The sequence below is a fragment of the Thamnophis sirtalis genome, unplaced genomic scaffold, assembly GCF_051295495.1.
Source record: "Thamnophis sirtalis isolate CommonGarterSnake01/CBP01778 unplaced genomic scaffold, rThaSir2_p1.2 scaffold_15, whole genome shotgun sequence".
Taxonomy (NCBI): Eukaryota; Metazoa; Chordata; class Lepidosauria; order Squamata; family Natricidae; genus Thamnophis; species Thamnophis sirtalis.
The window spans coordinates 5,447,276-5,591,454 of record NW_028261395.1 but is presented as its reverse complement, the minus strand read 5'-3'; the positions used below and the strand labels follow the sequence as shown (position 1 = coordinate 5,591,454).

The window sequence follows — 144,179 nt, the reverse complement described above, 5'->3', positions numbered from 1 at the left end:
ATATTTTTTCCACTTAACGTATGGAACAATAAACTCCACTTGTACAGCTAATTTGACTTCAGGTCTGGTGTGAATATATGGGACGGGGTGGGTGATGGAAGAGAGGGGAAATCAATTCACATATCATGTTAAATCAGGCTAATCCGGACCCTTACGACCCTCCAGGCCTTCCGCAAAGCCACCAAGTCCTGGCTGTTCCAGCAGGCTGGGGGGAGCTGAGAAGCATCTACCGCCACGGAAATTGTGAATGTTGGTTTTGTTTTTAATATGTTGTCTTTGTCTCGTTTCCCCCTTTCCCTTGTCTTTTGTGAGCCGCCCGGAGTCCTCCGGGAGTGGGCGGCATACAAGACAAATAAATAAATAAATAAATAAATAAATAAATAAATAAATAAATAAATAAATAAATAAAATGATAGAGGCAAACGATCTCAATCTAAAAACTACACTTACATCAAATATCAATTACTGTAATCAATCTGACGCCCCTGTCAATACGCGGATACAGATCAAGCTTCATTACACTTCCTTAAAATACCCTAAGAACAAATTGTCACAACACATTTGTAGAATTGTAATTGGAAGAAAGAAAGAAAAAATATCAGGATATAAAATGCTGTATTGATACACCCTGCTTTAAGCCCAAAAAAAACCCCACAATGAATAAACCATGGAGAAAAAAAGCAAAATCTGCTTATTGAAGTTAAATTTTTCTTGATTACAATGTCTTTGTTTAGAAGCCAAACAAGAAGGTTCTTTGATCAATTGAGATCCAAGGCCCTAGGACGTAACAAGGCCAACCTTACAGAGCTATGCTAAAAGAATTTGACAATCTTCCAAGCAGAGAAACCAGATGGCTGTTTCAAAGAAAAAGAAGAGCACAGGCTGCTATGAAAAGGCATAAGCTACACACTGGATCAAATGTTACGTACTGTATGTAGAATCTGAAGTCTTAGGCATTACCGTATTTTTCGGAGTATAAGACGCACCATTTTTTTTCCTCAAAAAAGAGGCTGAAAATCTGGGTGCGTCTTATACACCAAATACAGCATTTTTGCCTCCCGAACCCCAAAATGGCCGTGCATACCCTAATGGAGGCTTTCAGAGAGTCCTGGGGGCTGGGGAGGGCAGAAATGAGCAAAAAAAAGGCCATTCCCCCCCCCAGCCCCCAGTAGTATTCTATAAGCCTCCATAAGGCTATGCATGCAATTTTTTTGATTAAAAATGGGATCTTTTTCACAAAAAATGAGCCATGTTTGCTCATTTTTGCCCCCACCCCATCCAGGAGTACTCTGCAAGCCCCCCCCCCCCCAGGCTATTCATGCCTTTAAAAAATGGGCCCATTTTCATGAAAAACGGGCCATTTTTGGGAGGTTTGCAGAGTGCAAAAACTTTTTTCCCCCTTTTGGAAAGCTCTTTAATTGATTGATGAGAATTACATTGATTAAGAGCTATGCCAGCAGAAACAAAGTCTTAAGTATTGCAGATTGTCAGCGATTTCTTTCTCCAGCACATGGATAAATACACCTTGAAACATCTACCTATCTACGTACTCTCCCGCCCACCTACCTACTGTATTTCTCTATCTCTCTCTATTTTTCTCTCTCTCTATCCCTTTATCTACCTACCTACCAACTACTCTCTCTCTCTCCCTCCCTACCTACTGTATTTCTCTCTCTTTCTCTCCCTCTCTATCCCTCTATCTACCCACCTACTTTTAAAAAAAATATGCCTCTTCAAAACCTTGGTGCGTCTTATACTCCGGTGCATCTTATACTCCGAAAAATAGGGTACATCTCTTATAGCAATAGTTCTTAAGACTTATATACCGCTTCACAATGTTTTACTCTAAAAGGTTTACAGAGTCAGCATATTTCCCCAAACAATCTGGGTCCTTATTTTACCAACCTTGGAAGGATGGAAGGCTGAATCAACCTCCAATAGTACACAATTGATTGCAAAAATTATACAACTTCCTTTCTAGTAACAGTGCAACAAGTCAACTTTTCCTTTGATTATTATTATCTGTTAGTATATATAGGTGGATCTACATATTATATTGCATCAGATCTTGTTCCTTGGTTCAGGAATAACGTAACTTTTTAAAAATCTTATATTCCATAATAATGATGTTGGTAGCACAGTAGATGCACATGTGTGTGCATTTGTTTGCTCGCACACATAAGGTATTTGAAGGAAGTTTGTTTTATACTACTACATAGCAAAATAGTTGCATGGAGAAATAAAATAGGAAGGCAGTGTTGTAAATGCATGTTTACGTATATGGCCAATTGATCACATTTGATGTCAAGACTTACGTTGCATGATGGCATTTTAGTCTTGAACTAAATGATTTAATAATTTCAGCAGTGGAAAAAAGAAGGGACTAAAAGTTCTAAGTATTAATATTTGTTATTATATCTAACTAAATTCTTAAATCCGGTGTAGGGATGGAGATGGAGGAGGAGGAAAGCGCCTTACAAAAATTTAGAGAAAGAAAGCCCAGTTTCTGCATTCAAAGCATGGCAAGAAAAATAAACTGAATTCTGAAAAGTATTGTTCACTTTCAAGCCTTGAGGTCAACGAAAAAAATAGCAGTTTCCTCTCTAAATGAGATTAGGAAGTGAGATGGTTTCTGCTAGCTGAAACCAGGACTCACCCATCATTATGCGCTATCCATTTTAGCATTTAAAAATTGACGTACTAAAGTTCAACAAATTCATATATTTTAGGAAACTACTCCGAAATAACTTCACATTTATGTGCTCCAACTTAATTTAATCCCCCAATAAAGAAATGCCTTTTGAATGTTTATACCATAAAATAAAATGCAAATACAGTATTTCAGTTTCTTATACCAAGTTAGCATAGTCCCTTCTCACTCCAAAAATATCCACTTACATTATTGCTAATATTTTTCTTATCCCAAGACTATTTTCCAGGTAAGTGGCAGAATGTAACACCAAAGGCTAGCCCTTGGTAGTACCTTCATACAGGTTACATTGGAAAATTGGTTGGTTGGATTTGGGTGTGTGTGTGTGGTTGCCCTTCATGCTAAAAAATAATAGTGATAAGAAGTTCCATGACATTGCTAAGAAAACAACAAGGATGGGTCAAGCCATTCAAAGTAAGATTCAGTCCTAAAACAAATCTCAACAAATATTACAACAGAGTGCACAAAGGACATTTTTAAAGAACATATTTTCCCCTCTTTATCAATATCTGGTTTATATAAGTGTGATTTTAGAGTTTAAAATGCATAATGAGGCAATTATGAATTAAGATCTAACAGCATGGGACACTGGAAACTGGATATTTGCTATTGTTTAAACTATTGCTTAAACTCCAAAGAATATTTTCACTTGAAATAGGAGGAAAAAGAAAGAAAGACTGTCTTCTTTCTATAATCTATCCTGTTTAAGAGCCGAGGTGGCGCAGTGGTTAAATGCAGCACTGCAGGCTACTTCAGCTGACTGCAGTTCTGCAGTTCGGCTGTTCAAATCTCACCGGCTCAAGGTTGACTCAGCCTTCCATCCTTCCGAGGTGGGTAAAATGAGGACCCGGATTGTTGTTGGGGGCAATATGCTGACTCTGTAAACCGCTTAGAGAGGGCTGAAAGCCCTATGAAGCGGTATATAAGTCTAACTGCTATTGCTATTACTCATCAAAACATAAATCATAAGGTTTTTTTTCTATTTTGTCCAAAAGCCCATAAGGGGTTTTTAGTCAACAATAAACATAGATACTGGAGGAGGAGCCAACGCTGCAACGGTACGGAGGTGCCGTCTCAATGCTCCGAGACTGCCGCCGATACTTTTGCCGCTGGGTGGTCCAATCGGACCTAAACTGTCCCGAAGAGACAGTGAACAGGAAGACTACATCTTGCTAATCTCAGGAACCCTGCAAAGTCCCTGATTGATCCAAGAGAAGGTTTTCAAACTGGCGACAAAAGGCAGCCTAGGCTGATGAAGTTGGGACGGCTCTGGAATGGAAGGAAATGGAAAGAGAAAGTGTGTCCGTCTGGTGAGGAATCCTTTCTGTTTTGAAAAAGACTGCCCCCCAAAACTTCTTCTCTACTCTAACAAAAGTTTATATTATTTGCTATTAAACTCCATTTAAGAACTTTGTTTCCCTTAAGCCTGACACAACATCAGAGAGCGAAAGGAAGCAAAACTGCCGCTCGGAGGCTAAAGGCTAGAGTTTCTGAAACTACGTATTCGTTCCTGTTTCTCCTTTGATTTCACTGTTTTTGTACTTCAAAGTTCCGTAATTAAAAGTGATAAGAGCCAAGGGCATGAAGTGTTTACACAGCTGTCCTTTGAGAGCCTTATCGGCACTGGGAGAGGGGGAAAAAACAGAACCTCTTTCTTGTGAAGATTACAAATGATTTTGTCTTTAAGCTCTCTCTCTCTCACACTCTCCATATATATATATATATATATATATATATATATATATATATATATATATATATATATATATATATATATATATATATATATATATATGTGTGTGTGTGTGTGTGTGTGTACGTGTGTGTGTGTGTGTGTGTGTGTGTATTTGGAAATATGGATCAATTTTCAGAAGATGAAACTTTAAGTTTGCAAAAGATTTTGGATGGAACTCAAAATTTATTGGCGGTAACTGAGAGAACTGAGAAGAAAATAAGAGTTTATACTAGAAAAAAATGATAGAGATGGATCTCCAAAAATGTCCATAAAAACTTTACCAAGGAAATAAACAGAAGATTAACTCCACAAATGGCAAAAGAAATAAGACTATATGCCTTCTGGAAGGATACAGGTTTATATATGAAAGTTGATAGCAATAGCAATAGCAATAGCAGTTAGACTTATATACCGCTTCATAGGGCTTTCAGCCCTCTCTAAGCGGTTTACAGAGTCAGCATATCGCCCCCAACAATCTGGGTCCTCATTTTACCCACCTCAGAAGGATGGAAGGCTGAGTCAACCCTGAGCCGGTGAGATTTGAACTGCCGAACTGCAGTTAGCAGTCAGCTGAAGTGGCCTGCAGTACTGCACTGTAACCACTGTATGGTAATACAAAGGAAGCTAAGTTTGGTGATTAATAAGTAGGAATTTAGTAATCTTTAGATTGCTTTGTTAAATAAATAGTTGATAATGGTAACAAGGTACATATTTATGTTGGCTGGAGGTGAGGAAGTTGGATATAAGTAAAAAATGATTTTGTTAACAAATATTAATAATAACAATAATAATGAAATAATGAGATATAGTTAACAACATATATATGTATTGGTTTAATATAAGGAATTTGGATATAAATTGCAAACAGTGACTTGGGGGAAAAAAGGCTTAGAAACTTGGTCAACTAATCTTTATTTAGAGTATGTTATAAAGGCTTAAGGTTATTGGATGATTTTTGTAATAACTAATGAAATGCCATCAGGTGGTTGCGTTTTTAACTACGGATTATTTTAGGCAAAAGGATTCTAAAACAACTTCAGTCAAATGAGGACTATGCTATGCTGATAGTATGACTCATTAAGAATCTTTGACATCCGATATGAATATAAGTAATGACTGTGCAAGAGACGCGCGAAAGCTAATTGACACACTTTCTACAAGATGTAATGTAAGATGATGATTTTTGTTTCGTTTAAAAAAATCCTTGCAAAAAGAGATTAAAGTAAACATAGATACTGTATTATCTTTTGTCTGATCAAAGAAAGCAATTTAGCCATCTCGTTAAAAACCATCATCTTAAACCTTTCAAATAACTGTAGATAAGAACCACTGACAACTATATCCCTCTGCCACCAGTTCTTCTCTTGATTTTACTTTACGTTCCTGTGGACAAAATTCTAAATCTCCCAACTTTTAAATTCCTTGATACATAGGTCTTAACACGAGAGAGGCCAGTAAACTTTATAGGATTGAAATTAGAGGATTAAAGCAAGAATTTTCCATAGAGGAGAATTCTAAAATCTCGTGATACTGTTAAAACTACTAAAATAATAAACCTCAACTCCAATAAAACTAGTTAGTAAAAGGTTTATTAAAACTCTTGTGATTGTAAGGGGGTTTAGGCAGAAGATGAGGGTCACAGAATTACGTCACCTTCTCATAAAACGTGTTCCAAGTTTTACTGCTTGATTTGTACATACTTGCAAAGTGTGGTCAAAAGTCACTCTATGCTTTGGTGGCACCAAAAACCACAACTGAGTTTTGATAACACTCCTACTTTTGATTACGCAAGTCTGAACAAGGGGTTTTTTTTTTTTGTATGCTTGTAATTAGTAAGAGTGAACACATAATCGGTAAATTAAGAATTTGTAGATTAGCATTTGATTATTGCTCAAACCCCCGTTTTTTACTAAATATATCTAGAAGATGAAGGATTGGTCACATATTCCATCCTGGTTTTTAATAAAAGTTTAATAAGGTCTTGCGCTTATAAATCCAGAATATGTAACAATGTTGAACAGTTTTTCATGTCTCCAGTAAATTATTTAAAATGAAAAAAAATCTTGAAATATTATATAGAACTTTTAAATTAAATATAATAGACACTCCTCAAAGTTTTAAAAAATTCACGTAAGAAGGGATCTTGGGTCTGAATTCTGTGAGTCATTTGCAAACTCTTTATAATATGTAATCTAATATCTTAGTGAATCATCAAGAACAAACTATAAAATAATTCATTCCTTTAAAATTACATTATATTAATCATAACCCTTGTACTGGAAAAGTTTTAATAAAATTATTACACTTTAGAATAAGTTGTGGCAGTACTCATTTAGGCATTTTCACGGCAAGTACTTGATGAAATGGAAAAAAATATTAAAATTACATTATATTAATCATAACCCTTGTATTGGAAAAGTTTTAATAAAATTATTACACTTTAGAATAAGTTGTGGCAGTACTCATTTAGGCATTTTCACGGCAAGTACTTGATGAAATGGAAAAAAAAATTAAAATTACATTATATTAATCATAACCCTTGTATTGGAAAAGTTTTAATAAAATTATTACACTTTAGAATAAGTTGTGGCAGTACTCATTTAGGCATTTTCACGGCAAGTACTTGATGAAATGGAAAAAAAAATTAAAATTACATTATATTAATCATAACCCTTGTACTGGAAAAGTTTTAATAAAATTATTACACTTTAGAATAAGTTGTGGCAGTACTCATTTAGGCATTTTCACGGCAAGTACTTGATGAAATGGAAAAAATTACTTAAATAGTTTTGGACAAATATTTCATTTATCCCTTGTCTTTTGAAATGTTGCAGTGTAGAAATATTACTAGAGGAGGTAGACTTGGTAGCTAGATTTTATGCTGAAAAACTATAAACTTTTATTGGGAATCCTAGGAATTCTTTGGGATTAATGGTTTTTAAAACTGTGGGAATAATTTGGCTAAAAAAATAGCACAACAGCAAAATCCTCACAATTTCTTCTACCAAGGGTTGTTTTATTCAGTTTAGGGTCTGGGTTGCAAGTAACACCCCCCCCCCAACAGAATTAAAACTCTGAGACAAGTATCTTTCTCAAAGTATACATTTATTAGAGATGTCATATTGGCGCATCAACATCAACAAAGTAGTTAGCAATAGCAAAAGCAGTTAGACTTATATACCGCTTCATAGGGCTTTCAGCCCTCTCTAAGCGGTTTACAGAGTCAACATATCGCCCCCACAGTCTGGGTCCTCATTTCACCCACCTCGGAAGGATGGAAGGCTGAGTCAACCTTGAGCCGGTGAGATTAGAACCGCTGAACTGCAGATAACAGTCAGCTGAAGTGGCCTGCAGTACTGCACCCTAACCACTGCGCCACCTTGGCTCAGTTGTTCTCAATAAGTTAATTTCTCTTCTGGCGAACATACTGAAAGTAAATATTTACAACTTTAAAGATCTCTTTCAGATTCTAGATAGATTTATATATGCTTCCAAATTGTGGCCCTATTTGGTTCTTTTTTTTTGTCCCCTTTTATGCAACTTTTTTTTCTGGGGTCAGGTTGATGAACGGTTAAATCATTAATGAAGTTTTTTTTAAAAAAACAAGACACAAAAGTTAATATATTTGTCCAGATGCTTCTTTTTGATAAATAGGCTTTTTGACTCTGTTGCATCCGGGCTATCTGTCCATCCAGTCACAAACAATTAAGGTTTACTAAGTAAACCTCTCGCCCGACCGCCGGTGCCGGGAACGTGGGCGGGCTCCCCAACTGCCGCGGCGCTGGAACAATCTTAACCAATACATTTTTATGTTTGTTTATTAGTCATATGCGTCGAATTTCTCCTTATTTTCGGTTCAGTGTTTTAGTGTTCACTGTTTTTAGAATAGTGTAATTTTAATTTTGCTAACAATTTGAATGTAGGCGCCTCTTGATCTTGAGGCCCTAGGCTGAAGCCTAGTTAGCCTATAGGAAAATCCGGCCCTGGTCACAGTATCCCCATGGTCATGTGATCAAGATTCAGGCACTTCAACAACCAGCAGACATTTACCAGTCCTCACTTATGACAGCTGAAGCGTCCTGTCATATGATCACCATTTGAAACCTTCTCTGCCAGCTTCCCACAAGCAAAGGCAACAGAGAAGCTGGTAGAGAAGGCCACAAGTTACTGCAATAAGTCACTTGCATCCGCCGCCCCCCCCCCAGCAGCAACCGTGTTGGTCACACGTACCCTAGCAGCAAGCACTTCGGCCCTGCCACACCTGTACTATGCCTCACCAATCATTCTCATGCCCTCCCTCACCCAATAGCAGGCAACCTAGCCCTGCCACGTTCATCCTAGTCACCCAAACATCCTGTCCTACCCAGTGGCAGCCACGTGTTTCAGTGCTTGTGAGCCCACCAGAACTTTTGACTTCCAGCCGGCTTCCCCACTGACTTTCCTTGTTGGAACCCAGCATCAAGTTGCAAGGATATCCTTGCTTAATGAGTTGCAATCCTCACTTAACAACAGCAACAGACTGTGCCAGGATTGCTGCCACTAAGCCATGTGGTCACGTGACTTAACAGCTGAATTGCTTAGTAATGGACATTTCAGTTCCAAGTAACATAGTTAAGCGAAGACTACCTATTCACTGGTTCGGCCCCTTTGTCTTCTTCGCTTCTATGCTAACCACTTTCAAGCTAGTATCCTCCTGGCTAGACCAAATAGGAAGCTCTCCATGTCATCTATTGTGCTATATCATAGTTATCTAAGGGAGATCAGAAAGAGAACATTTACATATAATTGGCTTACAGGACAGGAATTCCTATCTTAGTTTATTTTTAGACATACTGAATTTTTCATACCATTCATGCTGATTTACCACCGCTTCTCCATTATAGTTTAAATTACTTCAAGATCATATATCATTGTTTGTAACACACACACACACAAATATTTTGCCAGAGTAAGGGTTTTCTCAATTAATCTGGAAACACATTTAAAAACTAACCTATATATTTGCTTTTAAGGAAGTGGTATTTCCTTCCCTCCCTCGCATATGAAACAAATATTCTTTTAAGATAACCTTATTTAGAAGCAACATACATCCCCTCTCAGCAGTTTGCTCCTCTTGACTTCCAAATTATATTATAGTGAGAGAGAGAAATTTAATTGAATTGCTCTTTATTGGAAGGAAGTTTTATAGTGTATTTTTCTTTTTCTTATCCTTGTCAGTGGGAGTCCAGTACTTGGAAAAATAAATAGCCACACCTGAAAAAAATCTAACCTTAGTTGAAAGTTAATCTAGTTTATATAGCTGTGCAAATAAGTACATAATAAATATAAAAGTGAAAAGCAAGTTTTACAGAGGACATGAGACACAAATAGCTGATTAATTACAATGCTTTTAAAATATGATCCCTTTTTCAGTAATGCACTGCTTTTAAAATCCTCTGGCTCAACAGATTTCCTTCCATCCTTTATTAACCCAGATGCATAAGAAGATTATTCCAATAATAAGTTAAGAAGATAAGCATTCTTATAAATGGAAAAATTCCATAAAATAGGAGCATATTTACCATTATAATTCTGTTCCCAGATTAGTCATCTTTGCTTCCTGGTTTTGTTTTGTTTTGTTTTGTTGTCTAGAAATCAAGTAAGAGAAGAAAAAAGGTATTTCATTTCTCTTTTCAATCATTCAGTTAAAGTAAAACTTAAATCATTCTAAGTATAATCCCTTCACAATGTTCTTGGACCCCCAACTAAAATTAAAAATCGCAATTCTGCACTTGCTAACACTTAAATGCTGGTTTGCTCATACAAAGCCACAAGATTAATTACTTTTTGAATTCAATAACTAAGAATGGTTAGAAATGGCCCCGAATTCAGGAGGATATATCAACATTCCCCAAGTATTATTTCTCTCGTGGCCTTCGCATAGCAATCATCTGAATTAAATTCTTAGGAGACTAAAATACTTTTTTTTTCTTGTGACAACAATCTTGTTTGCTTTCATTTTATTCTGAAACTGAACTCTCAAGAGTTACTCTTTAATTAAGAAAAATAGAGGTTTAACCTACATGACATGATTTACAGAGCTGAATCTCTTCCTAGAGGTGAGAAAATGATTGGTATAAAAGGCTTTGTGCCTCAGGCGGGACTAGAACTCAAGTCTCCCAATTTTGGGTGGGATGTCTTAACCACTACACCACATTTGAGTCTTCTGCAAGTTTTACAAGCTGCAAATACAGATAATGCCAAGGTAAGAATTACCTGCTACTAAAAATGGACTATAAAAGGTCCCCAGTCCATCCCGGAAATGAGATTAGGAGGAGGATGAGTAACTATTTACATATGGATTGACAGAAGTTGCTATGCAATAGAGTATGAGTTCGCATTTTAATGCGATACCATAGCTACACGGGTTGAAACTTGCCACGTAAGAAATTGCAGTACATTTTCCATCCAGTTCTGTTGATGGTGTATTGCAGTGTTTCCCAAACTTGGCAACTTGAAGATGTCTGGACTTCAACTCCCAGGGAATGCTAGCTGGGGAATTCTGGGAGTTGAAGTCCAGACATCTTCAAGTTGCCAAGTTTGGGAAACACTGGTGTATTGCAATAATGTTAAGTACTCATCAACTTTTATTGCTTATAAGCCAGTCTAATACAATGCTATTTTGAGGTGTGCATTGCTATGAACCAGGGGTGGGTTTCTCGCCCCGTTCCAACCGGTTCGGCGGCGTCCTCGTGCACGCGTGCGGCGCGTGCGTGCTAGCGTCTGTGCAATGCTCCAGAGGCTCCTGGAGGATCGTGCAGGCGCTTTATGCGTCCTGCGCATGCGTGGAAGCGCAGAACTCGTCAAAACCGGGTAAGCAGCGCGGGCGAGCGGCTGGGCCCTTCGCCGTTCCCGGAAGTTACTTACTTCCGGGTTTGCCGACCAACCGGTTCGCAGGGACCGCCGCGAACCGGTTGAAACCCACCCCTGCTATGAACCAAATGAGTGAGAATTTATTATATTCTCATTGCATTCAAATTCTATATCAAAGATATTTTTTCTTACGCTTGATCGTGACACTAGGGACATGATGGCGAACCTGTGGCACGCGGAGCCATTTGTCGGGGCACACGAGGCGTTGTTGTGTCAGCTGGCCAGCGCGCCGACTTTGGCCTTCTTTAGAGGCTGTTTTTCGTCCTCTGGAGGCTTCAGGGAAAAACTGGCCCTACAGGCAAACTGGAAATTCGGGAATAGACTTCTGGTTTGCTCATAGGACTGTTTTTCGCTCTCCGGAGCCTTCAGAGAAGCCTCCTGAAGGCTCCGGCCGTCGAAAATCGGGCCTACAGACAAATCAGAAGTTACTTCCAGTTTGCTCATAGGGCCGTTTTCTGCCCTCCAGAGCCTTTAGGGAAGCCTCTTGAAGGCCCCTGAACGCTCCAGAGGTTGAAAACTGGACCTACGGGGAACCTGGAAGATCCGGTTTGTCCGTAGGGCCGATTTTCGACCTCCGGAGCCTTCAGAGGCCTTCAAGGGGCTTCCTTGAAGGCTCCGGAGAGCCAAAACTGCCCTACAACCAAACCGGAAGTGACTTCTGGTTTGTCCATAGATCCGTTTTTCACCCTCCGGAGCCTTCAGGGAAGCCTCCTGAAGGCTCCAGAGGTCGAAAATCAGCCCTACAGACAAACCGGAAGTCACCATTCCCAAACTTCCGGGTTTCCTCTAGGTCCATTTTTCGCCCTCTGGAGGCTTCAGGAAGCTCCTGAGACCTCTGGAGAGCATCCGGAGGAGGCGGGGAGGCTGTTTTCACCCTCCCTGGGCTCCTAGAAAGCCTCTGGAGCCTGGAGAGGGCGAAAAAACTGCGGCAAAAGCGGGGGTCGGGCACATGCATGCATGGGGGGGTAGCTCGCATAGTATTATGGGTGTGGCACGCTGGCAAACGACCCCCCCCTCTGTGCTCCCCCCCGCTTTTGGCGCGGCAGCCAAAAAGGTTCGCCATCACTGCACTAGGGCATTGAAATCTCCCTCAAAAAATATCATCAATATCTTTTTTTCTTGAGATTCCAGGAGGAATCCTAATTATTAATATTAACTGTGTCGTACCTTGAGGATGAAAATGAAAGATGAGTCAGCATTTAAACACAGAGAGCCTTGCCCTTGTTGTGACTTTTGCAAGCGTCTACCTGCAGAGCAACACTGAACATTAATTTCATTTCTTGAAATTGCTTTCCTAGGAATTTTGATGGTCTCTTTTCCAAGATCTAGTGATTAATAGTTTGGTTTTAATTATGCTCTATGTAAGAGTTAGGATAATAAGTATCGTCTTTAAAAAGCTTGAGGGTGATTTTTAAATTAAACTTCCTCAACGGAGCCAAATACAGGTAGTCCTTGATTTACAACAGTTGATTTAGTGGCCATTCAAAGTTACAACGGGAATGAAAGAAGTGACTTATGACCATTTTCACACATGACCATTACAGCATCCTCATGGCCACATGATCAAGATTCCGATGCTTGGCAAGTGTCTCATATTTATGATGGCTGCAATGTTCTAGACTGCGAGGTGGCGCAGTGGTTAGGGGTGCAGTACTGCAGGCCACTTCAGCTGACTGTTATCTACAATTCAGCGGTTCTAATCTCACCGGCTCAAGGTTGACTCAGCCTTCCATCCTTCCGAGGTGGGTGAAATGAGGACCCAGACTGTGGGGGCGATATGCTGACTTTGTAAACCGCTTAGAGAGGGCTGAAAGCCCTATGAAGCGGTATATAAGTCTAACTGCTATCGCTATTGCTATGTGATCAGCTTTTACAACCTTCTGACAAGTGAAGTCAGTGGAGAAGCCAGATTCACTTAACAACTGTGTTACTAATTTAACTACTGCAATGATTCACTTAACAACTTCGGCAACAAAGGTCATAAAAACGGGGCAAAACTCACTTAACAAATGTTTCCTTCAGCAACATAAATTTTGGGCTCAATTGTGATCATAACTCAAGGACTACTATGCCAAGTTTTAAAAGGCCATTAAAAACAAAATATAGCTAGATCTTTTTTCATACGCTATTCTGCCCAAATTCAAAGGAAATTAGAGTGATGTTCACACAAAATTTAGTATTTTAGTATTTATTAGACATTTATAGGCCGCCCTTTTCCCTGAGGGGACTCAGGGCGGCTTACAATCAAAAAGGAAAGGGAGTGTAGGACAATAGTAAAAGAAATGTGCAGCCCACCATGAGTCACAGGATTTGTCTACCACGGAGATATCAAACTAAGGTCTATCAATCTGTTGATTGATAGATAGATAGATAGATAGATAGATAGAGAGAGAGAGAGAGAGAGAGAGAGAGAGAGAGAGAGAGAGAGAGAGAGAGAGAGAGAGAGAGAGAGAGAGAGAGAGAGAGAGAGATTAAAAATAAGAATACAATGGTTAAAATTTCACACCATGCATACTGTTAAGAGTGGGGCTGGATACTAATCAACAGCCCCAGGCCTGCCGGAACAGCCAGGTCTTAGCAGCTTTACGGAAGGCCGGAAGAGTAGTAAGGGTCCGGATCTCTACGGGGAAGATCGTTCCATATTCCCTTTAGGGGGCTTTTAAGGTTTGGTCCGCACTACTATATTAGTTTGGGGAATTTTCAAAACATAGAGCACTTACTATGAAATCCGAGTCTCTCCCTAGTCTAATTGTCCAAAATGCTAATAAAATCTTGTATCCCAGATGACAGGGGAAAAACACTTATCAAGTGGGCCTATGATGAATAAGCACAATTAAGGAAGCCAATGGCATTTTGTGGTGGGAGGAATTCTGCGGACTGAAGATAGAAAGGCGAACTTTTGCAATTTTGAGGATGTTGTCTGCAAAGACTCAGAAGCTACACTCCACGCTGAACACAAAGAGGTTTTTATCCCTTATATAGCATTTAATTAAATAAAGACAAACAATGTAAAATTACTGTATGTACTTTAGAAGCAGGAAGAATAATAAATTATCAGATTGACTTTTGAGTTCCATAGAATTCAGTCCCAACTGAATAGGCAAATACAAGTAAGTATATACTTATTTGGGCAAAATATTCTAATTTCAGACAGACACCAATGTTCTAACTTCACACAGACGCCAATGGCTGAAAAGGACTAAGCAGGAAAGAGATTTTTCATGCTAGCAAAAAGCTCAATGAAGAATTTGGCAACTATGAAAATAGCAAATTCCAGCCATGTGGTTTTTGGAAGTAGACCAAAAATAATACCTTTTGTATTGTACCTTTTTAATAAGCCTATGATACAGTTAAGCACTGAATTAAATCCATAATAAGCAAGCTTCTGGCTCTACATTGCAATAAGCACATTTCCTCTTCCCAAACTTAAATGGCAAAGAAATCCCAACTTCCAGTACAAATTTTAGAGGGTTAAACTTTCTCCTTTCTCTGGTCTGCGTCTGTTCCACTTTTCACTTCAGGATTTCACCCTTGAAACCATGTGTTGTGGCCAACCAGTGGAGCTGGAAGCAGATTCCGACAGTGAGGAGGTTGGAGAGGAACATGGGCCAGTCCTGGAGAAGGCTCTGCATCAGAAGCAGAGATGGTGCCAGGGCCATCTGACAATTATCAGCTGCCTTCGGAGTCAGACATCAGTGAGGCAGACCAACAGCTGGAGCCTGTTCCCACTGTGCACATGCCCAGACAAAGGGAACAGCTAAGGAACAAGGGTCGACTTGGGAGTAAGGCCGCAGGTGGATGGTGAATGGCCCCACCCAGAGGGAATTAAAGAGGAGTGAAAGGGGAGTGGAGTTTGCAGGAGACAATTAGTTCATTCCTGCATTCTTGCCAAGTATTGCGATGTTTGAAAGATATCAGCCGGTTCCACCACAAAACCGCGGATGACAAAATCGCGGTCGACAAAAGCGCACATTTGACGTCATCACAGCGCGACGAAAACATTGCGCTGTGATCGAAAAATGTAAAAATAAAGCGAAAACCTTACCCTAACCCCCCCAAACCTAACCTTAAACCTAACCCTAAACCTAACCCTAAATCTAACCCTAAACCTAACCGTTAACGTAACGCTAAACCTAACGCTAACCTTTAACCTAACGCTAAACGTAACCCTAACGCTCTAAACCTAACCCTAACCCTTAACCTAACCCTAACCCTAAACCTAACCCTTTCCTTTATGTGAATCGGCTTGCTTTAATTTAATTTTTATTTGAATTTTTAGTTTTTTTCGTTGCGCTGTGATGACGTCAAATGCGCGCTTTCGTCGATCGCGCTTTTGTGGACCGCGGTTTTGATGGGTCACGTATCGGCCTGGCCATTCTCCAAGCCTGGTAAAGGTAATTGTGAACTATCTAGAAAGACTGTAGGAGAGGAAAGACTTTGTTGGAGAGGAATTCACTGTAAATTTTTTAAAAAGGGGGGTTTATCAGGATGAGGACTCGGCTTCGTGCAGCTGGGGAAGCCTGCGTCAGAACACCATGCAACAGAATCATACTATGCTTCAGTACTACCGATTGCATGTAACCAAACGAATACAGATAGTTCTTGACTTACAACAGTTTGTTTAGTGACTGTTCAAAGTTACAACAGCACTGAAAAAAGTGACTTAAGACTGTTTTTCACACAACTATTGCCCCATCCCCATGGTCACATGATCAAAATTCAGACGCTTAGCAACTGACTCATATTTATGACCATTGCTATGCCCCAAGGTCATGTGATCACTTTTTGCGACCTTCTGACAAGCAAAGTCAATGTGGAAGCTGCATTCAGTACATTCAGTATTTACCTCCCGGAGACCTATAAGATCACACAGACTAGGCCTCCTCCGGATTCCATCTGCCGGTCAATGTCGGCTGGCGACTCCCCGGGGGAGGGCCTTCTCTGTAGCTGCTCCAGCCCTACGGAACGATCTCCCCGTGGAGATCCGGACCCTTACTACTCTTCCGGCCTTCCGCAAAGCGGTTAAGACCTGGCTGTTCCGGCAAGCCTGGGGCTGTTGATTTATCCAGCCCCATTCTAAGCTATATGAATGTTGTGAAATTTTAATGTCTGTTCTTTTTAATTTTTATATGTTTCCCCCTTCCTGCTTTATCTGTAAGCCGCCCTGAGTCTCTCGAGAGTGGGCGGCATACAAATCCTAATAAACTGAAACTGAATTCACTGAACAACAGTGTTACTAATTTAAAATTGCAGAGATTCACTTAAGAACTGCGGCAAGAAAAGTTGTAAAATGGGGCAAAGCTACTTAACGAATGTCTCACTTAGCAACCGAAATGTTGGGCTCAATTGTGGTCAGAAGTCGAGAAGCAACTGTATTATCAGTGGGCATTATTATTGCCACAGACTAACATGATATTGTTCTTTCTCAACAAATTAACTCATGTACTTCCCCAAATTAATTCATTAAATGTAATTGCTTTATTGTTCCCATGACTACATTTCAAAAGGTACATTACACAGATGGCGAACATAAGAAATTGGGTGACTAAAGATCCCATCAGTTAGAGAACTTATTCCTATAAGGAAAGGGTAAAAGCTTTGGTTTTAGGAAGATGGATGAAGATACGATTGAAGCTGGGTTTCTTTAGTTATAGCAATAGCAGTTAGACTTATATATCGCTTCATAGGGCTTTCAGCCCTCTCTAAGCGGTTTACAGAGTCAGCATATCGCCCCCACAGTCTGGGTCCTCATTTTACCCACCTCAGAAGGATGGAAGGCTGAGTCAACCCTGAGCCGGTGAGATTTGAACAGCCAAACTGCCGAACTAGCAGTCAGCTGAAGTAGCCTGCAGTACTGCACTCTAACCACTGCGCCACCTCGGTTATTTAGTGCATGGAAACTGAAGCTGATTACATTGGTTTATACAAAGAATGATTCCCAAATAAAATACAGGTAGTCCTCAACTTACGACCACAATTGACCCCCCCCCCAACATTTTGTTGCTAAGTGCAAAATTTGTTAAGTGAGTTTTGGCCCCATTTTACGACTTTTCTTGCCACATTCGGTAAGTGAATCACTGCAGTTGCTAAATTAGCAGCACAGTTGTAAAGTGAATCTGGATTTCCCATTGACTTCGCTTATCAGAAGGTCGCAAAAGGGGACCCCATGTCCCAACAACACCGTCATAAATGTGAGTCTGTAGCCAAGCACCTGAATTTTGATCACGTGTCCATGGGGATTGCAATGGTTATGTGAAAAACTCCCTTTTTAAGGTGCCATTGTAACTTTGAACAGCCAGTAAGCGAACTGTTGTAAGTGGAGGTCTACCTGTATAAAAAAAAAACGAATCTTCCCACCAAAGGTGAATGTTCAACAACTTGAGTTAAGTGAGAAAAAATACTTATTCACACACTATGTACTAAAAACTTGAAGAGTATTCGGCGACTTCAGCTGGTCCAGAATGTGGCCGCGCAAGCGATCGTGGGTGCCCCTCGATTCACTCACGTAACACCTATCCTCCGCGAGCTGCACTGGCTGCCTGTTGATCTCAGGGTACACTTCAAGGTGCTAGTTGTCACCTACAAAGCCCTTCATGGTATTGGATCTGGGTACTTGAGAGACCGCCTACTGCCAATTACCTCCTCTAGACCAATAAGATCGCATAGATTAGGCCTCCTCCGAATTCCATCAGCCAGCCAGTGTAGACTGGCAACTACCCGGAGGAGAGCCTTCTCGGTGGCTGCTCCGACCCTCTGGAACGAACTCCCCGTGGAGATTCGTACCCTCACCACCCTCCAGACCTTCCGCATAGCCCTTAAAAGCTGGCTGTTCCAACAGGCCTGGGGCTAACGACTTGTAACCCCACTCGAATGGTGTGACTGTTGTTTTTTTAACGGTGTATGACTCTATGTTTTGTAACTTGTCTGTCTCCCCCCCCCTTCAATTGTGAGCCGCCCTGAGTCCCCTCAGGGAAAAGGGCGGCATACAAATAAAGTATAAATGAAAATGAAAACTATTGGAACTGTTTCTGAAAAATGAGATGACAACCACAGCAATTCACACTTTAAAACAGAATGAGATACATTTCAAGAAAGCACCATTATCAACTAGTCATGGCCACTTACAACTTCCAGGAAAACCAGATAATTATAATCAGTAGCAAGACATTGTTAAAATAGCAAGAATTGCCGTAGATTCTTTATTTTCCAGAAGTGTTTAATCACCTTTTTGGGAAACAGGATGGTGTCCTGTATTGGGCTGGATCTAATCCAGCAGGATTTTATTTATGTGACTGTAATAATCATTATCTGTTCCTGTAACTTTAATGAACGGCTACATTATTAGCCAGTCTTCTATTTCAACATATATTAGTTTAGTTTAGTTTTCCCTTTATTTGTATGCCACCCTTTTCCCTGGGGGGGACTCAGGGCGGCTCACAGTTAAAAAAAAAGGGGGGGGGAGACAAACAATATTCCAACATGGAGACAATACAACATATTAAAAAGAGAGCACAACAGTCACACAATTTGGGTGGGGATAGAATCTTAACCCCAGGCCAGCCGGGACAGCCAGATCTTTAAAGCGGTGCGGAAGGACTGGAGGGTGGTGAGGGTCCGAATCTCCACGGGGAGTTCGTTCCAGAGGGTCGGAGCAGCCACCGAGAAGGCTCTCCTCCGGGTAGTTGCCAGTCTGCACTGGCTGGAAGATGGAATTCGGAGGAGGCCTAATCGATGCAATCGTATCGGTCTAGTGGAGGTAATTGGCAGTAGGCGGTCTCTCAAGTACCCAGGCCCACTACCATGGAGGGCTTTGAAGGTGATATATACAGCATTTAGCCTTATTTTTTTTTTGTTCTGCACCCAATAAGTTTTATTTTCATTCAGTTGATACCAAGATTTTAAGGTTTCACTTCCACACCTGTTTTTCCAGCTGGATATTTGCAGAATAGTTAAATAAAAGCAGCCAACACCTAATGCTGAATATTAACTGAATATTTTTGCCATGTTCCCAGGCATTTTGAATCAATCAATTAATTAAAATGAGTATGCATACCCCCCCCCAAAAAAACCCTTAGTTCCTTTCCTATTTTATAAAGGGGTGGGGGAGGGAAGAGGGGAGAATCTTGTTCGTTGCCAACTCTTTTATCAATTCAGTATGTGAGTATTTCATGGAAAGAATTATTTTTTACAGCCTGATTTGTGAAGGAGACAAGTAATTCACAGCTGCTTTGTTTGTAGCGTGGCACGAACAAAACCGCGCTCGAATAAAGCGCGCCCGATTAAACCGCGTCGCTGACGTCAGCAGCAGGGTGACAACAGCAAGCGCGGAGAAATAAGGGCGCTTTAAATAGTGCTTTGAAAGCAAGCTGATTCAAGTTAAGTTAAGGGTTAGGTTTAGGGTTAGGTTTAGGGTTAGGTTAAGGGTTAGGGTTAGGGTTAGGGTTAGGTTAAGGGTTAGGATTAGGTTTAGCGTTAGGTTAAGGATTAGGTTTAGGGTTAGGTTAAGGGTTAGGTTTAGGGTTAGGATTAGGTTAAGGGTTAGGATTAGGTTTAGCGTTAGGTTAAGGATTAGGTTTAGGGTTAGGGTTAGGGTTAGGTTAAGGGTTAGGGTTAGGGTTAGGATTAGGATTAGGTTTAGGGTTAGGGTTAGGGTTAGGTTAAGGGTTAGGGTTAGGTTTAGCGTTAGGTTAAGGATTAGGTTTAGGGTTAGGTTTAGGTTAAGGGTTAGGTTTAGGGTTAGGTTTAGGATTAGGTTTAGGGGGGTTAGGTTTAAGTTTAGGGGTTAATTTTAGGTTTAGCGTTTACAGCGTGCTTTTTTCTCCACTCTGTTGTCGCGCTGTGATGATGTCAGCTACGCGGTTTCGTCGAGCGCCCTTTAGTCGAACGCGGTTTTGTGGTGGAACCTGTTTGTTGTGCTTCTTCAAAAGCCACAAGAACTGAGACTTGTTTAAAACTCTTTAATTCTTGTCCCTAAAACCCTTAGATAAATTCCCGATCTGCATTCAGAGATTTGGGCTGAGAACAATAGGTTCCATGGCTTATCAATACTATTTTTAGACAAGTGTTACTTCTTTCAATTTATCTGAAACTAGCTGATAACCTGGCATTGTCTGGGTATTTATTTATAGGGGGGAAAATGTCATTAGCAAAACTGGCTAAGGAATTCCGGGAATTGACCTCCACAAGTCTTAAAGTTGCCAAGGTTGGAGACGGCTGGTTTAATGAAATCCAGTATCATGTGGCGGCTGTTCTATTGTAAACAATGACACACACAAACACATACGCGCACACAGAGCTGTCTTCTATTTCTTTATAGTACAACAGCCTTGAACCATTCAGTCACATACAGACAGTCCTTGTTCATTGATTCAGTGACTGTTCAAAAGTTGCATATTTGAATTAGCCAAGGTCATAACCGGAATTCCATTTAAAAAAAACAAAAACAATTCAGTCTAACTTTTCAGTGTGTTCAATGATATCAGAAGGCAGACAGCTAATGTTTTTATCAGCCAATTCGAGTGACTAAGTGCCGGCTTGCTTTCAACGTACTTCAGAAATTACGCGGGGAATCCCAAAGCTGATCAGGAATGTTTCCATGGGGAGTCATCTCAAGGGAAGAAAATTTGGCATATTATGTGGCAATAGTATGTACATACCAGGGGTGGGTTTCTCGCGGCGTCCTCGTGCATGCGTGCGGTGCGTGCATGCACGCGTGCGGCGCACACATGCATACTAGCGTCTGTGCGATGCTCCAGCTGCTTCTGGAGGATCGCGCAGGCACTGTGTGCATCCTGCGCATGCGTGGAAGCGCAGAACTCGTCTAAACTGGGTAAGGAGTGCGGGCGCGCCCTTCGCCGTTCCCAGAAGTTACTTACTTCCAGGTTCGCCGACCAACCGGTTCGCAGGGACCGCCACGAACCGGTTGAAACCCACCCCTGGTACATACTAACTACATAAGAAAAGCTGAGCGCCAAAGAATTGAGGCCTTTGAACTATGGTGCTCGAGAAGACTCCTGTGAGTCCCTTGGACTGCAAAGTGATCAATCCGGTCAGTCCTAGAGGAGATCAACCCTGACTGCTCTTTAGAAGGCGAGATCCTGAAGATGAAACTCAAATACGTTGGCCATCTAATGAGAAGGAAGGACTCACTGGAGAAGAGCCTCATGCTGGGAAAGATTGAGGGCAAAAGAAGAGAATGAGGTGGCTGGATGGAGTCACCGAAGCAGTTGGCGTGAGCTTAAATGGACTCCAGAGGATGGTAGAGGACAGGAAGGCCTGGAGGAATGTAGTCCATGGGGTCGCAATAAATAAAATAAAATAAATAAACTAACAACAACATTAACTACACCATCATTATTCCTTTCTTCATTTTTAAAGTTGTATTTAAACTCAAAAACATAATATTAACATTTAACACAACGTAAGTTATATTATACAACACTATAAATTTTATTTACTCTTTCAGTCTTAAGGTAAAAAATAATAATCAGTAAACCTTAACACCTTTTCCCTAAAGGTAGGTTGTTATGTTGGTAATTCTGTGCTTTATTCTTTATTTTTTGTTCTATACGTAATACTATATAATTATTCAAATCAATTTTCCCCATCATCCTTCTGGTGGTTTAACTTCCCTTATAACAATTTATTGCACACCGGAGAGTAGAATATTACAATCAATCACACCTTTTCAAGCTTGGCATTTCTTTATTTGAGAAAACCAGCATAAAAGCCAGTAATATGAAAAGATTTTTTTATAACAATGCTTTGTAAAAACTCAATAGGGGAAATATAGACCAATTAGTAGCTAATTATTAATGCAATTATTTTTTTATTATAGATGGGTTGAAATATAATGTTCTCCAAATATTGCTAAAAATAACTCGCTAAAAGACTCACTTACCATGTCTAATACCGTATTTTCACCCATATAACCCGCGGGTTATATGCGGTTTTTACATGCACAGCGCCCCCCTGCGGGTTATATGCGTGGGCGGGGTATACGGAAGATATTTTACACGATCGGAGGCTTGCACAGGCTTCTTTCTCCGTTTCTTCCCCCACCCCGATCTCAGCTGTTTCCTTCTCCTCCGTTCCTTTCCTCTTCCCCAGCTTGCGCAGGCTTGTTTCTCCGTTTCTTCCCCCACCCCGATCTCAGCTGTTTCCTTCTCCTCCGTTCCTTTCCTCTTCCCCAGCTTGCGCAGGCTTGTTTCTCCGTTTCTTCCCCCACCCCGATCTCAGCTGTTTCCTTCTCCTCCGTTCCTTTCCTCTTCCCCAGCTTGCGCAGGCTTGTTTCTCCGTTTCTTCCCCCCCCATCTCAGCTGTTTCCCTTCTCTCTTACTCGTCGCGGGTTATATGCGTGGGCGGGTTATATGCGTGGGCGGGGTATACGGAAGATATTTTACACGATCCGGAAAACCCGCGGGTTATATGCGTGGGCGGGTTATTTGCGTGGGCAGGTTATATGGGTGAAAATACGGTACTGTAGTATAATATAATTCAGCAAAATCTGGAAGGCTATTAGTTGAGGACATGCAGATTGACACATTAAAAATAGTTCAAATAGAATTTCATCCTATTTTATATATCTATGGTGACTATGCAGCATCTCTAGGAATATAATCCTTCCAGCACACTAGGAAATTTAGTTTATTAATATGAATTATAATTTGTAATATATTTTCCACCAGTGGCAGGAGCACAACTCCTGGAATCCAGGGTGTTTTTTTCCAAAAAGCAATTAGGCTTTTTTGATGTATTTTTTCTATGAAAAAGTTTTGCTTCTCATCCAAGAACTTTCTTGAGTTCTCTTCTTCTTCACAACTGAAGAAGCTTCTTAAATGAGAAGCAAAATGTGTTCAAAGGAAAAAAACAAGAAAGCCCAGTTGCCTTTTAGAAAAAAAAAGCACTTTGGGACAAGCCTGACCTGGATGATTGGGACTCTCCATAGATAATTCCTGGAAGCAAAAGAAAAGAACTCAACAATAACAATATGAACTGAGTAATTCCAAGCTTTGGAAGACCATCTAAAGCACCCTCCATAGCAGCCTTGATCAGCTGATCGAAGACTTTCCTATTTAGAAAGGGATTTTTCCACATGCACCTTTTTTTCAGAATAAAGGTAGTCCTTGACCTACAACAGTTTATTAAGTGACCGTTTGAAGTTACAACAGCACTGAAAAAAGAGACTTATGACTGTTTTCACACTTACAGCCATTGTAGCATCCCTGTGATCAAAATTCAGACGCTTGGCAATTCACTCATTTATATTTAATATACTTATGACAATTGCAGTGCCTTGAGGTCTTGGGATCACCATTTGCACCCTTCTGATAAGCAAAGTCAATTCGGAAGCCAGTTTCACTTTACAACTGTGTTACTAAATTAACCACTGGACAGAGGTAGGTTCCTACCAGTTTGCACCTATTCGGTAGAACCTGTTCGTCAAATCTACCGAACCAATTAGAAGAGGTTCCACCAGTGGACCCGGAAAGCAGGCCACACCTACAGAAGAGGTTCCAAAAAGTTTTGAAACCCACCACTGATTTATTCCCTTTGAAATACAAGTAGTAAGTAGTAAGCTACTTACCTTCTGTAAGTAGCTCTTTTATTGTTTTGTGTACTTATTTTACTCTTATTTAAGTAGTAAGTGCACAAAATAATAAATTTCCTTTTTTATATCTCCTTTTTGTAGATCATCCATTGGGGCAAAGAATTCAGTGACATCGTCTTGGCCACTCCCATCCGGTTACATGACTGCCAAGCCACTCCCACCCGGTCACATGACCAGCAAGCCATTCCCATCCAATCACATGGCTGGCAAGCCACCCCCACTCAGTCACATGGCCGGCAAGCCACTCCCACCCTATCACATGGCCGGCAAGCCACTCCCACCCTATCACATGGCCGGCAAGCCACTCCCACAAAGGAGGCCACACCCACAGAGTAGGTTCCAATAAATTTTTGAAACCCACCACTGATTTATTCCCTTTGAAATACAAGTAGTAAGTAGTAAGCTACTTACCTTCTGTAAGTAGCTCTTTTATTGTTTTGTGTACTTATTTTACTCTTATTTAAGTAGTAAGTGCACAAAATAATACATTTCCTTTTTTATATCTTCTTTTTGTAGATCATCCATTGGGGCAAAGAATTCAGTGATATCGTCTTGGCCACTCCCATCCGGTTACATGACTGCCAAGCCACTCCCACCTGGTCACATGGCCGGCAAGCCACTCCCACAAAGGAGGCCACACCCACAGAGTAGGTTCCAAAGATTTTTGAAACCCACCACTGCCACTGGAGCGGTGGTAGGGTTAAAGTTGGGATATAATTCTATTTAAATAAATCATTCATAGATAAAAATAATAATAATTCCAGTTAACTAAATAAACTAAATCGTTCCAAATGGTAACTGAAGAACTTGGAAGAATATAAATAGAATATACACACAGGAAACAAATCAGTAAGAGAAGGGGAAGCCCCCAGGGACATAAAAAGTTCAGAGGAAGAAACTTAGGAAGGGCCTGCCCTAATGAATCAGACGATTAAAAGTGACGGCAGGAATCTACCTTCAAACATGCGGGATTCTGTTTATCCTTTCTGATAAAAGTAGCATTAGCTCATCTCGTCCTGTTTCCTGTCTGATTTACCCAGAAGGCCTGACATTATAATTATAATCTGTCGTCAAAAAAATCTTTCTGTGTAGCAGCGCAATACTTACGTTAACATGACTACTTTGTTGTTATTAGTTGAGAAGTTGTGTCCGACCCATCGCGACCCCAGGGACAATGTTTCTCCAGGCCTTCCTGTCCTCTACCATCCTCTGGAGTCCATTTAATCTCGTGACCTGTCAAAACCGCGGTCCACAAAAGCGCGCTCGACGAAAGCGCGTACGTGACGTCATCACAGCGCGCCGAAAAAAATTAAAAATTGAAATAAAATTAAAATTAAAGCAAGCTGATTCACATAAAGGTAAGGGTTAGGTTTAGGTTTAGGGTTAGGGTTAGGGTTAGGTTTAGAGCGTTAGGGTTACGTTTAGCGTTAGGTTAAAGGTTAGCATTAGGTTTAGCGTTAGGTTAAGGGTTAGGTTTAGGTTTAGGGTTAAGGGTTAGGTTTAGGGTTAGGTTTGGGGGGTTAGGATAAGGTTTTCGCTTTAATTTTACATTTATCGATCACAGCACGATGTTTTCGTCGCGCTGTGATGACGTCACGTACACGCTTTCGTTGAGCGTGCTTTCGTCTACCGCGGTTTTGTGGTGGAACCATTTAATCTCACGCCTACTGCTCCAGCCTCCTCATTCTCTGTCATTCTCCATTCTTCTTTCGCCCTCAATCTTTCCCAGCATTAAGCTCTTCTCCAGTGAGTCTTTCCTTCTCATTAGGTGGCCAAAGTATTTAAGTTTCACCTTCAGGATCTGGCCTTCTAAAGAGCAGTCAGGGTTGATCTCCTCTAGGACTGACCGGTTTGATCACCTTGCAGTTCAAGGGGACTCGCAGGAGTCTTCTCCAGCACCATAGTTCAAAGGCCTCCATTCTTTGGCGCTTCAGCCTTCCTTATGGTCCAACTTTCCCAGCCATACATTGAAACTGGGAAAATCATAGCCTTGACTATACACACATTTGTTGGCAGGGTGATGTCTCTGCTTTTTAGCATGCTGCCTAGATTAGCCATAGCTTTCCTCCCCTGGAAATGGCTATATGTTTTCCTTAAAAGCGAGGAAAATTTTATTTATAGGCTACGATACCCCCAAAGTTCAAATGTACAGCATCTATGTAATTTGCAACCATCTAACCCAACTTTTCTATTGCAGCAAGATATATTTATTGGTAAGAACGTGCTAAGAGCACTCAAATCGGGGATAGCTGCCAACACTTTCCATTTCCTAGGACAGAAATGTGTCACTCACACTCAGCTGCATGTTCAGCACACTGAAAACATATTAATTAACTGATAAAAAAATATTCCTAGTATATTACAGTAGAAAAAATAAAGAGCAAAAATTTTAATTCACAGGGTTCTGGTCTCTGTGGTTACCAAGAGAAGAGAATGCATTCTATTGTTAGTATTTTATATAAGTGGAGAACTTGGCAAGATCTTTAAGTCTTGGAAGAAAAGCAGATCAAGGTTTTTATTAAGCCTTTTGCAGATATGCTAAGCTAACATTCTTCTAAAGGTATTATATATATATAATATTTTATGAATCAGAAATATGCCCTTCTACCTTATTAGTCAATATCAGTATTAGGAATGTTGACTGGAATAATTAAATTAAAAATCAAGAACATAATAAACAGCTAAGATGCTGCTGAGAAGGATGAAAATAACTTGTGCATTTCTTTAGCAATAGCAATAGCAGTTAGACTTATATACCGCTTCATAGGGCTTCAGCCCTCTCTAAGCGGTTTACAGAGTCAGCATATTGCCCCCAACAACAATCCGGGTCCTCATTTTACCCACCTCGGAAGGATGGAAGGCTGAGTCAACCTTGAGCCGGTGAGATTTGAACAGTCGAACTGCAGAACTGCAGTCAGCTAAAGTAGCCTGCAGTGCTGCATTTAACCACTGCGCCACCTCAGCTCTTTGAATTAATAGACTCTTAGCTAGAACACTATAAATATTACTAAAAGAATTCAATAACTAAATACCAAAATAATGTATTTTAGTTGCCAATGCAGGGGACACTGAGCTCATATCCAAGGGCCAGTGGTGGGTTTCAAAAAATTTTGGAACCTCTTCTGTAGGTGTGGCCTGCTTTCCGGGTCCACTGGTGGAACCTCTTCTAACCGGTTCGGTAGATTTGACGAACCGGTTCTACCGAATAGGTGCGAACTGGTAGGAACCCACCTCTGGTATAATTATTACATTTGTCAATCTTAACAGTCCACAAATAAAAGTTGCATGTGGCCCTGTGCTTCAGATTGATTTAATTTTTTTTACCATCAAGTCAACATCAACTTTTAGTGACTATGCACCTTCTCAAGAAAGATCTGTCCCTTATGCAGAAACTGGAGCCATTTTGCAAATTCCTGCAGATTTTCTGAGCCGAGGTGGCGCAGTGGTTAGGGTGCAGTACTGGAGGCCACTTCAGCTGACTGTTATCTGCAGTTCAGCGGTTCTAATCTCACCGGCTCAAGGTCGACTCAGCCTTCTATCCTTCCGAGGTGGGTGAAATGAGGACCCAGACTGTGGGGGCGATATGCTGACTCTGTAAACCGCTTAGAGCGGGCTGAAAGCCCTATGAAGCGGTATATAAGTCTAACTGCTACTGCTACTACTTCTATCAAAAATCAGTCCACGTGTCCATCAGACTTACTCAGTTTCCCAAACCCTTACCCAACTGGAACTATATCTTAGTTCTAACAAAAAAAAAAAACTGCCAGAATAAATATATGTCTTCCCGATGTAGCTACAGACTTTGCAAGCCTTCGCAGCAGTTAATAAACTCAGTTTTAGTCTTCCAAACTTGCTAGGAAAGATGTTTGCAACACAATCAAAAGTGATGCATTGCTCTCTCTCCTTCCTGTGCCTTCCCATCTGGAAATGATAGATGAACGTCCTCCAGTGACACTCTGGTTCTTGGAGGCTGCAGTCTCTATGGCTGCCAGACACAGCGGACTGCAGCTGGAAAAAAACAGAGCTGCAACTGTCAGGCTGGCACAAAGAGAGCTTTTTCTAAGGCATCACTGAATTAACTTTGTAGGAAAATAATGATAACAACAATAATTATATTAATGAACAATGGGGACAGTGAAACAGGCCTAATATTTGACGAACCATTATGAAGCAAATATTTGGACTGAGTAACTTACAGATCTTGGCAGAACTGATTTGGGCTCCATAGCTTATTATTTAATAAATTATTAGCAATAGCAATAGCAGTTAGACTTATATACCGCTTCATAGGGCTTTCAGCCCTCTCGAAGCGGTTTACAGAGTCAGCATATCGCCCCCACAGTCCGGGTCCTCATTTCACCCACCTCGGAAGGATGGAAGGCTGAGTCAACCTTGAGCCGGTGAGATTAGAACCGCCGAACTGCAGATAACAGTCAGCTGAAGTGGCCCGCAGTACTGCACCCGAACCACTGCGCCATCTCGGCTATTATTATTATTATTATTATTATTATTATTATTATTATTATTATTATTATTATTATTGTCACGTTCTGAGCATGCTCAATAAAAGTTGTTTAAGCGGGAGTTACTCGACATCTGATTGGCTGGTCGTTTGACAGCTCCCTTTTTATACTGGAGCTGTCAAACGACCAGCCAATCAGCTGTCGAGTAACTCCCGCTTAAACAACTTTTATTGAGCATGCTCAGAACGTGACAATAATGATTATTTAAGAGCCATGGGGGGGCGCAGTGGTTAGAGTGCGGTACTGCAGGCTACTTCTGCTGCCTGCTGGGTACCTGCAATTTGGCAGTTCGAATCTCACCAAGCTCAAGATTCCATCCTTCCGAGGTGGATAAAATGAGGACCCAAATTGTTGGAGGCAATAGGATGACTCTGTAAACCGCTTAGAGAGACTTTAAAGTACTGTGAAGCGGTAGACAAGTTTAAGTGCTTTTGCTAATTGCTATTGAGCGACTGAGTGACTAAGCTTTACTCAGAAAGCTGAAAGTGCCACTGATAACGAAAGAAACTGCTCACATCAAAAGTGTAACCTTTGCACTTCTGTCCAAAGAGATCAATCTTAATTATTATCTATGTGTACTATTACTTTTTCATTTATTATTATGACAACTGCCGTTCTATCTAAATAAATGCGTATTAGCAAGTATGAGAATTTATTTTCTATTTTTCAAATACCAACCATTTTTCAGATTGCCCCCTTACAAAAATTTAGTGAACTGAGCACTCCTTACTTCTGATAGGCCTAAGACTCTCTTACATAGGTAGTCCTTGACTTACAACAACTGAGCCCAAAATCTGTTGCTCGGCGAGACAGTTGTTAAGTGAATTTTGCCTCATCTTACAACCTTTCTTACGACAGTTGTTAAAGATATCACTGCAGTTCTCAAATTAGTAACACAGTTAAATTGTAAATTGAATGAATTTATATGCCGCCCAATCCCAAAGGACTCCGGGCGGCTTACAAAATACAACTCTAAAAAGATAAAAATTAAAAATAGGGAAAGAGAAAACAGGTTAAAAAGCAACACATCATACACTCAATCTAGGCGGGGCTGGACCTCATTCATGAGGTCAACAGCCCTAGGCCTGCCGGAATAGCCAGGTTTTAGTGGCCTTTCGGAAGGACGAGAGAGTGGGAAGGGTCCGGATCTCTGGGGGTAGGTCGTTCCATAGGGTCGGAGCAGCTACAGAGAAGGCCCTCCCCCGAGGAGTCACCAGCCGGCATTGTCCGGTCGACGGCACCCGGAGAAGGCCCATCCTGTGAGATCTTATTGGTCAACTAACAGTTGTTAGTGAATCTAACTTCCTCATTGACTTTGCTTGTCAGAAAGTTGCACCATGTGATCATATGAACCCAGGGTTCATCGTAAGTATGAACTCTATCAAGCATCCAAATTTTGATCATGTGATCATGGGGATGCAATGGCCATTAAGTATGAAAAAATAATTGTAAGTCGTTTTTCAGCTGTTTGCAACTTCAAACTGTTAAAATATGCATGACTGGGAGAGACATGCGAACAAGGTCAGCCAATGAATAGGCATAGGAACTAAGTCAGCCAATGGGAGCTTAAACAGATCTGAGTCTGTGCAGAGACTTGAAACAGAAACTTAAGCAGTCTGCTGCTCTGAGAAGTAAACTAGCAGTCTGCCTGGGCTTGTCTGCTTAAATGAAACAAACAGCTGGTGTTTGCCTGTAACTCTCCTGCCTTGTCTTTCCTTGGAAGAACCACCTGTTGATATTGTACACTTATTCATATATTCTTATGTATACAAAGAAGTTAAGAATCCAGCTGAATCAGTTATCTGTGTGTGCTTCTGTATTTGAATTTATGCAACAAACTCTTGACACAAACAGTGACTAAATGAATGGTTGTAAGTCACGGACTACCTGTATTTGTTGACTTGGAAAGGCTTTTATTTTTTTACAATCCATCTTAAAATAAAAATAGAATGTTCAGATAAATTTCATTAACCTATCAAATACTACAATATTACATACTAAGTTATGGAAGCTCAGATCTGCAGGCCAAACTTGGACTCCTATCCCAGTGTTTTTCAACCACTGTGCCGTGGCACACTAGTGTGCCGTGACATAGTGTAAGGTGTGCCGTGGGAAAAACACTTTATATATAGTCAATATAGGCACAGAGTTAAAAAAATTTAACATTTTCTAATGGTGGTGTGCCTCGTGATTTTTTTCATGAAAAAAGTGTGCCTTTGCACAAAAAAGGTTGAAAAACACTGTCCTATCCAATCTGTTGAACCTCAAGCCAAATCCTCTACCTGAAGGATGAAGGAGCAAAAACTACGATAGCTTGGATATTTTATTCAAAGTTAATGTTTGAAAATGCTCTGACTTCCTAGTGTTTCCCTCCATCCGAAAGGTCACAGTATCTCAAAATGCTTCTGTCTGGGAGCTGAGTTAGAAATTATTAAATTAACATTATTGAGGCAATAAATTTAGGATTAAAAAAGAACTGTAGGCAATTAACTTTTTATTATTGATTACTGTCATTGGTTTATTTTATTTCTAATTCTACCTTTTTTAAGCTTTGCTTTTTGTTTTTCGGGGGGAAAAGTATAACAAATAGAGTTTTGGGGGGAGGAGATATTCTGAATCAAATTTAGTAGCAGGGACTTGCGTGACCCGTCAAAAGCGCGGAGGACAAAATCGCGCTCGACGAAAGCGCGCATGTGACGTCATCACAGCGCGACGAAAAAAATTAAAAATTGAAATAAAATTAAAATTAAAGCAAGCCGATTCAGATAAAGGTAAGGGTTAGGGTAAGGGTTAGGGTTAGGGTTAGGGTTAGGTTAAGGGTTAGGTTTAGAGCATTAGGTTAAGGGTTAGCGTTAGGTTTAGCGTTACGTTAACGGTTAGGTTTAGGGTTAGATTTAGGGTTAGGTTAAGGGTTAGGTTTAGGGTTAGGTTTGGGGGGGTTAGGGTAAGGTTTTCGCTTTTTTTTTACATTTTTCCATCACAGCACGATGTTTTCGTCGCGCTGTGATGACGTCAAATGCGCGCTTTCGTCGAGCGCGATTTTCTCCTCCGCGGTTTTGTGGTGGAACCGGGACTTGTACTATAGTTAGAAATCCTTTTTATATTTTGATGTTAAGTTCTCTTGTAAGAGTAGACACAGTAATGTTGATAAGAAAATAGCCGGTGTATAACTGTGTTGCATTTTCAACTCCTCATTTTTCAACATTTGGTATAGCTTTCCCAAATAATTGGAATTATCTCGTCTTCGTCACTAATAGTGTTAGGAGTGGCGGAAGAAATTAGTCACATTAAGCAGTGTGGCAAAATTAAGAGTCACACAACCAACAGAGATAAAAACTACACACAGACACACATTTTTGACTCAGTGAAGGCAACTGTGGATTTACAGGCAACTGTAAAGTTTTGTCAAGTTGGGTTGACAAAATTAGAAATGGGGAGGTGAGGAGCTGCCTGGGAAAGCCAAGGGAAATCATCAAAACCATAAAAAAGCAAAAAGTTAGAATATTTTGGACATGTGATGTGAAACCAGAAAAAATATGGCATAATCTTCCAAGGAAAGATTGAAGGCAAAGGAGGTCCAGGCAGAAGAACATCATCATAGCTTCAAAATCTAAGGTTTGGACAAAATCTCCATTCCCTCCCCATTCCAGGGGAAGGATACTGCAAAATCCCCATTTCCTCCCAATCAGCTGGGACTCGGGAGGCAGAGAATAGATGGGGGCGGGGCCAGCCAGAGGTGGTATTTACCAGTTCTCAGAAGTACTCAAAATTTCTGCTACCAGTTCTCCAGAACTGGTCAGAACCTGCTGAATACCACCTCTGGTTCTGTTCATCTTTTTTTGGAAACTGAATTTCCAGAAAGGGGGCAAAAAAAAAAAAGCAGAAATAGTCAGAATTCTGAGGAGCTGTTTTTTAAAGCACTTGGAGGATTTGAAGTAATGTTGACTTCTCTTGTCTTTACCTAAAGACAACGCTGAATATCCAGTAATTATATCTTCCAGGTGTATTTGGAACAATGAATCTGAAGCAAATATATGATTTACCACTGGCACGAGGGACATTGTGATTCCCATCCACTTATGTTATCCTCCCTAAGAGGGGGGTCACAAAGTATATCCTGTTCTCTGCTCAACATTTTTGCATAAATGTGATAAGCGGGTTCTGCGTGATTGGTTGGCATGGAGAACCTGTTCTGCAAGTTGTTAATAGCTTACTATTTCTCTGCTACCTCCAAGATATTAAAAGCAAAGTGGAATAATTACACTTATAATATATGCCTTCAGTTTGAGCTCATTGAAGAAATCCTGGCAACCTTAATAGAAAAATTAGTATGTGGAATGAGAAGAGCTCTGTTCCCCAAAGCTATTTTAGTATTAAATCTTTTAATCTGTTGTTCAGCAGGTTGAAGTGATGTGAGTTAAGGAGGGAAATACCAGTTGCCTTCTTTTTTATTCTTCTTGTGCCATATCTGTCATCGGACGTTGGTGATGATGTTGGCGATCCTCTTTTTATCAACAGCCGCACGAAAAAGTGCTGTTGAGTTTTAAAGTACCCTTCCCCTGGAATGGGGTGGGAATGGAGATTTTGCAGTATCCTTCCCTTGCCACGCCCATTATGCCACGCCCACGCCATGCACGCCATGCCATATCTATCACACCACGCCCACCAAGCCACGTCCATATGGTTCCACCACAAAACCGCGTTCGACTAAAGCGCGCTCGACGAAACCGCGTAGCTGACGTCATCACAGGGCGACAGAAGCACACTGTAAACACTAAACCTAAAATTAACCCCTAAACCTAAACCTAACCCCCCTAAACCTAATCCTAAACCTAACCCTTAACCTAACTCTAAACCTAACCCTAAACCTAACCCTTAACCTAACCCTAAACCTAATCCTAACCCTTAACCTAACCCTAAACCTAACCCTAACCCTTAACCTAACCCTAAACCTAACCCTAACCCTTAACCTAACCCTAAAGCTAACCCTAACCCTAACCCTAAACCTAACCCTTACCTTAACTTGAATCGGCTTGCTTTCAAAGCGCTATTTAAAGCGCCCTTTCTCCGTGCTCGCTGTTGTCGCCCTGTTGATGACGTCAGCGACGCGGTTTAATCGGCCGCGCTTTAGTCGAGCGTGGTTTTGTCGTGCCACGGTCCATATAACCGATAGTAAAAACATTTGAATCCCACCACCGGCTCTCATTCTATTTTTCTACCAGTGGTAGAAAGAGAGGTGTCCGTTAGAAAAAGGTTATTGTCTAACTTTAGGACCTGCTGGCTAGGTTTAACTCCACATTTCTGTTTTACACAATATTACAAAAAATATCATAAAACATATGCAAAGTAACACTCGATGAAAAGAAGAACCCCCAATTTCAGTGCTTGAGATTTGTAGTATATATTTTTATAGGCTCTCTTATACGAGGAGGTCTTTCCCTCCAATTTGGCAGAACTAAAGAAACTTCTATAGTATGATGAGTTTTTATTTGAAAGCAAAGGAAAGGCAGTGCCAGGAGTCTCCTGAGTGTGCCAGATCAATGGTAGAAGGTCAACGTGAATTACAGAAGCATTTTGTGGATATCTTAATACATAATTTTCAATCTGGAATGATACATGATAGATGCTGTCTTCCAGAGGCCAGAAGTGTAAACACTGAATGACCTGATCTTTCCAAAACAAAGAATAGCTTTCTTCAGAGCCAGATTTAACATTCTTCCTTCAGCACTCCTCCAAGGCAGGTATAAGAGAACACCTATAGCCAAACGCGTTTGTATATGTGATAAAGGAGAAGTGGAAGATAATTCACATCAGGGGTGGGTTTCTCACCCCGTTCCAACCGGTTCGGTTGGAACAGGGCCGGCGGCGTCCTCGTGCACGCGCGCGGTGCACGCATGCGTACTAGCGTCTGTGCGACGCTCCAGCTGCTCCTGGAGGATCGCGCAGGCGCTGTATGCATCCTGCGCATGCGTGGAAGCGCAGAACTCATCAAAACCGGGTAAGGACCGCGGGCGGGCGCGCCCTTCGCCGTTCCCGGAAGTTACTTACTTCCGGGTTCGCTGACCAACCGGTTCGCAGGGACCGCCGCAAACCGGTTGAAACCCACCCCTGATTCACATGTACTATTACACTGCGAGCTATACAGAGCTTGTAGGTCTGCACATATTCTCCCCTTATTAGAGAGATTGCCAGGGAGGGCAGACAATTTTTATCTAGGCTTTCTCCTCCAGGACACTAACCCGGTTACCACGTATGCAGCGGCAAAGTTCTGTGCTGCTGCAATGTCCAAAAGAAAAAATAATTGGCTACAGTATAGTACCATCTTGTACCAATTATCTGGACATTCCTTTAACAATCTTTGGACCACAATGTTATTATCCACTTTTAATGTCAATACTTTTTAATTATATTTTAATGTTAGTATTTTTTTAATATAGTGTAAAAACAAACGTATATTGCTGGTCTTTGACCGTAATAAAGATCTTACTTACTTACTTACTAAATGAAATCTGAGAACTTTGAATAAAATTCAGGACAATGCTTATACCCAGCGTCAGTAAATAGTCTCTCTAAAGGGCCTGTTCATACAATAATTTTAAAACTAGTTTATAGGTAGATTTGCTAATGTCGGCAGCAATGTCACAGTATGAATTGGCTACTGAATTACTTCCATGCTACCTACTGAAAATTAAGATAGAAATTAGTGACCATACAAACAATAAGCCACAGCTTGAACTAAATAAGCAATTTAGTGCAAAAATATTTCACGTAGAACCAAAAATCAATGTATTTACAAAACTCTTTTTTTTACTAAGGCTGTCCTACATCAACTGCTAATTGTCCTATTAGAATTCTAAGTCATAGAATTCTATGACTTAGAATTTCCACTATCACTTTCTTTTTGTTCAGAAATTGTATCTTTTCCTTCAAAAAAGACTTAATGTCAGCACTGATGGGAAACCATATGGATAAGTATTCACAAATGGGGATACAACATGAGAAACACTGTGGAAGTCTATGGTGTAAGAAATGGAGACCTACTGCTCAGCCAGAAATTACATCTGTGATCCAATTATAACTTGATTATTTAAACTTTTGTGAAGGATGCAATGGACCTATTTTTTTCCAACATATTGTTTACTGTATTGTGTAAATCCAGCTGTTGTGATTTACTCAGTAAACAAAACATATGTGAATTAATTTAGTTGGATGGGGCTTGAGTCAATTGGAAAAGAAGAAGCAATAGAGTTGCTTCTTCTTTTCCAATTGACTCAAGCCTCAATATCCTCCGCGAACTGCACTGGCTACCTGTCGATCTCCGGAAACGCCTCAAGGTGCTACTTGTCACCCATAAAGCCCTTCATGGTAGTGGATCTGGGTACTTGAGAGACCGCCTACTGCCAATCACCTCCACGCGACCAATTAGATCCCATAGATTAGGCCTCCTCCGAGTTCCATCTGCCGGTCAATGCCGACTGGCAACTACGCGGAGGAGAGCCTTCTCGGTGGCAGCTCCGACCCTATGGAACGATCTCCCCGTGGAGACTTTCCGCACAGCCCTTAAAATCTGGCTATCCCGTCAGGCCTGGGGCTAAAGACTGTAACCCACCCGAATGGTATGAATGTTGTGCTTTTAATTATGTACTGTCATACGTGTTAAATGTTTGTTTCCCCCCCCTTCGAGTTGTAAGCCGCCCTGAGTCCCCCCAGGGAAAAGGGCGGCATATAAATAAACTCTCATAACTCATAACTCATAACTCATAACTCAATAGAGTTACAGGGAAAAAGAGAAGAATTAATAAAGCTAAAGAGACCAATGCTAATCTTGAAAGGAATATTAAAAAATGCAGAGCCTAACAGGAAATGACTGGAAGCCGGAACAATTTAACATTTAATTTTACCATATATTAACTAGCAATTTCTAGATCAATTGCATATACTGTATAAATAATTCAGTACTATAACATGATCCTCAGTCATGCCTTAAATTTGACCAATCTTATATCTAAGCCACACTGCAATCCAACAATATCAAATCAAGAGTGTGTCCGTTTTATTTAAGGGATAAAAAGCAGGATCAAAAAAGGATATACTCCCAATGAAAATCTCATGGACGTAAGCTGTCAATTTCCTGGAGGAAGGCGCGCTGCAGTGAAACAGCAGGTGACCAAAAACCCACTTCGTAGAACAAGATAATATACAGAATAAGAGAAACAGGACTTCAGACATTTCTTAATGCTACATGGAAAGTTGAAGACAGCATTTGAATGAAACTAAGAATGCTTCAACCACATGGAATGTGCTTTGCAAAACTGGCGGTTCAGGGGAGTCTGATGACATCAGTTGGTTTGGCAATCCTGTCTAGAATGGAGACAGGCCTGGGACAGCATGTTGGTTTGAGGAATCATGTGCCCTGTTATCCCCTGAACTTTATTTCCATTTCAAATCCCAGTTCATCCATGGATAGTGTTGACCTTTAATAACATTTCCTGTTATGCTAGCCCTTTCTTTGTTTTTCCAAGATTCTTATGTAGAAATTTTGGCTGAGTTCATCATGAACTCTGAATCATCAACCGCAAAAGTAATATACTAATAACTACTGATTGTTTGTGGAGGTAATGCAGATGATATTCGAGAACAGGCTACAATCCTTTACGTACCCGGAAATTACCAGGCCTTATCTTTTAAGAAATATAAAGTATTCTGATGAAGTTCTCTGCTTGGACAAATTTGTCCAAGTTCTCTGCTTGGATAAATTTGTCCAAGTTCTCTGCTTGGACAAATTTACTGTGTACTTTGATCACTACTTCCAATCACCATCTGCAACTAAAGATCATAATCTTTAATTTAACTGATTTGCTGGACAAGAGGGAAGAGCACAAGAAGACATTTTGAGCACAACAAGAGTAAAACCTAGCGTTCTTTGAGTGTTTTAAGAACTTATCAAAATAAATATTATGCTCCTTCCAAATATTGTTTCAAGACAGTATTTATTGTGGCTTTCAAGTAAATGGCGACAACTTTGGAGCAAAGCTTTGGTCAACTTGCAGGAACAACAACAGAAGACTTTTTAAGTGATTCGTACATCTCATTTGCAAAATGACCATGCACTATACCAGTGATGGCGAACCTATGACACGCGTGTCAGTGCTGACACGCGTAGTCATTTGGGGTGACACGCACAGGATTTCATGCGATTCATCCTCGGCTCCTGCACGGCCGCCGAGGATGAAAGAATCTGTGCTGGAGGAACGGGGGGGGGGGGGGCGGGACGTGTGATCTCCCCCGCCCACACTCACTTACTGTATCACTGCCGCCCCTTTCTGAGTGCAGGGGCTGCTGGTAAGGCGTGCGTGCCGTGTGCACACACGTCATCAGCGCGGCGAGGGAGGACCCGCAGGAGAGGAGCGCGGGAACAGTGCGCACCTCTCTCCAGTCAGGCCGGCACAGAGAGTCTACTCCTGGGACTGTCGGTTACGACCGCACCACACTTATCTCAGTTCACGGCAGGGCTGTGGAGTGTGCTGCTTCCAGCTCCACGTCCTCATCAACATGCCGCTCCGGCCCGCCCCCGCTATGAATATTCATATTCTTCGCCCTCACGTCACTAGGAATATTCATAGCAGGGGCGGGCTGGAGCGGCATGTTGATGAGGACGTGGAGCTGGAAGCAGCCGACTCCACAGCCCTGGTTCACGGCACCCCAAACAAGTTCAATAATATCAAGGGCAACATACGAAATCGACTGATGAACAAAGAAGTTACTAAGCAGGTATGTTAAATAATTTGTTTTTGGTTTATTAAATACAATTATATATTGCAATTATACATTTTTGTAGTTTAAACTATAAATTGCGCAAAATTATGTTTTTGTCGAAGTGACACACGTGAGTTATGCTCGATTTTTTGCCAATTTTTGACACACCACGCCAAAAAGGTTGCCCATCACTGCACTATACCAAGATTACCAAGCAATCTTCTTCAGTTATGTAGCAATTTATTTCCTACCTTTATTATTCTGTATAAATAACTTAAGGCAGTGAACATTCCTAATATTCCTCCCTCCTTCTAGTTTCCCCACCACAACAAACCTGTGAGATAGATGAGAGGGTAACTACAGAAGTCACCAAACCAGCTTTCATTCAACCCTAAAACCCAGTCTCCTAGTCTCTAGCCTGATGCCTTAACCACTACACCAAACTTGCTCTAATTTATTAAATTAACTCATTAATTTATTCTGCAAGCACACAAATATTTGTTCATAAATCATAATAAAGATAGTTTCGGCTGCTTTTATAAATAGGACAAGGAACGTCCATTTCAATCTGAATATAAGGCCGGGTACAGCAGAAAAGATAATATTTGCATAAGGTTCAAAGTTTAGAAACATATGTCAAATTCTCAACATACCCCTAGTTGTTTGGTAACAATTCTAGTTGTTACCAAAGAGATTTAATTTTCAACATAATTGGCAAAGAGAAAATTGTACACATCTTCGTAGTTTAGCTAAGAAAGCTAATTTATACTGCTTATATTTTTGCATGATTCTATCAGCATTTTTCCATATGCCATAAGGTCGGTTGATATAAAACAAAATTTTAGATGTCTATGCTTTAGGCCTAACTTGGCCATAAGTTGACTACAATTTTGGTAGGTATATCTATTTTTAAATATCTGTTTGTCACAAATACATCTTTCTTTTTCATTATATGGATGTAACTAAAAATACAATGATTAAGGCAGGTTTAACGCGCTCTACATGGGGCTACCCTTGAAAAGCGTTCGGAGACTACAGCTAGTCCAGAATGCAGCCACGCGAGCGATATTGGGTGTACCGAGGTACACCCATGTTACACCTGTCCTCCGCGAGCTGCACTGGCTACCAATTGGTCTCCGGACGCAATTCAAGGTGTTGGTCATTACCTTTAAAGCCCTACATGGCTTAGGACCAGCGTACCTGCGAGACCGCCTACCGCCACATACCTCCCAACGGCCGATAAGATCCCACAGATTGGGCCTCCTTCAGATGCCGTCAGCCAGACAATGTCGGCGGGCGGGTCCCCGGAGGAGAGCCTTCTCTGTGGCTGCTCCGACCCTTTGGAATCAGCTACCCCCAGAGGTCCGGACCTTACCCACTCTCATGGCCTTCAGAAAAGCTGTTAAAACCTGGCTGTTCCGGCAGGCCTGGGGCTGTTGACCTCATTGTTGAGATCCAGCCCCGATTAGAACGAATGCGTGTTGTGAATTTTAAACTCTTCTTTCTATTTTTCTTTTCTTTTTTCCTTCCTTCTCTGTAAGCCGCCCGGAGTCCTTCGGGATTGGGCGGCCTATACATTTAATAAATAATAATAATAATAGTTTAAATGACTACGACAGCAATCCAAATGACACACCGTGAACAGGATACAAACTTACGGACATATGAGAATATCTGATATTAAATACAGGCATGTAATTTGAGCAGCCAAATTAGCGCAAATCCTTGCTTGCCCTTATTGCCCATTATTATGTAATAGTCAGTTAAACCAGTCTTTGAACTGAGCCTTTGTTCAACTAGCTGCTAGCTCAACAGGTGCTACCAGATAAGGTGCCAACTGTGCTCTCATAACCAGAGAAAGCCGTCAGCCAGTCTGTGATGCTTAGAAACGAATCTATCTTACTCTGCCTAGATTCAAACATCACAATTTGGCACGCTCGATTTGGCTTAGCATGATGCCTAAACCCAGCCACTGTTCCGAATTTATCACCTAATGGCTACATCATAGCACACAATTCAGTCACCAAATCAGATAAGTAACCCATCTATTTCAGCACCAGTGACTATTAGCAGCCCTCTAGAGCTGGACAACATTAATCCCAACCCTATCTTTAAAAGCAACCTTATCTTTATTATCTACTTTTAATATCAACGGTTATTTACTAGTGTCAGACTAAAGAACTTGTCCTTCAGATATACACACTGTATAAGTATATAATATTTAACATTTGCTGGAAATAGGAAGAGATGCCAATAAATATTAAAAGGCAGGACTCTTCTAAAAGGAAGTTATTCAGCTTCTAGCTAGGTTTGTGTCACGTAGAGATATATACCTTAATACTAGGTCCAAATTCCACTTTATGCACAACATAATCCCACTAATATTATCCCAAGCTATATTTCTAATTGCGTAAGTTCTCAGCCCACAGCCAAACAGGAAAACCAACGGTGGAAATGTTACAGCAAAGAGTTCGTCTCTTGTCCTGCAATAAACATTTCTTTATTATTACTTGGTTTAGAACTTTTTGTTCCTTCAAACTGATTCAGATTCAGATTTAATTTATTTGTATGCCGCCCTTCTCCGGGAGGGACTCAGGGCGGCGAACAACTCAAAAGGGGAAAAGGGGATACAAACACAATACATATAATTAAAATACACAAGAGTCATACGGCCATACAAGTCGAGATACAAACTGGTTGTATCTCACCCGCAACAAAGCTACAGGTAGTATCTTTCACTCCACGAAGACAAGCAATTGGTTTACATGGCGGACCAGCAAGGAGTAAGAAAAAATATTGAGGTCTGTAAATGTATTTGAAATGCATCTTCAAACAAACTGGAAGGTGGTGGAAAACTGGTGATCAAAGCATCTGTTAATATGGGACAGAGAAAAATATCTGGCAATCCTCAAACAAGGGGGCCTATGAACCATACTCTCCTAATCTTTTTGCCAAACAGGACAACATTCTTTGTCATTTTCTTGGTATTTCAATTACCGTGGTTCAAATCCGGCTCCACTGATGATGCCAAAAGAGAGCCATAAGACAATTACTATGTCTCAGGCAAAAAGCTGCTTACCTACAATTCGGCCTACCCTAATCTCCTCCAGGACAGGGCAGATGGCTGAATTAAGTGTCGCGTTGCATCAGAAGCCCTGTGACTGAGCAGCATATGAAGTTTGGCTATTAATAAGCTCTCCATCGATATATTATGCAGCGTACATATATAACTGCAGGCAAAACAGTTAGACCGCCGGCTGGCTGAAACACCTTCCACCGCTGGAATGTACACGATGACAGGACATTATCCTTCCATCACACTTCTGTGGCTGTGGTTGGAAATCTCACACGTGACATCAACACACTTTCAAATCAAGGACTGTTCCCTCCGTGCAAAACTGAACAGCCCCTCTCTGGCAAGGACTGCCATCCCTGGCATCCTACCATTTTTAACCTGCCTCCTCCTTCTCGGTCGTACCTACACACGTCGCAATTCCACACAAACGGTGTCCTCTCCACCTGGTCTCAGCATCCCACCACCACCACTACACACACAAACAGACAAACACACACACACAGCTTTCTATCAGCAGCAGCATCCCACCACCACCGCTACACACACAAACACACACACACAGCTTTCTATCACCAGCAGCATCCCACCACCACCACTACACACACAAACACACACACACAACGCTTTACAGCAAGTCGTGGGACGACCAAGCGCCAATCCTGGGCAAATGGGAAAGCCGCCCTTCCTTTGCCATCATCCTACCTCCCTTAAAGCTCAGCATCGGGCATCTTGCAAAAGACCAGCCAGCCAAAATCTCTCCACCCCAAAACCTCTTCCAATTCGGGGTCAGCCAAGCTTTTTTCCCCGCGACTTGCTCTTCTTCTTCTCCCGTCTTCCCCGCCCTGATCTTCCCCGGCTCCAGACGAGCCACCAGCTCTCTCCAGCCATTCCGCTCCCTTCCTCCGACACTTGGCTAGGATCACCTGCTTCTTCCCAACGTTACGACCGAGGATCGCGGCGGTGGCGGCTGGCTTGTAAGTTTCTTCCCCAACACTGTCCTTCCCGCCTCCGGCTAATTTTATCCCCCCAGGAACAACAGCAAGAGGCCTTCGGGCTGCTTCTTTCCCCAGCAATTCCCGGGGAGCTCGCCCCAATCCTCACCACTTGCTTTGCTTTCCCTCTTCTTCTTTTTTGGGCTCCTCACCACTCACTCCAAGCTGGCTCTTCGCCCGCGCGCTGCTCCCCCCCACCCCCGACCCAGCTACCCCCGTGTAAGTTTCTTCCCCAGCACTGTTCTTCCCTCCTCCGGCTAATTTTATCCCCCCCAGGAACAACAGCAAGAGGCCTTCGGGCTGCTTCTTTCCCCAGCAAGGAGCTCGCCCCAATCCTCACCACTTGCTTTGCTTTCCCTCTGCTTCTTTTTTGGGCTCCTCACCACTCTCTCCAAGCTGGCCCTTCGCCCGCGCGCTGCTTCCCCCCCACCCCACGACCCAGCTACCCCCGGGGGAAGGCGAGGAGCGGAAAGGGGGGCCGCTGGACTCGCTCGGGGTCTGCAAAAAGCAAGACGGGCAACCCGCGTCAGGCTTCTTCCGACCGGCCGCCGCGGGAGCGGCTGCTTTTTTTCCCCCCCGTAATTATATTTACCTGCACCGGGAGAAGCGCGCGCCGAGAGCGCAGCAGCAGCAGCGGCGGCGGGAGCAGCAGCGCCGCGGACTCCCGAACGTAGCAGGGAGGGTCTGTTGAGCAAGCAAAGGCGGAGAACGACGAACTCCGCCACGTGATGGGCCCCGTCCGCTTGCGCAGCCGTCTTACGTCTCGGTGGCTCCGCCTGGCGAGGGAAGGAGGGAGGCGGCGGCGGCGCAAAAAGCGCGGGGGCCGGCGGAGCCTCTTCGGGAGGGACGGAGGGGAAAAGAGTTGCAAAGGGAGCCTCGGCGTTTCCCGGGTTGGGTTGAACTCCGCTGAAGGACGGACCGACTCACCCCCGACCGTGAGAACAAGCCACCGGTTGGAACGCCTTTGCCTTTCCGAAGTCGCGGGTGCTTCATGACCGGGGGGAGCTTTCAAGAAGAGATTGGATAAGCCATCTGGTCAGAAATGGTAGTATAGGTGCGTGGTAGCAATAGCAGTTAGACTTATATACCGCTTCATAGGGCTTTCAGCCCTCTAAGCGGTTTACAGAGTCAGCATATCGCCCCCAACAATCCGATAGATAGATAGATAGATAGATAGATAGATAGATAGATAGATAGATAGATAGATTATAGACAGATAGATAGATAGATAGATGATAGATAGATAGATAGATAGATTATAGACAGATAGATAGATAGATGATAGATAGATAGATAGATAGATTATAGACAGATAGATTGATAGATAGATAGATAGATGATAGATAGATAGATAGATAGCAATAGCAGTTAGACTTATATACCGCTTCCTAGGGCTTTCAGCCCTCTCTAAGCGGTTTACAGAGTCAGCATATCGCCCCCAACAATCTGATAGATAGATAGATAGATAGATAGATTATAGACAGATAGATAGATAGATAGATGATAGATAGATAGATAGATAGATAGATAGATAGATGATAGATAGCAATAGCAGTTAGACTTATATACCGCTTCATAGGGCTTTCAGCCCTCTCTAAGCGGTTTACAGAGTCAGCATATCGCCCCCAACAATCCAATAGATAGATAGATGGATGGATGGATGGATAGATAGATAGATAGATAGATAGCAATAGCAATAGCAGTTAGACTTATATACCGCTTCATAGGGCTTTCAGCCCTCTCTAAGCGGTTTACAGAGTCAGCATATCGCCCCCAACAATCTGGGTCCTCATTTTACCCACCTCAGAAGGATGGAAGGCTGAGTCAACCCTGAGCTGGTGAGATTTGAACAGCCGAACTGTAGTCAGCTGAAGTAGCCTGCAGTGCTGCATTTAACCACTGCGCCACCTCGGCTCTCATGGTGAACCTATGGCACGTGTGCAGTGATTCATTTAACAACAAAAAAAGGTTGAAAAAGTCTCATTTAACAACGTAAATGTGGAGCTCAGTTGTGGTCATAAGTGGAGGACCACATCTAAATATGTATCTAAATATGTACCAGGCGTGACCTTCATTAGCTTCTGGATGCTGAGCAAGTTTATCAAGTGATGGGGATTTGCTGGTATCCAAATATCTTGTACCTGCTCTCCCCGACAAGTGTGTTTGTAGGATCTTGGGTTTGTAAAATGCGCAGTATTAGCCATAGTTAAGTTTATGATTCGGTGTATCCTGTGAGTAAAGTTGAAGCAAGTGATGACTTTTGCTTTGCATTTAAAAACCACCGCAATTTTTCTGTTGCTAAGTGAAATATTTGTTAAGTGAGCTTTTGCCCCATTTTACGATCATTCTTGCCACGGTTGTTAAATGAATCGCTGCAGATGTTAAGCCAGTAACATGGTTGTTAAGTGAATGTGATTTCCCCATTGATTTTGCTCGTCAGAAGGTTGTGACCTCGAGAACACTGCAACCATTGTAAATCTAACTCAGATGCCAAGCATCTGAATTTTGATTATGTGACCACGGGGATGCTACAAGGATTGGGTGAAAAACGATCATATGTCACCTTTTTCAGTGTCGTTATTTCAAAAGGTCACTATATGAACTGTTTGCCAGTTGAGGGCTACCTGTATTTCAACTTCTGTTGCATTTGCATGCCCTTCTGGATAGCCTTGGTTGGACCCATTCTCCGGCTTTGCCAAACAAATTTATTGTTTGCCCAGGTTCGCCTGGTGCACCAATTGCGGCCCTATCTGGACCGGGAGGCCCTTCGGATAGTCACTCACGCCCTCGTCACCTCAAGACTGGATTACTGTAATGCGCTCTACATGGGGCTGCCCTTGAAGAGTGTTCGAAGACTTCAATTAGTCCAGAATGCAGCCGCGCGAGCGATTGTGGGTGCACCTAGGTACACCCATGTTACACCTATCCTCCGCAAGCTGCACTGGCTTCCCATTGGTCTCCGAACACGCTTTAAAGAGCTAGTTGTTACTTTTAAAGCCCTACATGGCATCGGACCTGGCTACCCGAGAGACCGCCTCCTGCCAATTACCTCCCACAGACCGATTAGATCGCACAGACTAGGCCTCCTCCGGATTCCATCGGCCGGCCAATGTCGGCTGGCGACCCCCCCGTGGGAGGGTCTTCTCTGTAGCTGCTCCGGCCCTCTGGAATGATCTCCCCGTTGAGATCCGGACCCTTACTACCTTCCCGGCCTTCCGTAAAGGGACGAAGACCTGGCTGTTCCGGCAGGCCTGGGGCTACTGAATTGTCCAGCCCCACTCTAAGTTGTGAATGTTGTTGTATTTTTTAAACTGTTGTTTTATTTTTTATATCCCCCTTCCCTTTATATTGTAAGCTGCCCTGAGTTTTCCGAGAGTGGGCGGCATACAAAACTAATAAATAATAATTTCCAATTTCTGGAAAAAATAAAAGATAAAGTGGACAGTGAACAAACTTGGTTATGGTTAACAACAGGTACATTAAAGAAAGAAACAGAGTCACTAATCCTGGCTGCGCAAGAACAAGCTATCCGCACAAATGCCATTAAGGCCAAAATCGAAAAATCCTCTGATGATGCCAAATGCAGACTTTGCAAAGAAGCTGATGAAACTGTTGATCACATACTCAGCTGCTGTAAAAAAATCGCACAGACTGATTATAAATTGCGGCACAATTCAGTAGCACAAATGATCCATTGGAATTTGTGCAAAAATTATAATATTAAAACAGCAACAAACTGGTGGAAACATCAGCCTGAAAAAGTTACCGAAAATCAGATGGTCAAGATCTTGTGGGATTTCCGTATACAAACGGACAAAATACTGGTGCATAATACACCAGACATCACACTGGTTGAGAAAAATAAGGTCACAATCATAGACATCGCAATACCAGGTGATAGCAGGGTCGCCGAGAAGGAACATGAAAAAATCGCAAGATACCAGGACTTAAAAATCGAAATTCAACGACTATGGCACAAACTAGCAGTGGTAATTCCAGTGGTAATTGGCACACTGGGTGCTATTCCAAAAGCACTGGAATTGCATTTAAAACAGTTAAAAATGGACAAAATCACCATCAGTCAAATGCAAAAAGCCGCACTGCTTGGATCTGCAGGCATATTACGAAAATACGTTACGACGTCCTAGGCCCCTGGGTGGGGCCCGACTAGTAACCAATGCCAAATCCGGCGAAACAACTGGCCGCTGTGATACAATTGTATAATAATAATAATAATAATTGTGAATTTACAGTGAGAGAGATTAAAAATTCTGCCAAAAAAAAAATAAGTGGAAAAAATAATAAAGCCCAAAGAGAAAACTACCCACAGGAAGACTGATATATGAGCCACCTCCAGTTGTTCTTAAAATGGGTGGCTATATAAATGTCTTCATTAAAACAAAATGAAGTGCAGTACAGTATAAACTGGCCTTATGCTTCGATGGCATGTCAGCTGCCTTATCTTGTTCCCGAATTATTGCACCATCAGGTCATAGAAGCCAGTAAAAAGATTGCCCCATTCCTGAATCAGCACATTTATATTTAATGTGCAACTTTAATGATGACATATTTGTCCCCAGAAGTGAAGTTTATTACCACAAACGGTTTACTTGAAATTAAGAGTTGTGTGTGTAAAAATAAAGATTGTGGCAAATGCATTGTTGTGCTTGCACAGAAATGGCCCGACTGAGTTGAGGTATGGATAAGTTCCATATACCTAAGTCTTCGGTGGATACTGAAAAGATTTCTTCAACTGTGAAAAAAGCAAACCGTGATAAGAAAAGGAGCTAACTACATATATTTCAGCATGATAAATTGCTGCTAAAATAATGAAACTAATAACTAAATCTGTTTTTCATTGATTATGGGTCATTACCGCATTTGTTGGAATATAAGAGTATGTTGGAGTATAAGACGCAGCAAGGGTCTGAAGAGGAAAATTTTAAAAAAGTTTTTGCACTCTGAAATCCTCCCCCAAACGGCCCGTTTTTTGCAAAAATGGGCAATCCCCCCCCCCAAAAGGCATGAATAGGAATAGCCTTTAGGGAAATCTGAAGCATGCAGGGACCAGTTGGTTTATTGCAGGGGTCTGCAATCTTAAACACTCAAAAGAGCCACAAATGTCCTAACCAGATGCCCCCCCCCCCCGATCAATTCTGGAGCCAACCGGAAGTCGGGTTCCCCCATCATATAGTCTCCTCCTGGCATGCCATGCTTTCTCCGCCTCCCCCCCAACCAGAAGGGACACTGTTCTTCATCAAGATCCTCAGGTATTTTATCCCCAGAGCTTTGAAAACTACCAGTAGCCCTCGACTTACAACTACCGTTGAGCCCAACATTTCTGAGACATTTGTTAAATGAATTTTGCCTCATTTTACAACCTTTCTTGCCGCAGTTGTTAAGTGAATCACTGCAATTGTTAAGTGGCTTCCCTGTTGACTTCGCTTGCCAGAAGGTCTCAAAAAGGGATCCCACGAGCACAGGACGCCACAACTGTCATAAATATGAATCGGTTGCCAAGCGTCCGAATTTTGTTCACGTGACCGTGGGGATGCTTGCAACGGTTGTAAGTGTGAAAAGGGGCCATCAAGTCACTTTTTTTCAGCGCTGTTGTAACTTCAAATGGTCACTAAGGGAATTCGAGTATTACCTGTATTTATTTATTGCTTTAAATGAAACAATGGAGAAACACGTTTAAAGAAATGGATGCAACGATTCATACTGATAATGCATTATTTCAAGCATTATTGTCTACCCAGGGCTCAAAGTTTACATTTTCTTCTTTCGAGAGAGCCGAGGTGGTGCAGTGGTTAAATGCAGCACTGCAGGCTACTTCAGCTGACTGCAGTTCTGCAGTTCGGCGGTTCAAATCTCACCGGCTCAGGGTTGACTTAGCCTTCCATCCTTCCGAGGTGAGTAAAATGAGGACCCGGATTGTTGTTGGGGGCAATATGCTGACTCTGTAAAACCGCGTAGAGAGGACTGAAAGCCCTATGAAGTGGTATATAAGTCTAACTGCTATTGCTATTGCTATTCATAATTGTTTTTTTTAAAACACATGCCTCATTTAGAGTTTGTTCGAATCCTTTTGTCTAATATAACCAGAATACTTTTTCTTCCTTTACGTAGAGTCTGAATTATGTGAAAAGGGCAAACGTAACAGAGAGTTCTTCAAACTCGCCAAGGGATGGACAAACTGGTTCGTAGCAGCTGCTTTGAATTTAAGCTGACCTTCGTCCTAATCAGCATGGCCAATGGCAGGAATGCAGAAGTCCGAGTTAGCACCAGATTGCATATCTCTGCGTTAGAAAATTCATTAGCCTGTAAATATGTCACCAAACTGGTTCTAAAAGATCACCTACTCCCATAATAAGTCATGTTCGGCATCCATATATAAATGCATGTTTCTGAACCTCTTTGATTATGTTAGTAATCCCCTCAATCACGTTGGCTGGAATTGTTTTTGACAGCATTAAAATTTGGGCAGAAGATTTGTGGAATTGGAAACATTTAAGTGTTTCGAGTTTCACTTTATTTATATGCTGCCCTATTCCCGGCGGGACTCAGGGCGGCGCACAAACCCAAGGAGGGGAAGGGGGAAAAAACACAAAAACTACAAAAGTACAGGGCATTTAAAAACAACCAACAGCCACACGATTCGAGAGGGGAGGGGAACTCATCAACCCCAGGCCTGCCGACACAGCCAGGTTTTAACGGCTTTTCGGAAGGCCTGGAGAGAGGTGAGGGTCCGAATCTCTGCGGGGAGTTCATTCCAAAGGGCCGGAGCTGCTACAGAGAAGGCCCTCCCCCGGGTAGTGGCCAGATGACATAGTGCATAAAGTAAGCAAAAGCCGAAAGGAATTAAGTTAGGTTTAATGGATTTGTATGCTGCCCAATCCCGAAGGACTCCGGGCGGCTTACATAAAAACAATTTAAAAATATTTTAAAAATTTAAAATACAAAGCAAAGCAAATTAAAAGAACACAACATGCACTCAATCTTAGTGGGGCTGGAGCTCAATCAAAGATCAACAGCCCCAGGCCTGCCGGAACAGCCAGGTCTTAATAGACTTTCGGAAGGCCATGAGAGTGGGGAGGGTCTGGATCTCAGGGGGTAGATCGTTCCATAGGGCCGGAGCAGCAACAGAGAAGGCTCTCCTCCGAGGAGCCGCCAGACGACATTGTGTAGTCGACGGCACCCAGAGAAGGCCCATCCTGTGAGATCTTATTGGGCGTTGGGAGGTATGTGGCAGGTGGCGGTCACAGAGATATCCAGGTCCTAGGCCAATTGTCTATCAAGTGGATGGTAGGCTTCCATAATATGTGATTGCATCCTGTACATTCCTTGTTCGAAAGATATCGATAAGGAAAGAAGACTGTTGAAAGCCAGAGGACAAACAGAAGCTGGGAGAACAAGGAATCTGTTTAGGAAAACAAAAGAAATTGTGGAAAGATCCCAAACATTTATTGATGGCATGGTTAATTAACTTTTTAAACTTTACATGTGCTTTAAAACGAAGTGTTCCCAGGGCCAGATTTTCCTATAGGCTAACTAGGCTTCAGCCTAGGGCCTCAAGATCAAGAGGGGCCTACATTCAAATTGTTAGCAAAATTAAAATTACACTATTCTAAAAACACTGAACACTAAAACACTGAACCGAAAATAAGGAGAAATTCTACGCATATGACAACAAACATAAAAATGTATTGGTTAAGATCGTTCCAGCGCCGCGGCAGTTGGGGAGCCCGCCCACGTTCCCGGCACCGGCGGTCGGGCGAGAGGCGCGGCCGCTCCCAGTAGCCGCCCCGTCGACGCGGAGCCCACCAGCGGCCAGGCAGGTGAGGGTGAGGGGGGCGAGCCGGGCAGCTGAGCGCAGCAGGGGAGGCGGCTGGCCTCGCTGCCTTTGCCGCAGAGCAGAGCCGCCCTCCGTCGGGAGGCCAGCTATATATATTGATATATATTGATATGTATCACAGTTATGATGTATTTTATTGTCTCTCGTGTAATTTACAAACTTAAAAATGGGAGGTGAAAGGGCCTCATAAGTGGAATACCCTAGGGCCTCTTTTCATCTACATCCGGCACTGAGTGTTCCCCAACCTTTCTGGCTTTGCAGACTGGTAGGGGAGAGGGAATGGTTCGGCACAAGTGATGGGCAAGCCTGCACATGCAGCTTCATTTGCAGCTTGTAGGCACACACACCCCTGCTTGTGAAAATAGAGCACATGTGCTTTCTTGATCTATATGTATGTATGTATGAGAGACACATGGATTTTATGATGAACTAGTGGTGCTTGAAGTGGGAAACTGATGAATTATCCTTTAAACCAGGGGTGACAAACTCAATTTCATTTAGGGCCGCATCGGTTTTGTTTGATCTTGGGGGGGGGGGTTGGGGGGGCGTAGTCAGCTTGATGTCACTTGTGTCAGAGCCGCTTGTGGTGGCCTGAGTGCTCTGCCAGCGAAAACGGGCTCCCTAGCTTCATTTTCAGTTGCGACAGCCTCCTGTAACCCTCTGTTAGCTTGCGTTTATTGGTCTTGTATGCCGCCCACTCCCGAAGGACTCCGGGCGGCTTACAATAAACAAGGGAAGGGGATAAATAAACAAAACAACACTTTAAAATAACACAACAGTCACAGTTTCCGTGGGGCTTGATATTTCGAAAAAAAACCGGCCTGCTGGAGCAGCCAGGACTTAACGGCTTTGCGGGAGGGTAGTAAGGGTCCGGATCTCCACGGGGAGGTCATTCCAGAGGGCTGGAGCTGCGACAGAGAAGGCTCTCCCCCGGGGAGTCGCCAGGCGACATTGGCTGGCGGATGGAATCCGGAGGAGACCTAACCTGTGAGATCTGATCTGTCTACGGGAGGTAATCGGCAGGAGGCGGTCTCTCAGGTACCCAGGTCCAATGCCATGTAGGGCTTGGGGGGGGCTCTATTTTCGCTGGCAGAGGCATCGTGGGCCAGTCCTTCATTGTTTCCAGACCTAAGCAGGATCCGGCCCACGGGCCTTGATTTTAAGACCCCCTCCTTTATATTGGCCACTATTGCAAATATCAACCAGTTGCCAAGTATCCCAAATTTGATCGCGTGCAATGCTTGTGTGAAAAATAGTCGTACGCCACTTTTTTAGTGCCATTGCAAACTTCAAACGGCACTAAACGAATGTCTGTAAGTCGAGGACTGCCTGTATCCCTATAGCAATTCCTAAATTTTTTTTTAAAAAAAGGTTTGGAGGAATGTTTTAATTACCAGAAAAAGAGCCCTAATGTTTTATGCTGGCTGTGTTTCAGTTAAAGATTCTTCAGGAAGCTATAAATGAATGTTATGTTTATTGCACTTGTATGCCGCCCTATTCCCGAGGGACTCAGGGCGGCTAACAAACAAGTGGGGAAGGGGGAGATACAAAAAACAAACAAGACAAAAACAAGATACAAGAAACAGATTAAAAGCTACACAACAATCACAACAATTCGAGTGGGGCTGGGAACTCATCAGCCCCAGGCCTGCCGGAACAGCCAGGACTTGGTAGCTTTGCGGAAAGCCTGAAGGGTGGTGAGGGTCCGAATCTCCACAGGGAGATCGTTCCTCCACGGAGAAAAGAATGGCAGTCGAACCAAAGGCTTCAGAAGGAATGGGAACATGAGATTACGCAATTGAGATTAGCTGGATGGTGAAAAGAGAATATTAAAAACAGCTCTATTTCAATATTCTATACTCGTCCAAAGCTTTTCATTGTGCTGATCGTTCGAGACCTTGAAAATCTGTCCCGAGAAATAGGTGTGCCTAAGAATATGGTTGTGTGTTAAGAAATATTGGCAATAAACTGGGAGCCACTGTGAGAACAGATTATTTATTATTATGGCTGATTGCATAAGGCGGTAAGCCAGATGTTTAGTCTGGATTTGGCATTTTTATTAACCTGTAGAATCCTCCCAAGGATCTTGAATAGGCTCATGTCTTCCTTTGATGGTATTAAAGTTATCGTCACAAGATGTAATCTGTTCTAAATAAAACTGCCTTTTGCAATTGAGTGGTGGTGGTTTTGTCAGTGCCAAGAGTATTCAAGTGGTGATCCAGTTGTTTTGGGATTGCACCCAAGGCATCTTATTACTATTGGTACTATTCATTCCATTCCTTTTGAGGGTCTTTGTATCTTGGTACTGTATTTTTTGGAGTATTAAGACGCACCTTTTTCCCTCAAAAAAGAGGCTGAAAATCTGGGTACATCTTATACACTGAATACAGCATTTTTGGCCTCTCCAAACCCTGCCACCTTTGCAAAAATGGCCGTGCATAGCCTTTAGGAGGCTTCCAGAGTGCTCCTAGGGGCTGGGGAGGGCAAAAATGAGCTTAAAACGGGCCTCCTAAAGGCTATGCAAGCCCCTTTTTTGACAAAAAACTGGGCCGTTTTTGCAAAAAAGAATGGGCTGTTTGGGGGAGGGCTGTAGAGGGCAAAAGCTTTTTTAAAAAAATTTGCTTCTTCAAAATCTTGGTGCGTCTTATACTCCGAAAAATACAGTATTTTTTTTCCCCAGTTCTTTCTCTTCTATTTTGCTGTCTCCAAATACTGCCACTCTCTAGAGCAGTGTTTCTCAACCTTGTCAACTTGAAGATGTCTGGAGTTCAACTCCCAGAATTCCCCAGCCAGCGGAGTTGAAGTCCAGACATCTTCAAGTTGACAAGGTTGAGAAACACTGGACTAGGCCAATTCCCTACAGCTTTTTTGACAAGATTTTTGGGAAGCGGTTTGCCATTACCACCTCCTTCCTAGGGCTGAGAGAAAAGAGATTGCCCAAAGCCATCCAGGTGGCTTTGTGCCTAAGCCAGGACTAATACTTAAGGACCAGCCTTGAATATGATATGAAGCAACAGAGCTGTTGCTCTTCACACATATTCTATGTATTCCCAAAGGAGAGATTTAGGAGGCTGCAGACTGGAAAAAAAAATGCAATGCATTCAATCAGCAACTTTTCTTCCACTGGTAGAAAAATAGAATTTGGAATTTTGGGATTTTAATAGATTTCTATGCCGCCCAATCCCGAAGGACTCTGGGCGGCTTACATAAAAACAATTAAAAGATTAAAAAGATTAAAAACACAAAACAATACAATTTAAAACAGGAAAACACAACATGCACTCAGTTATAATGGGGCTGAAGTTCAGTCAAGTTCAACAGCCCCAGTCCTGCCAAAACAGCCAGGTCTTAACAGACTTACGGAAGGCCAGGGGAGTGGGGAGGGTCTGGATCTCAGGGGGTAGATCGTTCCAAAGGGACGGGGCAGCAACAGAGAAGGCTCTCCCCCGGGGAGCCGCCAGACGACATTGTGTGGCTGACGGTACCCGGAGAAGGCCCGGGTAGAATGAGAGCCAGGGGTGGGATTCAAAATTGTTTACTACCGGTTACATGGGCATGGCTTGGTGGGTGTGGCATGGTAGGTGTGGCATGGTGGGCATGGTTTGGTAGGCGTGGCAGGGGACGGAGACTGCAAAATCCCCATTCCCTCCCCACTCCTGGGGGAAGGATATTGCAAAACCTCTATTCCCACCCCATTCCAAGGGAAGGATACTACAAAATCTCATTCCCGCCCCACCCCACTAACCTGCTTTCTAGCTGTGCAGGGCAACAAAAGAACTTTAACTTTAATAAAATTTGTATGCCACCCACTCCCATTGGGACTCGGAGTGGGCAAATAGAAGATCAGTTGGGACTCGGGAGGCAGCAAATACACGTGGGCGGGGCCAGCCAGAGGTGGCATTTGCTGATTCTCCGAACTACTCAAAATTTCTGCTACCGATTCGTCAGAATCAGTCAGAACCAGCTGAATACCACCTCTGATAAGAGCTATAATTTCCATGATTTAGGAAGACATCTTTGCTGCCAAATTCCTAGTTCTCCAGTCTCTAGCCTGATGCTTTAACCAGTGCTCCAACCGCACTCTCATTATAGCAATGGCATGACGGAGAGTCCATTGTATTGAAACTAGACGGAAGACGAAAGAGATGCTATGAACGAGGGCGCATTACCTTACATTAAACTGCAGTGCAACATAAACAAATCATTGTAATAAAACATCATTATCCATTATAGATTATTGGTCCCTCTGGCCCAATACTGTCAAGTTTGGCTATCCAGATCATCAGTAAAGTGTGTCTAGGTAGAATATCGAACCCTTGTGATTGCGGATGCCAGAAACAGAATCTGGGATCTTTTCTGTATAAAATATGTGTGCTACTTTAAAAAAGCTCCCTTTTTTTTCCAGAAGTACAAATCTGGATTTTGAATCAATAGCAGTAGACTTATATACCGCTTCATAGGCCTTTCAGGCCCCTCTAAGCGGTTTACAGAGAGTCAGCATATTGCCCCCAACAATCTGGGTCCTCATTTTACCCACCTCGGAAGGATGGAAGGCTGAGTCAACCCTGAGCCGGTGAGATTTGAACCGCTGACCTGCTGATCTAGCAGTAGCCTGCAGTGCTGCATTTAACCACTGCGCCACCTTGGCTCAATCAAATCTTCGCAAGCATCTTACAGATATCCGCCACCCTTATTCTCCTGCAAATAATTATTCTGCTTTATTGCACCTGACTTTTCCATTATCTTTGGACCAATTTGGAGAAACAAGCAAATATAATGTGATTGTTCTTTCTAGAAATTTTATAGATCGGTTTGTTTGTAGTAGTCTCGTTTGAGGAATTTCATAATCTTTGTTTGCAGTTCTGATTGGAAACGTCAAGGCCTGGCAATCTCGCAACACAGCAAATTCTTTTAAACCTTTCCCCCCCTTAAGACTCTTACAATTTCTGCACAAGCGATTAAGGACATAAAATTTCAGCCTTGAGGGTGCTTTTTCAGTTGTAATAATAACGTAAGTTACGGCGCATTCCTCTAATTTGCTTTGTAAAGTTAATTTCTGTTTGTTTGTTTTTTTACTTTTCGTCTTACTCAGATTTATATATATATATATCAATTGGGTTGATTTAGCAGAAAAAGGATTAAAGATTAGCATGTCACGTTTCGGTAAAATGCAAGGTTAATATTGAAATGGAGAGCTGCAAGAAAGGTGAATGAATACAGTTTTTAGATGACTAATTTATAGAGCAAAGGCCATAGTAGCCTCGCCTGTATTTTTAATTAGCTTAATTAGCTTTCTCCTCATTTGTAATCATAAAGCTGTTGTTTTTTCCACAAAGGTTGCATTGCGCTTCTTGGCTTCTGCAAACTTGAAAACAATATAATTTTGGGTGGACCGCATACAAGGAAAAGGATGGCGCAGTAGCTCAGCAGTTAAGATGCTGGGCTTGTCAGCTGAAAAGTCGGCAGCCCAGGTTCGAGACCCAAGCATCATGTGGCGGGATGAGCTCCTGTCCTCACCTTGGCTTCTGCAAACATATCAATTTGAAAGCATGCAAATGTGATTAGAGTAATAGATACCACCAGTGGTGGGTTTCAAAAATTGTTCGAACCTACTCTGTGGGTGTGGCCTCCTTTGTGGGAGTGGCTTGCCGCCCATGTGACCAGATGGGAGTGGCTTGCCGCCCATGTGACCGGATATGAAGATGCCGACGACACTTGTCAGAACCACCTTAAATTACCTCACACACAGCACTGGCATGCATAAGAATATGATGTAAACTTGTTTTTTAAAAGGCGTCTTTGGTTTGCGTTAAAACAACTTCAACACACGCAATGTTCCGATTGCACCACAAACGCAGTAGTCATCCTTACCTTTCACAGAGGCACTGAGTTTTATAAATAGGAGCATGATAGTGTAGAATAATCATGTCCAAGGACCAGTGGTGGGTTTCAAAAATTTTTGGAAGCTCTTCTGTAGGTGTGGCCTGCTTTCCGGGTCCACTGGTGGAACCTCTTCTAACCGGTTCGGTAGATTTGACGAACCGGTTCTACCGAATAGGTGCAAACTGGTAGGATACCACTTCAGTGGAAAGGTGATGTCATACTGGCCACATGACTGCGAAAATGTCTTCAGACAATGCAGGCTCAATGGCCTTGAAATGGAGATGAACAGCGCCCCCTATAGACAGCAACAACTATCGGAATTCAACTAAAATCCACAGGGATTTATCTTCTACATAACAGGGAAAACATTTGTATTTAGAGCTGATGGCATGGGGGTTAGAATTAGAATGCTTGAGATGTCAAAAATGCATCCTTCGCACACAGCACATTGTAGCTCTACCTCCCACAAAGACGAAACATGATTCTGGGCCACAGTGGGCCCACTAACATTCCAATTATGTCTATGGAGATTCTCAGTCATCCAGGTCATGGTTGTCCCAAAGGTGCTTTTTCAAGAGGCAACTGGACTTTCTGGTTTTCCTTTGAAGACGTTTCCCTTCTCATCCAAGAAGCTTCTTCAGTTCTAGAAGTGAAATGTCTTCAAAGAAAAAAACAGACAGTCCAGTTGCCTCTTGAAATTTTCAAGCACCTTTGGGACATCCCATTGATGATTCCCAGAGTGTGTTAGCTTCGTGTTGTTTTTTTAAATTTTTGGTATTTTTAAAAATATGTTGTGGGCTTTGAAAGGGCAAACTGAATACTCTAGGTCTTGTATTGACTGTGTTTATGTGTATACACATACACGCATATATAAAGGCAGAATAAAAATCTTATCGTCATCTAGGTTCAATGTTCATTTTATTTATATGCCGCCCTATTCCTGGCGGGACTCAGGGCAGCGCACAAACCCAAAGGAGGGGGAGGGAAATTTATAAAGCCCTTCATGGTATTGGACCTGGGTACTTGAGAGACCGCCTGCTGCCAATTACCTCCCAAAGACCCGTCAGATCACACAGGGTCGGCCTCCTCCGGGTTCCGTTCACCAGCCAATGCCATCTGGCTACTACCCAGGGGAGGGCCTTCTCTGTAGCAGCTCCAGCCCTTTGGAATGAACTCCCCGCGGAGATCCGGACCCTCACCTCTCTCCAGGCCTTCCGAAAAGCCATCAAAACCTGGCTGTGCCGGCAGGCCTGGGGTTGATGAGTTCCCCTCCCCTCTCGACTGGTATGGCTGTGTGATTTTCGTGTATTTTAATTATGTGTACCGTTGTTTATGTTCCCTTCCCCTTTGAGTTGTTCGCCGCCCTGAGTCCCCCCTGGAGAAGGGCAGCATACAAATAAACTAAAACTAAACTAAACTAAACTAAACAATAACTACAACAAAAAGTACAGGGAATTTAAAACAACCAACAGCCACACGATTCGAGTGGGGAAGGGAACTCATCGACCCCAGGCCTGCCGACACAGCCAGGTTTTAACAGCTTTTCGGAAGGCCTGGAGAGAGGTGAGGGTCCGAATCTCTGCGGGGAGCTCATTCCAAAGGGCCGGAGCCGCCACAGAGAAGGCCCTCCCCCGGGTAGTAGCCAGATGACATTGGCTAGTAGACGGAACCCGGAGGAGGCCTAATCTGTGTGATCTAATGGGTCTTTGGGAGGTAATTGGCAGCAGGCGGTCTCTCAAGTACCCAGGTCCAATACCATGAAGGGCTTTATAAGTGACGACTAGCACCTTGAAGCGTATCCGGAGACCAATCGGTAACCAGTGCAGCTCGCGGAGGATAGGTGTAACGTGGGTGTACCGAGGTCCACCCACAATCGCTCGCGCGGCTGCATTCTGGACGAGCTGGAGTCTCCGAATGCTCTTCAAGGGCTGCCCCATGTAGAGCGCATTGATGAAGAATTCATGGAAATTCGAAAAGTTCAACGCTTTTTTTAAAATGTAAACTGTCACTAGTCTTTTCTGGTGTGTTGTATTAAAACTCCCCCCTTTCCCCCCCCGATCAATACTGATTTTCCTTTTACTTTTGAACATGGATTTAATCTAATCTTATCGTTCTTACAGCAAGCACTCTTGCTTCATTAGGGAGATGTTCCCACTTGCAAGTCTTCCAGATAATTTTATAATAAGCGTATAGATCTTTTAGACTCTTTATAGAAAGGGCAATGATTTATTACTATTCTTGCCCGCGTGGCATTTCTCTAGCAGTGACTCAACGTGGCAAAGTACAGTTGTTGCTCCAATCTCTATTACATGCTCCATCAAGCTGAGGGTTGATGGAGAACCCTGCAGGTGACTTTTCACTGAGCTGGCTGGTGTTACCTTCCCACAGAGAACATTTTTCAAATATACCATGCAGCTAACGCACAGGCATGCTGTTTATTTTCACTGTAGATTACAATTTTATTTTTTTTAACCTTGGCGCAAAACAATTCCTTTACTCTATTTTGGTAACAGAAATCTAGGGACGCATTCGTCTGTACCAGTTTATTTCCTCTTACAATTGCTGGACTGAACTTGCTCAAAATAATATATTTTGGTAGTTCACGGATGCTTGAACTTCTTCAGGTTTAGCAGCATGTTTGACTCTGGATATACTGGAAGGTTCCACCATAAAACCGCGGTAGACAAAAGCGCGCTCGACAAAAGCGCGTACGTGACGTCATCACAGCGTGACGAAAACATTGCGCTGTGAGCGGTAAATTTAAAATTAAAGCAAAAACCTTACCCTAACCCCCCCAAACCTAACCCTAAACCTAACCCTTAACCTAACCCTAAACCTAACCCTTAACCTAACACTAAACCTAACGCTAACCCTTAACCTAATGCTAAACCTAACCCTAACACTTAACGTAACCCTAAACCTAACCCTAACGCTTAACGTAACCCTAAACCTAACCCTAACCCTTAACCTAACCCTAAACCTAAACCTAACCCTTACCTTTATGTGAATCGGCTTGCTTTAATTTTATTTTAATTTCAATTTAATTTATTTTTAATTTTTTTCGTTGCGCTGCTGATGACGTCAGGTACGCGCTTTCGTCGAGCGCGCTTTTGTCTACCGCGGTTTTGACGGGTCACGATACTGAAAGGATACGGTGTAAAAAGTTGAAGCTGGCAATACAAATTAAAAAAACAAAAAAAACCTCCTCAAATACAGCTCATCTGCTTGGAATCCACACTGTGGATTAATACAATTAATTAATAATACATTAATACAATTGAGCGGGTCCAGAGGTACTTCACAAGAATAGTACTCCATCCCTCTACTCACAATAGAATTCTCTATGCCAGCAGATTTGAAATTTTCGGCTTGGACAATCTGGAACTGCGCTCCGTGTGGTATGATTTAAGCCCATTGCACAAAATTGTCCGCTACAACGTCTTTACTTGTCACTGACTTCTTCAGCTTCAACCTCAATAATACACGGGCAAACAATGGATGCAAACTCAAGGTAAACCGCTCCAAACCTGATTGCAGAAAATATGACTTCAGCAACAGAATGGTCAACGCCTGGAATGCTCTACCTGACTCCATTGTTACAACCTCTAACCCTCACAGCTTCAACATTAAACTGTCTACTGTGGACCTTATAGCAATAGCAGTTAGACTTATATACCGCTTCATAGGGCTCTCAGCCCTCTCTAAGCGGTTTACAGAGTCAGCATATCGCCCCCACAATCTGGGTCCTCATTTCACCCACCTCGGAAGGATGGAAGGCTGAGTCAACCTTGAGCCGGTGAGATTAGAACCGCTGAACCGCAGATAACAGACAGCTGAAGTGGCCTGCAGTACTGCACCCTAACCGCTGCGCCACCTCGGCTCTTACCCCATTCCTAAGAGGTCCATAAACGGGGTGCGCGTAACATCCCTGTCCTACTGTTCCCGTCTATTTGTATTCATTTCTTTCATTTCTATCCATGTTTATACCTGCTATCTTGTACATGTTTGACAAACTAGAAAATACAAATACCAATTCTAATCTAATCCAACCTGATTACATTAACTTGATCTAAATATCAGTGGGAGAAAAGCATGGGAAGAATTTCAGAAGGAAACCCGCCTCCATCCTAGTTTTCTGGAAGTCAAAAAGAGGAAGGGAAAAATACTTTCTGTTTTGCAAGACTGTTAAGGTAACCTTACAATAAAGTAGGGTTAGTTCATCTGGGGGTGCTTCTTGTCTGGATTATCCCCCAAGGTTGACCACAATCTTACAAAATTCTATGTATATTTCGTTGCTGTGGTCATCTTCCCAAGGTTATTCTCATACACATTATACACGGGTGGGTACACATAGTCTTCAGATTATTCCAGAAGGTTTATCGCATTTACCAAAACACCCAAGTTGGTTGATTTATTTCATCTATGTAGTTTTCTGTTGTACTCACTTGGGTAACACAAACCAGAATTGGCTTCAAGTTCTTATTCCACTGTTTAATTTTGAGGTGTTTTTTTTAGTGTACTTAATTTAGTATTTAGCAATAGCAATAGCAGTTAGACTTATATACCGCTTCATAGGGCTTTCAGCCCTCTCTAAGCGGTTTACAGAGTCAGCGTATCGCCCCCAACAACAATCCGGGTCCTCATTTTACCCACCTCGGAAGGATGGAAGGCTGAGTCAATCCTGAGCCGGTGAGATTAGAACTGCTGAACTGCTGATAGCAGTCAGCTGAAGTGGCCTGCAGTACTGCACCCTAACCACTGCGCCACCTCGGCTCTATTTAATTTAGTGCGCTTACTATAAGGCACCAAGAGGATGGTTGATTTTGCTGGAATAATTGTGATACATAATCCCTCCCCCTCTTATTTAGAAATTACAGTTTGTGCAACTTGTGCGGGTGTATTGAGAACATCACTGGAAATTTTACGGAGCATTTGCAAATTTCTTAATGTGTCCCCATCCCAAACATTGATTACACTTAAGGATATTTACTGTATTAAAAATTAAAGTTGACACATTTGCTGCCTCTATAACCTTATCATTGTTTGATGGGATTTTAATCTGGGTTTTCCCCCAACAAATAATTTTGATTTTGAAGACCCCTGAGGGGCACTTGGGAGACATACATACACACACCACAAGGATCCTTAGACACACACTTTGAGAAACACAATTCTAGACGATACTTTTGGCATTTCTGATTGGCACAGTAAAACCATGTAAAGGTGAGCTGGAATAATCCAGAAAAAGTTAAAAAACCCATCTGAGGGCCATGCCAGACACAGGCAGGGCCAGATTTTCCTATAGGCTAACTAGGCTTCAGCCTAGGGCCTCAAGATCAAGAGGGGCCTACATTCAAATTGTTAGCAAAATTAAAATTACACTATTCTAAAAACAGTGAACACTAAAACACTGAACCGAAAATAAGGAGAAATTCTACGCATATGACTAATAAACAAACATAAAAATGTATTGGTTAAGATCGTTCCAGCGCCACAGCAGTTGGGGAGCCCGCCCACGTTCCTGGCACCGGCGGTCGGGCAAGAGGCGCGGCCGCTCCCAGTAGCCGCCCCGTCGACGCGGAACCCACCAGCGGCCAGGCAGGTGAGGGCGAGGGGGCAGAGCCGGGCAGCTGAGCGCAGCAGGGGAGGTGGCTGGCCTCTCTGCCTTTGCCGCAGAGCAGAGCCGCCCTCCGTCGGGAGGCCAGCTATATATATTGATATATATTGATATATATCACAGTAATGATGTATTTTATTGTATCTCATGTAGTTTACAAACTTAAAAATGGGAGGTGAAAGGGCCTCATAAGTGGAATAGCCTAGGGCCTCTTTTCATCTAAATCCGGCCCTGGACACAGGAGATTACTAACAGACCCTCCCAGTAGCCAGCTCATTCTCACCTTTGAGCGTTTTATCAGTATTCCTACTTCTAACAATTGAGATAAGGAAGAGAGCATGCCATCAGAATCTTAACACCTACTAAAGAGTGGGGAGCAGGGTTACACACAAGAAACACTTCCCATCAAAATATTCTTAACAAAGAACCAACGCATGTCACCACACCACCCCTAGATGTTATCTCCTAGATGATATCTTATTCAATGTATCTTTGGCAGAGGTTTGTTATCTGGATTGCCAAGCTATTGACGAAATGTCGTTTGGCCGTGTTTCTCCACCTTGGCAGCTTTAAAATAGGTGGATTTCCACTTTCAGAATTCCCTAGCTGGCATGCTGGGAGTTGAAGTCCATATATTTCGGTTCAAAAGTTTTATTTCTTTTAAAACAAACATTTCATCATTCCTCAATCAGTAAAACATCGAAGTACAATTTTTTGTATGTCAAGATAGTTCTAGTTTCTAGCCTAATGTATACCCCTCCCTCCCTCCACCCCCCAACCCGCCTCCTCCTCCCCCCCCCCCCGACTTCCCAGAACCCGTACACGGTATGGATTTTTAACAAACACAGTCTAAAATCTATTGAGAAAAAAGAAGTAAAGAAATTAATGACATTCTACATTGACCTTAGCTTCTTCTTGCTGAACTAACTTTAAACAATTTAAATCATTTCTGATCTTAAGCATAGGCTAACTGGAATTTCTTGGTCCCGTATTTATTTTGTATATATATAGTCAATCCATTTTTTCCAGTCTCGTTTATATCTCTCATTTGAATGATCTTTAAGATATGCCGATATTTTAGCCATCTCGGCTAAATTTGTGACTGAAGTCCACATATTTCAAAGTTGCCAAGATTGAAAAACACTGCCCTTACCTGTTCCACTTAAAAATATCTCTGCTGGAGAAAAAAAAGGGTAACCGAAAAAGGAAATTAGCCAAAAATAAAAATGGAAATAAAGGGAGATGGGAAAGAGAAACTTGGGGGAGAGATATTCAAAAAAATCTATCGAAAAGTGAGAGGGAAGATACGGAAGAAAAGATATAAGGCACATAAAAAAGAAGAAAAAGAGAAAAGAAAATTTAGAAATAGGAGAATAGTAGAATGATACGATCCAGTAGAAAGAGAGATTGTTAACAAGGCAAAAATATGTTTTAATTAGAATGTGTGGGGATTATATTAAGAACCTTAAGCTGATAATTATGTTACGTATATAAAACTTGAAAATTGAAACTTTAAGATTCATGTTGTTAATGGAAAATAGGTGGAAAAGAAACGATAAATTGTTTTTTTTTTTTCTTTTCAAAAGTTTTATTACTTTTAAGGCAAACATTTCATCATTCCTCAATCAGTAAGACATCGAAGTACAATTTTTTGTATGTCAAAATAATTCTAGTTTACCACCAAATTCTTGTTTAGCCTAATGTATACCCCTCCCTCCCTCCCCCCTCTCCCCCAACCCCCCTCCTCCTTCCCCCCCCCGACTTCCCAGAACCCGTACACGGTATGGATTTCTAACAAACACAGTCTAAAATCTATTGAGAAAAAAAGAAATAAAGAAATTAATAACATTCTACATTGACTTTAGCGTCTTCTTGCTGAACCAACTTTAAACAATTTAAATCATTTCTGATCTTAAGCATAGGCTACCTGGAATTTCTTGGATATTGTTTCTTTTTAAAGAGAAAGAAAAGCTATATTGTTTGTACATGTTAAAAACTAGAAATTGGAAAATAGGAGAAGAAAAGTAACGCTGCTAAAATTGGAAGTAATGGAAATATAATGTAAAATGAAGTATGTTTTGGTGGGAATGTTAAAGGGGGAATTGGAACAATACCCTGTTCACAAAAGAAGTGGTGTTACGTAACAAAAATAAATAAATAAAATAAATTATATATATATATATATATATATATATATATATGTGTTATTATTTGTGCTGATAAATAAATAAAGGAAGACTAGTATAGATCTATTTCAAGCTATTTAGCTCTCATCGGCTAGCCATATCCTTACTGGGATTCGAACCTGTGCTCTATTGCCTCCCCAGGCAGGGAGTTAACCATTTGAGCTACAGAGAACGACTCCTTTTATCAGCCAGCCAGGGTGGGAGGTATATACTTAAAGTCACAACCCCTGGTATGCCCAAGTGTGGGAGGAAGGTCACACTTCCACTCTCTGTCATTAGGCTCGTCACAAGAGTCCATCCAGACAGAAACCCAATATTTTTACTGTTGCCTTTGTTATATTTGTGTTATTATTTGTGCTGATAAATAAATAAAGGAAGACTAGTATAGATCTATTTCAAGCTATTTAGCTCTCATCAGCTAGCCATATCCTTACTGGGATTCGAACCTGTGCTCTATTGCCTCCCCAGGCAGGGAGTTAACCATTTGAGCTACAGAGAACGACTCCTTTTATCAGCCAGCCAGGGTGGGAGGTATATACTTAAAGTCACAACCCCTGGTATGCCCAAGTGTGGGAGGAAGGTCACACTTCCACTCTCTGTCATTAGGCTCGTCACAAGAGTCCATCCAGACAGAAACCCAATATTTTTACTGTTGCCTTTGTTATATTTGTGTTATTATTTGTGCTGATAAATAAATAAAGGAAGACTAGTATAGATCTATTTCAAACTATTTAGCTCTCATCAGCTAGCCATATCCTTACTGGGATTCGAACCTGTGCTCTATTGCCTCCCCAGGCAGGGAGTTAACCATTTGAGCTACAGAGAACGACTCCTTTTATCAGCCAGCCAGGGTGGGAGGTATATACTTAAAGTCACAACCCCTGGTATGCCCAAGTGTGGGAGGAAGGTCACACTTCCACTCTCTGTCATTAGGCTCGTCACAAGAGTCCATCCAGACAGAAACCCAATATTTTTACTGTTGCCTTTGTTATATTTGTGTTATTATTTGTGCTGATAAATAAATAAATAAATAAATAAATATATATATATATATATATAGATATATATATATATATATATATATATATATATCTTTGCCAGTGGGTCTGCTGACTGAAATGACCATGTTGCTGATAAGATAAACTATCAGGCCATTTCTAGGAGTTATCGCGGTATCTCTGAAACACAGGTAGTCTAGTGCTCAAATTATAACCATTTGTTTAATGGCCTTTCAATGTTACAACAGCACTTGGAAAAAGTGACATGACCATTTTTCACATTCACGATCTTTGCAGGATTCCCAATCGTCATGCGATCAAAATTCAGCTGCTTGACAACTGGTTCATATTTACGATAGCTGCCGTGTCCTGGGGTTATGTGATCACCTTTGACGATCTTCTGACAAGGGGGTACCAGAGTCCCTTAACAACCACTTTAACAACTTAACATCTGCAGTGATTCACTTAACAAATATGGTAAGAAAAGTTGTAAAATGGGACAAAACTTCCTTAACAAATGTCTCACTTAGCAACATAAGTTTGAGGCTCAATTGTGGTCGTAAGTTGAGGACTACCTGTATTATAAAAAAATTTAAAATGTTTATATTTAAATATAATGATGTATGCCAAAGCATATGTTCATAGCAACACGGATTATCTGTTATAAATAAGTGATACCAGATAGTTTGAAGTTTAGCACAGACTTAAAGTTCAGGAAACATAACCAGTTGCTCCAAAAGACCCATGCTGGGGTATTGAAGAAATTCCTAGTGAAAGAAAAGACATAAATTACGTCAATGTTTCTTTTTCAGTAATTCTCTTAATATTTATTCAATAAAAGCCTTTTTGGCATTTCCCTCTAGTTTGAACTATTCCCTGTATCTGAATGAACCTGCTGGTTTCTAACTGGCCACCAGGTGGCAACACATGATAAATACTGAATAAATCAGGCACCGGTAAGTTCTTCTTCATCTATTGAACTGAAAAGGCCAATTGCTGAGTGCCTGATAAGGGTTGCCTGAGAATGTTATAGTTTACAAAAGTAAACATTTACTGTCTGTCCTTTGAGAAAAACTAGGCTAGGAAAAAGACATCACAAGAACTGTGTTGACTATGGTTATATGGAGGAAAAGTTCATTGAGAAAAATCTATGAAGTGGTTAGGAGTCAAAAATTATGACACATAATCAACCAGTCAATCATAACATCCTGAAAGCCTGTCTGAGCTTCTCGCTTACATCAAACATGGGGGAATCTTGGGTTTCCTTTTTTATTCATCCTGTGTTTCCCAGCTACACTATTGTAGTTTAAAAAATGTTGCGTTCCTTCTTCAAGCCATCTCGATAGCGGGGTTCACAAGTGTTCGGAGAACCCCCAGATTAAAACATAACAAGAACAGCTAGTCACTCCTGCTTCATTTTAATTCTGAAATCAAAAGTCAAGATTTATAGACGGCTGAAACGTTTGGAGGTTTCCTCCCTCTGATAAGGTAAACAAGATGATGCTTGTCTCAAAGCCAGGTCTGAAGCCCAAGGGACATGAATTCAGACAGTAATCCAATAGAGATTGGCTGTCACTCTGTTGAATATCTTGTTCAGGAACCGAATGTTGGCTGTTGGCCATTTTGAGCTACTCTTGAACCAAATAACTTTTCTTCAGTTGTTATCCAGTTATTATTTTTTGGAAAGAAACTGGGAAGGCATTTCTGTAGTACTACAGTTTCTTAATTCTATAAACAACCCTGCCATATAGAAAGTTGCACAATGTTTTTCTGTGGTAGAATTAGTTGTTATCAATTTTAGATCACTTTTTTTACTGTGGTTTGATATTTCTAAATCTAATAAGCTTTGACCAGAAAGAATCAAGACCAAGTTGTTGCTGAATAAGTCCATAAAATATTTCATGCATACTCCTTAAATTCAACAAAATTGGTACACTTGTACCCATGAGTTTTCCAAATTATTCCTTCATTGCATTGAAAATAGCAGTTCATAGCAGTTAGACTTATATACCGCTTCATAGGGCTTTCAGCCCTCTCTAAGCGGTTTACAGAGTCAGCATATTGCCCCCAACAACAATCCGGGTCCTCATTTTACCCACCTCGGAAGGATGGAAGGCTGAGTCAACCCTGAGCCGGTGAGATTTGAACAGCCGAACTGCAGAACTGCAGTCGGCTGAAGTAGCCTGCAGTGCTGCATTTAACCACTGCGCCACCTCGGCTCTTGTTGTAGATTTATTAAGGAACATCTTGATTTAAGCCAGGTGTAAACTCAGCTAATTATTCTTTATCCAACAAATCTTGTTAAGCTTATCTCCGTTTAGCAGAATACTTAAGCTTGGTCTTTGTAGGTACCTGTAACATTTTCAGCCCTTAGAGATGGGGAAAGTTGGGAAACATGAATTAAATTTCTTAGAATATCACATAGATAGGGCATTATAACAGAATCGTGAAAGCTTATCAAAGCCCCTTTCCATATCAACAAATATCTATACCTGTTGTGACTCAGCAGAAGTTTGCTGTGAGTTGAGTCGGGATGCAGGAATAACAATGCAGCTGGGGCTCGTTAGTGTGGTCTTCTGGAGATAAAAGGACTGATGGTGCCACGCCCTGGTTGCAGAAGTCAACGTTCATCGTTCATCGGTCGTGGTTTGTTTGTGAGAGGCACTTGGATAAGTGGTTTGCTTTCTGTATCCCTGATTCAAAGAGACACTTGGAGAAGTGATTTGCTTTCTTTCTGAACACCTGGTTCTGCCGTAAGAGATCTTTGTTTTGCATTCTGTTATCTTCTTGCCAGAGACTTCATTTATGTTTATTTTGGGGCTCGCAGCCAGCGTGAGCCGAGGCTGATAAAGTTATTTCCTTTTAAGCCTGTCTGCCTGTCATCTTTGAACGAGCGAAGGAGGGGGGACAGAACATATACCAATCAAAGTAGGAGTTGTCTTAAGTTTCTTTGTCATATATATATTCTCAGGTCTCATATATCATTTCTGAAACAGCATTTCTCTGCTAAAGCTGGATGCCAAACTTCCTATAGACAAAGGAGGGAACATGAAATAACACATATGATCTCTGAATGGCTGCTCCTCACCACTTAATTACAAAAACAGAAGCTTTTTCAGTTTGCTTGGGAGTTGAGCAGTGGAGAGGCGCAAAAGTTCACAGATGTGATGCAAAGAGACATAAGAATGAACCAATTCTCATTTCTTAATCATATTTGGATATGCAGGTAGCCCCCAACTTAAAACCATTCATTTCGGGAATAAAATGGAAAATGCACACATATATCCTGGTGTACAAAATTAGCACCCACCCCTCTGAATGAATGAAATATTTTGGGAAATATTAAAATAAAAAGGTAGAATATTATATTTCCCCAAAGGAGAAACATGCTTTTGGAAAGCAGCCCCCGCTTTTCTTAATAGCCCCAGAAGGACTGAGCCAGCCTATCCACAAGACAAAAGACCTTCAGCTCCAGGGTGATGAGATTAAGACATGGCCCCTCAGGACATAATAGGACCATTCAGCAGAGACAGAGCTCACGGCATTGCACAATCTCCTAAGGACACTGCATCAGAGTCCAAGCTTCAACCAAACGTATCTCAGACAAACATGACCCCACATCGACCCATCGGAGTCTGACAACAGCCAATAGAATACATGTTCTTGCACAGGAATAGGAAGCTCAGTTTCAAAGCACAAGAGAAGGTATAAAAGCCACCCACTCTCAAGGCCATGTGGTCAGCTTCCCAGAACCACCCATGTGCTTCTGCTTCATCATTAAACCATCTTTCCAATCAGCCTCCATGTTTCCAATGTATTTTTTTTCTTGGCTTGGAACTGAACCAGATGGATATTTCTTCCAACACTAGTTTATATAACTGAATCAGAAAATAATGTTAATAATTTTCTTTTATTAGGTTTTAGGAGAGGTTAAAGTCAACACTTGGCTCTGTCTTTCTGGGCGTATGTGCATAGAAACATGTTACCTTCGACCTCTGGCTGACGTCGTGGCGGTATCGTACGTGAAGAATGGATCTCCGCACTCCCACACCAAGTTCTCCTTGTTGGAGGTCTCCGAAAGGAGCTAAAGCCATCCTGTAGGGTTGTGCAAAATTCCAGGGGTAAGAAAAAGTAAACCAAGGAAATATAAGGCAAGAGAAATAACAGAAAGTCCTTGACTTATAACCACAATTGAGGCCAACATTTCAATTGCTTAAGCAAGGCAGTTGCTAAATGAGTTGCACCCGATTGCAACCTTTTCTGCCATGGCAGGTAAGTGAATCAGTGCCGTTGTTAATGAATCCTGGGGTCATTAAATGAATCTGACTTCTCCCACTGTATCAAGCCAGCTGGAAAGGTTACAAATAGCAAAAGCAATAGCCCTTAGACTTATATACCGCTTTATAGTGCTTTTACAGCCTTCTCTAAGCAGTTTACAGAGTCAGCATATCGCCCCCACAGTTTGGGTCCTCATTTTACTGACCTCAGAAGGATGGAAGGCTGAGTAAAACCTTGAGCCTGGTGAGAATTGAACTGCCAAATTGCAGGCAAGCAGGCAGTGGAAGTAGCCTGCAGTGCTGTATTCTAACCACTGCGCCACAGCGGCTCATAATCATAAATGGTGATTACATGATTCTGGATAGTGCAAATGCCAGTGACCAAGTGCCAGAATTTTGATCACATGACCCTAGGGATGCTGCAACAGAGGTAAATGTGAAAAAACAGTCATAAGTCACTTTTTTCAGTGCCTTTGTAACTTTGGCCAGTCGCTAACTGAATAGTTGTAATTCGAAGACTACCTGTATACATGATTCATTATAACTTTCTGTGCTTCTCTCTTACAAAGCATCCTCTTTTTCATCATGTTCACACACTGCCTGATCAACATTGCTTTTAGTTCACTAAATATTTCCCCTCTTTTTTTGAGACACCTATTCCCTCGACTTTCTCGAGCCTTCCTTTTCACACGTTCGTTCTTCTTTCATAAATCAATTCAGTCTTTATTCATTAAGTTCGTTTGACCATCACCGCGCTTCTTTCATGCGGCGGCCTCACATTTCTGTCCAATTCACATTCATCCAACGCCTGCTGATTCTCAAACTTATTGCTTCTTGTTTACCACAAGGAGGAAATTATGCTAAGTCCTATCTTCACATCTTGTAATTCTGTAACTCCAAGTCATAGATTAGAATAGGCTCTAGGGAAAGATCGAAGTGCAAAGTGTTTGAAATCTAACTTGAGATTTCTTTCATCAACTATGGGGGTGGGGGAGAGATTACCAAGGGGAAAATAGGAGGAGGAGGAGGAGGAGGAGGGGGGGGGAATTATTACATATTTGCTGTCTTGAGTTATTTCTAAAGTAATAACGCTGAGATGAAAACCAAATTAATAATAATAAATAAGGACCTCTTGATAGAGAATTAAACCATGGCTGATTTTTGTATATTGCACTCTTGGAATAAACCTCACTTCTGATTGAAGTAACTACTTGTGTTTTTTATTCTCAGCTCAAAAACTAACCTGCTAAGATTTCTTTCCTAACAACAACCATACCTGCTTCTTAAGTATAGTACCCCATTCCTATTGCCTCTAACATGTACAATAACAATAGCAGTTAGACTTATATACCGCTTTATAGGGCTTTCAGCCCTCTCTAAGCGGTTGACAAGAGTCAGCATATTGCCCCCAACAACAATCCGGGTCCTCATTTTACCCACCTCGGAAGGATGGAAGGCTGAGTCAACCCTGAGCCGGTGAGACTTGAACAGCCGAACTGCCGAACTAGCAGTCAGCTGAAGTAGCCTGCAGTACTGCACTCTAACCACTGCGCCACCTCGCTGTGCCTGCCGGCAGCTGAGGCCACAACCCAGCAGCATAGGAGCAGGGAAGCGGATCCAGACCCAGAGGACCTAATCCGCCCCTACAGCCGGCTGCAGGGGGAGGAGGTTGGTGAGCACCGTAACTGTAAGTAATGGTGAAGGCGACCAGGAGTAGGGATACCAGGCCCAGAGCCCCAGGGGCGGTGGACCCCAACGAAGGGACCTCCAGAGCGGTTTCCCCAGCTCCCCAAGGAAGATCCCCGGTGAGGAGGGACAAGGCCAGGACCCCCAAGAAGGCAGCCCCCAGGAAGGAGGCCAGGACAACCAGGGCCTCGACCAGGGAGTTCAGGGCGACCATCAGCCCTTCCCCACCCAGATCACGATCTCCCCGCAGGCCTCCAGCCCGGGTTCAAGCCCGGGCAGCATCTCCAGCCTCACCAGGGGGTTCCCATAGAGGGCACAGCTCCCTATGAGGTGGCACAGTGGTTAGGGTGCAGTACTGCAGGCCACTTCAGCTGACTGTTATCTGCAGTTCAGCGGTTCAAATCTCACCGGCTCAAGGTTGACTCAGCCTTTCATCCTTCCGAGGTGGGTGAAATGAGGACCCAGATTGCTGTGGGGGCAATATGCTGACTCTGTAAATCGCTTAGAGAGGGCTGAAAGCCCTATGAAGCGGTATATAAGTCTAACTGCTATTGCTATTGCTACATTTCTTCTTAATAAGGAGTACGATAGTTTGAGTGGTTGGAACCTGGGCAAGAGGTTACAAGTCCCTCTTTGAGACCTGTCATGGAGTGGGGTTCAGCTCTTGTACATCACTCTAGCTCCTGCTGGGGACATGATAGAGGTCCCCAACTGGGCATCCCCAGGACAGCGGTGATGTACACCAGCTAATCCGTTCAACCTAAAAGCACCTTGGTGCTTCTGACTCAAGTCCACAATTCTTCTTAATGCATAAACCACCTTTCATAACTATATAAGAAAATGGCAGGAAAATGCTCTTAACACACAAATATTTTAGCTTTTTTTCAACCAATATGCATTCCTCACAACAGATCATATTTCCTATTAACATGTATGTGCCTTCAAGTATCTCCATTTTCCATCTTTAGTAAACATTCTACCTAAATATACAAATACATCTAGTTGCTCTAGTTTTTTGCCATTTAAGCACAGCTTGAAATCTGCTGATCTTATCTGTTTAGTAGTGAATCACAGCTCTCTAAATACTTTTTGACTAGTCTAGACAAAAGACCTCCAGACATGATTTAACTAGAACAAACCTCAACACAATAATTATTTATCTGCTGCTACACAAAGGACTTAAGAGACTTTATATATCGAGGTTCCAGAGTGAAAATCTCCCATTCTTCCAGAATAATAGATGGTGGATATCATATTGGTTGGTGATCTTGGGAGGTAACTGACATATTTGCAAAACCACTCTTTCTATTCTAGAAACCTGCTTTGCTAGTTTACTACTCATACCAGCCCTCTCTAAGCGGTTTACAGAGTCAGCATATCGCCCCCAACAATCTGGGTCCTCATTTCACCCACCTCAGAAGGATGGAAGGCTGAGTCAACCTTGAGCCGGTGAGATTAGAACCGCTGAACTGCAGATAACAGTCAGCTGAAGTGGCCTGCAGTACTGCACTCTAACCACTGCGCCACCTCGGCTGCCCACCTCTGGCAGACGGTAATTAAAAAAACAAGGATAAATAGGCTGAAAAATGGTTTCTATCCCAGGGCAATAGCTATATTGAATTCTACTGTATAGTACAATATTAATGTTTTAATGTTAATATTATTAATATTAACATTAATATTAATGTCCATGTTTTCAATTTAATTGTATAGAATGTGAAGGATGTGTGTTTTTGTTTTATTTTTTATGTATAATGTACACTGATGATGGCATTTAATTTCATTGTACGAGGTGCAATGACAATAAAGTAACTAACTTGATTCCTTGGAAGAAAGGTGTGAGATTATCCCTACAAGTGGACACATCCCTCTTTCACGATTCAATTATTCCTGAAAATTAAGGGTTTAGATATAGACAGATACTTAGATAAAGAGATAATACCCCTAGTTAGAGAAGAGTACAGGCAAAAGTTGAACCAACAAATAACTTCTGGGGAAATCCTGCAGGTAATCAAACAACTAAGATTAGGAACAATGTAAACTGCTTAAAGTTTGTGTAATGGCAAGAAGCTGAGTTCAACGCAGAGATTTTACTGATTTTTTTTCTTTTTTTTCTTTTTTTAAATTTCCTTGGCTTTAATATATCTTAGACTGTGTTTGATAAAAAGCTATACCGTGTACGGGCTCTGGGAAGTCGGGGGGGGGGGAAGGGAGGTGGGGTCAGAGGGGGGAGAGGGGAAATATAGTATGTGCCAGATTTTAAAGTAATGATTGCACTTGTATACTGTTGCACTTGTATACTCTTGCCTTTTTAATTCTAGTGTAAAAATAAGAAGCTGAATATATTGATAGATAGTAGAAATACACCGAAGGGAGGAGCAGAGGGAAAGAAGAAAGAGGGGTAGAGAGGGTGGGAGAGAGGATCGGAAGGAGGGTGAGATGGAAGGGAGGGAGTGTATTGGGAGAAAGGAGTGATAGAGGGGGAGGGGAAGTAGGAGAGGGGAATGTTGGAGGGGAGAAAGGAAAGTTGGAGGGGGGCGAAAGAAAGGGTGTATGGAGGGTTGAAGTGGTATATTGGGTTTGTATTTTGGGGAGTATTTTTGACAAGGATGGCTGTGTTTATTGTTCAATGTTATATGGCCCCGGTCATGCACAGTATATATGCGACTGTATGAAATGAAAATGAAAATAAAACATATTTGGGAAATTATTCCTGGAAATTTTTACCATGCGAACATTCAGACGCTTCCAGATTCCAGAATATATACACCCAAGTCTTATGTTTGTTTATTGGACTTGATCTTCATTCAGTCACAGGAAATGAAATGTGATGATCTTTTCATTATATTATAAATGTGAAGATGATCCCACAAGCAGCAACTGAATGGGAAATAAACATGACTCAGAGCCACATGAACATCCAAACAGATGATGTTTTCTCTCTTCCCCAAAAGCCTTACTTTGCTGATGCTGCAACATTTTGTGTTGATAGTTTATTTGCAGCTATCTCCTACTCACCCCTTTCTTCCCTGTACATTAATTGCCCCATTATCTCTTATTAACTTCTTTTTTTTATTTCCTTTATCTTAATATATTGTAGACTGTGTTTGTTAAAAATCTATACCGTTTACGGGCTCTGGGAAGTCGGGGGGGGGAAGGGAGGTGGGGTGTTAGGGGGGGGGATACATAGTATGTGTTAGATTTTAAGGTAACGTGTCTGCACCTGTATACTGTTGCTTGTTAATTCCACTGTAAAAATAGGACAAGCTGAATATATTAATAGATTGTAGAAATAGAACCAAAGGGAGGAGTAGAGGGATAGAAGAAAGAGGGGGAGAGAGGGTGGGAGAGAGGACTGGAGGGAGGGGGAGAAGGAAGGGAGGGAGTGTATCGGGAGAGAGGAGTGGTAGAGGGGGAGGGGAAGTAGGGTAGAGGGGGATGATGGAGGGAAGATGGAAAGTTGGAGGGGGGCGAAAGAAAGGGTGTATGGAGGGTCGAAGAGGTACATTGGGTTTTTATTTTTGGGGGTACTGCTGATAAGAGGAATGGCTGTGTTTATTGTTTAATGTTATATGGCCCCGGTTATGCACAGTATATATGTGACTGTACGAAAATGAAAATGGAAAATAAAACACATTTACACAGAATTGCCCCATTATCTGAAATAGCAATAGCAATAGCAGTAGACTTATATACCGCTTCATAGGCCTTTCAGGCCTCTCTAAGCGGTTTTACAGAGAGTCAGCATATTGCCCCCAACAATCTGGGTCCTCATTTTACCCACCTCGGAAGGATGGAAGGCTGAGTCAACCCTGAGCCGGTGAGATTTGAACCGCTGAACTGCTGATCTAGCAGTAGCCTGCAGTGCTGCATTTAACCACTGCGCCACCTTGGCATATATTTGGGCAAATCTATTCACAGGCACCTGCTTCATCATTTTAAACCTGGTATTTTGTTGAGCTCTGGCACAGAAGTTACCCGTCCTTCATCTTTCAATCTAATCTCTGCGGAGTTTGCAGGCAACATTTTATTGAGTCACATAATGTCTTAAATAAAAGTCACCGGATCCTAAGGGAAGACTTCATTCCATTCTTGGAATTCCATCCTTGGAATCTCTCCACATCCTGGTACATCCAACTATCTTGGATTTCGGCTACAACTTATATCTGCCTCACCCAGCGTGCCAAAAGTCATGGTAATTGTTCACCGTCAAAAGTCATGGTAATTGTTACCGTCATTGGAAAGGAAGTTATAGCAAATATCTTGGCTGTTTCTGTTTGTTTTGTTTGCTGTTGTTCTGAATACACCGAAACTTGGAATTGCCCTTTTTAACAAAGCAGGATAAGTTCTAAAAAATGAAATTCTGTTAATGAATTCTAATACATACATAGCAATTAAACAGTAGATGAGCCCTGGTATAAACCAAACAAGATTAACAAGATCTGAAAAGATTTATTGTGGAACCAACCTAGTATCTTAATTTAACCACTTCATTTCTTTTGATGCCAACCAAGCCATGAATTCAAATATGGCTTAGTTTTAAGCCATCTGTGAAATCATTTTTTTTTTTAGCTTAGGCCTTGTTTTTTTTTTTTAAATGTAATAGGCTGTTGAAATGAATTTTTGTTCACAAGAAAACCTCATGAATTGGTGGGTTCCACCACAAATGCGCGTACGACAAAAGCGCGTGTGACTAAAGCGCGGTGACAAAACCGCGCCGTCAAAACCGCGGAGACGAATGAGCGCTGAAGCGCGCCAACAACAGCGCGCCGACAGAAGCGCGCTGTAACATAACTCTAAACCTTACCCTAAACCTAACCCTAAACCTAACCCTAAACCTTACCTTAACTTAAAACGCGCTTCTGTCGGCACGCTGTTGTCGGCGCGCTGTTGTCAGCGTGCTTTTGACATCGCGGTTTTGACATCGCGGTTTTAGCGCCGCGGTTGTGTCGGCGCGCTTTTGACATTCGCGGTTATGTCGTGCCACGGAATTGGTGAGGTTTTGGCACAAAAGCATATGCTCATGCTTTTGTTGAAATGTTATTCAGGTCAGCCATAGGCCTCAAATCTGAAGGACAGGTGGCTGAAAACATTATTTTAACATTGTTAATCGGTTATATATTTTGCTTATTTTTTTTTTACATTCATTAATAATACATTGGATGAGAATCATCAGCCTGATAATAGAAGATTAATTATCTGTGTGTGCATCCATGTATAGTCAAGCGATGCCCAATTTATGTGCAGGAGGAAATTATAGCTAGGCAATTATCCTTGATTGGCTGTGCTAGATTCTTTGCATAGAACATGATATGCTGTACATTTATTGTGGTTAAACGTGATCTGAAATATTAAGAGTTATCTCACAGTATGGTTACAAGGGGAAACTTGTTGTAAGCATGATCACATTCCCAAAATGCACACGTACCAAAGATCAAACAAGTGAGGTTGCGAGTTACATCAGGTTCTGGCCTATCATCCCAAATTAATTTTGTTTTGTTTTCCAGATGATAAAGACATTCTGTCCGATTTTCCTTAGGAAGAACTCTTGTTAGGTGATCTGAATGATTGCATGTGTATTGATTTCTTGCACAGAATGGATAGATCAAACGGAAAAAAAACTCCTGTGTCTAATTAAGCCAGTATATTAGGGATTGTTGTGGTTAGTTGTGAAGTCATGTCCGACCCATCGCAACCCCATGGACAACATTCCTCCAGGCCTTCCTGTCCTCTACCATCTTCTGGTGTCCATTTAAGCTCACACTGACTGCTTCGGTGACTCCATTCAGCCACCTCATTCTCTGTTGTCCCGTTCTTCTTTTGCCCTCAATCTTTCCCATCATTAGACTCTTCTCCAGTGAGTCCTTCTTTCTCATTAGGTGGCCAAAGTATTTAAATTTCATTTTCAGGCTCTGGCCTTTTAAAGAGCAGTCAGGGTTGATCGCCTCTAGGACTGACCCATTTGATCACCTTGCAGTCCAAGGGACTCGCAGGAGTCTTCTCCAGCACCATAGTTCAAAGGCCTCAATTCTTTGGCGCTCAGCCTTCCTTATGGTCCAACCTTCACAGCCATCCATTGCGACTGGGAAAACCGTAGCCTTGATGTTGTGACTCAGCAGAAGTTGCTGTGAGTTGAGTCAGGATGCAAGATTAACAATGCAGCTGGGGCTCGTTAGTGGCGTATTCTGGTGATAAAAGGACGGATGGTGCCACGCCCTGGTTGCAGGAGTCAATGTTCATTCATTCGTTCATTGATCCTCGGTCGTGGTTTATTTGTGAGAGACACTTGGAGAAGTGCTTTGCTTTCTTTTTTTACACCTGGTTTTGCCGTAAGAGAGATTTGTTTTGCATTCTGTTATCTTCATGCAGAGACTTTATTTAGGTTTATTTTGGGCTCGCAGTCAGTTTGAGCCGAGGACTGATAAAGTTAGTTCCTTTTAAGTTTGTCTGCCTGTCCTCTGTTAACGAGCGAAGGAGGGGGAAACTGATACACTTTTGTTGGCAGGGTGATGTCTCTGCTTTTTAATATGCTGTCTAGATTTGCCATAGCTTTCCTCCCCAAGAGAAAGCGTCTTTTAATTTCTTGGCTGCAGTCCCCATCTGTGGTGATCTTAGAGATATTAGGGATATAAGGGATTATATTAGAGATATTAGAGATATAAGGTCTATATTAAATTCTCACTAACTTGTACAGTTTGATGTAGTAGAGATTTAGAGATTCTACAGAATAGCCACATAAGGAACTGCTTTATATTGTCACTCTATAATGGTCTGCCTTAGCTGGCATTGAAACCTTTTTTAGGGTTTCAAGGAGAACATTTCCATTTCCCTTTGGATATGAAAATCGATCTTAGTTTTCCTCCATGCAAAGCATATGCTCCATTAAAGAATTATCTTTTCTACACATCCAGCTTCTCTTCTTCTAAAACCTCGAGAGAGATTGGGTGGTGGTGGTTCAGAAATGTGAAAAGTAAACAAACATTTGTTGGGGAATGTTAGGCTGAATACTATAATTGTTTTGTAATTACTTGGTTTATGTCAATTCCTATAATCACATGGATATACACACACATACCCAGTCTTAGAATGGCTGCAGCCACTTCACAATTTTAAAGAGCAGATTCAAAGGAGCTTCTTTCATCAAATCATTCACATAGTTTTGATAAACATTCGTTAAATTTTGAGAATTTTGAAGCCTTTATTATCTTTTCTGCATACCTAAGCCAGAAAGTTGTGAATTGCATTTGTGCGATTCAATTAGAGAGCATAGTAGAGAACAGCTGAGTTGGTGCAAGGAAAGGATCACGTACTATATTCTTAAAACAGTTATAATATATAATACAATGATTGTTACATTAAAATGGGTACAGGAAGCCACTGGACTTTTCAGAAAAAAGCTAAAAACGTTCTTCCTAAATGAGCAATTTACTTTTTGTTCTTGCCTGAGTCTCATTCTTTATGCTTCAAATCTTTTTTTCAGATTTGGATGATTTGGCAGAACGTATAAAACTTTAAAACATTAACATAGACAAAAATTAACATATAATGTTTAGTCAGCTGTTAAATTCTCCTCTTACGTACTGCTAAATAAAAGAGTCCAAATTGAGATTATTTTGACAATAGGTGTCTACTTCTTTAAAAAAAAATGCTAAGAAATGCAGTTTTAAGGGCTAATTTTAATCATCATGTGTTCTAGCTTCACTGCAATCTAAGGCCTTTTGGACATGAAACTGTTTTCTGCTATAAAACCCACAGACCAAACACAAACAGAATAGGTATGAGATATAACTTCTGCGGAGGACTTTCATTCTAAACTAATTTACTAAGATATCAGATGCACTACAGGTTAGGTCTCCTCCGGATTCCATCCGCCAGCCAATGTCGGCTGGCGACTTCCCCGGGGGAGAGCCTTCTCTGTTGCAGCGCCAGCCCTCTGGAACGATCTCCCCGTGGAGATCCGGACCCTTACTACCCTCCCGGCCTTCCGCAAAGCCGTTAAGTCCTGGCTGCTCCAGCAGGCCGGGGGGCTCTCGAAATATCCAGCCCCCCCCCGGAGATTGTGACTGTTGTATATTTTAATGTTGTTTGTGTATTATTCCCCCTCCCTAGTTTTATTGTAAGCCGCCCGGAGTCCTTCGGGAGTGGGCGGCATACAAATCAATAAAACTATAACTATAACTATAGTTGAATTTTCTTCTTCAGTGTTGTTGGGAAAAAAAACAGTCCAAACTTATGTATTGGGATTGACCAATACAATTAGAGAAACCAATTTTTCCCCCCAGATGCATAGAAGTCTAATTCAGGGGTGTTTGTAGGGGAAGGATACTGTAAAATCTCCATTCCCTCCAGATCAGCTGGGAGTCGGGAGGCAGAGAATAGATGGGGGCGGGGCCAGTCAGAGACGATATTTACCGGTTCTCCGAACTACTCAAAATTTCCACTACCGGTTCTCCAGAACTGGTCAGAACCTGCTGAATACCACCTCTGATCTGCACTTGCTCAAATACTACAAGTGGCCTCTGCCTCCCAACAATTTGCCTCCTTGCAGCAAACAGCAAGCAGCCTGTTTCAGTTTCAGCTTCAGCAAGCTTGATTAGCACAAACAGCTGATTGTCTGTTGGATCCTCCCGACCATCAGCTGTTTCAGGCTGCAGGGATTGCCATTGCCTAACGCTGCCTCTGCGCGCCCCGTTTTCCACCCATTCCGATCCCCGTTCAGAGTCTTCCAATTAGACTCTTCTGGAATAATTGCACTGAAAAACATGCATGGTTTCAATTGTGGTGGATATGCCCAAGATTAGAAACGTTGAGGGTTGAATATTAATTTACAGAGCTGTGTACATTTATCAGTCGGGAATCAAAGTATGGTACCTTGGTATTCGTCAATTGGCTCAAGGAGTTTTTATCAGTCAGAAAAATAATGCCTACTTATTAACTCAGGTATGGTAAGATATAAAAACTGTAAAAAGATCTGACGTTGGAAGTTAATGGTTTGTACATTGTTTTTTAATTAGTAACCAATTAGGAACTGTTCTTTCAGAAATGACATTGAATGTTAATAGGCATTTCAACTTGAGAATATATTTCATAAGAATATATCCAGTCGGTAATGGAGCCTGCAGAATCGCTTTTGTGAAATGGGCAGCCATACAAAATATTTTGAAGTAGTGGTTCACTACTCAACACTACCTCAGTGTTGTACTCAATTTCAAAATAAAAAAAAAACATTTTTATTCTTGTAACGTGGACATTCTGAATTGTCTTTAATATTGATAGAATGCTTTTTTTCTCTTCTTTATTTTTAGTACTGTTCTCTAAGCTATCTAAATAATGGAATGTCAATAAACTTTAATCGTATTAACAGAAATATCACTGTACTGAAACAATACGATGTATTAAGATTTACAGTAGCATAATGGAAAATAAAATAAAAACCCAAACCTTATTTATTTATTTATTTATTAGACTTATATACCGCTTCATAGGGCTTTCAGCCCTCTCTAAGCGGTTTACAGATTTTTAGCAAATTGAGTCAGCAAATTGCCCCCACAGTCTGGGTCCTCATTTCACCCACCACGGAAGGATGGAAGGCTGAGTCTATCTATCTATCTATCTATCTATCTATCTATCTATCTATCTATCTATCTATCTATCTATCTATCTATCTATCTATCTATCTATCTATCTATCATCTATCTATCTATCTATCTATCTATCTATCTATCTATCTATCTATCATCATCATCATCATCTATCTATCACCTATCTATTGATCTATCTATCTATCTATCTATCTATCTATCTATCTATCTATCTATCTATCTATCTATTAGACTTATATACCGCTTCATTGGGCTTTCAGCCCTCTCTAAGCGGTTTACAGATTTTTAGCAAATTGAGTCAGCAAATTACCCCCACAGTCTGGGTCCTCATTTCACCCACCTCAGAAGGATGGAAGGCTGAGTCAACCTATCTATCTATCTATCTATCTATCTATCTATCTATCTATCTATCATCATCATCATCATCATCATCATCTATCTATCTATCACCTATCTATCTATCTATCTATCTATCTATCTATCTATCTATCTATTTATTAGACTTATATACCGCTTCATAGGGCTTTCAGCCCTCTCTAAGCGGTTTACAGATTTTTAGCAAATTGAGTCAGCAAATTGCCCCCACAGTCTGGGTCCTCATTTCACCCACCTCGGAAGGATGGAAGGCTGAGTCAACCTTGAGCCAGTGAGATTTGAACCGCTGAACTGCAGATAACAAGTCAGCTGAAGTGGCCTGCAGTACTGCACCCTAACCACTGCGCCACCTCGGCTCTTTGTGACATCACAAAGCGGGTATGAAAGGGCAGAGCGAGAACCCACCACTTTCTTCAAAAGGGTGAAAGTTTGATAGGCATTGTGATGCCCGTAGAAAGAGGGCAGCCCTTGAATCGGGATTCCCAGATGCTGCTGATGTCAGTCGGACCTCTGCCCCCTTGTACCTTGATGTCACGTCACTGACATTTTAGCGTTACCGAAGCTAGTTTTCCCTTGGAGGCCTGGGAAACAGCCTGCATCGGCCATGCAGGGCAAAAACTAAGTTTCTCACAAAGATGAGGGAGGCAAACTATTTACCAAAGCACCAGAAGGCAAGACAAGGACCAATGGATGGAAACTAGTCAAGCAGAGAAGCCAGGTAGAGCTTTGGAGAAAGTTCCTAATGGTGAGAATAATAATATGGAGATTCTCAGCCAGGTTATGCGCTCCACATGGGGCTACCCTTGAAAAGCGTTCGGAGACTACAGCTAGTCCAGAATGCAGCCACGCGAGCGATATTGGGTGTACCGAGATACACCCATAGTACACCTGTCCTCCGCGAGCTGCACTGGCTGCCAATTGGTCTCCGGACGCAATTCAAGGTGTTGGTTATTACCTTTAAAGCCCTACATGGCTCAGGACCAGCCTATCTGCGAGACCGCCTACTGCCATACACCTCCCAATGGCCAATAAGATCCCACAGGGTGGGCCTCCTTCGGATACCGTCAGCCGGACAGTGTCGCCTGGCGGGCCCCCCGGAGGAGAGCCTTCTCTGTGGCTGCTCCAACCCTGTGGAATCAGCTACCCCCAGAGGTCCGGGCCTTACCCACTCTCATGGCCTTCAGGAAAGCCGTTAAAACCTGGCTGTTCCGGAAGGCCTGGGGCTGTTGACCTTAGTGTTAAGGTCCAGCCCCTATTAGAAAGTGTGTGTGTTGTGAATTTTAAACTATTTTTTTTAAAGTTATTTTGCTTTTCTTTTTTTCTTCTTTCGTTGTAAGCCGCCCGGAGTCCGCCTATAAATTTAATAAATGAAATGAAATGAGGTGACGGTCATCTCAAGAGGGAACTGGACTTTCTTTGAAGATGTTTCACTTTTCATCCAAGAAGCTTCTTCAGCTCTGTTCACTGGAGGTTTTCAAGAAAAGACTAGATAGCCACTTGTCTGGAATGGTATACTATAAGGTCTCCTGCTCAGGGAGGGAGTTGGACTAGATGACCTCCAAGATCCCTTCTAACCCTGTTATTCTATGTTATTCTATTCTGTGTTAAGGTTGGATTGTGAGGCTGGGCTGTGCCACGATTCCAATTTCGTCCTGCCTTTAGAATAGGGGTCTCCAACCTGGGCAACTTTAAGACTTGTGGACTTCAACTCCCAGAATTCCTCAGCCAGCAAAGCTGACGTGACGTCAAGATACAAGGGGGCAGGGGTCTGGCTGACACGAGCAGCATCTGGGCATCCCAACTTAAGCGCTGCCCTCTTTCTATGGGCATCCCAGTGTCTAAGTCTTACTTTAAGTCTAAGTCTAAATCTAACTTTAAGACTTGTGTACTTAAAACTGCCATAACTTTAAGTCTACGTTTAAGACTTATGGACTTCAACTCCCAGAACTTTAAGCTTAAATCTAACTTTAAGACTTGTGGAATTCACCTCCCAGAACTTCAAGCCTAAGTCTAACTTTAAGACTTGTGGACTTAAAACTGCCATAACTTTAAGTCTACGTTTAAGACTTATGGACTTCAACTCCCAGAACTTTAAGCCTAAAATCTAACTTTAAGACTTGTGGGCTTCAACTCCCAGAATTTAAAGCCTAAATCTAATTTTAAGACTTGTGGAATTCACCTCCCAGAATTTAAAGCCTAAATCTAATTTTAAGACTTGTGGACTTCAACTCCCAGAACTTCAAGCCTAAGTCTAACTTTAAGACTTATGGACTTCAACTCCCAGAACTTTAAGCTTAAATCTAATTTTAAGACTTGTGGGCTTCAACTCCCAGAATTTAAAGCCTAAATCTAACTTTAAGACTTGTGGACTTCAACTCCCAGAATTTTAAGCCTTCAACTTAAATCTAACTTTAAGACTTGTGGACTTCAACTCCCCAGAACTTTAAGCCTAAATCTAATTTTAAAACTTGTGGACGTCAACTCACAGAACTTTAAGCCTAAATCTAACTTTAAGACTTGTGGACTTCAACTCCCAAAACTTTAAGCCTAAATCTAACTTTAAGACTTGTGGACTTCAACTCCCAAAATTTTAAACCTAAATCTAACTTTAAGACTTGTGGACTTCAACTCCCAGAACTTTAAGCTTAAATCTAACTTTAAGACTTGTGGACTTCAACTCCCAAAACTTCAAGTCTAAATCCAACTTTAAGACTTGTGGACTTCAACTCCCAGAACTTTAAGCTTAAATCTAACTTTAAGACTTGTGGACTTCAACTCCCAGAACTTTAAGCCTAAATCTAACTTTAAGACTTGTGGACTTCAACTCCCAGAACTTTAAGCCTAAATCTAACTTTAAGACTTGTGGACTTCAACTCCCAGAACTTCAAGTCTAAGTCTAATTTTAAAACTTGTGGACTTCAACTCCCAGAACTTCAAGCCTTCAACTCCCAGAACTTTAAGCCTAAATCTAATTTTAAGACTTGTGGAATTCACCTCCCAGAACTTCAAGTCTAAGTCTATGTTTAAGACTTCTGGACTTCAACTCCCAGAACTTTAAGCCTAAATCTAACTTTAAGACTTGTGGACTTCAACTCCCAGAACTTTAAGCCTTCAACTCCCAGAACTTTAAGCCTAAATCTAACTTTAAGTCTTGTGGGCTTCAACTCCCAGAATTTAAAGCCTAGTTTTAAAACTTGTGGACTTCAACTCCCAGAACTTCAAGCCTAACTTTAAAACTTGTGGACTTCAACTCCCAGAACTTCAAGCCTAACTTTAAGACTTGTGGGCTTCAACTACCAACTCCCAGAGTTTAAAATGAAGCCTTAAAAGTTTAGAACGATTGAGACAACGAGCGAGAGGAAGAGGAGGAAGAGGAGGAGGGAGCGCCATGCTGACTGCGGGCGAGGAGGCCTTCCAGAAGCTTCAACGTCACGCACAAAGGCGGCCATTTTGGAGAAGGGCGGGAAACGAAGCCACGGCGAGGCGTGGCCGCCGGTCTTGCCGGCCTCCAACCGGGGGGGAAACAAAAGGGAGGCGAGCGGCGGCGGCGGCGAGGACTCCGCCATGGGCTGCCCGGGGACCCGCCTGCTCTTCGTCCCGATGCTTCTGCCGCTGCTTCTCCTCCTGGTCAACGGGGAGCAGCGAGCCGAGCTGCTGAGCCCCTTTTTCGGCACCAAATCCCGCTACGAAGAGCTGCACCCGCACCTCCTCCGGGACCCGCTGTCGCTCGGGCGGCCGCTCTCGGGTTTCCCGCTGCCGCCGGCTTCCTGCACCCCGCTCCAGCTGAGCGCCGTGGTCCGCCACGGCACGCGCTTCCCCACCCGCAAGCAGATCGAGAAGCTGGCGCGCCTGCACGGCCTCCTCCTCCGACGGGGCGGCGACGGCAGCGGCGGCGGCGGGCGCTGCTCGGTGGCGGAGCGCCTGTCGGGATGGGAGATGTGGTACCAGCCGGAGGTGGACGGGAAGCTGGCGCCCAAGGGCTCCCGCGACATGAGCTCCCTGGCGAAGCGCCTGGCCTCCCGCTTCCCCAGCTTGCTGGCTCCCGGGCGGCGGCTGGCCTTCACCAGCAGCTCCAAGCACCGGTGCGTGGAGAGCAGCGACGCTTTCCGCGAAGGGCTCCGCCAGGCGCTCTACGGGCGGATGAGCGAGGGCAGGAAAAACGGTGAGTTTGCTCTTCCCCAATGCTTGGCCGTGGGGCAATTTTGCAATTCTAATTATTTAAATTTTGAAATATATGTGTATATATATAAACAAAGGCAACAGTAAAAATATTGGGTTTCTGTCGTGATGGACTCTTGTGACGAGCCGATTGACAGATGATGGAAGCAGTTAGCTTCCTCCCATAATTGGGGCTTACCAGGGGTTGTGACTCTAAATATATATATATATATATATATATATATATATATATATATATATATATATATATATATATATATATATATATATATATATATATATATATATATATATATATATATATATATATATATATATATATATATATATATATATATATATATATATATATATATATAGTGTCACATATATTGGGAGCAATATATATATATATATATATATATATATATATATATATATATATATGTATATATATATGTGTATGTATATATATGTGTATGTATATATATATATGTGTATATATATATATATATATATATATATATATATATATATATATATATATATATATATATATATATATATATATATATATATATATATATGATTTTTACAACCCCTGGTAAGCCCCAATTATGGGAGGAAGCTAACTGCTTCCATCTTCTGTCAATCAGCTCGTCACAAGAGTCCATCACGACAGAAACCCAATATTTTTACTGTTGCCTTTGTTATATTTGTGTTTTTTTTTATTTGTGCTGATAAATAAATAAAGGGAGACTAGTATAGATCTATTTCAAGCTATTTAGCTCTCATCAGCTAGCCAGGTTCAAATCCCAGTAAGGGTATGGCTAGCTGATGAGAGCTAAATAGCTTGAAATAGATCTATACTAGTCTCCCTTTATTTATTTATCAGCACAAATAAAAAAAAACATATATATATATATTGCCCTTCGCATTTTATTATGTCCCTCCTGTCTTTGATGATTCTGTTTCACTGATGTTCAGCAACCGAGCGGTCAATGCCTGGAATGCTCTACCTGACACTGTGGTTTCTTCCCCAAAACTTTCACCTTAGTCCAGTGTTTCTCAACCTTGCCGACTTTAAGTCCTGCGGACTTCAACTCCCAGAAATCCCCCAGCCAGCTGTGCTGGCTGGGGGATTCTGGGAGTTGAAGTCCGCAGGACTTAAAGTCACCAAGGTTGAGAAACACTGATTTAGTGATTGCTTGAAGTTACAGTGGCAGTGAAAAATGGGATTTATGACCGTCTTCACACTTATGACTGTAGCAGCATTTACATAATGTGATCAAAATTCAGATGCTTGACAACTGGCATGTATTTATGTCAGTTGCAGGGTGGTTGGTTCATGTGATCACATTTTGCACATTTTTGGTAACAAGCAAAGTCAACGGAGAAGCCTGATTAGAGCCAAGGTGGCGCAGTGGTTAAATGCAGCACTGCAGGCTACTGCTAGATCAGCAGTTCAGCGGTTCAAATCTCACCGGCTCAGGGTTGACTCAGCCATCCATCCTTCCGAGGTGGGTAAAATGAGGACCCAGATTGTTGTTGGGAGCAATATGCTGACTCTCTGTAAACCGCTTAGAGAGGGCTGAAAGCCCTATGAAGCGGTATATAAGTCTACTGCTATTGTTATTGCTATTCACTTAACTGGGCAGGAAAGGTCAGAACATGGGACAAAATTCACTTAACTAAGCTGCCCGGAGTCCTTCGGGGATTGGGCGGCATACAAATCTATTAAAAATACAAATTACTATTAGGAATGGGGTGAGGTCAACAGCAGAGAGTCTAAGGCAGTGTTTCTCAACCTTGGCGACTTTAAGTCCTGTGGACTTCAACTCCCAGAATCCCCCAGCCAGCTGTGTTGGGGAATCCTTAGTCCAGTGTTTCTCAACCTTGATCTTGGAAGAAATTGCATTCAGTCAACAGGTACAGATTTGCAGTTCTAAGGGTTCAGGATTCATTTGATGTCCCTCCTCTCCCCAGTGGCCTTCCTAGTGTTATTTCAATCAGAATAGAGCTGGAAGGGACCTTGAAGGTCTTCTAATCCAACCCCCTGCTCAAGCAGGAGATCCTTTAACATTTCAGACAGGTGGCTATCCAGTCGTTTCTTAAAATCCTCCAGTGATGAAGCATCCACAACTTCTGAAGGCAAACTGTTTTCCGCCAATTAATTATCCTCGCTGTTAGGAAAAGTTTCTCTTTAATTCCAGCTTGCTTCTCTCCTTGATTAGTTTCCATCCATTGTTTCTTGTTCTTGCCTTCTGGTGCTTTGGAAAATAAATTGACCCCTTCTTTTCTTCTTTGCCACACCTCCTCAATACTGGAATACTTCTATCATGTCATCTCAGTCCTGCTTTTCTCTAGACTGATAATACCCAATTCAGTTTGTGCCGGGGGGGGGGGATGGGGGGGGAGGGAGATCAAGATAAAATAACTGAACAGGCTATTGGGCAAGATAATAATTATTGTTTACGCTTCTCTTCTGATTGTAATTAAAAGCATTTGTTACTCCTTGGTTGCTGAGCAGTTTCCATAACATTTCAATTCTGGCTGGATTTCACAAGCAAATTAAAATATCTACGTCTAGTCCTTTGAGTTTTCAGTCACTTGGATTATCAATCGAGGCGGTGATAGGCTGGCTCAACATATACTCACCACACTTGTGTGGGGCACGGCAACCACATCCAAAGACGTGTTTTGGCGTGCTGCACTCCAGTTTCTAGATACTGGAATTTCAATCACTAAGTAATGTCATCCTTAAAAACAAGATGTGACACGATTGCTTTAAGACTGTAATCGTGTCTCTCTCTGTTGCACTTCTTAATCAAAAGTTGTGGATTGTTAAGCAATAGCAATAGCAGTTAGACTTATATACTGCTTCATAGGGCTTTCAGCCCTCTCTAAGCGGTTTACAGAGTCAGCATATTGCCCCCAACAACAATCCGGGTCCTCATTTCACCCACCTCGGAAGGATGGAAGGCTGAGTCAACCCTGAGCCGGTGAGATTTGAACAGCCGAACTGCAGATAACAGTCAGCTGAAGTGGCCTGCAGTACTGCACCCTAACCACTGCGCCACCTTGGCTCCAAGCCAATCCATTCTGAGCTTGGTACCTCCCAGCCCTGACCCTCATAAGGGGTCTTACTCTAATTGCCCCACTTGCTTATCTCCCCACATCTGTGTCCTAGCTCATCTTTCTTGTTTTGGTGGCTGGTTTTTTGCTCCCACTGCTGGTGAGGCATCCCTGGCCTGGCTACTGGGCCAGGCTGGTCTAGGCTTCAGCTGCACAGGAGTGGGTCAGGGGATTGAAAGCAGTCCCTGGGTGACAGCATGCAAAAATGCTCCTTTTTCAAAAAGCTGGAGCACAGGATACCAAAATACCTCTTTGGATGTTGGTTGCCTTGTAAGTTCATTAAGTCACTCTATCACTGTCCTAATTCTTTATCTCTAGCTGTCAGAAGAGAACATTCTCAAACAGTCCTAATCACTTTTTAAAGGAACAGCAAACTTTCATCTCTTACCTATACCTGTGTACCTTCTGTTTACAAACTTGACTGGTAGTTTGAAGTTTGAAGTTTTATTTATATGCCGCCCTATTCCCTGCAGGGACTCAGGGCGGCGAACAACTCAAACGGGGAAGGGAACATACAGAAACAAGACAAGTATTTTAAAAAATAACCAACAACCATACCTGTCGAGAGGCAGAAGGGAGCTCATCAACCCCAGGCCTGCTGACACAGCCAGGTTTTAACGGCTTTTCGGAAGGCCGGGAGAGAGGCGAGGGTCCGAATCTCTGCGGGGAGTTCGTTCCAAAGGGCCGGAGCTGCAACAGAGAAGGCCCTCCCCCGGGTCGTAGCCAGATGGCATTGGCTGGTAGACGGGACCCGGAGGAGGCCGACCCTGTGCGATCTAATGGGTCTTTGGGAGGTAATGGGTACACTTCAGTCAGCTGGGCTAACTTCAGCACCCAGTCATTTTTTCCATCGCTTCATTCGCCATGATGGTTTATCTGGAGCTCAAGAAACTGGAGGGCAGCAAGCAAGAGAAGCATTTTGGGGATTAAACTCTTGCCTTGTCAAAACCCACGTGGCCTCCTACAGGTAGTCCTTGATTTACAGCCACAATTGAGCAGAGCATTTCTGTTGCTAAGCGAGATCGTTGTTAATTGAGCTTTGCACAATTTTAAGATCTTTCTTGCCACAGTTTTTAACTTAATGACATTGTTATTAAGTGAATCTGTCTTCCCCATTTGACTCTGCTTATCAGAAGGTCGCAAAAGATGGTCCCATGATACCAGGGCATTGAACCATCCTAAATCAGTTGCCAAGCACCTGAATTTTGATCACATGACCATGAGGATGCTGCAATACTCATAAGGAGAGCCTTCTCTGTGGCTGCTCCGACCCTCTGGAACGAACTCCCCGTGGAGATTCGAACCCTCACCACCCTCCAGGCCTTCCGCAAAGCCCTTAAAACCTGGCTGTTCCGACAGGCCTGGGGCTAAAGAGCTTCTGCCCCCCCTTCTCGAATGGTATGGTTGTTGTGTGTTTTAAATTGTGTATTGTCTGTTTGTCTTTTATCCCCTGTTTGTACCTCCTTTCCCTTGACTGAGTTGTGAGCCGCCCTGAGTCCCCTGCGGGGAAAAGGGCGGCATATAAATGAAATAAATCCTAATCCTAATCCTAAATGTGAAAAATGGTCATGTCCAGTGTAACTTTAAATGGTCACTATACGAATTGTTTGTAAGTTGAGGACTACCTTTGTTTTTTGTGAAGGGAAGTCTCGTCTCTAGCCATCCGCTGCTTTCACATTGCTTTCTAAATCCTGATTTGGGGCTCATCTTTATGAATATGTGGTAGTCCTCCTTTCCATGCTTTCCATACTGATCCTTTTTTAATTGCCATCTCTTTCCTTTAAGAAAGAAGATTCTTTGAGTGCCTCTTAAATTAACGCGGTGAATATGCTATTAACTTAAAAACCACCAAATTAGTTCTTTTGTATTTATACTGCCTGCAGGCTATATATTTCCCTGCACAGTTTAAAAATATTAATCATTCTAGCTAAATGCAAGCTCCATAATCCAAAGTATTCTATCACGGAAACATTCTTACCGTTCTCATTTACATCGATCTAGTGCTGAGAGAAAAAAAGTTAGATTAGATGGAGTTGGTTTGTTTTGATGATCCTCAGAGCCACCTTTGAACATTGCACTTGTGGTATGATTTCTTGTAAAACAAAGAAAACAGAAATGTGCAGTGTGTGTTCTAAAAGAGCCAATATAATGTACAGACATGCCCTGAATTCCCTTTAAAGCTTAGTGCAGTGTTTCTCAACCTTGTCAACTTGAAGATGTCTGGACTTCAACTCCCAGAATTCCCCAGCCAGCATTTGCTGGCTGGGGAATTCTGGGAGTTGAAGTCCGGACATCTTCAAGTTGACAAGGTTGAGAAACACTGGCTTAAGTGGGAGGGAGAAGAGAGAAAATTCTGGTTCCATATACATTGGATCATCACGCACTCACCGTGATTCTTAGCCACCCACAATATTAAATGCAGTCTCCAACCAGCAAAAAGTTGACTTTTCTAACCTTCTTAAGTTATATATCATAAGCTTTGGAAGTTGGGGTGATAGTCACAACAAATGGTAGCATGATATAGTAGTAAATGACCTGGAACAGAAAATCCCAGATTCTACCCTCTACCCTCAGTTGCGAAATCTCAAGGGTGGCTTTGAGCTAGAAATTCTCTAGGTGTCCCAATTACAGGTGGTCCTCAACTTATGACTGTAATTAAGCTTGGAATTACATGAATGTACCTGATTTTACAACCTTTTTGTAGGCTTTATTATGTCAAAACCTATTTTTTTTGCCACAAACCAGAAGTAAATATAGGTAGTCCTCAGCTTGCGACCACAGTTGAGCCCAAATTTTCTGTTGCTGTTGCCCATGTTACACCTATCTTCCGTGAGCTGCACTGGCTCCCTATCGGTCTCCGAACACGCTTCAAGGTGCTGGTTATCACCTTTAAAGCCCTACATGGCCTAGGACCTGGATATCTCCGTGACCGCCTCCTGTCACATACCTCCCAGCGCCCAATAAGATCTCACAGGGCGGGCCTTCTCCGGGTACCGTCGACCACACAATGTCGTCTGGCGGCTCCTTGGGGGAAAGCCTTCTCTGTAGCTGCCCCGGCCCTCTGGAACTATCTACCCCCTGAGATCCGGACCCTCCCCACTCTCCCGGCCTTCCGAAAGTCTGTTAAGACCTGGCTGTTCCGGCAGGCCTGGGGCTGCTGATCTTTGATTGAGCTCCAGCCCCACTAAAATCGAGTGTATGTTGTGTCTCTTTTAATTTGTTTCTGTCTTGTATTTTAAACTCTTTTTAATATTTTTAAACTGTTTTTTATGTAAGCCGCCCGGAGTCCTCTGGGATTGGGCGGCATACAAATCTATTAAAATTGAAATTGAATTGCTAAGTGAAACATTTGTTAAGTGAAATTTGCCCCCATTTTACAACCTTTCTTGCCACCACTGCTAAGTGAATCACTGCAGTTGTTAAGCTAGTAACACAGTTTGTTAAGTGAACCTGGCTTCCCCGTTGACTTTGCTTTTGTCAAAAGGTCACAAAAATGGGATCGCATGACTCCAGGACACTGCACCCGTCATAAATACGAATCGGTCGGCAAGCATCTGAGTTTGGATCACATGACCCATGGGGATGCTGCAACGGTTGCATGAAAGATGGGTCATAAGTCACCTTTTTCAGTGCCATTTTAACTTCGAGCGGGCACCACAGATATGATATACATGATCATTGGAACTTTGAAACTGGGTTGTAAATAGATAGCAATAGCAGTTAGACTTATATACCGCTTCATGGGGCTTTCAGCCCTCTCTAAGCGGTTTGCAGAGTCAGCATATTGCCCCCAACAATAATCCGGGTCCTCATTTTACCCACCTTGGAAGGATGGAAGGCTGAGTCAACCCTGAGCCGGTGAGATTTGAACCGCCGAACTGCAGCTTAGCAGTCAGCTGAAGTGGCCTGCAGTACTGCACCCTAACCACTGCGCCACCTCGGCTCCGTTGCAACTTCAAACCGCCACTGACTGTCCTCAGCTGAGGACTATTTTATGCCTCACAAGGTGATTTTTATGGAGAACAACAGGAAATGTTATGTGCAATGCTACGGGCTAAAAATATATAAATGAGAATAGAGAAGTTGAAATAGTACAATGAAGTTCTCTTTTATTTAATTTCACGTTTGCTTACTTAAGGACAATTTTGTGGTACTTCCTCATTTATTGGAGTAAATTAATCACATATTTTTTAAAATTCTTTTTTAATTGACAAAATTCCAAAACCAAAGAGAAAGAAAACGCGCAATTATAAAAGGAAGAAAACAGAAAAGTTTTAAAAAAGGATTTTTTTAACACTTCACATTTCACTTTCAAAATTGAAATTCTCCATGAAGGGAATCCCCTGGCTATTAAGGAACAGAAAACAAAAGAAAACTGTAGCATTTTTATATATAGATTCACTTCCTGTTTATTTTGTCCTGTTAACAAGACCTAAAATGGACAGGATTTTATGAGGCTTGTGTATATTTTCATATAGTCTTATTACACTTTATTTAAGTAATAGCTATATAGTTCATGAAAGGTGTTACTGAGCTGGTTTTGAAATAATATTTGGACGTAGATTGAAAAAACACATGTGAGGTGGCTTCAATAGAAGTATTTATGTTGGTTTTTATCACACTTTTTTTATCTTTTTATAAACAATTCAAGATGGTCAACATACCTAGTTCCCAAAGTCTGTAGAGATTCTCAATCATCCTGGTCATGGTTGTCCCAAAGGTGCTTTTTCAGGCAACAAATGGACTTTCTTGGGTTTTTTTTGAAGACATTTCACTTCTCATCCAAGAAGCTTCCTCATATCTGACAAGATAGTGGGATATAAAGGTGTATAAATCCTTCCATTCCCCACTACCCTGTCAGAGCTTTTCTTGGATGAGAAGAATTGAATTGAATTGAATTGAATTGATTATATTTCTATGCCGCCCTTTTCCCCGAAGGGGACTCAGGGCGGCTCACAACCCAAGTCAAGGGGGGGGGGTACAAATAAGGAATAAAAAAGACGGACAAAAACAATACCACAATTTAAAAACACACAATAACCATACCATTCGAGGGGGGGGACAAGAGCTCATTAGCCCCAGGCCTGTCGGAACAGCCAGGTTTTAAGGGCTTTGCGGAAGGCCTGGAGGGTGGTGAGGGTTCGAATCTCCACGGGGAGCTCGTTCCAGAGGGCCGGAGCAGCCAGAGAGAAGGCCCTCCTCCGGGTGGTCGCCAGTCGGCATTGGCCAGTGGATGGAATTCGGAGGAGGCCTAATCTGTAGGATCTAATCGGTCTATTGGAGGTAATTGGCAAAACATCTTCTAAGAAAAAACAAGAAAGTCCAGTTGCCTCCTGAAAAAGCACCTTTGGGATACCTAGTACTCCTTTTTCTATCTGTTTTCTCTACTACAGTGACCCTGTGAGATGGTTTAGACAAAGAAAGAGTACCTGGGCCCAAAGTCACCTAGGCAGCTTTCATGCCTAAGTCAGGATTAGAACTCACAGTCTCCTGGTTTCTATCCTGATAGCAATAGCAGTTAGCAATAGCAGTTAGACTTATATACCGCTTCATAGGGCTTTCAGCCCTCTCTAAGCGGTTTGCAGAGTCAGCATATCGCCCCCAACAACAATCCGGGTCCTCATTTCACCCACCTCGGAAGGATGGAAGGCTGAGTCAACTTGGAGCCGGTGAGATTTGAACCGCTGAACTGCAGATAACAGTCAGCTGAAGTGGCCTGCAGTACTGCACCCTAACCACTGCGCCACCTCGGCTCTGATGCCTTAAATGCTAAATCAAACTGGCTATTCCAAACTTTCAAACTTGAAGTATGGCTTCTAAGTCTCAGGAAACAGTAACTCCAATATAATCTCTGCTGGTTAGACTTCAACCTTTTGAGTACTGTAACCTATTCTTAGAGCAGTGAGGAAGAATGATCAGGTGATTTGAAAAGAAGTCCTCTGAAGAGAGAATACAAATGCATTTAGCCTTAAGAGAGAAGACAAGCGTGGAAAGTTACAGCAACATTTTTTCTCAAGTTCACTTAGAAGGTTAAGATTTGTTTTCTGTTGTTCTGGAGCATAGTAACGTTCTCAAGTTACAAGAAGACGGATTTTAGCTAACTATTAAGAAACATCTTGAAGCATTCAACGGTAGAATATTGTGTTGAAAAATGAAGGAATAAGATTTCTGTTTGAAGGTATGAGGGACAAGGATAACAATGAACTATCAGCATACCTGATAGTTGATTGGTGGAATTATGTATAATGGAAAATAGTGATATATAAATATAAATGGTTGGTAAAAAAAAAATCTTTTCTTTCACATGTGGATTACATAAAGGTATACTGTTATCAAATAGATAATCAAGAATGTAAGGAAACTATGATTTATTGGGGGGCAAAATAATACTAATCGTAATTCAACATATACTGTACAATGAAAGCGAGGTATTTAGTTATACTAGATGAAAAATCTGTGATGGTAAATGTTATTCAAGAATATGGATGCTAAAACACTTGTAACCAAACGACATGCTGTATGTGATGATGCTGTTGTTGTTTTCTTTTTTATTGTTGTATGTATGTGTTGTCTGTGTAATAAAAATTTAAAAAACAACAACAGTAGAATCAATCTTCAAGGGAGATAATGGGCTCCCCTTAACTAAATGTGTTCAGACAGGGTCAGAGTAATCAGTTGGGTTTATTGTGATGTTAGAACCCGTTGCTGGCTGTAATCAAGTTTTTCAAACTTGGCAACTTTAAGATGTGTGTACTTTTAATTCCTAGAATTCCCCAGCCTACATGCCAAGTTTGAAAAAACACTGGATTAAATTATCCTTTCCATCTCTATGATTCTGTGTTTTGTGTTGAGACGGAACAGGGAAGGATATAAAACCTATAACTATGGTTCCAGCATCTTTAATCGTAGTAACCTGTCTTTGATCTTATTTCCTTTGACATATTTGGAAAAGAAGATAGAAAATAGCTGTCAGTTTTGGGGAAACGATGGCAATGCCAGCATTTTGAGAGCGGGATTCAATAGCTACAAAATGTGGCAGTGTGTTCACCGATTTGGCAGGTGACTGCCAATCTCTCATTTTTTTTGCTGTGCTTTGAAAAGTAGTCAAAAACATCAGCAGAAAGAGTGTAATCCCTGCTTTGTTCCTCATTTATTTTGCACATGGGAAAATCGGGGGGGGGGGCAGAGCAGGCCAGATTGAGAGATGACTAATAATAGTCTCTTTTCCCAGCCACAGTGGCTTCATCAAGCGGTAATTAAAATTAATTCAAGATAAATAGCTCTTAGGACCACAAGTGGGATTGGAATTTCCATCCCTGAGCAAGGCAATCATTAAAGTGACTTGTGTCTGGTTTTGCGGCCTTGGTTGTTAAGCAAATCACCATGGTCATTACTGAATCATGCTGCCATTAAGCAAATCTTAATCTTCCCCTATTAACTTTGCTTGTCAGAAACCATCTGGGAGAGGGTCATAAACTGCAATTACATGTCTCTGGGGGGTGCAACAATAATTGTAAATACAAGCCAGTTGTCAAGTACCTGAATTTTTGCCACATGTTGGTGGGAGATGCTGCAGGGGTCATATGTAAGTACATTATAAGTCCCTTTTTACCAGCACCGTGGTAACTTCAAACAGTAGCTAAATGAAGGCTCCTAAATCAAGGGCTAACTAATTAAAAGTAAAAGTGATTAATGTATTACAACCAGTGTTCCTTAAATATGTTCCAGAGAAGGCTACTGTTTTGCCTAAAACTTAACAGATTGAGTTATGAGTGTGTCTACGAATAGTTAGCAATAGCAGTTAGACTTATATACCGCTTCATAGGGCTTTCAGCCCTCTCTAAGCGGTTTACAGAGTCAGCATATCGCCCCCACGGTCTGGGTCCTCATTTCACCCACCTCGGAAGGATGGAAGGCTGAGTCAACCTTGAGCCGGTGAGATTTGAACCGCCGAACTGCAGATAACAGTCAGCTGAAGTGGCCTGCAGTACTGCACCCTAACCTCGGTTCAACATTCACTCACCATGGCGGTGCAAATCATCAGAAACAGTACTCTTAAGACATTTCGAGCAAGGAAATCATAACATTTAATCTTCAGCGCCGTGAAATATTGCAACTTGAAGCTATATAAGTGGCTGCTGCATTGTGATTATAAACATCTTTTGTACCTTTGCAGAATTTCATGTAAAGGTGTCACAAAGTGTGGAATTGATTATTGCAGTTACCTAGCCCTCTCTAAATATTGTAGGTTTGTAGGCCACATAATGGCTATACAGGAAATGCCGAAAAGTTTCAAATTGTAGAAGTACACCTAGTTCCCGTAGCCGACCATTGCATATAGTACAAGCAGATAGCTTCATGATCATATCACAGCATAAAACTGGTCTTACCATGCAAATACCAGGTTGTCCAAACCAAGGCCACAGTTTGAAACAGTCCTTTTTTGGCCTGGCACTTGGCTCAAGTTGGACAATGCCAAGCTCTCTGGACTTCTGGATAGAGGAGAGGCCAGCACACCATCACGGCCAAGGCCTAGTTGCCATGTTAGGGCATTGTTCCAGCCAATCCAGCCCTACATGGCATTGGACCTGGGTACCTGAGAGACCGCCTCCTGCCGATTACCTCCCATAGACCGATTAGATCTCACAGGTTAGGTCTCCTCCGGATTCCATCTGCCAGCCAATGTCGGCTGGCGACTCCCCAGGGGAGAGCCTTCTCTGTCGCAGCTCCGGCCCTCTGGAATGACCTCCCCGTGGAGATCCGGACCCCTACTACCCTCCCGGCCTTCCGCAAAGCCACTAAGTCCTGGCTGCTCCAGTAGGCCGGGGGGCTTGTGAAACATCCAGCCCCACGGAAAGTGTGAATGTTGCGTATTTTAAAGTGTTGTTTTTTGTCTATTTATCCCCCTTCCCTTGTTTATTGTAAGCCACCCGGAGTCCTTCAGGAGTGGGTGGCATACAAGACAAATAAACTAAACTAAACTAAACTAAATTTAACTAATCAGTTATTCAGTGGAGTCAGCCTGGTGTTTGGTCAGTTAGAGGCTGTTGCCTCTTCTGATCACATTCTCAATACCTAAAGGGAAGGGGACAAATACACAAAACAACACTTTAAAATACACAACAGTCACAGTTTCCGTGGGGCTGGATATTTCGAAAGCCCCCCGGCCTGCTGGAGCAGCCAGGACTTGGTGGCTTTGCGGAAGGCCGGGAGGGTAGTAAGGGTCCGGATCTCCACGGGGAGGTCGTTCCAGAGGGCTGGAGCTGCGACAGAGAAGGCTCTCCCCCGGGAAGTCGCCAGCCGACATTGGCTGGAAGATGGAATCCGGGGGAGACCCAACCTGTGAGATCTAATTGGTCTATGGGAGGTAATCGGCAGGAGATGTTGCAAAGCCTCTGGTTGTTTATAAGGGTGAGCAATTGCCGTAGTGCTGCAAGATTCGTAGTTTTGGGACTTGTTCATAAACACTAGGGGGCGCTAATTGCATAACTTTGAATGTTCGCTAAGGGGACACTCATAACCTGGGGATTATCTGTACTCTACTGTTTGCGCCACACCCAGGGATGCTGAAAATGCTTTCAACGGATATTTAGTGAAATCTTTATCATTAGTAGAAAAGATGTTTACATAACCTGAGAGACCGCCTCCTGCCGATTACCTCTCTCAGACCGATTAGATCTCACAGGTTAGGTCTCCTCCAGATTCCATCCGCCAGCCAATGTCGGCTGGCGACTCCCCGGGGGAGGGCCTTCTCTGTCGCAGCTCCAGCCCTCTGGAACGAGCTCCCTGTGGAGATCCGGACCCTTACTATCCTCCCGGCCTTCCGCAAAGCCGTTAAGTCCTGGCTGCCCCAGCAGGCCGGGGGGCTCTCGAAATATCCAGCCCCTCGGAAATTGTGACTGTTGTATAGAGTCGAGGTGGCGCAGTGGTTAAATGCAGCACTGCAGGCTACTTCAGCTGACTACAGTTCTGCAGTTCGGCTGTTCAAATCTCACCGGCTCAGGGTTGACTCAGCCTTCCATCCTTCTGAGATCGGTAAAATGAGGACCCGGATTGTTATTGGGGGCAATATGCTGACTCTGTAAACCGCTTAGAGAGGGCTGAAAGCCCTATGAAGCGGTATATAAGTCTAACTGCTATTGCTATTGCTATTTTAATACGTTGTTTTGTGTATTATCCTCCCTTGTTTTATTGTAAGCCGCGGCATACAAAATCAATAAAACTATTTAAAAAAACTATAAAACTATAACTGATTTAATGCAATTAACTCTTTTTAAGTGTACACTAGTAGTAGTAACAGCAATGTGATGATGCCGTAACGATGAAATAAAGAAAATCACTAACATTACTTTGCTTATTTTTCAGTTACCTTGACAGAAACATTTGAAATCAATGATAAATTGATGAGATTTTTTGATCACTGTGAAAAATTTGTACGAGACGTTGAAGACAACGACACGGCCATGTCTGAGGTTGACGCCTTTAAGGAGAGCCCTGAGATGATGAAGATAGTGAAGAAAACCACACGTACTTTGTGTCTACAAGCAGAAGACTTAAACGCAGGTAATACTCAGTCTATGAACCCTTGAAGCGTATTGTCTTTGCTACCGGTCTTCGGTTACTATAAGGATCAGGTGGATATGAAATGTTAACCGTGATAATATCGCTTGAATTTAAACCTCTTCAATGCCAAAGTTGTGGGCATTATGTCTCACATGCACAAAAGTAGTCCCTTACTTAGGACCACAATTGACACGGAGCTTCCCTCACTAATGATGCGATCATTAAGTGGGTTATACTCACCTTTTCTACCAATCACCCATGGTCATTAAGCGAATACAACTTTTACCATTGACTTTGCCTGTCGGAAACCTCATGGAAAGGTCACAAGTGCGAATCATGTGATCCTAGGATGCAGCAACCATTGTAAACGGAGTCCTTTGGGATTGGGCGGCCTATAAATTTAATAAATAATTAATAATTAATAATAATAATAATGCCAAATGCAGACTTTGCAAAGAAGCTGATGAAACTGTTGATCACATACTCAGCTGCTGTAAAAAAATCGCGCAGACTGATTATAAATTGCGGCACAATTCAGTAGCACAAATGATCCACTGGAATTTGTGCAAAAAATATAATATTAAAACAGCAACAAACTGGTGGGAACATCAGCCTGAAAAAGTCACCGAAAATCAGATGGTCAAGATCTTGTGGGATTTCCGTATACAAACGGATAAAATACTGGCGCATAATACACCAGACATCACACTGGTTGAGAAAAACAAGGTCACAATCATAGACATCGCAATACCAGGTGATAGCAGGGTCGCCGAGAAGGAACATGAAAAAAATCGCAAAATACCAGGACTTAAAAATTGAAATTCAACGACTATGGCACAAACCAGCAGTGGTAATTCCAGTGGTCATTGGCACACTGGGTGCTATTCCAAAAGCACTGGAATTACATTTAAAACAGTTAAAAGTTGACAAAATCACCATCAGTCAAATGCAAAAAGCCGCACTGCTTGGATCTGCACGCATATTACGAAAATACGTTACGACGTCCTAGGCCCCTGGGTGGGGCCCGACTAGTAACCAATGCCAAATCCGGCGAAACAACTGGCCGCTGTGATACAATTCTGTTGTGATGATGATGATAATGATAATAATAAATACACACCAGTTGCCAAGCACCCACATTTTGATCATTGGGACCTGCTACAGTTGTAATTGTGAGGAGTGCTCGTAAATGGCTTTTTTTACAACACTCCTAACTTCAAATGGCCGTTAAATGAATGGCCGTAAATCAAGGACTACCCGCACATTTGCCACCGAGAGTAAAAACTGAAACTTGATTCATGTTTATGTGGTAGCCTGGAGAGAGGAGACAGACGTTTACCGTTGACTACTACTGGTTGGAAAGGCTTTGTATGGTCAGGTGTGGAGGACAGAAAGGAAGTTACCTATCAGCAATTTTCATGCAAAGCTCAGGTAAATCAATCCCCAAACACGTAACCGCTGTAGAATATCCACCGCTAGCGAGCTGAGTAGCTACTAACTAACAATATCCTTGCCATTGGTCATTTTTTTATACTTCCATGTAGTGATGCTTGAGTAAATTCGCGCTACAGGTATTAGGATCACTGTCTTTTCAAAAACCTGAATAGGAGAAAACTCTTAAAATTCATCAGAGTAACAGCATGGAGTTATATAAGCAGTGGGCTTTTTAATTAGAATATCATGAATGACAGAAAATACAGTAAGTACAAAAGTAGGTAAATAATTATGTTGTCCTATATAGTATGCATGCTTATTTCATATAGTATGTTAGTGTCTGCTTATGTATGATAATGTAGAAAAGATAATATGTTAATGTTGTATTTGCTGATAAATAAATAAAGGGAGATTAGTATAGATCTATTTCAAGCTATTTAGCTCTCATCAGCTAGCGATACCCTTACTGGGATTCGAACCTGGGCTGTGTTACATATTAGGCAGATGTGTTAACCACTAAGCCACAAGGTTCTCCTCCTCTTATCAGCTGAGCCATAATATATTAAGTTTCAAGTTTCACATTTTGCAGCTTGAATGGACGAACATTTGAATCAAGTTTGCAAGCATCTTCAGAAAATAAGGACCTATAAAAAAATCTGTTTTTGCTTATACTAATCAAACAAGTTCACTGCAAACCCTTAACATCCATCTGCATATCATTTATGAATAATATAGATACGTTTGTATTAAACATCTGCCAGTTAGTACTTTATATTTTATACATCTTGACCAGTGGTGGGTTTCAAAAATTGTTCAAACCTACTCTGTGGGTGTGGCCTCCTTTGTGGGAGTGGCTTGCCGCCCATGTGACCGGATGGGAGTGGCTTGCCACCCATGTGACCGGATATGAAGATGCCGACGACACTTGTCAGAACCACCTTAAATGACCTCACACACAACACTGGCATGCATAAGAATAGGATGTCAACTTGTTTTTTAAAAGGCATCTTTGGTTTGCGTTAAAATAACTTCAACACACGCAATGTTCGGATTGCACCACAAACGCAGTAGTCATCCTTGCCTTTCACAGAGGCACTGAGTTTTATAAATACGAGCATGATAGTGTAGAATAATCATATCCAAGGACCAGTGGTGGGTTTCAAAAAATTTTGGAACCTCTTCTGTAGGTGTGGCCTGCTTTCCGGGTCCACTGGTGGAACCTCTTCTAACCGGTTCGGTAGATTTGACGAACCGGTTCTACCGAATAGGTGCGCACTGGTAGGAACCCACCTCTGATCTTGACATCTGACTGCAAATTGCAGGTGCAGAAATTGTAGGTAAACCAATAAACTCCGTGAGGCGTTATACATTCAGTGGAATTGCAGATTGTCTGGGAAAAGAAATAACAACTTGGTTTGTGGTACTTTGTGTGTTACTACCACATTGTTTCTCTGTACTCTGTTCCTGGATTATTCCTTCTGTTTCCTTTTCCCTTCACTGATGTGGTAGTATTGTAAAGAAACGTTTTCCCCTTTTTTTGAAGTGATTTTTTCCCCAATCTGGCCATTTTTGAATAAATATCTTAAAAACTAAGTTAGCTTATTGCTGTCTTACTGTTCCTTTTTCCCACCCTGCAGATTTGGTCCAAGTGGCGTTTTATGCTTGCTCTTTTGGACTAAGTATAAAAAACATTAGCTCCCCCTGGTGTTCACTGTTCAACAAAGAAGATGCAAAGGTAAGTGTTGACCACAGGGTTAGGGTCCTCGACTTACGATCACAATTGAGCTCAAAATTTATCTTGTTAAGTGAGACATTCGTTAAGTGAGTTTTGCCCCATTCTACGGCCCTTCTTTCCACAGTGGTTAAGTGAATCACTCTATAGTTGTTAAGATAGTAATTCAGTTGTTAAATGAATCTGGTTTCCCTACTGACTTTGCTTGTCAGAAGGTTGCAAAAGGGGGTCGCATGACCCCAGGACACTGCAATCCTCATAAAAATGAACCAGTTGTGCCAAGCATCCAAATTTTGATCATACGATCAGGGAGATGCTACAACGGTCATAAGTGTGAAAATTGTCATAAGTCACTTTTTCCAGTGCTGTTGTAACTTCGAATGATCATGTCAGCGTCACTCCATTACATAATTAGGAAAGAAAGACTAAGAGACTCCATGGATTGGAAATCCAAAGTACTGTTACTAATTATAAATGGTAAGCAAGCAGTTGCGAAGCAAAGTCTACTTAATTAGGTGCGAAAGCGATTGATATATAGAATAGTCCATTCCCCACCCCTTAGGATCATAGCTCCAGGCCAATCATAAGTCCTTCAAGTGTCAGGTGTGAGATAACTTCAAACAGGCATCACGAAGATGGAATGTCGAGGCCGTTAATCTACGCGGGAAGCTCTCACGCATGCGCCATCCGAGCATCTCGAACATCCTAGAAGATTCCTCCAGCACATCAATTAACCCCTCCCAAATACCAGCCCTCCCTCCCCGTTTCATGGCAGCTGAAGCAACAGCAAGGCAGAAGCTGACAGATCACTAAATGAACTGTTGTAAGTTGAGGACAACCGGCATTATCTCTAAGCCATGTAATGTGAAACCTCAGAGCGTCGGATCTAAACTGGCGTTTTTAATTCAACAGAACGTTTAATATTTATTTCTAGGCCCTTGAGTATCTGAATGATCTCAAACAGTATTGGAAGAGAGCCTACGGGTACAATATTAACAGCCAGTCCAGCTGCATCCTTTTCCAAGATATCTTCAAAAATTTGGACCAGGCAGTTTCAGAGAGTAAAAGGTATTTTTTTTGAAGGGGGGGGGGGGAACACTACTTTGGGATTGATAATTGGCAATAATAGATTGGCTGATTGATACTTGATAGCAATAATAGCAATATTAATGGGCAATAATAGATTGGCTGATTGATACTTGATAGCAATAATAGCAATATTAATGGGCAATAATAGATTGGCTGATTGATACTTGATAGCAATAATAGCAATATTAATGGGCAATAATAGATTGGCTGATTGATACTTGATAGCAATAATAGCAATATTAATGGGCAATAATAGATTGGCTGATTGATACTTGATAGCAATAATAGCAATATTAATGGGCAATAATAGATTGGCTGATTGATACTTGATAGCAATAAATTGGCTCTGAACACTTGAATGTATTTGTATCTGGTATTTCTATTCAACATTTTAAAGCATTTTAGAGATTCTAAAAAACAAAATTATGATTTTTTTTTTTGCTGAATAAGCCATAATCCAAGACAGGTTTTTTTTTAAAGTACTGTTATAACAGTTTCCCATTGTTTAAGCAAATGGGGGTGGGGGGCTTGCCTCCAATTCCTTACTCTATGCAGTCTTTCAAACATAGCTAACAAATTGATTGATCAATAATAGGTACTCATAATTTGATTTGATTTGATTTGATTAAACTTGTATGCCGCCCTATTCCCCGAGGGGACTCAGGGCGGCTAACAAACCAAATAGGGAAAGGGGGAGTACAAAAAACAAAGAAGACACAACAAATACAAAAAACAAATTAAAAACTCATCAACAGCCGCACCAATTCGAGTGGGGCTGGGAACTCATCAGCCCCAGGCCTGCCGGAACAGCCAGGTTTTAACGGCTTTGCGGAAAGGCTGAAGGGTGGTGAGGGTCCGAATCTCCACGCGGAGATCATTCCAGAGGGCCGGAGCAGCCACAGAGAAGGCCCTCCCCCGGGGGGGTCGACAGTCAACACTGGCTAGTTGATGGAATCCAGAGGAGGATCTAATTGGTCGTAGGGAGGTAGTTGGCAGAATGCGGTCTCTCAAGTACCCAGGTCCAATACCATAATGACTACTCATGGGTGTATTTGCTTCATGGTATTCAGCTGAAGTAGCCTGCAGTGCTGCATTTAACCACTGCGCCACTTCGGCTCGTCTTGATTCATGGGCTGTGTTGAATCTTGGTAGTCGGGGAACATATTAATGCAGCCATAATGCTTTCAAAAAGCCATGGAATGAAGGAGTGAAAACTCCTGCTTGAAAACCAATATACTCCCAGTCTTTTAATTATGATTAAGAATGCTGTATTTGGCCTCAGTTTACATTAATACCATTTAAGGCTTGAGTTAGAGATAGGAGTTGTGCAAAATGGCACAACTATTGGGTTTTGAGTGGGATTTTCACTACATGGTGTTCTATCTCCTAACACTTGATGGCAGTGTAAACACAAAATGTTAGCATATATTTTCATAATACTGCCTGCCTTAGGTTATGTAATTCAATGTGTCCATCTCTTCTTTATATTTCTGAACAAATATAAGCCTGACGTAGGAAAGGATTAGGTAATGTGGGCCTTTTTTAATTAAAGTAGGATAAAGCACAGTTGGGTTGAGTGACTTAGAATGTGTAACTTACAGAGTCAAGATGGTGATAAAGCCACACCTAGAAGACTTAAGAAAGAACCAATGGATCAAGGCTAATCTTGCCTTTCTGCTGTTTGAAAAGGGTCCCATTGAGGGTGTTACCTAATTTGGGTAATGTCTGCAAAACAACAACAACAACCACCACCACCAAGCTCAGGGAGCACCAAGGACACCTCAGTTCAACCCTGAGCCACAAATAGTCTCCATTATTGGAACTAGAACTAGTTAAGATAAATTTAGTAGGGAAAGTTTGAGTAGACGCTTCAATAGCCTTTGCTCTCATTTTTTGCCATTGTAATTCTTTATTTCTTTGCTCAATTCTGTTAACAGGTTAATGATTTCTGGCTTTCACCTGAAGATTCAACCTTACCTACTTTGTGTACTTAACCTGTATCTTGCATGTTTCCTTTATTGCTTTTCTTGAAATTATTCTTACGCACCAAAACCACCTGAGCTTGGTAAACTTGGTTAAAAGGAAACCAAGTGCCAGGTGTGACTTCATTTAATAATCAGGAAAGAAACCACTCAACTCCATTTGTTTGAAATTAAGTGTACTTTTACTAATTACAAATGAAAAGTAGCGAAGCTAAGCTGAATCTGGTTAATTCGGTGTGAAAGCAAAGAATATCATGTATAGGTCAATCCCCTCCCCTTGGCACCCCAGTCCATAGACCCAGACTGTGGGGGCAATATGCTGACTCTGTAAACCGCTTAGAGAGGGCTGAAAGCCCTATGAAGCGGTATATAAGTCTAACTGCTATTGCTATTGCTATAATTCACCCAACATTCAGGTGGGAGATATCTTCAAAAAACATCACCAGGATGGAATGCTGGAGTTAACCTTGGCGGGAAACTCCCTTCCTCCACATGCGCAATGAGATGGTCAGGCCAGCGTCTAGAATCTTCCTCCAGCACATATTCCCAAATACCATGCCCCCCCCCTCCCCGTTTCAATGGCAGCCGAAGCAGCAGCAAAGCAGAGGCTGACAGGTGCCTTTCACTGAAAAGCTTAATCCTGGGGAATGGGGATTTTCTCTCTTATTTCCTCCAGTTTTCAAATGAGAGGGGACTTTTTTTACAATGGAATGCAGAAAATGTATCTCTTGTCCCAAAATATTAATAATGACAAGAGAACAATGGCTTTCAGTAACATCCCCGTTTGTGCTTTTGATTATGTGCAAGTTTTTTTTCATGAGGGCCATACTTAAAACAGAAGGTAAAGGCAAGAGAAAAACTAAATTGGGTTTAATTTAGTTTATTAAATTGGATTTAATGTAGCTTATTAAGTTGGATTTAATTTAGTTTAGATGAATTTGATATAGTTATAAAGTGGTTATGGCTAGAAAGCTAAGAGACAGTGAGTTTTAATGTCACCCGAAAGCTAACTTAGTCACATTAGCAATAGCAGTTAGACTTGTATACCGCTTCATAGGGCTTTCAGCCCTCTCTAAGCGGTTTACAGAGTCAGCATATCGCCCCCACAGCCTGGGTCCTCATTTCACCCACCTCGGAAGGATGGAAGGCTGAGTCAACCTTGAGCTGGTGAGATTAGAACCGCTGAACTGCAGATAACAGTCAGCTGAAGTGGCCTGGAGTACTGCACCCTAACCACTGTGCCACCTCGGCTCTTGAACTAGTAACACACTCTCAGCCCAACTCACCTACCTTACAGGGTCGTTGTTGTGGGGAAAAATAGGAGGAATGTGTTGAATATATTCACTTCATTGGATTATTTGTTAAAAAAATAAAATAAAGGCAGGATACAAATAATAAAAACAGTTATGTTCCATGTAGATATATTTTCTGCATTAAGTTGGAGCCAAAGGGAGGTAACAACTTTGTAAAGAAATAAGGAATAATTAAATTGTATTATCTTCTTGTTATTATTTTGGGACAATAGATAAATTTTATGCATTCCATTGAAGCCAGAGGAAGATGATAATATAGTAAGGAAATAAGGAATAATTAAATTTTATTTATCTGTCACGTTAAAACTTACATTTCAACAGTACCTATTGGCTTTGGAAGCAGATTGGGGGAAGCTTATCTTCTGATTTATAATGTGGGAGGAAAAATTCTTGCTGACCAGTTACCATACATAGAGTAATCTAAAAATATCGAAATAACAAATTGTCTTTAAAAAAAAAAGAGAGATAAGAGTAGAACAAAAAACTAACACTTCTAGACAATTCTTGCCCTGCAGGTTCACACATCAGAGAGGTCCAACCTAATCATTAGAAAACATCAGTTTGTTAGCTCAAATTGGATATTGTATCTCTATCCAGGCTGCCAACTTTCTTTCCCTCGAGTTCAGACTCTGCTTCTCTGGAAGCAACTCCTTCTATCTGTAGAGTTGCCAGTTGCCCTTAAGGGCAGGTCAAAGAAAAGTTAAAAGTTAAAACTTTGGGTTGATTGATTAAATACTTTTGCTCCATGTGCTTTTGGGCAAGTAAATGTGTTCTGTTACACAACAAGCTAATAGATCCAGGGAAAACCTCTTGTCAAGAGTTGAGAAAAACAGGTTTTTTGAATCGCTTTCAAGGTTTGCTGACCTATGTGGGTGGGAACCTTATTTTGCTATTGTGCAAACAGGATTATCAAACATAACCCTTTGCCTTAGTAAAATAAAAAGAACGTAAATACGTTTGTATTGACAGCTTAGAGCACAAAAAGCTATTGCAGAAAATCTGTCTTTCCAGGGCCGTGATGGAGAACCCATAGCACCCGTGCCAGAGGTGGCAGAGCCCTCTCTGCTGGCATGTGTGCCATCACCCCACGTCAGAGCTCCGTGGCGTTTCTTTCGTGACCTTCTGTTTCCCTGCAAACGCCGACATAGAAGCTCACGAAAGAAAAAGATCTTGCTGCGCTGCCGGTGTTGGGATGCCCCACCGGCCAGCTGGTGTTTGGTTCTCCGTTGTGCATATGCACATGCATGTCTGCGCATGTGCACATTCACTCTCGCGCGCGCACACCTTTCAGTTTGGGAATGCAGCATGCGTTTTGGGCGTTCAGTGTCTAAATGGTTCGCCATCACTCTTCTAGGGTAACTTGTATCTGTTTCTGATCATTTGTTTAAGAGTCGGTGCTCATTTATATTACTTTAGGAAACCATTTGAATTTAATAACATTTATATGCCGCCCAATCCCGTAGGACTCCGGGCGGCTTACAATACAGAAATAAAGTCAAAAATAAAATACAGGGAGAGAAAAGATAAGATTTAAAAACAACACACCATACACTCCGTTCTAGATGGGGCTGGACCGTATTTTGGGGTCAACAGCCCCAGGCCTGCCGGAACAGCCAGGTTTTAGTGGCTTTACGGAAGGCCGAGAGAGTGGGAAGGGTCCGGATCTCTGCGGGTAGATCGTTCCACAGGGCCGGGGCAGCTACGGAGAAAGACCTCCCCCCGAGTGGTCGTCAACTGGCATTGCCCGGTCGACGGTACCCAAAGGAGGCCCAGCCTGTGAGATCTTATGGGTCGTTGGGAGGTATGTGGCAGGAGGCGGTCCCGCAGCACTTAATTGTATCTCAACTGCATAGAACTGGTCAATATTTTAGTAAATCCCAAATCCTCTTAGTCATCGGTATTATGAGAATTTAGTATTAGAGTTAATAGGAACTGTGATTTCAGTGAAGGAAAGAAGCCACTGAAGACTAATACTCTAATATTGGTTGAATTACAAATATTTGTAAATGAATTTGGCTGAATACAACATTATGCCACACTATATTTGTTTAGTCATCGCTTGTTACATAAAGTCTTAGCTCATCACGTAGCATGTTAAGCCAAAAGTACGTAATAAATTTCATTATGGCTTAGTGCAAGTTTCTCACCCTTCCTTTTCAGAAATTTATCTCTTGACTAATTGTGCTAGCCTGATCTTATATTAAAAATCACTATCAGCATAGCAGTAATGCTGTGTAATGAGCTAGCAAAGCAATATACTACAAATGTGGCAATCAAACCATTAACTGAACTTTATTGCCTTTCACATGATATTCTAGACCAACCTATATAACTAAAAGCATTCCTTTGATAATTTTAAAATGTGGTCTTGTTAGCTCAGAATGGTAAATCTGCAGGATGTTGTAGCTTGTGAAAACCATCCTCTCTGCTCCCATTTGAATTTTCCCAATAATATGAGTAGTTAAACAAACCAGAAATAGAATATATGTTGTATTGGGTTGAAGTATGGAATCCTTAGTGCTCTCTAAGCTTGGTTGTTTGCTTACGGATTAGAAAGATGCTTTCCCCCCACCCCACCCCAAGATTAAACTGGACTTTCTGGTTTTACTTTGTAGATGTTTTACTTCTCATCCAAGAAGCTTCTTCAGCTCGGACTGGATAGTGGGGAATGGAAGGATTTATACTCATTGCAGACAGCTGGTCATTTGCATCCTTTTAGAGAGTTATTGAGGCCACTTGGAGGTTTATCTGTGTCGTCGGGGTCACCTGAGTAGTGCAAATGGGTGTGGAACCTTCTTGGAACTGTTGAAACGTCTGTGTTGTAGACTAGAGATAGATGATGATGTATCTCTCCCCCTCTGTTGAGTTGTTGCGCTGTTCAGTTTTGACATAGATGGCAACCAGAAAGTCCAGTTGCCTCTTGAAAAAAAAAGCACATTTGGGACAACTCAAGACCTGGATGGCTGAGAATCTCCGTAGAGATTTGCTTGCAGATGTTTCATTATTCAACTAGGTAACATTTGACTGTCCGTGGGGTTTGATTTCTAGCACTGATGATGTTACCTAGTCAGAAATGAAGCAACTCTAAGCAAACAATCAAGCTAAGAGAGCATCAAGGACTCCACAGACCAGACGTAATTTGTTTTAATGTATAATCTGAATTGGATAATTGATCAGATCAATCTCAAATAACACAGGGTCCAAAAACAAGGTCTTCCTGGATTACCATCTGGTTTGTGTGGGAACAGTAAGCTATGAACGCTAGTTGAATAGAGTCATAGTCTACCACATTTAAAAGAGTACCGGGATAGGAAGGATTAAGGTCGGTTTTTGATTTGTAATCCACTACAGATCTCAGTAATTTGTGCACTAATCCATATTGTTAGTGTATTCAAAACTTTAAATGAAGTACTAGTGCATATAGTACTCGTCCAGAATGCAGCCGCGCGAGCGATTGTGGGTGTACCTCGGTACACCCACGTTACACCTATCCTCCGCGAACTGCACTGGTTACCGATCAGTCTCTGGATACGCTTCAAGGTGCTATTTGTAACTTAAAAAGCCCTTCATGGTATTGGATCTGGGTATTTGAGAGACCGCCTGCTGCCAATTACCTCCCACAGACCCATTAGATCTCACAGGGTTGGCCTCCTCCAGGTGCCATCTACCAGCCAATGCCATCTGGCTACTACCCGGGGGACGGCCTTCTCTGTGGCAGCTCCGGCCCTCTGGAATGAACTCCCCGCAGGGATTTGGACCCTCACCTCTCTCCAGGCCTTCCGAAAAGCCGTCAAAACCTGGCTTTGCCGGCAGGCCTGGGGGTGATAAGTTCCCTCCCCTCTCGACATGTATGGTTGTGCGACTGTTGCCTATTTTTATTATTTGTATTTCGTTTTTATGTTCCCCTTTTCCCCCGTTTGAATTGTTCGCCGCCCTGAGTCCTCCCGGAGAAGGGCGGCATACAAATAATAAAATTCTATTCTATTCTATTCATATATCACATTAGGTTGTTTATTTTATTTTATTTTATTTATTATCAAAATTTATATGCCGCCCAATCCCGAAGGACTCCTTGTTAGATGTGGCTTATCCATATACTTAGAAACCCTCCCAGAATGTAGAAATGGGCTCAGCCTATAGGTTTTTAGTCTTCACAGTGAACTACAAACTGGCCTCTATAGTCTGCCAGAGACTGTGTCATTTTTTTTTTTAGGTACTTAGGCTAGGGCTCTTAAAATGAGCCCTGTTTTGAGGGGTTCCACCACAAAACCGTGTTCGACTAAAACGCGCTCGATGAAACCGCGTAGCTGACGTCATCACAGGGCGACAACAGCATGGAGACAGAAGCACGCTGTAAACGCTAAACCTAAAATTAACCCCTAAACCTAACCCCCCTAAACCTAATCCTAAACCTAAACCTAATCCTAACCCTAAACCTAACCCTAAACCTAATCCTTACCTTAAGTTGAATCGGCTTGCTTTCAAAGCGCTATTTAAAGCGCCCTTCTTTCTCCGCGCTCGCTGTTGTCGCCCTGTTGATGATGTCAGCGACGCGGTTTAATCGGGCGCGCTTTAGTCGAGCGCGGTTTTGTCGTGCCACGATTTTGAGAAACTGGCCACTATTTGAACGCATTATTTGATCAAAGCATGACTTTTTCCAACTGAATTGATCGTCTTAAGCTTCAAATCACAACAATTAAATCTAGGTTTCCTACTGGCAGATTTGACTACAGCACCTACTGTAGTAACAAAACAGTAGCTTCCTATTTGAATACATTTGAGTAATCATTTCTTTCTTGACTTTTTAACTTTCCAGGTCAAAACCTATTTCTTCGCCGGTGATCATCCAATTTGGACACGCGGAAACTCTTCAGCCACTTCTCTCACTCATGGGCTATTTTAAAGACAAAGTGCCTCTTAACGCCAGCAACTATCGCCATCAGTCGAAACGCAAGTTCCGTACCGGTCGTATCGTCCCTTATGCCGCCAACCTGTTATTTGTGCTTTATCATTGTGAGCAGGCTAAGTCTCCTAAAGACGAGTATAAGGTTCAGATTCTTCTCAACGAGAAACTCCTGCCTTTTACGTACTCGGGGAAAAAAGTTTCTTTGTACAGCAAACTGAAAAACCATTACCAATTTTCCCTTCAGAATTGTGAGTTTGCCAAAGTGTGCAGTATCGATGAAAAATGTCCTCGCATTAATTCGTGATAAAGGAACATCAAAAAGATCACCAATGTTTCGGCGTCTGCATATTTTTTGGCAAATAGCAATATTTTTGTTTGGGGTTGTTAAGACTTGGTGCACTGCCGATGCTGCGGTGTTTAAAAAAAGTCCTTAAATGTACATTCGCAATTTTTAATAGCGGCATCAAACTTGGAGCCTTGAAAGAAAGGCATTACCGGATATTTCCAAAGCTTGAAACAAACAGATGAAGTTGCTCTGTTCATGAAAAATAACTCACTCTCTCTCTCTCCCGTTCCTAAATCAGGAATGATTGAAAAGTAATGATGTGCTCTCCCACATTCAGCGTACTCCATTGTGCTGGCTGCGGTCTATTGTGAACAGTTCCAGAGTTAATGAAAATGAAAAATGGTTGCTGGAATGCTACCTTCTAAAAAAAAAGGGGGGTGGATTTCAACAAGTATTTCTTACTTTCAATTCCAAGGGACTTTCACGTATTCCTGTTAATCTCAGGGGACTTTTGAGGTCTTGTGAATTGCCTATTTATTTCTCTGTATTCCATTTCAAAGGTTTAGCATACATTTGGGCAGCACAGTGGTAATTTATTTCTAATGGTAAGACTTTATCCAGTAATAATGTTCATCTTCTAGAACCAGAAAAAGAAGGCTTGTGAACTTGCCATTTGGACAAAGGCCCTTTCAGTATTTAACTATTCCAATTGTCTTTCTTCTGTATTCATATTGAAGGTGAAGATTTAGAGGATTTCATTCCAGATCCAAAAAGATAAAGTCATTAGTATGCATCAGGTGATTATTATTTTTTTCCAAAACTTGAAAAATGACCTGGAATTGAATCTGTTTTAGGTGTGAAAGAGAGGAATGAGAAATGTCTACCATTCTAACTCGGAAACCTCATTTCAAACTTCCAAATACAACATCAGCCTTTTGAAATAAAATCTATTTTGCTTGTGTATCTCTGCATTTCAACCTCATAATGTTAGGGAACAAATACAAGTTAAGACTGCCTGCAATCCAACTCCTGTTTAAAGAGCAGATTATCCTGCATGTTATAAAGACAGTATGTGGCAGTGATGGCGAGCCTTTTCAGCACTGAATACCAAAAACGGGAATGAGATGGCATGCACGCATTCGTCGGGGACACAATCCGGAAGAGGAATTGCCCAGGGGGCATATGCGTGCTGGGAAATGAACTTCCACTTTATGGCGCATGCACTTCCACATGAGCACGCAACAATCAGCTGGCTGGCACACATGCACATGCCAGAAAAAAGGAGACCAGCTCTTTGGTTTCCGTCACTGCCCCACGTGTGAAGGCCAGCTGATCGTCGTGTGCTCATGCATGCCAGAAATCCAGAAGAATAGGCAATGCAGCATGTGCCAGGCGACATGGCTCGGCATGCCACTTCTTGCACGCATGCCATAGGTTCACCATCACAGGTATATGGTGTTTTTGTGAAAATTATTAATCTTTAAAAGATATATATATATATATATATATATATATATATATATATATATATATATATATATATATATATATATATATATATATATATATATATATATATATATATATATATTCTGAGGTTTTCGCGGGTGTTAGTATGTAGGTCTCTAGTTATTCGGGTTTTCTCCCGCGTAAAATTGGAGATGTCTTGGCGACGTTTCGACGAAGTCTCATTCGTCATCTTCAGGCTACTTCAGGCTTGGTGCTTCCAGGAGCAATGTGAGATCTCGGCTGTTTCTTCCTTTTAACTGCCAGTGGGGGTTTGAACTGATTGGGTGGGAGCTTGGCTGTGTCCTGATTGGGTGGAGGTGTGTCCTGATTGGGTGGAGGTGTGCTCTGATCCTTACATGAAACACAAACCCCCAAACAATCAGAACACACCTCCACCCAATCAGGACACACCTCCACCCAATCAGGACACAGCCAAGCTCCCACCCAATCAGTTCAAACCCCCCACTGGCAGTTAAAAGGAAGAAACAGCCGAGATCTCACATTGCTCCTGGAAGCACCAAGCCTGAAGTAGCCTGAAGATGACGAATGAGACTTCGTCGAAACGTCGCCAAGACATCTCCAATTTTACGCAGGAGAAAACCCGAATAACTAGAGACATACATACATACATACATACATACATACATACATACATACATACATACATACATACATACATACATATTCTGATTGTGTAAATCAGTATTTTTCAAACTTGACAACTTTAAAATGAGTAGATTTCAATTCCCTGAATTCCCCAGCCAGCATGCTGGATTCATTTTATCAAGAAAATATTTTTAGATTCTTTCCTTTAAAGAATCATTTGTGAACAACAGATGCTACCTTAAAATTTTGAATTTAAGAGATGCAGCTATGGTGTGTATATAAGATCAGATATCAAAGCAAGAGGTTTCATGCTTAAGCAGAAATCTGATTAGAGTTCATTTTAAATCAGCTTATATATGTCTTAACAAAAGCACTTTGAACTAAATCTACTAAATTAGAATTACAATAGAGTTTGAAGACAGGGATTTTAAATTTGCTTTCAGAGATAAGGCTTTTAATGTAAGTAATTAAAGGAATGAGTCTGTGATGATACTCTCTTGATCAAGATGAAAGGGAAGAGAAGAAGATGACAGTAGCAAGGTAGATAGACTCAGAGTATTGAAGAGTGCACTGATGAAAAATTGGAATAACCAAGTTGGAAAAAAAATCGTATTTCTGTGACGCTAAGAATTGACACTAACTTAAAGGAATTAATCAAGAATCCTGTTTGAGACTATTGGTCATTAAACCTACTAGTGCAATTAAAATCATTATTATAGGCAAAAGACTCATAGCTGCCTTGATTTCATTGCCTTTGTGGTCTTCCATTAAGTGGAATATAGCAGGTGTGTTAAATAAGTTACAGAATGTAAACTGGATAAGGCTTTAAAAGGTGTGTAGTTCTCCGCTTGCAATTCAGGTTTTCCTTTTGCAAGTCCTTGTTAAACAGATAACTCATCATATGACTCAAGTTCACTATCATTTGACAGTATATTATATTGGCCATATATCAAAGTCTTTTATATTGAGGCTTAACTGTGTGAGGGAAATGTTATGATGGATCAAGAAGTTCAAGGATAAACTAACATTGCGAAGCTGTCAGTTATGCAGGTTTTCTGCTTGGATCTGCTCTGGGTGGGAATTTGATGCAGATTAAAGGTGAAGATGGATTCCAGGACGCACATTGGCAACAAAAAAAGGTAGAGTGTGAGGAAGACAGGAGATTTCATGCAGGGTGGAGGACTTAGTGAATGGCAGGGGGGGAAGCAGCTCCCCTCCCATTCACTGTCCCCCTCCCTCCATGAGATCTCCCATTCCCATTTACTCAAGAAAAGTAAGCTCAGTTGAGGATAATTATTGGTTAGGAGAAAGGACTTGCTTTCCTGCTTGAAGCTGCATTTTGTTTGAATGTTTATTTCATTTGAATGTTTGAATGTTTATTTCATTTGTATGCTGCCCTTTTCCCCCCCGAAGGGGGACTCAGGGCGGCTCACAACTCAAACCAGGGAAGGGGGATACAGACAAATTAACAACAACACAAAACAATACATAATTTAAAAACACGCAACAATCATACCATTCGAGATAGGGGCAACGGTTCTTTAGCCCCAGGCCTGTCGGAACAGCCAGGTTTTAAGGGCTTTGCGGAAGGCCTGGAGGGTGGTGAGGGTGCGAATCTCCACGGGGAGTTCGTTCCAGAGGGTCGGAGCAGCCAGAGAGAAGGCTCTCCTCCGGGTAGTCGCCAGTCGACACTGGCCGGCGGATGGAATTCGGAGGAGGCCTAGTCTGTGGGATCTAATCGGTCTGGTGGAGGTAATTGGCAGCAGGCGGTCTCTCAAGTACCCAGGTCCAATACCATGTTCCCTCTCTCCTTATTCCTCTTTGGTGACAGTTTTTACAGCTGTTGAATTTGCAGTGTTATGTATACTGTAGCACCCACCCCTCTCCTAGAAGAATGAAATATTTTGAGAAACATTAAAAAGGCAGAATATTATATTTCCCTAAAGGAGAAACGTGCTCTTGGAAATCAGCCTCCGCCTTTCTTAACAGCCCCAGCGGGACTGGGCCAGCCTATCCACAAGACAAAAGACCTTCGGCTCCAGGGTGATGAGATTAAGACATGGCCCTTCAGGACATAAGGGGACCACTTAGCAGAAGACACAGAGTTCTCACACCATTGCACAATCTCCTAAGGACATTGCATCACTCAGAAGACTTCAACCAAACCTGGGAGCTCAGACAAAGATGGCGCCATGGGAATCTGATAATAGCCAATAGAATGCGTGTTTTTGCACAGGAATAGGAAGTTCAAGTGCAAAGCCCAAGAGAAGGTATAAAAACCTCTCACTCCCAACTCCCATGTGGTCATCTGCCCAGAACTATCTATGCGCTTCTGCTTCACCAATAAATGGACCCTCTTTCCAATCTGCCTCCAGCCTCCATTTTGTCTCCAGTGCCTTTCTCTCAGCTTGGAACTGAACCAGATGGATATTTCTTCCAACAATACGAAAAACCAAAGCCTTGATAGAAAGTACATAAAAATCTAGGCCTAGATTTAGACCATTTATAGTGCTCAGCAAAGGCATTATGTTACATTATTTCTGCTTTATAAATAATCCATTAGGGGAAAGAAAGTGAGTTAACACCTAAAATGTTTATTACCTAACTTTGCATTTGTTTAAATCAAATATGGGTCCGGGGGATGGGGGGGGGGAGATTTGACCCGGTGTAAAGTGTGCAGCATGAAGTGTTTCTCTTTTCATTCTCTAAATGTAGAAGATTTTAGCATGGCTTTAAACAGGTCTAGATGGACACAGATTGTTTTCAAGGTTTTTGAAATGTTGTTGAAATTATTTCCCCGTAACTAAGAACAGCTTGCTCTTGTCAAATGGGATTGTTCTGAAAGCATATTTCATTGGTTTCGCTTAAAAACAAAATCTTAGCGATCATCTTATCCATTTAATGTCCATGACAAAATGTTGTGTAACAGACCTTTTTCATCATGATGAAAATGTTTAGAAAGAGAAGAAAGGGGGAAGGAAGGAGGGAAGGAAGGAGGGAAGGAAGGAAGGAGAGAAGAAAGGAAGGAAGAAGAAGTAGGATTGTTGTAAGATAAGATGGGTTTATGGAATGGTAAGAAAGCAATTTCAAGTATATTGTCAACTGTAGGGGAGAAAAATTGTTACAAATACATATTATTAATAACAGTTATGAGATCATAAATAAATACATAAATAAAAAGAAAATGTTTATAGTTAAGATAATGTAGATTAATGTTGACTGTTGGAAGACCTCAAGGGTCAAGTTAGGCACAGAAAGTCAAACTGGAAAAGGTCTAAAGTGGTCATTCCCAACCTTTTTTTCACCTTGCCCCACTTAAGCATCTTTAAAATCTGGATGCCCCCCTTGTGACATATAATTCTTACTTTACTCAAAAAGCGAACTCTACTCACGTGGAGGAAGCCTAGAAGGCCATTAACTTGTTTTAAACAAGGTTCAGATTGCCCCCCCCCTCCCGTGGAGCGTGGGCCCCACGTTGGGAACCACTGGTCTAAAGTATCGTCACTAAGAGCCAACGCTGATTTGTTGACATATAAACAAATGTTGGTCATAAGAGTTAACTTCTCTATAAAAAAATGGATCATATATTTAAAACAAGGAAGAGCCATGGCGATCCGATTCAACTGATGACTAAAAACCACAAAGAATGGCTGGAATCTCCTTGAGCGAGAGAAGCATTTCTGTAGCAGGAAAAATCTTTTTATGTTCCGAGGAAATGCAAAGTAAAGACTTGAAAGCAATAAATACATATTTGAATGAGAAAATAGCTAATGGAGCTATTGAGAGAGTTCCAATTTCTTTCAGAATAATATTCCCAATATAGAGAGGAGAGACTACTAGGGCCAAATTATGTACTTGAACTATCAAGTTAACAATGTGAAGAAATAAATATGAATTTTCTTCAATGCTTGCTTGCTTGTACACATTGCTGCATCTTTTTCCAACCTAATCATTTATTACAGATTAAGATTAAGATTTAGTTTATTTGTATGCCGCCCTTCTCCGGGAGGGACTCAGGGCGGCGAACAACTCAAAGGGGGAAAAAGGGAACATAAAACACAATACACGTGATTAAAATAAACAAGAATCATACAACCATACAAGTCGAGAGGGGAGGGGAACTCATCAACCCCAGGCCTGCCGGCACAGCCAGGTTTTGATGGCTTTCCGGAAGGCCTGGAGAGAGGTGAGGGTCCGGATCTCCGCGGGGAGTTCGTTCCAAAGGGCCGGAGCTGCTACAGAGAAGGCCCTCCCCCGGGTAGTAGCCAGGTGGCATTGGCTGGTGGACGGAACCCGGAGGAGGCCTAATCTGTGCGATCTAATGGGTCTTTGGGAGGTAATTGGCAGCAGGCGGTCTCTCAAGTACCCAGGTCCAATACCATGAAGGGCTTTATAAGTTACGACTAGCACTTTGAAGCGTACAGGTAGAATTGGAAGTCTAATTCATATATAGAAGGCGAGAAGATGAAATTTAATGTAGATTCGGATTTTAATTTATATCCTTTTGTAAGGTGGGGCCCCTACTTCTCGTTTTGAACTTTAAACTGGCAGACCTGGATTGAATCTGACGAAACATCAGCCGAATACCTATTAGTCGTGATAGTGCTCAAAGGCATCTAGATGAATATCTCAGGGCTGTTATTTGAAGTCAAGCTCCACTCAGTTTAGGAAAAACACAAGAGCCTCCCTGGCAAGGATGTTCCAAGCTTTTAGGAGAAGGTACCAAGTTGCTTACAAAAATGTTTCCTGCTGCATTTTTTCCCCATTTGCTTCTATTGGTGTATCACTTTATCTGTCCCGAGTCTCATTTCTCACTATCATTTTTCTTATGCTTCTAATACACTTTGTCTAGTACAGTGTTTTTCAATCTTTTTTGTGCAAAGGCACACTTTTTTTCATGAAAAAAATCACGAGGCACACCACCATTAGAAAATGTTAAAAAAATTTAACCCTGTGCCTATATTGACTATATATAAGGTGTTTTTCCCACAGCACACCTTACACTTTGTCACGGCACACTAGTGTGCCACGGCACAGTGGTTGAAAAACACTGGCCTAGTAAACATTCTGCTTAATCTTTAGGAGTATTCCCTCCTTGAGTATTAGCGTGGCACGACAAAACCACGCTCGACTAAGCCGCGCCCGATTAAACCGCGTCGCTGACATCATCAACAGGGCGACAACAGCGAGCGCGGAGAAAGAAGGGCGCTTTAAATAGCGCTTTGAAAGCAAGCCAATTCAACTTAAGGTAAGGGTTAGGTTTAGGGTTAGCTTAAGGGTTAGGGTTAGGGTTAGGTTAAGGGTTAGGATTAGGGTTAGGTTAAGGGTTGGGATTAGGGTTAGGTTTAGGGTTAGGTTTAGGGGGGTTAGGTTTAGGTTTAGGGGTTAATTTTAGGTTTAGCGTTTACAGTGTGCTTCTGTCTCCGTGCTGTTGTCGCCCTGTTGATGACGTCAGCTACGCAGTTTCGTCGAGCGTGGTTTAGTCGAACGTGGTTTTGTGGTGGAACCGAGTATTAGGAGGAGAATTTTTTTCCCCAGATTGGATTTAGAATGCAACATTCTGTCACAGTTTATATACTTACTCAGAAGTCAGCTTCATATACTCATCAGGACCTGCACTTCTGTATATTTCCCCGAAAATAAGATAGGGTCTTATTTTCTTTTGACTCCCAAAATAAGCACTTGACCTTATTTCAGGGAGGTCTTATTATTTTTGAGGTGCGGGAGGTGGCGAGTGTGGTCATCTCATGGCTGCTGCTGTATTGCAGTATTTTGGGAGGGAGGGCTTATTTTAGCACATGCGCTCAAAAGCCCGCTTGGTCTTATTATTCGGGGAGGGCTTATTTTCAGGAAAAAGGGGTATTTATATATGCTCTAAGGCTGCCGCTGCTGCTGCCGCTTTCATATCACAAGCACTTCCAGGGAGAAAGGATTAGCTGGTGATTGCTTGGGGACTCTTCATGTTCCCGTTAATGCCCACCAAAGTGGTACATATCTATTCATGATTACTCACTTTTGAACTTCTTGGCAAGAACTGGAATGAATGACGGGAGCTCTCATCCCACCACGCAGCAGCACTCTAGTCATCTTAGGCTAGTAAACTTGAGTATTGAAGTGGGCTAACTTGATGGACCATATGCAATAATTTACAACTACAGTTGGTCCAGAATGCAGCCGCGTGAGCGATATCGGGTGTACCTCGTTACACCCATGTTACACCTATCCTCCGCGAGCTGCACTGGCTCCCTATTGGTCTCCGGACGCGCTACAAGGTGCTGGTTATCACCTTTAAAGCCCTACATGGCCTTGGACCTGGATATCTGAGAGACCGCCTTCTGCTACATACCTCCCAACGGCCGATAAGAACTCGCAGACTGGGCCTCCTCCGAGTGCCGTCGACCGGACAATGCCGGCTGGCGGCCCCTCGGGGGAGAACCTTCTCTGTAGCCGCTCCGGCCCTGTGGAACGATCTACCCCCAGAGATCCAGACCCTTCCCACTCTCTCGGCCTTCCAAAAAGCCACCAAAACCTGGCTGTTCCGGCAGGTCTGGGGCTGTTGACCCATGAATGAGGTCCAGCCTCCCAGCTAAGTTGAGTGTATGGTGTGTTCTTTTTAAATTGTTCCTGTCTTTCCCCTATCTTTTATTTTGTTTTATCTTGTGTTTGTAAGCCGCCCAGAGTCCTACGGGATTGGGCGGCATATAAACTTATTAAATTACGAATAATGGAAAAAAAACTTGACAACTTGTATGATGTACGGAATTCTTCAATCAGCAAGAACAAAGAAATGTTGGGCAGTTTTGTTTATATTGAGCCATTAATTCCCCTCCATGCACCCGATGAGAACTGCAATTTGAGCATCTTTAAAGCTTCGTAAGTTCTTCTCTTCTGGATGTACTGATGTTGGAAAGGCACCGAAGACAGCTAACCCAGATTTGTGATGTTCTCTCACCATTACCTTTAGGAGCTAAGCAGGAAACAACATGGGTTTTTCCCCTAGTAAAACTTCTTCAGACATTCCATTCTTTTTTATCTACCTCCTTCTGTTTCCTTGTTAAAGGGGGAAGGAAAGTCTGCAAAAATGTTTAGCGTTAGGTTTAACAGCATTCTGGGTTTTTATTTCAAACCTAGGAAGTCTCTGATTTGGTCTTAAAAAAAGGAACACATATTCACCACTGATTTGATTAGAAAATAAATCATTACCTTAAACACCGCAAATAATCTAGAGATTAATACATTGGCATGATGGAAGCATGAAATGGCGACTACAGCTACCAAATACATAAGATTCAGTTTAGCAAATTACAGTACTGATACTGATGCATGCATTCATTGGCTGAACAATGCTTTCTGCATATCTAACATCCACATGACATGGGAATTTAGTGTGCAGTAATCATGACATAGCAATTCAGTTTTTCCTGTAAGTATTCTAGCTTAACATTTTTATTGAGTTATAAAATAAAATGCAAAGTACAGAAAATAAATATGGGAAAGGTGGGGAGGAAGAGGGGGAAGGGAAGTGGGGAAGGATAGGAAGAAAAGAAAAAGAAACATTGACTTCCTACCCTCTGTTGCAGTAAAACAGTGGTTTCCAAACTTGGCAACTTTAAGACTTGTGGACTTCAACTCCCAGAATTCTCGCTGGCTGGAGAATTCTGGGAGTTGAAGTCCACAAGTCTTAAAGTTGCCAAGTTTGGGAACCACTGCAGTAAAAGAAGCCATTAACCTCACAACTTTTTGTTTTCCCATCATCTAAGCAAGCCATTTCTATAAAGACTATCAACCCAATCGGTGAAACCCAAAATCAAAGTTTCATTCTTCTCCACTTCAAGCACGAAGTTCAGAAGTGGTCTCCGTGTCGAGACAAAAGCACTTGTATTCTTTTCTTTGATCAAAATAGTCCATTTTGTCGTTTCAGCCAACTCCACCAACTTCTGCAACCATTCGTCCATAATAGGAATCAAAGTGTCCTTCCATTTTTGTGTATACAATAGTCTTTCTGCTGTCAACATATGTATATAGTAACAAATTTCCAAAGTTTCCTGTAAGTATTAGTCAGTTTGTCTTCTCACCTACCAAATCAGAGACTTCCTAGGTTTGAAATAAAATGAGGGACTAATGCCCAATATCTTAGTGAACCACCAGTCCTGTGATATGTCTTACCCTTTTATAACTACTTCAAACTTTTTTTAAAAAAAAAATTTAAATCACTAGGTATAATTTAATTTGTCAGACTTCCAATCTTCTGCTTTAGTTAACCACCTTTGGCATATTGTCTTGGAACTTTCAAGTTTCTCAAAAAGCAATATAATAGGTGTGGTCTGCTGTTAAAAGTGTTGTAAATGTTTTATTGAGAGGACATGTTTTTAATGCCTGTCACTATTTTTGCACCAAAGAACTCAGCCTCATTACCTTCAGTACACATTTCTGAAAAGTCTTCCACCTGCTTTATATGAAGATGACTATAATTGTTTGCTTAACACGTTGGGATATTTGTTACATTCTGTGTATTTGAAACAGCTGCTGTTGTGGGTCCCCTGGCAGCCTGCTGAGCTGGCAGCAGATTCAGACAGCGAAGAAGTTGGGGAGGAACATCGGCCAGTCCTGGAGTCTGGGGAAGGCTCGGACGAGCGCTCTGCGTCGGAGGCAGAGGGGGGGGGGCAGGGCCATCTGGGAGTTTATGTGATGCCTCCAGAGCCTCCAGAGTCGGACATGAGTGAAGCAGAGGAACAGGGAGAGCCTGTTCCCAGTGTGTGCATGCGCAGAGCTGCCAGAAGACAAGAATAGTTAAGACAAAAGGGACGACTTGGGAGTAAGGCTTGGAGATGATTGGCCCCTCCCATAAGGAGGAGCGAAGGGACGTGAGTCTTTGCAAAAACCAACTTTGTTCGATTTAAACTCTGAAGCTCCGTTTTGACTGTGCTCCCTGTGGCCTTGGAAAGCCAGTTGCCAATTAAGTCTTTGGCAGTGTTTCAAGGGAGATTGTATTGTATTATTGTATTGTATTTAGTTTATTTGTATGCCGCCCTTCTCCGGGAGGGACTCAGGGCAGCGAACAACTCAGGGGGGCAAGGGGACATAAACACAGTACACATAATTAAAATACACGAAAATCACACAGCCATACAAGTCGAGAGGGGAGGGGAACTCATCAACCCCAGGCCTGCCGGCACAGCCAGGTTTTGACGGCTTTCCGGAAGGCCTGGAGAGAGGTGAGGGTCCGGATCTCCGCGGGGAGTTCATTCCAAAGGGCCGGAGCTGCAACAGAGAAGGCCCTCCCCCGGGTAGTAGCCAGGTGGCATTGGCTGGTAGACGGAACCCAGAGGAGGCCAACCCTGTGAGATCTAACGGGTCTGTGGGAGGTAATTGGCAGCAGGCGGTCTCTCAAGAGATAAAGGTGGATGCTTATCAGCCTTATCCTTATCCTGAAGGACTGTGGCAGACTTCTGTCGGACTCTTTACAAACTATTTGTGACTCATTACGGGCTATGAATGAACATAATTCACTGCTGTTGCGTGTGCTTTTTACTGTCTTAGGAAGCCTAAGTCAGAACATATTTGTTGTGCAGCAAGGTTTCGTATGAGGAAAGTAGAAAAAGATGATTGGCCAACACTCTGGGCTTTGTGCCGCTAGGTATATAATTATACAGGCAGTTTATGATCGCAATTGAGCTCAAAATTCCCATTTTCCTACCTTGCTAAGCAAGAAAGTTAAGTGAATTTTGTCCCATGTTCTGACCTTTCCTGCCCAGGTAAGTGAATCTGGCTTCCCCATTGATTTTGCTTGTTACGAAAATGTGCAAAATGTGATCATATGAGCCTGCCACCCTGCAACTGACATAAATACATGCCAGTTGTCAAGCATCTGAATTTTGGTCACATTACGTAGACACTGCTACAGTCACAAGTGTGAAGACGGTCATAAATCCCATTTTTCACTGCCACTGTAACTTCAAGCAATCACTAAATCAGTGTTTCTCAACCTTGGCGACTTTAAGTCCTGTGGACTTCAACTCCCAGAATTCCCCAGCCAGCTGTGCTGGCTGGGGGATTCTGGGGGTTGAAGTCCACAGGACTTAAAAGTCGCCGAGGTTGAGAAACACTGCATTAAATGAATGGTTATTAAGTAGACTATCTGCTTGCGCATATATACTATTTTTTTCTTTCCACTGACTTTAATTTCAATAGAACCAGAAGAGAGAAAGACCCCTTAACCAGCTTTGCTGAAATTATTTATCAGGGATACGTTCCAGAATAACGAGTATCTTGATTCTTTTTAATAACAATATCCCTATGCTCCTCCTGCAGTTCCTTCAACAACAGTTCCTTAAAACTGTGGGAGTTGGTTTTCCCCTTCTGTTCAGTCATGTCCAATTCTCAGAGACTGCTGGGATAAGTCAGAAGTTGCGAAAGCCCCAACACTGGAAGTCTTTAAGAAGAGATTAGACCAGTGTTTCCCAACCTTGGCAACTTGAAGATGTCCGGACTTCAACTCCCAGAATTCCCCAGCCAGCGAACGCTGGCTGGGGATTTCTGGGAGTTGAGGTCCGGACATCTTCAAGTTGCCAAGGTTGGGAAACACTGGATTACACAACCAATTGTCTGAAATGGTATAGGGTTTCCTGCCTAGGCAGAGAGTTGGACAAGAAGACCTCCAAGGTCCCTTCCAACTCTGCCATTTTATTATTGTATTAAGTCCCTCCAGTTTTCTTGGCCAAGTGTTTCAGAAGACATTTGCCATTGCTTCTGTCCTAGGGTTGAGAGAAAGGGACTGACCCAAGGTCACGCCTAAGGCAGGATCCCACAGTCTCCTGACTTCTAACCTGATGCCCTAATTACTACCTCAAACTGGCTTTCTTAAACTGTAAGTAAGAGTTTTGCAAATCGTTGCCAAACAGAAGAAGAAATACTTATGCAACACGAACGCCGGATCCCTATGTAACTTTCCATCTTCACAAAATAAAAAAGACGAGAGGCATTCACTCACACGTACCCTCTCTGATCACCTAGATAAGCCAGACATTAGAATAGCTGCTGGTTTACAGCAGCTTTCTCAATTCAAGTGCCCTCCAGTTAATATTGTCGTAATTCCTGCCATTACAGACTTTTCCCCCAGATCAGGGGGAAATGTTTATGTTCCTTACTCTCTTTTGTCATTCCAACTAGTTGTAAAATGTACCAAGATAAACTTGGTCCCAGAAATCTGCTGGATGTCCTATTATTATTCCAATACAGCTTAAGTGAGCCACTCAGGTACCCATGTTTTGGTGCTATGCAGTTCCTTCTACAGCAACGTTGTTATAGAAATAGAAATGGCCACATCATGTATTTTCCAGCCATGCTCCAAATAACAGGAAAGGTACATTATAGCAATAGCAGCAGTTAGACTTATATACCACTTCATAGGGCTTTCAGCCCTCTCTAAGCGGTTTACAGAGTCAGCATATTGCCCCCAACCGGGTCCTCATTTTACCCACCTCGGAAGGATGGAAGGCTGAGTCAACCTTGAGCCTGGTAGGATTTGAACAGCCGAACTGCTGAACTGCAGTCAGCTGAAATAGCCTGCAGTGCTGCATTTAACCACTGCGCCACCTCGGCTCTTACATTACCCGAAAACATCACAAAAGGAGTTGCTGCTACTTGTAGTAAGACAGGTTCTGTCACCTGGACCTTCTGAGATGTGAATTAAAAATCAAATAAGAACTTGAGAACACCGAATAAATCAATTGATATCTAAGCAGTATCCATTTTTAAATAGATTCCTACCATCAGTTTCTAGATCCTTTGATGATGTCATTTCATTTCTTCTGCAGACTTCCTTGTTCCTCTTATCCTACTAAAAGATAAAAGGTATTCGTTTAGCTTCCCAAGCATGAAAATACACGTTTTTCATTCATTTCTTCCTTATTTTCTACCCTCCCCTACTCACAACGAAGAACGTATTTAATTTTTTTGCCCCAATTAAAAAAAAACAGTTGCAATTAGTCAAAAAAACTGCCCAAATGTCTCTGCTATGTTGACCAGTGGTGCAATTCAGCTGGTTTTATCCAGTTTGGGCAAACTGGTAGCAGTAGGAAGCTCTACCCACTCAGTCGGACGTTATCACATCCCATTTTTAACACTCTGCGCATACGCAGAAGACCCTGTGCATATGCAGAGGTGGCGCGTGCGCTCACATTTGCAAACCAGTAGCAAAGGTTAGTGTCAGACCTGCAGCCATCTTTTCTTTTGGATCTTTGGCCTGCCACACTTTCTATTATCCAACTATGCATTTTCTATTGCGGGAAAATGGGAGGGGAGATTGTACAGAGTACGATGCTATGTAGCCATAACAACATTCTTTCTGGAAAGCCAAGGTCATCCTTTGTCTTTGCACCTGACTGGAATTGGATGGGTGGAACTGCCAGCGTGGCAGTGAGAGATTGGACCATGTGATGGACTTGTGGGTGTGGGGGCAAGATCTTGAACTTTCAACTAGGTATGGAAAACCAGGAAGCTTTCAGATTTGGGTTTTTCCAGATGCGCCAACATGGCGCTCTTAATAAATTGGAACTTTGAGCAATACTTTGCCTTGGAACACTTTGCTATTTGGATCCCTGACACTTAATTGATTTCACCCCTGATCTAGACCAGTGTCTCTCAACCGTGGCAACTTAAAAGACCTGTGAACTTCAACTCCCAGAATTCACCAGCCAGCATTACATAGCAAACCTGTACTTTCGTGCTTGGGAAGCTAAACTGATGCCTTTTATCTTTTGAGTTAGGATAAGAGGAACAAGGAAGTCTGAAAAATAAACGAAATGGCATTATTATGGAATCTGGAAACTTTTGAGACGGGAATCCATTAAAAAATGGATCCTGTTTAGCTATCAATTGATTTATTCAGTGTTCTCAATTTCCTATTTTATTTTAAATCCATATCTCAAGACGAGCCAGCTGAAACACCTTTTGTTACTGCCATGGTAAGCAGACATTCTGGTCTAAATATTCATGATTCTTGGGTGGGGGTGAGAAGCCTTCATCTCAATGGTATCTTTAACACGGGGGAGTTTCAAAGTAACTTACCTGGTAGGTATTTGAAACAAGCAGATAAATTGCAAAGGAGAGTCTTGGTGTTCATTAATTGATTGATTGATTGATTGATTTAGTTTATTTGTATGCCGCCCTTCTCCGGGAGGGACTCAGGGCAGCGAACAACTCAGGGGGGGGAAAGGGGACATAAAACACAATACACGTAATTAAAATACACGAGAATCACACAGCCATACAAGTCGAGAGGGGAGGGGAACTCATCAACCCCAGGCCTGCCGGCACAGCCAGGTTTTGACGGCTTTCCGGAAGGCCTGGAGAGAGGTGAGGGTCGGAATCTCCGCGGGGAGTTCATTCCAAAGGGCCGGAGCTGCTACAGAGAAGGCCCTCCCCCGGGTGGTAGCCAGATAGCATTGGCTGGTGGACGGAACCCGGAGGAGGCCGACCCTGTGCGATCTAACGGGTCTTTCGGAGGTAATTGGCATCAGGTGGTCTCTCAAGTACCCAGGTCCAATACCATGAAGGGCTTTATAAGTTACGACTAGCACTTTGAAGCGTATCCGGAGACCGATCGGGATTAAGTCTTTGGGTATGTTTAAATGATCTTGGGATTGCGCGGGGCTGTGACAATCTATCGCACAGGATTTAGGCTACAGTATTTGCTTGAACATAACCTGAAATATTTTCCTATGAATGCTGGGATAGTATTGCATAAAGATTTCACGCTGCAGTAATAAAATTTCTTCCATTTCAGGGGCTTGCAAATAGTTTTTTACGTCGTACAGTAGTTTATTTCTAACTCACTCATCTTGGTGACGGTAATTCCCTTGCAACTCCCTTTGCAAATTTCCTGCTGGTTAATGATGCAATATTTGGTCAATGACAACAGTCTTAATATGAATTCTCCAAAGTTTCCAAATGAATATTTTTTCAAGATTAGACTTAATGCCCTGAACATAATCTCCCAAGATAAATGTAAACATGTTCAGTTCGCAATATTTGGCCTCCTTACCTTTTTCAAAATGGAACTAAGCCAATGTGTAGCAGGGAAAGTCATGTGCCTCAATCTTGTTACCGGTTCCTGGTGTTTAAATCATGCATGCATCGTGAAGGAATTGTGTGTCAGCATTGTTGCAGCTTAGCCTCACTTAGGATTTATAGCTGCATTTAAATCCCTAAGGATCGGCTTGCATGTTCCTGCTGCTATTTTGTTCCCTGCATTTGATTTAAATGTCGTTTTCTCACAATGCCATGTCCTGAAACCTTCAGAGCGTTTACCGCCTGCCTCTGATGGGACAGAAAACATATTCATGTGCCTCAACCTGCCCTTATTACCACTGCTTAATTCCTGCTCTTAAGGCATATTACGACAGAGAAGGGACATTACACAGTAGGGAAATTACTGTATAATAGGAGAGTCCCAAAAATCACACATATAAACAAAAGATTTGATTAGCCAACAATAAGGGCCAGGATGCTCTAGCACTATTTTGAAAAGAAAAAAAAAACCCTGCAAGATGTTGGTTTTGCTAAAAGTGATTAGTATAGAACAGGGGTGTCAATCTCGCGACCCACGCACTGGATGCGTCATGCGCTGGCCATGCACACGCCCAGTTTAGTGAAGGGGGGAAAGTTGCAATATGTCATGTGACGACTCCATGACGATGCAAATAGAAAGTTTACCCCTATATAATATTGTTTGCGTCTTTTCTACACCTCTTTCTGAAAACCATGTGATTCTTGCTCTCCCTTTTTGTTGTTGTCACTTTTGTGGGGCTCTACAACAACCTTGAAAACTCCAGGGATATGATACGTGCTAAGAATGATGCAATACACAAGAATCAGTTGTGGTTCTATAACGTTTTGAAAATGTTCCTTGTATAAGAGAGGAGTGGTATTTAAAAGAAGCAGTTGCTAGCCAAGTCTTTTATTTGGGTGAAGTTAGCTTTGGAAGCAGTTGTTTGTTTAGATCAGCTACTAGTTCAGTAGCTGAAAACTAACAAATAGTTTGAATCACAACAATCATTTTTTTCACTAAAGATTTAGTTACTTGGCTGTTATTTTTTACATCATCCTATTTTCTGCATACTTTGATCTCAGGAATTTTAGTGGAGGTAGTCTCGGCCTATTCTATCATTAGGTAGTTTGTGGAATCACCCATGATACGAAACTAATTGTCCCAATTCTTTATCTCACAATATAGATTTTAGATTAGATTGATTAGATTTAGATTGCTTTTATTTATAGGCCGCCCTTTTCCCTGAGGGGACTCAGGGTGGCTTACAACCTATAGGGAGGGGATACACGTAATGACATATACAGACAATACACAATTAAAAATAGAAGCAACATTCATTCATCATATACTTGTAGAACTTGTATACAACTGATTAATAGCATTGGAATAGAACTGAATCATGGCTACTAACAGACCAAACCTTTCTATACATACAATCATTGCTAGAAAACTTTTTCCCATGGTAACATATTATATCCTGATATTACTTTTATGAACATATATTTTATATATTGCCCAGAGTCTCTAGCATTGGAATTGTTAATAAATTAAAGAGGTTCCCATCTCAAGGCCCACTTTTTTTTAAAGCCTTAATGAATTTTCTAGTTCTTCATGCTTAAACCCTTCCCTATTTCATGCTACTCCTTCAGCTCATTTGGCTACTGATAAGTAACGTTTCTGTTTCCTAGTGCCTTGATTATTTTCAGCAATACTGAATAGCCTCAAATACTTATCCTCCGATCACGAAATCCGCTCCCTGTTTGAAAATTTTAAGAGAATGAATGTGATCTGAAGGAATGATAGGAAGTGGTGGGATTCAATTTTTTTTACTACCGGTTCTGTGGGTGTGGCTTGGTGGGTGTGGCAGAGGAAGGATACTGTAAAATCTCCATTGACTCCCCACTCCAGGGGAAGGTTACTGCAAAATCCCCATTCCCTCCCGATCAGCTGGGACTCGGGAGGCAGAGAATAGATGGGGCCAGTCAGAGGTCGTTATTTACCGGTTATAGCAGTTAGACTTAGCAATAGCAGTTAGACTTATATACGCTTCATAGGGCAGAGGTGGCGCGGTGGTTAAATGCAGCACTGCAGGCTACTTCAGCTGACTGCTAGATCAGCAGTTCAGCGGTTCAAATCTCACCGGCTCAGGGTTGACTCAGCCTTCCATCCTTCCGAGGTGGGTAAAATGAGGACCCGGATTGTTGTTGGGGGCAATATGCTGACTCTCTGTAAACCGCTTAGAGAGGGCTTAAAGCCCTATGAAGCGATATATAAGTCTACTGCTATTGCTTTCAGCCCTCTCTAAGCGATTTACAGAGTCAGCATATCGCCCCCAACAGTCTGGGTCCTCATTTCACCCACCTCGGAACGATGGAAGGTTGAGTCAACCTTGAGCCGGTGAGATTGGAACCGCTGAACTGCAGATAACAGTCGAACTACTCAAAATTTCTGCTACCGGTTTTCCAGAACTGATCATAACCTGCTGTATACCACCTCTGACGATAGGTCCAAAAATAAATTGAGCAATTTATCAACGTCCCTCTTATTTGCATTTCCAAAGATATTCAATTATCTGCATACAGTAGATGAACAGATTATGATTTGCGTTCTATGTCTTTATTGTACTATCTGGTTATTTTGATTGAGAGTCTCTTCAACAAGTGATAGCACCCAATTATTTAGACTTAGAGTTCCTGATCTAGAAAGTGGTGGGATATTATAGGCCAGTGTTTTTCAATCCCAGCAACTTTAAGAAGTGGGGACTTTTAAGACCCAGAATTCTAGGTAGAGAATTCTGGGAGTGAAAATTCAGAATCCTTAAAAGTAGCTGAGATTGAGAAATACTGACCCAATCTTTCCACTGCTTTGTAATTATTAGAACTTGTACTAACAGCTATGTGTTTAGCCTCGAGGTGCCAGATCCTATCTGCACCATTTTGCTCTTCCTGTTTTTAGAATCAGCTTATTAAGAGATCCTAACGAATAAGAAGAAAACACGGCAGCAATTGCCTTCGAGAAAGTTATTGATGGCTTATCAGCATCTTTGAAAAATTATTTGGTCCTAAGTAAAAAAAAATATGTACTGTTCTAGGTAAAAGCTGCTCTTTAAGTCATAAATAATATTTTTAAAAGTATAATCAAATGAAAGGTACACAACCCACACACACACACACACACACCAATTTAAAACCTAAAATGCATGGCAAGAGATAACAGTCATTACCACACAGGACCATATTCCAAGAATAATCATCTCCAACCTGCAGCTGTGGGGTTCACCCACAAAAGGGCGAACGACAAAAGCGCGCCTGACTAAACCGCGGTGACAAAACCGCGAGTTCTAAAGCGCGCCGACGAATGAGCACTGAAGCGCGCCGACAGAAGCGCGCTGTAACCCTAACCCTAACTTAAATCACGCTTCTGTTGGCACGCTGTTGTCGGTGCGCTGTTGTCGGCGCATTGATGACATCGCGGTTTTGTCAGCGTGCTTTTGTCATGCGCACATTTGTCAGGTCACGCAGCTGTGGATTGAAGGACTTGGCTACGAAGATACAGAGACGCCTGTTTTATATTGTTTTTACATTAAACTAAGTCCCCTATTAACATACAGGAGGATAACAGGGAAGTTGGCAGGTTGAACAAGCATGGCAGTTTTTTCCAGCTCTCTTGACTTCTGTATTAGACACTACGACCAGGACCTCACTGGACTTGAGACCTATTTCATCCTCAACCTTGGTAATCATCCTAAGCTTCGCAATTGCCAGTATATTGGTGAAAAGCCCAAGATCCTTTACAAACAAGTAAAATTTGGCAAAATTTTAATTTCCGTGAAACAAAGACTGGGTGATTGTAGTAACAAATTCTGTTACTGGTTCTATTCTTAAAATGTGTACCAGATAACGCTGTTGAGGAGAATGCACATGGATTTCTCTGCTTATCTGATGCATGTATTGGTATTTATTTAGGTTCCACCACAAAACCGCGTTCGACTAAAGCGCGCTCGACGAAACCGCGTAGCTGACGTCATCACAGCGTGACGAAAAAAGCACGCTGTGAACGCTAAAGCTAAAATTAACCCCTAAACCTAAACCTAACTCTTAACCTAACTCTAAACCTAACTCTAAACCTAACGCTAAACCTAACCCTAACCCGTAACCTAACCCTAAACCTAACCCTAACCCTTAACCTAACCCTAACCCTTAACCTAACTCTAACCCTAAACCTAACCCTTACCTTAACTTGAATCGGCTTGCTTTCAAAGCGCTTTTTAAAGTGCCCTTTTTTCTCCGCGGTCGCTGTTGTCGCGCTGCTGCTGATGTCAGCGACGCGGTTTAATCGGGCGCGCTTTAGTGGAGCGCGGTTTTGTCGTGCCACGTTTATTTATCCATTTGTTTAATAGACTTACTGCATATCCTGTCTTTTTTTCAAGGAGAAAAAGGCAGCCCACGTAGCATTCTCTCTCCTTCCATTTTTCCCCAATAGTAACAACATAGTGAAATAGGTTGAGTGGAGAGAGAATGACTTACCCAAAGTTATTCAGTTATGGATATGAGTTTAGGTTCCCCAAAATCCAGTCCAACACCTTAACCACTGCACCACACTGGCTCCAACTTTATTATAAACCACATCTGCATACTATTTTGAAAATTACAGGAAGAAAGGAGATGAATCCTAGGGAGATATGATTGCACAACTTTTCACAACATTAAGTGTAAGCTAGCAAAATAATCGGGTTGTACAGACCTTATCTATCGGGGATTTCTGACAGACTGTTACATGTTTCTTACAGTGCTGATTCCAAATGTTCCCTGTTCTACTCAGAGGCGGGTTCCTACCGGTTTGGACTAGTAGCTCGGCTAGCCACGCCCCCAAACTGGCTCTATCGGCGGAGCTGTAGGTACCGCCATCTTGTTTTTTGCTTCTGTGCATGCACAAAAGCATTTTTTTAACCTGGGCATGCACACATAGTATGTATGCATCAAGTGTGCACATGGCCAAAGCACGTCCCTGAGCGAACCGGCAGTAGAAGAAGCCAGAACCCACCCCTGGTTCTACTTCAGTGCTGCAAATGGAAACAGCAAGGTATGTATGTATGTATTATGTATGTATGTTTCTACGGGTAAAAGTTAATCAATCTGGAAACCTGTTTGCAAAGACATACCGGTATTTACCATTACAATCAAATTTCAGATTGATTATTCAGTTTTTTTTAATCAGTTTCTGATATTTTATCTTAGCAATGGGTAATCTATGGGCTGCCCCAGCATCCCCTTTGTGTCATTCCAATACCCATTGTTTAGAATAGCTAAATTTATGTGGTGTGAAGTAAGAATCCTTTTTTTTTCAGTTTGGGAGAGTTAAGAATTAGTATGATTTGCCCCTACCCACCTCAGTCTTGGTAAAATTATAGCTGCAGAGAGGGCTATATAAAGGAGGCAGTTAAAAACTCTGAGCTTGTCATCTGGAAAGGTGACAGGCCGAGTTTGAGACCCAAGTGCTGTACAACAGGGTGAGCTTTCGTTATTTGCCATAACTCCTGCCCACCTAGTAGTTCAAAAAAATGCAAATGCGAGTAGATAAATAGGTACCACTTCAGTGTGAAGGTAACAGCATTCCCTGTGCCTCAGCATTTAGTCATGCTTCCCTCAGCTAAGACACAGAGACGATCTCCATCAACAGTCATGTAGAGTTAAACATAACTAAACAGGGGAAACCTTACCGTTATAGCTGCAGCAGATGGCCTCCAGGCGTCTGATTAAGACGTTGGTTGCCCAAGTAACAGCCTCAATCCTTCAAATTATATAATCGTAAAACATCTTAATAGCAACAATTACACCAACCCTAAAGCCCACAGGGTTGGAAAGACCAATATTTTTGGGTTTTCACTTCGATGATCTCATCATAACTATTCCCAAACATTGACCTGAAAACACTCCTGTTCCTAGAATTCGTGTAATCCTATCCCTTTTGTCCCAATAAATCTTGCTAAAGAAAATCCTGCTTGGATAAAAATCACTTCGATTTTGACAGCATTTGCAGGCCATTATGGAAAAATTCAGCGAGACACACCTTGATTTAATGCAAGCAGATCAGTTATATTTCATAGATTAGGATGGGACCCGGTGAGTCTTTTTTAACAGGTACACAAAACACACACTCACTGTGTCATAGAGATACCTTTCCTTCCCTGTCACTACACCTGTCCTCTGGAATAGCTCCTCCCACCTCTAAAATTCAGACATCCCAGAGCCTATTAGTCTTTTGGAAGGCCTTGAAGATCCTGCCTTTCCCTTTGGGTTTATTTACTTATGCATATTGTTTATATGTAGGGACACAGTGGTTAAAATGTGACTGCTGAACTCCTGTCAATTGCGCCAGCCAACCTAGCAGTACAAAAGCATGCAAATGCAAGTAGATGAATAGGTATCACGTACAAGCATGTGGGAAGGTAACAGAGTTCCATGTTTTCATGTAGTATGCTCTGTGCTATAGTGTGATGCCATGCTGCCCAAATGACCGCAGAAAAATCTCCAGGCACCTCTGGCTCTTAGGGTTAAGAAACAGAGATCAGCTCTGCCTCCTAAAGTTGGTGGCAACTAGCAGAGTAAACACCCCCCCCCCCGGGACACTTATTATCTATATAAAAGAGCATGGGTGGCATGAAAGGAGTAATCCCACCTAACTTTACCCTGCTTCCCTGAAAATAAGACCTCCCTGGATAATAAGCCCAATCGGGCTTTTGAGCACATGCGCTAAAATAAGCCCTCCCCCAAAATATTGCAACACAGCAGCAGCCATGGGGTGACTACGCTCGCCACCTCCTGCACCTCAAAAATAATAAGACCTCCCCGAAAATAAGGCCAAGTGTTTATTTTGGGGGTCAAAAGAAAATAAGATCCTGTCTTATTTTCGGGGAATCACGGTATATGTTGCATATATTTCATTTTATTTGATTCTTTAGTTTTCTTGCTTGTTTTTTCTATTGTACACTCTCCCAAACCACAACATTTTTTTAGTCGGGCAGCCCAATAAATCCAGCAAATAAATACATAAAAGAAATAGTAAATAAATAAATCTTGCCTTAAAAACCATTAGCTATGCTAGGAAATGTTTGTGTGTTTATTTTGCTTGTTGTAAATTAGTGGCATTTATTGCATAATCATCTTTAACCAAATGCAACAAATCTCATTAGTGTGAAATAAAGATTATTTTTCTGTCTCTGTCTTTCTCTGTCTGTGTGTGTGCGCCCGCGCGCGCCCGCACGCTCGCATGCACATGTGAATGATTTCTACATGAGATGGACTCAATCACATTAAACTTATGCTTTAAAAACCAGAGTGGTTTATCTAATACTTTGGTTTTAGCTTGGCATACTGGGTGAATTTAACTGCTTAGAGCTTATTAAGTAAATGATAGTTATACAACAATCACTAAGTGTAATATCGGATCCCATTACAATTTTGGTTCTTATTTCTCTTTAAAATGCCCAGTTCTAATTGCACCCAAAGAACAAACATTCACATGCTATAAAGACTATTGAGAAATGTTCTGGATGAATAAAGTACACAATCTTGTAAACTGGGAGGTATTATGCAACAACCCTCTGGTAATTCATTCTTTGGATTAGGCCACTTATCCTAACTGTGAGAATCTTGGCAAACATCAGGGGCACTTAAACCACAAACCTAAGCCTTGAAAACATCTTCCCTTTAGATGTAATATAAATAGTCATTCTCTTTGCAGCTACAGTAAGTCTTTAGTTTGAAGGAAGGGATAGGTGCATTTGCTGAAAAAACTTGCTTGTAGTCATTATTAGCTGGTTATCTAACTTCACACAAAGTTCACAACCTGATCAAGGTACATTTTTATTTGCTCATTATTTTTGTTACGACACTAAACAGAATTGTGGAAAAAGCCGGCTCAGCACTATTTCATTCAAATCAAACCCAATGAAACAACACAATTTTGATGAAAAGATTTAAAATCTAAATGCACATTGCTGTTTAGAGGTCAAAAGTTTTAGAGGTTGTGTAATCATCCAATTAAAAGTGGGAGTCTCTCTTTTTGTCTCCAAGTTGACTTAATTCAAGCAGGAATGCAGTGGAAGAATTCACTTACATAATAATAGATTAGATTTTAAGGAAACGTGAAATCAATGCTGCCTCTGGGCAAGTACATATAAGTTGGAATTATTGATTTCATTATCGCTGTGCCAACTTTTCAAATTAAAATCTTATGTAACGAACCAGTCCAATTGGTAAATCCCAGTGAGCATGCAGAACATTTGCAAACATTGGCATTCCTTAAATCACCTCACTTACAATTTTTTAAAAAAAGTATTAGGTTCTTATATATATTTTTTTAGCAATGCATCTTACTATTGTTCAAGTGAGCATTTTCTATATCTCTATCTGTATGTGTGTGTGTGTGTGTGTGTGTGTGTGTGTGTGTGTGTGTAGGTCTCTAGTTATTCGGGTTTTCTCCCACGTAAAATTGGAGATGTCTTGGCGACGTTTCGACGAAGTCTCATTCGTCATCTTCAGGCTTCTTCAGGCTTGGTGCTTCACCAAGAAGATGCTGAAGAAGCCTGAAGATGACGAATGAGACTTCGTCGAAACGTCGCCAAGACATCTCCAATTTTACGCGGGAGAAAACACGAATAACTAGAGACCTACATACTAACACCCGCGAAAACCTCAGAAAACATGCATACATACATACATACATACATACATACATACATACATACATATCAATAATAGTGTAATGAAAAGATAATTTGCAAAGAGGGATTCATAGAAACAGTTAAAGCAGTTAAAGGCATAATAGGATTAGGGATTAAATGAATGCTATAATTTAAAGAAGAAGAACAGAAGAATGTTTTGTGTTTTGTATGTGAAAAGAAAATCTTAAAGTTGACAATCTTCAAGACAACCCTCTTCAAGTTGGGTTCAACACTTTTGTAACTTTAAGGATGCATCCATGAATTGTTTTAGAGGGGGGATACATTCAATTCCATTCAGGTCTATTCCATTCATAGGTATGACTTAATGCTGTTCGTTTTATGCTAACTGCATATTTAACCAATTTCCCTACCCTTTCTAATTACAACCCATACTTTCAGACTCAAGTGATTTTAGAATGGCCAAATTCTGACTTGCAAGGTGCATAGTACAATTAATATGCTTACCTGATTTACTAATCAATTAATATTCATTTTACATCTAATGCTCATCATTAGAGCATCTAATGGCTCAGTTACTGACCATAATAAAGAATCTAACTTACAGATGCATCTATGAGACTTTCCTGCAGCAATGCAGAAACAGGTGGTCATTGCTGTCATCATAAAGTGAAGGTTATTAACGGAATAATAGCAGACTATAATAGCGAAAAGATGGGATGGATTTATTCTGGCAACTGTCGGGGAAAATTATATGACATATATTTAATGCTCTTAATCAGTATATCAGTTATTACATTAAAAAGGATAGGAAAGATGGAGCAATTGTTTCTTGTGTTAACACATTTAGCGCACAGAAAATATCTAGATAGCTGTATATCATTTAAACTTCCAAGTTTGTATGGCTATAATTCTTTCTCTCCCATTTTCCCTGTACCAACAGGAGGAACTGAGGCAATGAAATTGAGTAAAATGACCAAAAAAGATAATAGCAATAGCAATAGCAATAGCAGTAGACTTATATACCGCTTCATAGGGCTTTCAGCCCTCTCTAAGCGGTTTACAGAGAGTCAGCATATTGCCCCCAACAATCTGGGTCCTCATTTTACCCACCTCGGAAGGATGGAAGGCTGAGTCAACCCTGAGCCGGTGAGATTTGAACCGCTGAACTGCTGATCTAGCAGTAGCCTGCAGTGCTGCATTTAACCACTGCGCCACCTTGGCTCTAGATAATGCATTAAGATCCCCTCCATTACTATCCACTATCTATCTCTCTTAACTATCTGAACTCTAATTCAAGAGAGATTAATGGCCACTACTAACTAGACATTTAAATGAATTAATGTCTATCAAAGATTGGAATTGGCGATCCTGGGTCCACTAAATATTATAGAACTCTCAAAAAAGTCTGCCCAAATTTCAAGGTAAATAGGAATTGAAATCCAGCACCTGAAGGACTCTAGGCTTCCTACCGTTTGAGCATTTGAAAGCTTTCTGTGACATTGCTTCTTATCAATTTATTCATACCATTACTTTTGCTTCATTCTTATTATTATTGTAGAAATCAGTGATTCCTCTGTTGATAGGTTCATGAAAAATATGGGGGCCCAAGTCCATTCTTTTGTTGAAACACAGGATGGAGCACCAATGTGTTGGCCCAACTTCTATAATTCCCTATTCTCCAATAGTAGGTTAGGATATTCATGATTGTACATTGTTAGCACTATTTCCTAACTCATCTGTTTGCAAATTGGAGACCCCTTGCAACACCAAGGTAAACAGAGAAGAAAACCACATCCACTTTCCCAAGACAGTCCATTTAATCTGATTAATATTGAATGTCATGTCTGAATAGCATTTTTGGCCACAGATAAGCTTGTCATGCATTTGAAAATCTATGCTTACTAGGGATTATTTTTCCTCAGCTACAAGAATCCTATAACAATGACATCTGTATAACTTTACAGCTAAAAAAGATACAGCAAAAAATTAAATTCTTATAGACTTGACTCTTTAGCACTGTTAAAATGCATTAATTTTAAAAAAAAACAGACTTTGTTACACAGAGAAGTCAGATTTTCACAAACCAGCATATCATCCATATTCATGTATTATTCAATAAATGATTTATAATGTTAGGTGTCATTTAGCCATTGTATTTGTACAGTGCTAAACAAAGACCTCAAATTTTATCCTAAGATTTTTAAAGTCTTTTATTAGTTTTGAAAGATTTCGGTGAGAGAAAAAAAACTATGGACAAATCAATTCATTCAATTATCAATTCCAAGAATGAGAGACTTTGATTGTAAATTATTTTTGCACATTAAAAACCAATTAATGTCTACTTAGGACAAACAGGAAATGTACAAAATTTAGAAGCAACTTAGAACTAAGGAGAAATTTTCTGACAATTAGAACAATCAGTGGAACAACTTGCCTGCAGAAGTTGTGAATGCCCCAACAGTGGAAGTCTTTAAGAAGATGCTGGATAGCCATTTGTCTGAAAGTGTATAGGGTTTCCTGCCTAGGCAGGGGGTTGGACTAGAAGACTTCCAAGGTCCCTTCCAACTCTGCTATTGTATATACAACTCTAAAGGGACATTGATAGTGCCATTTACAAAGTGGAAAAACCAACTAACTTATTTTAATGAAAAGTTATTTTCTTAAACCATAGGTTTCCAGAGAAACATTCTTCAGTTTTCTTTTGGTGCATAAATCTTGAGTACTGTAATTAAGTTTTTCTCAAAAGTACGATCTGAAGATCCCTGGGGTTCCCCTTCCCCCCCAGCAAATGTTCTCAGCAATCTACCAAATCAGAATTATTTGCCAGCCTATGTTGATAAATAATAAAATATTAAAATCCCTTCAAATAACCATAAGAAGAGGTAGTTACAGAGAATGTGTCAATACTGGTAGGCAGTAAGCATGTGATACTTCCTTTTAGCAGTTTTGGGATGAGATAAGAAAGAATTTGAGTTTTACAACTTTCTCGCCCCAGTGAGTGAACCACTAAATTCCAACTAAGCCATAATGAGATTTGCTTAGTTCTGATGTGAAATGTAGGAATCCATTCTTCATGTCTAATAAACCATTATAAGCAACTGCAATATATGAATCTAGACAATATCAGATTGTTAATTGGAGTTAAACAAGCTATTGTGCTATGTAAGTCCAATTATCGAGTTTATTTGCTGGATAAAAATAAGGTCAGGGAAAAGAACAATGCTGTGAAAAATATTCTCTTCATTTTACAAATGTTAAGAGTAAGAATGAGCAGGAATTTCTTTCAGGTGAAATCCCTAATTGAGAAATAATGGGTTGGCTCTGGAATTTTAGTGAAAATTATTGCAATTGTGGCAGCCATTATTTCAAATTCTGTGATGGCAAAACTCTTGTATGTACTACAGGAGGAGGCAAGAGAATGACACGCCTCATCTACGTCAGGAATTTTTCAGCTTTTAACCCTTGCTTAACTCCGCTCGAGTGATCAGAAACCGCCAGACTAGATGAGGCACGTCGTTCTCCTGCCGCCTCCTGTAGAGGGCGCTTTTTTAGAGGCTTTTTTAAACAGTTAAGCACTAAGCAGAGTCATCCATGGTGACTCTGGCAGCAACTAGCTCAGCCTGACCTCAGCTCTTGCCTTTTTCCTTTTACATTTTTTTTCTTTTCATGATGACAGTGGTGAGGCTCTGCCTCCCCTGACTGCACATCCCTGGTATGTATTAAAAAAAACAAAAACAAAGAAAGAAACACTTGTGTGCACCAAAACATAAATATGGCTTAAACTCTATGAAACAATGCAAATATTAAATAAAGTCTTCCGGGAATTAGGTATTCATTTTATATGACAAGTTTTAACATGACCTTATCTAGGCCATAGGATATAGAAACAATACAACATGTTCTCCTGACTAAGATAAATGCGTGTTGATATAATTATTAATTGTTCAGAGAGTTCATTTTAATACAATGAACTTTATGACATATGCCAGGTACACTCATTTGATACAGCTTTTCTCTTGATTTATTGCAATGTGCAAGAATGACTGATAAGTGCAAGATGCCCTAATATTTTTTCTAAAATATACATAACTATATATTAATGAAATCTTCAAATTTTTATGCATTCTCAAAAGCTTTCTGGGATCCCTGCTTGCAATGTTATCAAACCAAGCCATCAATAGAATAACAACTGTCTTGAGCTCATATGAGGCTCTGTTTCCTCCCTGATTAAGTCCAAATCAAGCTCTAGACTTTAGAGCCTTCCTTTTCAAAGTTGTATATGTGAGCGTCCCACCAATTTCTATCTTTTCCACAAACATTTCCTGTTTTTTTAAAATTATATCTACAACAGGGTTATATAACTCCTGTCTGTAAATCTCTTTGGATGGAGTATGTCTGGAGTATATGGGCATTGGCAGCAGCTGGAATGAGAGAAAAAGTCATTGTTCTGTGCAGAAAAAAAATAATGAAGGCCTTAAGAAAAGATGTAATCTCTCTGTGTGTGTACATGTCTTCACAGATGTCAGTATGTGATTTAATTATCTATACATTCTATGTACAGTCAGACTTCAACAAGAAATAGAATATCTAGTTTTCCATGTTTACATATTTGCCATATGCCTGTAGTTCATAAAAATATATCAACCTCCAGGAAATAAAAGAAATGTCTGCCAAACCACCACAAGAATCTTTTTATAAATCTGGGTTTATAAATTTTTATAAACATGGGTTACTAAGTACCCATAATATGATGCACATTTAATATACTGTAACTGAAAAGCGGGCATTCAGAAACATGCATTAATTTAAATTGTAATGATTTGATATTGACATATTGTTACCAATATTGCAATGATTGAGTCAACTGTGATTTAGCTAAATGTGGATCTTTAAAATGGTGATTATTGCCATTTATGTATTGAAATATTAAGTTCAATGTGTTGTGTGGCTTGGGAATGCAGTATATGATATTAAGCTGCCATTTTAAACATTAATTAGCAAGAACCAACCTGGGTCAGTCACTGGGACCAAGGGATTTGTCTTCTGAGCTTTCAGACTGGTGCTGGAGCCCATCCTCAGGGAGCTTCTCTCTGGCAAAGGGTGTTAATTATCAAGTTAATTAATTAGCAAGCTCTTTTGAACTAAGCGAAATTTAGTTTTGAAGAGATATGCATAAAATGTATAGAAATGTACTGGGAGCATCAGCCATAAACAATGATTATACAACAATTGAACAAATACTTCAAATTAAGATCACATTTTTTTTATTATTATTATACTTGGCTGAAAAGCCACAAAAGCAGGAAACTGGAAATTCAGAGGCGTGGTTTATGGTACGGAAAAGTATACATATCAGGTTTAAATGCTTCATAAGTGGATGGAGGACCTGAACACTGAGGACATTTTTGCCCTATCCTTCCTTGCTATCAACAATTGGCCCTTGAAAAACAAAAGAAAAATGTGGAAGCATAGAAGACACATGGTATGTAAATGTAGCATAGCAACATTAGCGATCATGGGGTAGATTTTTAAGGCATATCTTAACTTTCAGTGTTCTACCTTGCTGGTGCTTGGTCTATGGTGAGACAGTTTTTAGTCTTGATTTAGTGTGGGCTTTTTGATAACTTGAACTTGAAAATGGGTTCACTGGTGTGCTAAAAATCTTTCCTTCCCACCTATCTATTTTCTTTCAACTTATATATGGGTGTCTGGGATGGAAGCAGGTAATGAAATATGTGTTAAGATGTAAGTTTCGCCCTTTTGCAATTATATTGTGAAGTTGGATGTGCATACCAAATAGAACTTGCATCATGACATTATGACTCAGTTAATCATTCCGATGAAACCTGATGAACTTACCTACAATAGACAGAATTAATGACTTGACTTTCAGCTTTATAACTAAATGCAAGTAGCATGTTTGTTTGTCATAGCAGCGGGACATACCATCATGGCAGCCAATCTTTGAGATATCTAGAAAGATGATCTCGTTGTATTCAAAACTTCAAAACTTTTGAATTTCCTACAGCGACTCTTTAGGGTCAGAACATAATTCTTCCCCTGGCTTCTTGAGTATATAATTAGTTAGGTAATATCACACAGTTTTGTGAGTACAGTTGACTTATTAAGATCACATTTCACAAAGATTGGAATACGTAGAGAAAGAATTCAGTGAATTTCTCCTGCCCCATAGAATCCACCTGCAAATTTAAACTGCACACTTCAAACTTGAAGCTTCATTCTTTGTACCCGTTGCTGTTCATTAAAGCAACCCCTTTTATTCCTAGGTTTCTGAACTACACCTGAGAAAAGGTGTAGCTGATTTAAGATTTATCCATTTCAATGAACGGATACCACCCATTATGCAATGATCTCTGTGATGAATGCAGGTTAGGCATCCCCGTCGTGATTGCTGGGTGTTAATATAAAAAGGTAAATTGTAATTAAAATTCAAGCAACTCCTGGAAACTACCTAACCAAGTTTATCCAATTTTCTCCGCAGCAATGCAGAAATGAACCAAACTGTTATCTGCTTCAAGACACATCAACTTTATGAGGGCAGTAGTTTTCATGAACAAATGAAAGTTGATGTCCTAGTAGTAAAGTTGCTCAATCTGGAAGCTGCTACCAAATTCTATGTCTACTTTTTCATGTAGGCTAACCAAGTATCTCTGGAGATTCTGTCACAGTTGTCTCAAAAGTGCTTTTTGAAAAGGCAGCCAGAATGTTTGAGAATAATGAAATGTTTCTTTTCTCATCCAAGAAACTTCATCAGTTGTGATGGGGGGAGATGGAATGATAGGTACTGATAGATGAGATTAGATGGTGGGGAGATATAAGAATAGGTTTTGACTGGATGTTAGACATGGATTGAGTGGAAGGATGGTATTTCTTTGCAGTCATCTTGTCTTGTCAGCTTCTGAGGCATTCTTTGCCCTCAGAGTGCAATTGCTTGTGGAGGAGGAGCCAATGTTGCGACGATACGGACATGCTGTCTCGATGCTCCGATACTTTTGCCGCTGGGTGGTCCAGTCGGATCTAAACCATCCCACAGAGGTGGTGAACAGGAAGAATACGTCTTGCTGATCTCAGGGACATCACAAAGTCCTTGATCAATCCAAGAGAAGTTCTTCAAGCCGGCGACAAAAAATCCAGCCATTAGGCTGATGAAGTCAGGGCGGCTCCCAAACGGAAGGATACGGAAAGAGAAAGTGTTTCCAGATGGTGAGGAATTTTTACCGTTTTAAAAGAGACTGCCTATAAAAAACGTAAATTTAATTTAAATTGGAGAACAGAAGAAATAAGCGGTGGAATTAAATTTGGAATGGTTTTGGACAGTGGGTTATGTTACTTTTTAAATGCTATGTTCATGGATGGAATTTATGCAAGCCTTTTAAAATGAATGGATTAAGTTTTCTTCTATTTTTTTTTCTTTGTAACCCATGGACTAAAATTCTCCTTTTTCATTACTGTGGGTGTTCTTCTAACTCATTCAAGAATCAGACTTTTTTTTAACTTGAAATACAAAAAAGATACAAAAAGAAATAGAGAAAATTGCAACAATAACAGTGCTACTCGGAGGCTGGAGGTTTGTGTATTGGAAATAAAACACTCTTACTTTTCTCACTGATTATCCTGGCTTGGCACTCCAAGGTCTCATTGCTTGTTTATAGAGAGTAATAAGAAGAAAAGCATACAGATTTCCCTTTGAAGTATATCTTTAACCAGAGAAAAGTGAAAATAAAACTTTATTGTGAATCTATGCTTAATCTTGTTAAAACCTTCCAAGCTAGAGCAGCGGTGTTTGTTACCTGGAGTTTGTGGCACAATTTCAACAGCAGAAAGAAACTTTAAGTCTGCAAAAGATATTCTTAGAAATACAGAAATTGTCAAACACATTTGAGAGGATAGAGAAGAAGTTGGAAGACTTAGAGCAT

General features: G+C 41.6%; 2 protein-coding genes and 1 long non-coding RNA gene across 3 annotated transcripts in view; 1 reads left to right on the top strand and 2 right to left on the bottom strand.

The window, feature by feature from the left end:
* Positions 1 to 10,065, bottom strand: part of SGMS1 (sphingomyelin synthase 1) — a 62,721-nt gene extending 52,656 nt beyond the window's left edge. The window contains exon 1 of the mRNA XM_087702545.1: positions 10,007 to 10,065. The gene's annotated coding sequence lies outside the window, so the exon portion shown is untranslated. The remainder of the gene's footprint in view (positions 1 to 10,006) is intronic.
* Positions 10,066 to 84,324: 74,259 nt separating this feature from the next.
* Positions 84,325 to 112,354, top strand: MINPP1 (multiple inositol-polyphosphate phosphatase 1). The gene is made up of 5 exons (XM_087702171.1): positions 84,325 to 84,955; positions 98,452 to 98,649; positions 101,721 to 101,818; positions 102,750 to 102,883; positions 111,016 to 112,354. The coding sequence occupies exons 1-5, from the start codon at positions 84,358 to 84,360 to the stop codon at positions 111,407 to 111,409; spliced, it is 1,422 nt and encodes a 473-aa protein (XP_087558297.1). The 5' UTR covers positions 84,325 to 84,357; the 3' UTR covers positions 111,410 to 112,354.
* Positions 101,212 to 141,333, bottom strand: LOC148042449 (uncharacterized). The gene is made up of 3 exons (XR_015695137.1): positions 141,252 to 141,333; positions 125,276 to 125,345; positions 101,212 to 101,473 (listed from the first exon to the last, which is right to left on the bottom strand). It is a non-coding gene; the product is annotated as an uncharacterized LOC148042449 (long non-coding RNA).
* Positions 141,334 to 144,179: the final 2,846 nt, after the last annotated feature.

Coding starts and splice junctions, on each gene's coding strand:
- MINPP1 (XM_087702171.1), top strand. CDS start 84,358: ATGGGCTGCCCGGGGACCCGCCTGCTCTTCGTCCCGATGCTTCTGCCG. Junction 101,819..102,749: donor TCAACAAAGAAGATGCAAAG/GTAAGTGTTGAC, acceptor ATTTATTTCTAG/GCCCTTGAGTATCTGAATGA. Junction 102,884..111,015: donor GCAGTTTCAGAGAGTAAAAG/GTATTTTTTTTG, acceptor TTAACTTTCCAG/GTCAAAACCTATTTCTTCGC.